Source organism: Hordeum vulgare, chromosome 2H (assembly GCF_904849725.1).
Source record: "Hordeum vulgare subsp. vulgare chromosome 2H, MorexV3_pseudomolecules_assembly, whole genome shotgun sequence".
Classification (NCBI taxonomy): domain Eukaryota; kingdom Viridiplantae; phylum Streptophyta; class Magnoliopsida; order Poales; family Poaceae; genus Hordeum; species Hordeum vulgare.
This window is the reverse complement of record NC_058519.1, coordinates 312,630,242-312,774,420: the sequence shown is the minus strand read 5'-3', so window position 1 is coordinate 312,774,420 and position 144,179 is coordinate 312,630,242.

The window sequence follows — 144,179 nt, the reverse complement described above, 5'->3', positions numbered from 1 at the left end:
TACGGATCAAATTATAGCTGGCCAAAAGCGTGACAAGGGTATATCACGGATCAAGGAGAATATTTTTAGCGGAAACGCTAAAGAATTTTCCATGAACGATCAAGGTGTTGTTTTCTTCCAGAATCGTCTAGTGGTTCCTAAGAACCCACATCTAAGGTATTTAATCCTTAAGGAGGCTCATGACTCTCCTCTCACCATCCATCCTGGCAGTACTAAGATGTATCAGGACCTACGCCAGAGGTTCTGGTGGACTAGGATGAAGAGAGAAATTGCTGAGTTCGTTGCTAACTGCGACGTTTGTCGTCGAGTTAAGGCATAACATCAAAGGCCTGCTGGCACCCTTCAACCTCTAGCTGTTCCTGAATGGAAATGGGATAAAGTTAGTATGGATTTCATTACCGGATTTCCCAAGACCAAGAAAGGAAATAATGCTATCTTTGTGGTCATTGACCGTCTTTCCAAAGTGGCTCATTTTCTTCCCGTTCGTGAGAGTATAACAGCTAGCCAGCTATCAGAGTCATATGTCTCTCGAATAGTGTCTCTTCATGGTGTTCCCCTGGAGATTAACTCGGACCGTGGGAGTATCTTTACTTCTCGCTTCTGGGAAAGTTTTCAGAATGCCATGGGGACTCACTTATCTTTTAGCACTGCTTTCCATCCCCAATCAAGTGGTCAAGTAGAAAGAGTGAATCAAATCCTAGAAGATATGCTCCGATCTTGTGTTATATCGTTCGGTATGAATTGGGAGAAGTGTCTTCCATTCGCCGAATTCGCTTATAACAATAGTTATCAATCAAGCTTGGGCAAAGCTCCTTTTGAAGTTCTCTATGGACGAAGATGTCGAACACCTCTTAATTGGTCAGAAACCGGGGAGAGGCAACTCTTTGGCTCGGATATGATCCAGGATGCAGAAGATCAGGTTTGCATTATTCGTGAAAAGTTGAAAACAGCCCAGTCTCGTCAAAAGAGCCAATATGATCGTCATCATAAGGTTGTGACCTTTGAAGTTGACGAGAAGGCTTACCTTCGGGTTACACCTTTGAAGGGTACCCATCGATTCGGTATCAAGGGCAAGTTGGCTCCTCGTTACATTGGTCCTTTTCGCATTCTTGCCAAACGAGGAGAAGTTGCCTACCAGTTGGAACTTCCTCCGCATCTTTCCAAGGTTCATGATGTCTTCCACGTCTCGCAACTCAGGCGTTGCTTTCCGGATCCTATCCGTGAAGTGGACCATGAAACGCTTGATCTCCAAGATAACATTTCATACCGAGAATACCCCGTGCGTATTCTTGATCAAGCTGAGCGTACCACTCGACGTCGAAACCTCAAGTTTCTTAAAGTTCAATGGTCTAATCATTCTGAAAAGGAGGCAACTTGGGAAAGAGAGGATCGTCTCCGACTTGAGTATCCTGCGTTATTCCCGACGACTTCTAAATCTCGGAACGAGATTCTTTTGAGTGGGGGTGAGTTGTCACATCCATGACACCTTAAGCAAGTTAGCTTTGTTCTCATGTTTTCTTGCATTGCATCTAAGAAATTTTCAACAAGAACAAAGTAAGTGGTGAAGGAAAATTCAACAAACCCTAGACACTTCTCGAATTTAAGGAAATTCAAACTAGTTAAAATCAATGAACCCAAAATGGCCTCAAGAAAAGTTCAAACTTTCTAATAAATCATGAAAGTATATAAGCAATGAAGAAAACCTTTTTCTTGACACTTTAAGCATTTTAAATAAATGCAAAAAGCTACTGGTTTCAAGTTTTAAATTTGAAACCAAAAACTTTAAACTTTCAAAAATGTTGAAAAATTTAGGAATGGTTGGAAATATTCCAACAAATATTCTAGGGTGCTCAACATAGTTTTTACAAACCACTTGGGAGCTGAAATATTAGTAAATCAATTTCAGTATTTAAAACAGAAACAAAACAGAAAGAAAATGAGAAAACCTTACCTCACGCTTACCTGGCCCGGCCCAAGTGCTCATGTCTTCTTCCTCCTCGCCAGTAGGAGCAGGAGGTGGCCGCCGCATCGCCGTGCGCCTCCACGCAGCTCCCTGGCTGCCTGGCCGCCGCCTCGCGCTGGCAAGCACGGGGATAACCTCCCCGAGGCCGTCGCTATCCATTCCCCAGCTCCAGTTCCCCCCCCCCTCCTCTCGGATCTCTCCTCCCTCCTTCTGCCGCAATTGCTACGAGCTCGAGCTCGAGCCGTCGCGCCTCTAGCCATAGAAACCTCCCTCCGAGTAGTCCAGCAGCTTCGCCTCGTCAAGCTGGTCCTCCGTGTAGAAGCCGAAGTCTCCCCGAGCTCTGCAACGCCCCCAACGCCATCGTCTTCCACCTCTGGCCGCCGGCAAATCGACGGTGAAATGCCGGCAACAGCCCTTCCCCGAGCTGTCTAAGCCCTGCTCTGCACTCCCCGTGAGCATGCGATCATTTCCCCTCTCTTTCCCCTTGGATCCGAGCCCCCTAGCCACTGGACCATCGAACCCGTACTCCGGCAGCCACTCTGGCTCGTCGTCGGCTTACTCCGGCCACCTATAGCTCTCCCTGAGGCCAGCAATGGATGTGGTCGAGCCTGGAGATCACTCCAGTGCTCTCAGCATCTTGTTTCGAGCACCACAGCACGTTCTGGCGTGTCGCCGGTGAGGTTCTGCCGCGGATCTGGTCGCCGCCGGCCAGGCTCCGGCGAGGGCCGACGTGGCCAGTCTAATCCAGAAGTTTTAAGCTTAATCTCTCGCTGATAGTGGGCCCAAGGCCAAGTCAAACTCAGTTAGGGGCTGGTCAGCGCGGGATTAACCCCTGAGAGGCTGACCAGTGGGTCCCCCGTGTCAGGTTTGACCTGAACAGGTCGGTTGACCTGCTGATGTCAGGCTGACGCAATAAAAGGATTTTCCAGTATAGAAATCATTCCAGAAATGTTTAAAACTTCAAAAATTCATAGAAATTAATCTGTAACTCCAATGAAAATAATTTATATATGAAAAAGTATCAGAAAAATTCAAGGAATCTGAATATGTGATTTTCAAACAAGTTTGAAAATGTTACACAACCCAAACATGTAGATTAATGAATAAGTCAATTCTTATAAATACTTTATAAATGGAATGTGGAAAATATTTGATTTTCACTATGATTGACATGATCAAATACTGTCCTAATTACAAACCAGCAACTTAACATGTCATCCCATGCATGTTAACATCAAGTTGATCTGAGCATCAGGTCGATTCAATTAAAATGGTATCCGAGAATACCTCGTTTGAAGTGATATTTGAATTTGATTCAAATCAACTTCAAACCTAATACATGCTAGCTATATTAGTTTATCACCTTGCATTCTCATGCCATGCTCATGCATCATCTTGATTGCATATGTTTGTTATTGATTGTTGTCATTCCTTTAGGTAGGCTCCGCTCCCCCGGATTCCACCGAATATCCGTCTAACGGATATTGTCACTCCTCTGAGCAACAAGGCAAGCAACCATTTTGATCATCCTGATAAATCCCATGTTCTTGCACCTGCACTTACTTATTGCATTAGGATCGAATGCTTCAACTGCTTTTGCCACGTTAGTTGAACCCACTTCCTTTGCATGACCTATCCTTGTCACAGTAAATAGCCGAACCTTGCAATCTAGCATACCTGGTAGTTGCTTGAGCCATGATGTGCCTTATCCTGCTATGCATGCTATGCTTAGAGTTGTGTATGGTCTGTCATCTGGGAGATGAACAGAATTGTGAGAATGTGTTCGGTAAGCAAAGGCTGTGTGTTGAACCTGATTTGGTAAAGGTATCGGTGAAAGGCTGTGTAGGAGCACATGGCGGGTTGTTTCATTGGAACCGTCCTTAGAAACTGAGTTCCGTGTATGTAATCCAAGACTAGATACTACCACATGATGGGCCCTGAAATATGACCCCGCTCGACCTATTAATCGCTTAGTACTCGGTCCAGGAGTTGCAAGTAGTTTCTGGTGCTTATAGTCATGCTGGAGGCCGTGCATGGTGCTGACCTAAGAGGTGGGCTGTGATGCGGTAGACAGTGGCACGGTGTACCAAGTGGCACCCGGATGGTGGGCTTGGGAACCCTGCGCACATCGTTTGAGGCCGTGGCGGAAACCTCGGCCGGAATTCCGTACGGGTTACTCTCAGATAGGCGATAAACCTGGACTAGGTACTAGTGTGGTTAACGGTCGTGGCCGACTCCCTCGCTAGGCTTCCGCTTGAAGGTTGCCGAGGTGCCTGACGTGCACATGGCAATAAGTGGCGAGAGTGTGTGTGACGAAGTACACCCCTGCAGGGTTATGATCTATTCGAATAGCCGCGTCCGTGGATATGGACTACTTGGAGACATATGTTTTTCATAGATAACTTCAATGGCTACTCATAAAATTGTCAAGATAAGCATGAGTGTCGTGGACGGCAATTCCGTATGGAGACGGAATGATTCCACGATGGTGTATTGTTGTGGTGTTAGTGGACTCGTGTGCGAGAAATCAAGTTGTCAAAATTATTTTAAAATGCAAGTTGTCTAGCCACGAGTCAAATGCTGGTTTCCCGCATGAAACCCCACAATACCTTTTGATACATTGCATGAGTAGATAGTTATCCTAAAGTCTTGCTCAGTACCTCCGTACTCATGTTTGCTTAATAAATGTTGCAGAGGTTGCTAATGACCCTAATGGAGGGTTCTTCGTAGACATCGACGACGACGAGTAGCTGGTGTCCCAGCTACGATCTGGCCCTACGTTGGGTCTGTAGTATAGTCAGGCCATGTGCCTTCTAGTTGCACCTGTCTGTACTCAGACAGTTTTAAACTCTTCCGCTGGCTTGTAACTGAATGACTGCTATTATGGGTCGTGAGACCCTTAATGTGTAATATTATGTGTGTGGCTCTTCCGAGCCTCTTAAATAAAGTTTGTATGTTTATGGTTATGTTGTGATGCCATCGATGTATCTATACATATCGGTATGCCATGCGTACGTGTGTCGAAATTGATATGTATGGGGTTCGATTACCTAGTCGTGAACTTTAGTAGCACTCCTTACAAGGAAATGCCCCTTTGTGATCCAACGAGCCTTGGTAGTTCGCTACTGCTCCGGACACTTTGGTTGACCGGCATGTGTCCTTCTTAGCTGCTCTTTCTGTCCCCTTTGGGGAAATGTCACGCGATGTAATGGAGTCCTTGTAGCTTGCTACGATTCGTCTACACTCGCTGGTGACCGACACCTGCTTTGTTGGGTCATGTATGCCTGTCCTTGTGCGGTACTGCCACTTTGGTTTGTGACTAGACTTGTCGATCCGGGTTCTTTGACATTGGAATGCTAGCGACACTATTGCATACGTGAGTCAAAAGACACAAACGGTCCTGGCTAAGGTAAGGCTGCAGCCGTGGAGTTAACCGTGCGTGAGACCGCAAAGAGATGCAATGTGTTACACGCTGGATTCCTATGACCTAGGATCGGGGTCCCGACACCATAACTCCGGAGGAATACCTAAGGGATGTTTATCAGCCTGTTTCAGACTCCGAAAATGAAGAGGTATGTGATTCGGTAAGAAAACAGAGTCCAAAACTTTTCCAATAGGAAATTTTCTCTGTTTTCGAATATTTGAAAAAATACAAAAATTGGAAGTAGTCCGGAAAGTGCAAGAGGAGGCGACAAGCCTCCACGGCGCGGGCCCACCCCCTGGCCGCGCCGTGAGGGCTTGTGGCCACCTCGTGCGCCTCCCAGACTCCATTTTCGTGCAGGGTACTCCTTCTGGTCTGAAAAAATCATTATATATACTTCTGTTTGGTCTGACCCCTGCATCACGCAGATTTCTTCTGTTTTTCATTTCGAGCTTGTTTCTATTGCAGATCTAGATCGCTATGACTTCTGCAAAAGCTCCGAGGGACAAGATCTTCGAGAAGGTCATCAATCCTTACCTCACGGGAGTGCTGCAATACCCTCAATCTATCGAGATGCGTGAGGGGATGTTGCACATCCGTGATGTTGAGGGGCCTAAGAAGACCGGAAGCGTGGAAATGAGGCTTGAAGCAATGGAGCAACAAGTCTTCAAGTGTCAAGGGATGGTGGAGCGTGGACTCAACGCCAACCACATGATGATCACGGAGTTCACCAACAAGCACAGGATTGATTCCAATGACACTGGGAAGCATCTCTCAAGGCTCTATGACAGGGTTGATCAACTCCAGGGCCAGATCTATGACCTGCAGAACCAAAACTGTGAGTATGAGTATAGATTTAAATCAATACGGTTGGCTGTAGATTTGAGGATTCCGGAGACTCGTTCATCTTTCCATGATGGAGCACCTATGCCTTGGAAGACGGAGGATCAAACTCATGTTGCAACAACTCCACCATCACCACCAAAGGAAGACAACTGAGCATTGGTATGGGCAATCCCCTTGGCTTGTGCCAAGCTTGGGGGAGTTGCCCCGGTATCGTATCACCATCACACCTTTTGCCTTTACCTTTGTTTTAGTTTTCCTTTTCAGTTTTCTTTTTCTCTAGTAGTTTAAAAGTCTTAGTGTTTTAGTCTTGAGTTTTCCTTTGTGTCACCCCCGATGTATTCTTGCTCGTGAGCCATATAATAAAGAGTGTCTTAGTTCAAGGGCTTGGCCTCTTGCCATGATCAAAAGAGTGAGAATAGAACAAAAGCATGCACGATCATGTAGTGATATTATGGGAAGTGATGGCTTCACATGTAAAAAGAATGATGATTGAAACTTGTTGAGGGTAGGCAAACGTAAACCTTGGTCATGGTTGCAATTAATAGGAAGTGATAAAGAAGGAGAGGTTCACATATAAATATATCATCTCTGACACCATCTATGATTGTGAACACTCACTAAACTATTACATGCCTAGAAGTAGATGTTGGGCAAGGAAGACAACATAATGAATTGTGTTTTCTTGGCTCTGAACAATGTTATATGATTAGAGATCCCTTTGCATGTGACGATTGCTTCCACCTCACATTAGCCAAACCTCCCGCACTAAGTAGAGATACTACTTATGCATCCATAAACCTTCAACCCAGTTTGCCATGAGAGTCCACCATACCTACCTATGGATTGAATAAGATCCCTCAAGTAAGTTGTCATCGGTGCAAGCAATAAAAATTGCTCTCTAATATGTGTGATCTATTAGTGTGTGGAAAACAAGCTTTGTACAAACCTGTGATGAGGAAGACATAAAAGCGACAGACTGCATAATAAAGTTCTTTATCACATGGGGCAATACAAAATGACGTTCCTCCGCACTAAGAGGACACGCATCCAAACCTCAAAAGCGCATGACAACCTCTGCTTCCCACTGCGAAGGGCCTATCTTGTACCTTTACTTTTTGTCCTTGAAAGAGTCATGGTGATCTTGACCAATTCCTTATTTTGCCTTTATCTTAGCTAACGTCATATGCTTGGGATAGATCTATATTCATATGTCAACTTGGAGGTAGGCATTCATGAATTATTATTGTTGACATTACCCTTGAGGTAAGCAGTTGGGAGGCAAAACTATAAGCCCCTATCTTTCTCTGTGTCCAGCTGAAACTTTGATCTCATGAGTACCACGTGAGTTGTAGCAATTGTAGAGAACGAAAGAATGATTGAGTATGTGGATTTGCTTTACAAGCTCTTACTTGACTCTTTCTGATGTTCTGAGAAATTGCAATTTCTTCAATGATTAAAGGCTGCCGGTTGTTAATTCTCAATATGGTTCTTGCTCCATGCTTTACTTTGTGAAGGAATTATCACTTTAGCATGGGAGATTATATGTTGGTATTGTTGTTCTGAGCTTGATCATGATGCATGCATGTTCGTATCTTGTTTTGTCGACACCTCTCTCCCTAAACATGTGGACATATTTATTGAGCTAGGCTTTCGCTTGAGGACAAGCGAGGTCTAAGCTTGGGGGAGTTGATACGTCCATTTTGCATAATGTTTTCATGTTGATATTTATCGCTTCTTGGGCTGTTATTTCACTTCACGGTACAACTCTTATGCCTTTTCTCTCTTATTTTGCAAGGTTTACATGAAGAGGGAGAATGCCGGCAACTGGAATTCTGGCCTGAAAGTGGAGCAAAGTTGAGATACCTATTCTGCGCAACTCCAAATGCCGTAAAAATCAATGAGGATTCTTTTCCCGATTTATAAAAAATACTGGGCTGAAGAAGTGCCGGAGGGGCACCAGGGGGTGCCCACAAGCCTGCAGGACGGGGCCACCCCCCCCCCCAGGCCGCGCCATGAGGGCTTCTGGGCAGCCCACTGACCCACTTGCTCCCCTCTTTTGCTATATGGAGGGCTTCGTCCAGGAAAAAATCAGGGAGAAGCTTTTTCGTGGTTTTGCCACCGCCACGAGGCGGAACTTGAGCAGAACCATTCTAGAGCTCCGGCAGGACGATCCTGCCAGGGAAACTTCCCTCCCGGAGGGGGAAATCGTCGCCATCGTCATCACCAACACTCCTCTCATCGGAGGGGACTCATCACCATCAACATCTTCATCAGCACCATCTCATCTCCAAACCCTAGTTCATCACTTGTAACCAATCTCCGTCTCGCGACTCCGATTGGTACTTGTAAGGTTGCTAGTAGTGTTGATTACTCTTTGTAGTTGATGCTAGTTGGATTATTTGGTGGAAGAGTTTATGTTCAGATCCTTGATGCTACTCATTACCTCTCTGGTCATGAATGTGATTATGCTTTGTGAGAGTTACTTTGGTTCCTGAGGACATGGGATAAGTCATGCTAATAATAGTCATGTGAATTTGGTATTCGTTCGGTATTTTGATATGTTGTATGTTGTTTTTCCTCTAGTGTTGTTATGTCAACGTCGACTACATAACACTTCACCATTATTTGGGCCTAGAGGAAGGCATTGGGAAGTAGTAAGTAGATGATGGGTTGCTAGAGTGACAGAAGCTTAAACCCTAGTTTATGCGTTGCTTCGTAAGGGGCTCATTTGGATCCACTAGTTTAATGCTATGGTTAGACTTTGTCTTAATTCTTCTTTCGTAGTTGCGGATGCTTGCGAGAGGGGTTAATCATAAGTGGGATGCTTGTCCAAGTAAGGGCAGTACCCAAGCGTCGGTCCACCCACATATCAAACTATCAAAGTAACGAATGTGAATCATATGAACATGATGAAAACTAGCATGACAGAAATTCCCGTGTGTCCTCGGGAGCGTTTTTCCTCCTATAAGACTTTGTTCATGCTTGTCCCTTGCTACAATAGGGATTGGGCCACTTTGTTGCACCGTTGCTACTTATTCTGCTTGTTGCTTACTACGAATCATCTCACCACACAATCACTTGTTACCGACAATTTCAGTGCCTGCAGATTTTACCTTGCTGAAAACCACTTGTCAGATCCTTCTCCTCCTCGTTGGGTTCGACACTCTTACTTATCGAAAGGACTACGATTGATCCCCTATACTTGTAGGTCATCAGTCGTCGATGCGTGTTGTGGGAGAATACCAGCCACAAGGCGGACCATGACGTGAAGCTCCGGACACAATAGGCCTCGACTCTGAATCTAGACACCTGGCCCTTTGTCTGTCTCTCTGTCCATCCGCGTCATTACTACCCTGAGCCCTTTATAGTTTTAGTTGCTTATTATTGTTGAATGGTTTATATATAGTCTTGGGTGGTAAATTATACTGCATCTCAGTGTAATGATTATTTAGGTCTGTTGTTCAGGTTATTCTACTATAGCCTCGTTAAGAAGTGCAATTAAGAATTTCCATGATTGTTATTGCTAGACTGTTCGACAGTATAATCGTAGCTACTTCATGCTATCCATTTTGTAACAGTAAGAACTGGCATTGTTTTACATGATATTTTGTGCTATAGGATGCTATAATACATTGCCTATTGGGGAGTACCCTTGCGATGTCTTTATTTTAGTTCCCTGTGTGTCCTTGTATAAATATACCTTTGTTGGCTTACTTTGTTAATCCATCAGTTGTGTCCTCATTGTCATTGTAATGTGTTGTCCTTGATTGGTCTCCTGGGTGTTAATTTATATTTGGGAATATACCTCCGTGGGATGGACGGGACGTCGATCCGTTGGTATTCCAGATGTGTAGGAGATGTTTGTGCTTTGCGCGAGATAATCATGGTTGGTAGATTCGGGCATGAAACTAGATGCTTGTTTTGGCCTGTGGCTTCTCCCTGTTTCGAGTTCATGATGAATCGAGTTTGTGTTTTAGTTTGTAGTTGTTACAGGTGTATTCATCCCATGGCTTGCTGAAATATTGTGCTTAGGAAATGTTATTTTTTGGTTTTAGATTTACCCTTGGCAGCTGGGATCGAGGTGCTTTAGCTCTGAATTTAGAGTAGTTTCCTCTGCAAACACACATCGCTCGCTGTTCTAATCCTCAATTTCTATTCGCATATTGCTCCTCCTCTAATCTAACTAAAATTTCTGCTCATCTATGTTTGTAGTTCAAGAGGTTTTCCTGAGAAGATCAAATGGCTCCCAAAAGTAAGCTCATAATACTGCCCCCTTTTATTAAAAATGTTAATGCTAACATGTGAGGTGCTCTAGATTTAGTGTACATGTTGCACTATTATTGTCTCTCTTTTGGATTGACCAATGTATTTGTAATCATGATGATAGAATGCAGTTCTCAATATTTGGTTCCCCCTGAAAAATGTTTGTTCTTTGACATATAAAAAGCTGGCAAGTTCTGAAGCATAAATTCTTTTCAAAATGAAAGGGTTCTGTGATAGTACGCTGTAATTTTTAGTGACAAGTTGCACCTTGTTTGATAACTTGTATATTTAGGATCCGTGATCTTAATCCAGTCTATTCCGTGTGTATATCTTGTTCTAAAGACCATTAGCTGATTATTGTTTAAACATGAGCTATCATTAAAATTTAAACATGAGCTATCACATCTATTTGAGTCTGTTTCTCTGTTGTATGTTTGGTTTTTTCATAGAACCAATTTCTTGGAGTGAGATGAAAATAAGAATTGCACTTTTGTAATGTTTACTTGTATAGACATGCAAAAGTTTCCTCTGCATTATCACTATCTCATTTTAACTAGCTCAGCTAAAAAAGCACCGTACTAGCTGAAATTTGTTTATCATTCAATAAAGAATTGTAATTTGCTCCTTTGTTGAATGGAATGCTCATAATATATTGGCTCCACTTTTTCTAATTCTTCTCTGCCGATTCATGTAACAGGGCGACCGTTTAAGACATGTTGTCGTTCTATTATCCCAGTCCTGACTATGGTTGCCCATGAGTCGAACATTTGATCGCTATCTCGAAGGAGCTCCATGCTGAAGAAGAAAACACTTGTAGAGCTTGTAACTATTATTACACTTGTAGAGCTTGTAAAATATTGTATATGTTACATCTTATATTATCTATTATTTGTAGAGCTTGTATTGAATCAGGCTATTGTTATTTGAAGTATTATGTGTGTTTTCTGCTTGCCAATTCAAATATTGGTATTTTTTTACTGTTAAATTGAAATATGTAGAATTTGAGCCTAATAGCTGGGACTCACTTATCAGAACCAGACAAGTGGGACCTATTTGACTAGTGGACCCATTTTATAAAAAAAGAAAACTAAAAACGTTGGTACAAAAAGGCCATGGCCCATAAATTAAAAAAGCGAATAGTTGGGCCAACCCCACGTAGCTAACAAAAAATAACAGGAAATAATATATTAAAAAGGTTGATTTAATGGGCTCGGCCCATCTAAAACGCCGAACTGGACAGGGTTGATTCTAATCTACGACCAATTCATTTGGTCAAAATTTTGCCACGTCAGCTTGCCACGTTGGATCCGATGTGGCTTGGGCAGACAATTAACGACCAAAATAATTTCAATGCTTTATTTTGGTCGTAAAATCCTACAACCAATACAGCAATAAGGTCATTATAGTTCATTACAGACCCTCAGCTTTTGACCGTTTGTTTTTGGTCGTAAAAAGGTCGCAAATGAAAATCAATGACCATTCGGTGACCAATATTGAAGGTCGTTAGTTGACATATTTCTTGTAGTGCATGTTCCCCTTGGAAGGCCTGCAGGCGGGCATCCACCTCTTTGCATCGTGTTGAAGCAGCCTTGGCTTCCTTCAGCGCCTCCTCACGTGCAGCGGGGGCGGCCTTGGCCCCCCTCTCGACCTTCCCCATCTCGACTGCGACCTTTCCCAGGGCTGTGAAGGCTGCGTTCAGGACACCCTGGGTGAATACCGAGGTCCTCTGGACCTCCTCCTAAAGAGCCTCAAATGTTGTCGCGGGTGGTGCCGTCGGGGAGGCAGCGTCACGAGGAATAGGGGGCTCTGAAGACTGCGTGAAGGTTGTAGGCATTCACGCATCAGCAAACTAAGGGCCCTCCAGAGCCTGTCCCTCGGGCAACGGCGTCACCACGACCCCCTAAGGGCGCTTTGGGGGCTCGGGGGGGTGCAATGATCAAGGCCTAGGAGGTCGCCTTGCAAGCCTCCCCTCTCCATCGGCTAGCGGCGATGCGTTGGAGAGAGTCGGCGGTGCGTCGGGACTCACCTTTGGCTTGAGCCCGTCTTCTTCCTCCTCGCCCTCGGCGAGACAACGTCCCTCGACATCACGCAAAATAAGGAATCAGCCAAGCACGAACTTCGGATGCACATAGCGTGCTAAGACAAATGACTCACTCTTCGTGGTCAATCCACCTCTTCCTCTTCGCCGCCCCGCACCGGCGGGAGCAATAGGGCGCCCCACGGAGGTTTTCCACCGACGGAGGCGGGATGCGCCAAGGATGACCCAGCCTTGCACTTCTGGGGGGAAGCCACGCACGCAGACCGTGTAGCAAGGGGGGTCAATGCGGGTCCCCTGGAGGTCCTGGTCGGGCGCGAAGGGACCCCCACGGAGATCTCACCGGCGGCATCATCGTTTGCGAGCTCGCGCAGAAGGACAGTATGTGACGGGAGAGGCGCGCTCGTCGGGCAGTCGTCGACGGTCTTCTCTGAATCCCCCTCATCGGAGGTATCGCCAGATGACACCTCTACTGGGCCGGGCCCGTGGCTGGGAGGAGCCCCCATTCATCAAAGACACGCAGCCCGACGATCGCGTCAGCCTAGTTATCAAGGCGGTACAACAGACCGAGAGCCTCACGAAGGTCACCAGGGTCACCGCACAGCAAGATCGCAACGAACCTGCTCAGCTCCTCAGAGGGAAGGTCCTAGGACCATAGCCTGAGCTTGTCGTCACTAGTACGGTAGTCCCACAGGGGCGTGGAGTGGGCCTGAACGGGCGCCAGGCGCCGCGCCAAGAACTCCTTCACTATCATCCCACCGGTCAGCCTCTTGGCGCTGATGTCGCGGGAGAAGCGCTCCAGGATGGGCGCGTCCCGAGGGTCACAAAGCTTTGCCGAGCTCCATGCAGGAGTCTTCTCAAACAACCCCTTCGGCTGCTCCAGCCGAGGGTTGGCGTCCTTGAGGCTCATAAGAACCCAACGTTGCTGGAAGTTTTCCACCTTCTTCCCGGCCTTCAGGAGCAGGTTGCCGCTCTGGGCCGCCACGAAGGAGACACATGCCGACAAATGGCCATCGTCATGCAGGCACAGGCTGAAGAAATGGCGGGAGAGGGCCACTAAAGGTTGCACACCTATGAAAGCCTCGCAGTAGAAAGCGAAGACGGACAGGAGCAAGACAGAGTTGGGCTGGAGGTGGAGGGCCTGAATCCCGTAGTGGTTCAAGATGGCTGTGAAGAACGAGGAGAAAGGCGGCACCAGCCTGGAAAAGAAGATGTGGAGGAAGAAGGGGTACACCGCCTTCAACACGGGCCGCTCCTCTCTGGCGCGAGGCCAGATCGGGGTCTGCCCATACTCATTGGACTTGGTCGCAGTCCATGGAAGCAAGGGGGCGAAATCCACATCCTTAGAAAGGACGCACTCCAAGAGCGGAGGAGCCGGGGCTGGACCTTGCGCCTCTGGCTTGTGGGCGCCATCGGTGGACTTGTGAGGGAGCGGCGTGACGCTGTATCTGGGGGATGCTTGTTGGAGTTGAAGACCAAGGAGGAAGAGCGCGTGTGGAAGAAGGAAAGCAATAATGCACCCACGCAACAAGCAAGGCTCCTAATAACTCAGGCAAAGACAAAGGACAAGGAAGACCCAACACCAGCTGCATGACGCGCACTCATGACCCACAAGTATAGGGGATCAATCGTAGTCCTTTCGATAAGTAAGAGTGTCGAACCAAACGAGGAGCAGAAGGATCTCACTAGTGGTTTTCAACAAGGCAATATCTGCAAGCACTAAAATTATCGGTAACAAGTGATTGTCTGGTGTGATGATTCGTAGCAAGCAACAAATAACAAGAGTAGCAACAGTGCAGCAAAGTGGCCCAATCCCTTTTGTAGCAATGGACAAGCCTGGACAAAGTCTTATAGGAGAAAAAATGCTCCCGAGGACACACGGGAATTTCTGTCATGCTAGTTTTCATCATGTTCATATGATTCGCGTTCGTTACTTTGATAGTTTGATATGTGGGTGGACGGGCGCTTGGGTACTGCCCTTACTTGGACAAGCATCCCACTTATGATTAACCCCTCTCGCAAGCATCCGCAACTACCAAAGAAGAATTAAGACAAAGTCTAACCATAGCATTAAACTAGTGGATCAAAATCAGCCCCTTATGAAGCAACGCATAAACTAGGGTTTAAGCTTCTGTCACTCTAAAAACCCATCATCTACTTACTACTTCCCAATGCCTTCCTCTGGGCCCAAATAATGGTGAAGTTTTATGTAGTCGACGTTCACATAACACCACTAAAGGAAAAACAACATACAACACATCAAAATATCGAACGAATACCAAATTCACATGACTACTATTAGCATGACTTATCCCATGTCCTCGGGAACAAAAGTAACTACTCACAAAGCATAATAAAAATCATGACCAGAGAGGTAATGAGTAGCATCAAGGATCTGAACATAAACTGTTCCATGAAATAATCCAACTAGCATCAACTACATGGAGTAATTAACACAACTAGCAACCTTACAAGTACCAATCGGAGTCGTGAGACGGAGATTGGTTACAAGTGATGAACTAGGGTTTGGAGATGAGATGGTGCTGATAAAGATGTGGATGGTGACGAGTCCCCTCCGATGAGTGGAGTGTTGGTGATGATGATGGCGACGATTTCCTCCTCCGGGAGGGAAGTTTCCCCGACAGGATCATCCTGCTGGAGCTCTAGATTGGTTCTGCTCAAGTTCCGCCTCGCGGCGGCGGCGAATCCACGAAAAAGCTCCCTTCTAATTTTTTTTCCAGACGAAACCCTTCATATAGCAAAATATGAGCGCCGGAGGGGCAACAGGGGGCCCACAAGCCCTCCAGCCCCGGCCAGGGGGGTATGCCGGGCCTGGCAGGCTTGTGGCCTCCAGGTGGTGCCCCTCTCGTACTTGTTCCGCCCAGTATGTTTTATATATTCCCAAAATATTCCACGTTGATTTTCACGGCTTTTGGAGTTGCGCAGAATAGCCATCTCAAACTTGCTCCTTTTTTAGGCCAGAATTCCAGCTGCCGGCATTCTCCCTCTTCATGTAAACCTTGCAAAATAAGAGAGAAAAGGCATAAGTATTGTAGCGTGAAGTGAAATAACAGCCCAAAAAGAGATAAATATCAACATGAAAGCATGATGCAAAATGGACGTATCACACACCATCCTGGCCCACACGCATCAAGGGCCCGCGGCGCCTCAGGTCGCCCCCGAGGCTTCGCCCAGAAGCCAACCCGAGCGCGACATGGGCCCGGGGCTACTAACGGCGATCTGGGAATTTGGGTATGATACGTCTCCAATGTATCTATAATTTTTTATGGTTTCATGCTATTATCTACTCAAACTTTGGATGTTTTGCATGCCTTTTATATATTTTTTGGGACTAACTTATTAACTCAGTGCCAAGTGCTAGTTCCTATTTTTTCCATGTTTTTGACGCCTTTCAAATGAGGATTTTGAACGGAGTCCAAACGGAATGAAACTGCCAAAAAGATTTTTTTCCGAAACAGAAAAAGATCTGGAAGCCGGAGAATCAGGGCAGGGGGCCACCAGGGACCCCACAAGCCCTCATGGCGCGGCCAGGGGGCGTGCCCCCCTGGCTTGTGGGCTCCCTGAGCCTCCTCTGCCCTAGGTTTTGCGCCTATATATTCCCTGAAATCCCATAAAAATCAGGAGATCATCGAAAGTACTTTTTCGCCGCCGCAAGCTTCTGTCTCCACAAGATCCCATCTGGGGCATGTTCTGGTGCCTAGTCGGAGGGGGATTCGGATACGGAGGGCTTCTTCATCAACACCATGACCTTTCCGATGATGCGTGAGTAGTTCACCATAGACCTACGGGTCCATAGCTAGTAACTAGATGGCTTCTTCTCTCTCTTGGATCTTCAATACAAAGTTCTCCATGATCTTCATGGAGATCTATCCGATGTAATCTTCTTTTGCAGTGTGTTTGTCGAGATCCGATGAATTGTGGATTTATGATCAGCTTATCTTTGAAACTTATTTGAGTTTCTTCTAATCTCTCTTATGCATGATTTCATATCCTTGTAATTCTCTTCAAGTTCTGGGTTTTGTTTGGCCAACTAAATCTATGATTCTTGCAATGGGGGAAGTGCTTGGTTTTGGGTTCATACCGTCCAGTGACCTCACCCAGTGACAGAAGGGGTAGCGAGGCACGCATCGTGTTGGTGCCATCAAGGGTAAAAAGATGGGGTTTTCATCATTGGTTTGAGATTATCCCTCTACATCATGTCATCTTGCTTAAGGCGTTACTCTGTTCGTCATGAAATCAATACACTAGATGCATGCTGGATAGCGGTCGATTTGTGGAGTAATAGTAGTAGATGCAGAAAGTATCGGTCTACTTGTCTCGGACGTGATGCCTATATGTATGATCATTGCCTTAGATATCGTCATGACTTTGCGCGGTTCTATCAATTGCTCGACAGTAATTTGTTCACCCACCGAGATATTTGCTATTTTGAGACAAGCCTCTAGTGAACACTATGGCCCCGGGGTCTACTCCACACCATATTTTCAGCCTTACACTTCTTCTTCGTTGCACTTTCCGCCTTTAGATCTCACTTTGCAATCAATCTTGAAGGGATTGACAACCCATTTATAGCGTTGGGTGCAAGCTCTTTTGTGTTTGCACAGGTACTCTGGACTTGACGAGATTCTCCTACTGGATTGATACCTTGGTTTTCAAACTGAGGGAAATAATTACTGTTCCTGTGCTGCATCACCCTTACCTCTTCAAGGTAAAAACCGACGCAAGCAAGAGAAGTAGCAAGAAGAATTCCTGGCGTTGTCGGGGAAGGACTTTTGTTGTCGTAGCAGAAGAATTTCTCGCGCCGTTGCCGGGGAGGATCAAGTCAAGAACTCATCCAAGTAGGTATCGCAAACTCATCTCTTGCATTTACTTTGTTCGCAACTTGCCTCTCGTTTTCCTCTCCCCCACTTCACAATTTGCCTTTTTCGTTTGCCTTTTCCTTTTGCATTTTCGTTCGCCCTTTTTCTCGCTTCCTCTTTGTTCACTTGTGTGCTTGCTTGCTTGCTGAAGTCACCATGAATGAAAACACCAAACTTTGTGACTTCTCGAATACTAATAATAATGATTTTATTAGTACTCCGATTGCTCCCGCCACTAGTGCGGAGTCATACGAAATCAATGCCGCTTTGTTGAATCTTGTTATGAAAGAGCAATTCTCCAGCCTTCCTAGTGAAGATGCCGCATCCCATCTCAATACCTTCATTGAGCTTTGCGATATGCAAAAGAAGAGAGATGTGGATAATGATGTGATTAAATTGAAGCTTTTTTCCTTTCTCGTTGCGAGATCGCGCAAAAACTTGGTTTTCTTCTTTGCCCAAAAATAGTATCGATTCTTGGGATAAGTGCAAAGATGCTTATATATCCAATTATTTTCCGCCGGCTAAGATTATATTTCTCCATAATGATATCATGAATTTCAAGCAACTTGATCATGAACATGTTGCACAATCTTGGGAGAGAATGAAATTGATGATTAGAAATTGTTCCGCTCATGGCTTGAGTCTTTGGATGATTATTCAAATCTTCTACACTGGCTTGAATTTCGCTTCTAGAAATATCTTGGACTCCGCCTCGGGTGGTAAGCCACAAAGCTCCTAGACAACATCATGACGAATTACTCTCAGTGGCACACTGAAAGGTCACCTACTAGTAAGAAGGTGCACGCTTTAGAAGAAATTAACTCGTTGAGTGCTAAGATGGATGAGTTAATGAATTTGGTTGCTAGTAGAAGTGCTCCTTTAGATCCACATGATATGCCCTTGTCTTCTTTGATTGAGAGTAGCAACGCTAGCTTGGACGTTTTGTTGGTAGGAATAATTTTGGCAACAACAATGCTTTTAGAGGAAACTATGTTCCTAGGCCTTTTCCTAGTAACTCCTCTAATAACTTTGGAAACTCCTACAACAATACTCATGGAAATTACAATTGATTACCCTCTGATCTAGAGAGTAATATCAAAGAGTTCATCAACTCACAAAAGATTTTCAATGCGTCCATAGAGGAAAAGCTACTCAAAATTGACGATTTGGCTAAGAGCGTTGATAGAATGTCTAGTGATATTGATGCTTTGAAAGTTAGATGTGCTCCTCCCAAGATCAATATGGATAAAACTTTGAAAGCTATGCGTGTTTCCATGATTGAGAGCAAAGAAAGAACCGCCCAAATTCGTGCTAGACATGAATGGCTTAAAAGGGCATGTTCTCGTGATAAGAATCACAAAGATCTTAAAGTGCTTGGTGTGACTCCCATTGAATCTTTGTTTTCTTGTGACAAACCTAATGATTATGGGGCTGGATATGAATCCACTTTGGTTGAGATGTGCCCCAATGATTCGGAGTCCATCTATCTTGATGCTAAAAGCATTGAAAGTGGAGTAGAAGATATTAAAACTTTGAGTAGTAATGAAATTACTAGCATGGAATTCAAGGAATTCAATTATGATAATTTCTCCTTGATTGAATGCATCTCCTTGATACAATCCATGTTAAACTCTTCACACGCTTATAGCCAAAACAAAGCCTTTACCGATCATATTGTCGAAGCTATGATAAAATCTCTTGAAGGGAAACTTGAATTTGAAGTCTCTATCCCTAGAAAGCTTCATGATGGGTGGGAACCTACCATCAAAATCAAAATAAAAAACTATGAATGCAATGCTTTGTGTGATTTGGGTGCTAGTGTTTCTGCGATTCCAAAGTCTTTATGTGATGTTCTGGGTTTTAATGAGATTGAAGAGTGTTCTCTTAATTTACATCTTGCGGATTCTACTGTCAAGAAACCCATGGGAAGGATCAATGATGTTCTTATTATTGCAAATAGGAACTATGTACCCGTGGATTTCATTGTGCTTGACATTGATTGCAATCGTACATGCCCTATTATTCTTGGTAGACCTTTCCTAAGGACTATCAGTGCTATCATCGATATGAAGGAAGGGAATATTAGATTTCAATTTCCTTTAAAGAATGGCATGGAACACTTTCCTAGAAAGAAAATAAGATTGCCTTATGAATCCATGATGAGGGCCACTTATGGTTTGAGCACCAAAGACGACGATACATGATTCTATCGCTTTTATGCCTAGCTAAGGGCGTTAAACAATAGCGCTTGTTAGGAGGCAACCAAATGAACTTATCTTTTTTCTTTCTGTTTTGTTGCGTCCACACCATCATAATTCTGTTGTGATTGTGTTTTTTTGTTTCTTTTTGTGTTTGAGCCAAGCAAAACCTTTATGGCTAGTCTTGGTGATGGTTGTTTGATCCTGCTGGAAAAAGACAGAAACTTTTCGCTCACGAGATGATTTGTCATTTTTATTCCGAAAGAGATTTTGAGTTGATTATTTTTGGTGCTGGTTGATATGCCTTTTGCCCAGGAAGTCGTAACTTTTCAGAATTTTTGAGGTACAGAAGTATACGAAGTATACAGATTGCTACAGACTGGTCTGTTTTTGACAAATTCTGTTTTGTTGAGTTGGTTGCTTGTTTTGATGAAACTATGGTTAGTATCGGGGGGTACTAGCCATGGAAAAGTGAGAATACAGTAGCCCAACACCTATATAGATAGAATTCAAGGTTGCTATAGTACCAAAAGAAGTGGTAGTTTGTTTTCTTGTGCTAATGTTATCACAAGTTTCTATTTAAGTTTTGTGTTGTGAAGTTTTCAAGTTTTGGGTGATGTTCTCATGGACAAAGAGATAAGGAGTGGAAAGAGCTCAAGCTTGGGGATGCCCAAGGCATCCCAAGCCAAATTCAAGGACACCAAAAAGCCTAAGCTTGGGGATGCCCCGGGAAGGCATCCCCTCTTTCGTCTCCAATCCATCGGTAATATTACTTGGAGCTATATTTTTATTCACCGCATGATATGTGTTTTGCTTGGAGCGTCTTGTATCCTAGGAGTCTTTTCTTTTTGTTGTGTCACAATCATCCTTGCTGAACACCTTTTTGAGAGAGAGATTCATGCACTCATCGTGATTTTGCTAGAATGCTCATAGTGCTTCACTTATATCTTTTGAGCTAGATAATTTTGCTCTATGTGCTTCACTTATATCTTTTAGAGCATGGCGGTGCGTGACTTGGTAGTTGGCTTATGCTATGAAAGTAGTCCCAATGGTGATAGGCACCCAAAAGGATACAAAAACCTCCATCTTCATGTGCATTGAGTAGAAAGAGAAGTCTTGATTCCTCTCAATTAGTTTTGAGACGTGGATTTGGTAATATTAAGTGCTATGTTAGTAGGGTGTTGTGAATCTAGAAATACTTGTGTTGAAGTTAGTGATTCCCGTAGCATGCACGTATGGTGAACCGCTATGTTAGGAAGTCAGAGCATAATTAATCTATTGATTGTCATCCTTTGTGTTGAGGTCGGGATCGCGCAATGGTTAACACCTACCAACCCTTCCCCTAGGAGTATGTGTTTAGCACGTTGTTTCGATTACTAATAAAAACTTTTGCAACAAGTATGTGAGTTCTTCATGACTAATGTGAGTGCATGGTATAGATGCACTTTCACCTTTCAGCATTGCTAGCCTCTCTAGTGCCACGCAATTCTCGTCGGTGCACAAATCCACCATATGCCTTCCTCAAAACAGCCACCATACCTACCTACTATGGCATTTTCATAGCCATTCCGATATATATTGCCATGCAACTCCCACCATTCCGTCTCATGACTTGTGCCTTCACTCTCATATTGCCATTGCATGATCGTAAGATAGCTAGCGAGATGTTTCAACGTCATACGCCAAGCTAGATCGTTGAACATCCCGGTACACTACCGGAGGCATTTCCTATAGAGTCATCATCGTTCTAAGCTTTGAGCTGTGAGTAAATAAAAGTGTGATGATCATCATTATTAGAGCATTGTCCCATGTGAGGAAAAAAGAGGCCAAAGAGCCCAAAAATTAAAAAAAAAAGAGAAGGGACAATGCTACTATCTTTTTCCACACTTGTGCTTCATAATAGCACCATGTTCTTCATGATTGAGAGCTTATTGCTTTGTCACTACCTTATGCTAGTGGGAATCTTCATTATATAACTTGGCTTGTATATTCCAATGATGGGCTTCCTCAAATTGCCCTAGTTCTTCATGAGCAAGCAAGTTGTATGCACACCCACTAGTTTTCCTTTTGAGCTTTCACATACTTATAGCTCTAGTGCATCCATTGTATGGCAATCCCTACTCATTCACATTGATATCTATTAATGGGCATCTCCATAGCCCTTTGATACGCCGAGTCAATGTGACCATCTCCTCCTTTTTGTCTCACAACCACCACCACACTCTATTCCACCTAAAATGCTATATCCATGGCTCACGCTCATGTATTGCGTGATAGTTATAAAAGGTTTGAGAAAGTAAGAGTGCGAAAAAAAATACTTGGCCAATATCGGGGTTGTGTATTATTTACATTAGTTGTGTGAGGATGATGGAGCATAGCCAGACTATATGATTTTGTAGGGATAACTTTCCTTGGCCTTGTTATTTTGAAAGTTCATGATTACCTTGCTAGTTTTGCTTGAAGTATTATTGTTTTCAAGTCAATAGGAAACTATTGTTTTGAATCTTACAGATCTGAACATTCATGTCACGTGAAAGAAGTTGCAAAGGACAACTATGCTAGGTATCATTCCACATCAAAAATTCAGTCTTTATCACTTCCCTACTTGAGGACGAGCAGGAGTTAAGCTTGGGGATGATTGATACGTCTCCAACGTATCTATAATTTTTGATGGTTTCATGCTATTATCTTGTAAAACTTTGGATGTTTTGCATGCCTTTTATATATTTTTTGGGACTAACTTATTAACTCACTGCCAAGTGCCAACTCCTGTTTTTTCCATGTTTTGACCCCTTTTAGAGGAAGATTTTGAACGGAGTCCAAACGGAATGAAACTGCCAAAAAGATATTTTTCGAAATAGGGCAGGCGGCCACCAGGGACCCCACAAGCCCTCATGGCGCGGCCAGGGGGGCCCGTGCCCCTGGCTTGTGGGCTCCCTGAGCCTCCTCTGCCCTAGGTTTTGCGCCTATATATTCCCTAAAATCCCATAAAAATCAGGAGATCATCGAAAGTACTTTTCCACCGCCGCAAGCTTTTGTCTCCGCAAGATCCCATCTGGGGCACGTTCTAGTGCCCTACCGGAGGGGGGATTCGGATACGGAGGGCTTCTTCATCAACACCATGACCTCTCCGATGAAGCGTGAGTAGTTCACCATAGACCTACGGGTCCATAGCTAGTAACTAGATGGCTTGTTCTCTCTCTTGGATCTTCAATACAAAGTTCTCCATGATCTTCATGGAGATCTATCCGATGTAATCTTCTTTTGCGGTGTGTTTGTCGAGATCCGGTGGATTTTGGATTTATGATCAGATTATCTTTGAATCTTATTTGAGTTTCTTCTCATCCCTCTTATGCATGATTTCATATCCTTGTAATTCTCTTCGAGTTGTGGGTTTTGTTTGGCCAACTAGATCTATAATTCTTGCAATGGGAGAAGTGCTTGGTTTTGGGTTCATACCGTGCGGTGACCTCACCCAGTGACAGAAGGGGTAGCAAGGCACGCATCATGTTGTTGCCATCAAGGGTAAAAAGATGGGGTTTTCATCATTAGTTTGAGATTATCCATCTACATCATGTCATCTTGCTTAAGGCGTTACTCTGTTCGTCATGAACTCAATACACTAGATGCATGCTGGATAGCGGTCGATGTGTGGAGTAATAGTAGTAGATGCAGAAAGTATCGGTCTACTTGTATCGGACGTGATGCCTATATGTATGATCATTGCCTTAGATATCGTCATGACTTTGCGCGGTTCTATCAATTGCTCGACAGTAATTTGTTCACCCACCGTGATATTTGCTATTTTGAGAGAAGCCTCTAGTGAACACTATGGCCCCCGGGTCTACTCCACACCATATTTTCAGCCTTACACTTTTTCTTCGTTGCACTTTCCGCCTTCAGATCTCACTTTGCAATCAATCTTGAAGGGATTAACAACCCCTTTATAGCGTTGGGTGCAAGCTCTTTTGTGTTTGCGCAGGTACTCTGGATTTGACGAGATTCTCCTACTGGAGTGAAGGATGACGCAAGGGAAGGACATGCGGGCAGCAGACAGCAGGGCGGAGTAGTTTCCCCATTAGTGCAAAGAGGGGCAAGGACGTACCAGGGTTCCAAAGGCATCTTCCAAAGGTTTCCCTTCTGGTGCAACAAGGCCATCGCCGCCTGCGAGCAGGACAGATGTCATCCCCGGGCTCGTCCCTGCAGCACGAGCAGCCGCTTTGCAGGCGAAGACCACCTTTGGGCACGAGAGCATGTCCCTCTGTTCCCCTTCAAAATTGGTCGTTGTGGGATCCCTTCGTGCTAAAACGATAAGGGAAGAGGACCGGAGCCGCCACTATATATAGAGGATAGTTTGCTTCGTAGGAAGGACCCCGAACCATTCATTCACCCACTAGCACCACCCAAGGTCACCCAGCCTCCGGAGGCGCCCAAGCATTGTACTAGTTCATCCACCAACCTCCACGAGAGGCAATCCACCAAAGCAGGAGTAGGGTTTTACGCTTCACAACGGCCCGAACCAGGGTAAACTGTTGTGTTCTGTGTTTCCTTCACCATCGCGTGAGTTTCCTGCCATCCCTAGCGAGTAGCGAGCTAGGTGAGGCAAACCAGTGAGAGATCTTCGTATACGCCCTTGAGTTCGAATCTTTATGGTTTTGCGGAGCCCGAAACTTGACAGTGCCACCAATAATTCCATGTCGGCCCCATCGAGTTTCCCTTTGACAGAACCAAAGCGAAACCCTAACACCTCGGTACCACCGAGTTTCGGTTCGGTACAACCGAAAAGCAGTGACCACCTTGCTGGTAACTAATTGACAAAAATTGGAATTTCCGAGTTTCGCATTTTGGTGCCACCGAGTGACTGGAACTACCTAGGTCAACTGAATCAGACACACCGAGTTGTAATCTATCAGTCTCACGGAAATGCAAAGTTAGGATATTTTGCACTAGTCGTTGTAATCGAGTTGGGCAATAATGTTGTAATGGTTGGATTTTCAGAGATGGCTATATATACCTCTCCACCTCCCTCTCATTCATAGAGAGAGGACTCAGAACAAGCAAACACTTCCATAAATCATTTTCTGAGAGAGTACCAAGTGGTCATGTGTAGAGATTAAGATCTTCCACTCCAACCATATGAATCTTCATTTCTAGCCTCCCCACGTTGCTTTCCACCAAATTAATCTCTTCTACCAAGCCAGATTATGTGGGAGGGTGATTGAGTGTTGAGAAGACTATATTTTGAAGCACTAGAGAAAGGAGTTCATCATACCTACCACATCTATTACCTTTTGTAGAGTGGTGTCTCCTAGATTGGTTAGGTGTCGCTTCGGAGCCCCCAAATCATGTGAAATCGAACTAAGAAGTTCTTAAGGGCAAGGATATCACCTACTTTGTGAAGATCTACCACAAGTGAGGCTAGTCCTTCGTGGATGTAAGCTGTGGTGGAATAGACAAGGTTGCTTCTTCATGAACCCATCGCGGGTGGAACCCTCCGTGGACTCACGCAATCATTACCCTCTGTGGGTTAAAGTCTCCGTCAACATGGATGTACGATAGCACCACCTATCGGAACCATGCCAAAAATCTTCATGTCTTTATTGTGTTTAATGTTCCTACTCTACCATGCTTTATATTCTTGCAGTTGCATGCTATTTACTTTCCGCTGTTCAACCCCTAGATATGCATGTGTAGGAACCTTCTATGCTACTTAACTTATGCACAATCGGCCTAATTTTCAAGCAAATTAAAAACTGCTCATGTATCTTGTTAAGTGTCTATTCACCCACCCCCCCCCCACGACCCCGCCCCCTCTAGACGCCACTTCTCGATCCCACACTTTCTCCCTAGTCTACAGTGCAAAAGCGGTGCTCCCCACAAAACTCACATATGGGTCACCTCGAGTGCAAGCTTTTGCTGAAGTTGGGCAAGAGCAGGTGTGGCAAGATGATACCATGGTCCTTGAGGAAGATCATCTTCTATGTGTTGTGTGTGTCGCATGCTATCAACAAACTTTGTGCCACTACCATAGCCGCAAATTGTATGCCCGAAGCATTGAGGAAGGTGATCTTGTCCTTCGTCGGGTCCAGTCAATGAAGGGATCAAACAAGTTGACGCCAAGGTGGGAAGGTCGTTATCGGGTAGTGCAAGTCACTAGACCTGGCTCACTCCATGTGGAGACCGAGGATGGCACTCTCGTGAAGAGTTCGTGGAATATTGAGCATCTTCGAAAATTCCACCGATCATGAAAGGTTGTCGGGCCTTCAGGCAACCCCTTTTGTACACTTTGTTTGGCAAGGCATGTAATCCTTTGTACAAAGCCAGGCGTAGAACCTCTACATAATGAAATAAAGCTAAGTGTTTCACAACTCTTGTCAAAGTACATATTTATTTGTGTATGTTGCATGTGATGTTGTGTTTCATTGTACTTTGTATGAAATACTAAACAAAATATCAAGGTTTCTAGCCTCCTCTTTCCTCTTCTCTCTTTTTCTCAAATGACAGAAGAGTTCCTCGCGTGCAAGTTTCATGGGGGAGTGACGGTATGTATATCCAAATGATGTTCAAGTTATCATCTTATCACAAGAAGTACAACAAAAAAGCTAAGTTGAAAAGCTTCCAATAAAATTATTTGTTGTAGTTGCTCCTTTTCCTTGAATGATTTTAGTCTTTATATGAAAAACCTGCACATGAAGGAACCTTATCAAAATCAATTGCGCTCTTACTTTGTTCCGAGTCCACGCGACAAATTAAGTAGCTTCACTAAGACCATGCACAACTTCTCCCTAGGTGGTTTTGGTAATTAACAACAAACATATAGTTCATTGAACTAATGAATGTATCAAGTAAATTTCAAGAAAAGTTCAATGAATGGATTAGCTAGGAATTATGAGAAGGATTCCCTGTATGCAAGGAACACCAATTGGCGAGAGCTTCAAGAATATACATTTTATTTTATGTGAGAAATCACAATTGATACCAAGGAAAGACAATAATGTTAAAAGGGGATGAGGTATTGAAAATGATCTCGCTGCTCAAAGTTCTTAGAGATATGCCACCCAAAGCCTCAACCAATCCCTCACAAAAGATTATGTCCAAAACCCATATTGTCAAATTTGGTGCCGCCAAAAATTCCATATCACCCCCACCAAGTTTCCCTTCGACAAAACTCAATCCAAACACTAGCACCTTAGTACCATTGAGTTTTGGTTTTTTACAGCCGAAAAGCAATGACCACCTTGATGGTATGTAGTTGTCAAAAATCAGAATTTCCAAGTTTTGCATTTTGGTGCCACCAAGTCACTGGAACTACCTAGGTCAAACGAATCAGACTCACCGGGTTGTTATATATCGGTCTCACCGAAATGCCGAAAGTTAGGACATTTTTCACTAGCCGGTGTAACCAAGTTTTTACTTCGGTTCCACCGTGTTGAGCAATAATATTGTAACAGTTGGATTTTGGAGGTGGCTATATATACCCCTCCACCTCCCTCTCATTCGTAGAAAGAGCACTCGAAACAAGCAAACGCTAGCGCCATTCATTTTCTCACGATAACCACCTAGTCATGTGTTGAGATCAAGATCTTCCACTCCAACCATATGAATATTCATTTCTAGCTTCCCCTAGTTGCTTTCCACCCAATCAATATCTTCTGCCAATACTAATTATGCGAGAGAGTGGTTGAGTGTTGACGAGACTATATTTTGAAGCACTAGAGCAAGGAGTTCATCATCCTTACCACATCTATTACCTTTTGGAGAGTGGTGTCTCCTAAACTGGTTAGGTCTCGCTTGGGAGACTCCAAATTGTGTGGAGTTGGACCAAGAAGTTTGTTAGGGCATGGAGATCCCCCTACTTTGTGAAGATCTACCCCGAGTGAGGCTAGTCCTTTATGGATGTAAACCATGGTGGAATAGGCAAGGTTGCTTATCTGTGGACCCTTTGTGGGTGGCTCCCTTCATGAACTCGCCCACCATTAACTTACGTGGGTTGAAGTCTCCATCAACATAGACATACGATAGTACACCTATTGGAACAACGCTAAAAATCATCGTGTCTTCATTGTGTTTGATCTTCCTATCCCTACCCTTTACATACACGTGCATCTCTTTACTTTCCGCTGCTATACTCATAGACTAGCATGTGTAGGGTGTGGTAGACTTGGTAATAGTGCTAAAACTTGCCAACCTATAAAACTGGGAAAATGTTAAGTTTTTATTTGGTCATGTAGTCTAATCACCCCCCTCTGGACATACTATAGATCCTACAAGTGGTATCAGAAATTTTGTATCCATTAGATTGGTTTCACAATCTAGGAGAGTATGGAGTCTAGTGAGGGAAATTACCATCGTAGATGTCCATATTTTGATGGTACAAACTTTGCTAGTTGGAAGCACAAAATGAAAATGCATATTCTTGGCCATAACCCCACCGTTTGGGTTGTTGTTTTTGTTGTATTGCAAGGTTAAATCTTTGGTGATGGAAAGGAACCAGATCACGAAGCAACATCAAAAGAATTGAATATGTTGCAATGCAACACTCAAGCATGTGGCATTCTATTCAACTATTTATGCCCCCAAGGAATTAAACAACATAAGTCGTCTAGAGAATGCAAAGAAAATTTGGGGCACTTTAGTTGATATGCACGAAGGAACCAAATCCGTCAGGGAATCTAAGTTAGATGTACTCCAAATTCAACTTGACAAGCTCAAGATGAAGGATGCTGAAGGAGTCACAAATGTGTACTTTAGGCTTTCTCTCATCACAAATGAGATTGCCGGCTTAGGAAATGAAGAGATGACTAACAAGTTCATAGTCAAGAATATTATTAGAGCCTTGGATGGGAAGTATGACAATGTGTGCACATTGATCCAAATGATGACAAATTACAAATATCTGAAGCCCACAGAAGGTATTGGTAGGATTGTTGCTCATGAAATGTCACTCAAGGACAAGGAAGAGCTTCACCACAAGTTAAGGGGTGCATACAAAGCTACAAGTGACACTCCTGCAACCTCAAATGGAATCCTTGTAACCAATGAAGAGATTACCCTCATGGTTAATAAATTCAAAAGGTTCTAAAAGAATGGAGGCAAAGAGAGAAGCTCCAACTCAAGATACGAAGAAAAGTGTTCGTCTAGTCATGACACCTGAACAACAATATGAAGGTGTTGTTGGGATTTCTCATATGGTTTATTTGATTCACCAAATGAAGGGATTGGAAGTTGCTTCATGGATAAAGTCCAAAAGGTATCACACCCCCAATACATTGACTTTAATAGTGATGAGGATGACTTACTAGGAGATGAGGCTTGCTCTTTTATAAATCTATAGTGATGTTAGTCAAAATGAACTTGATAATGCTCATGCTAGTCAAGATGAATCGTATGATGATGCTAAAAAGGAGATTGGGTGCTTAACTAAAGAACTAAACACTCTTAGGTTAACTCATGAATCTACTCAAGAAGATCATAGAGAGCTTCTAAGAACTCATGAGAAGCTACACCTCGACAAGCTAAATTTAGAGCAAGAGCATGAGTTTCTTAAAGCTATCAATGATGATCTTTGAAAGAAGAGTTCTTATTATCTTGTCAAGTGAATACTCTTGTCTACTTTTGTGCCACAAGTCAACTATAAGCAAACTAGTAACAAAGGCAACAAAGGTTCTTAATCTAGTAACAACAATAAAAATGTTAAATCTAAAGATGTTGCTTCTAGTAGTTCTATTGATTCACTAATGATTCTCTTATACAAGATACACTTCAGCAAGAAAATGATGTATTGGAAGGAATTATAGAGAAAGGTGTCAACAAGAGTCTTGTCAGAAGCAAACAGTTCGAGGATATTGTACGCAAGCAAGGATGGCACCTTAACAACCAAGGTATTGGTTTTGAACGAAAGTTCAATGCCAATGGAGTTAGATGGGAAGAATAACAATACACCAATATGAAGTTTGTTCCCTCAAAGGAGAAGTATGATCCTACTCTCTCTTAGGTAGCACAAGATCAAGATGACCTTCTACCACAAGACCACAAGCTTAAGGGAACGGACAAGCTTCAAGAGGAAATTGACTCATTTGAAGAAGAATATCAAGCCATAGTCAAGTGGGTCCCCAAGGCCACCACTAGTTCTACTTCATAAAATGCTACTTCAACTCCAAGGATCCACATCAAGTTGATGTGGGTCTGAAATAGAATAACTAGAGAGTTCTTGAGGGGTGACTCCGCCAACAAACTTCACTGATATTCATTTCTTGGCAATGTCTAATGCAATCAACTCCAACCTTGTGCGTTAGTTGAGGGATTCACTAAACCACTTGTTGGTAAGCAAGGTACAAGGTACCTAATGCATCAATGGACATCATCCCATAAACACTTCACTCGATGTCCCTAGATATCCTTGTTATTGTTCCTTGTGTGGTTCTAACCCATGTAGGTGTGAAGAGACCAAAACAACAAGGATTGCTCCCAACTCTAGATGATCTTAATCAACCATGAGCATACCCTACTTCAACACCTACATGAAGTCCTCAACAACAGAACCCAAGGTGATGTGAACCATCTTGGGGGGGGATATCACATCCTGGGGGAGCTTTGCTCTAAGATTTGAGCTAAAGCATCTCGGATGATGTGAACACATTAAAATCTTTGTAAAAGTGGAAACCCCACTTGTTCTTAAACGATGAGTATGACCTATGATCAGGTGTTCTCACTTGGCTCCTTAAGTCAACATACTCATATGTAGTTGACTTCATCATCACCAAAGTGATTGGTAGATACGAGAGTGGTTTTGTGACATATTCTATTTGACACATTATTGTTTGAGCATGTTAGTATGCATATTTCTCTTCATTCAAGGACATCAAATTATAGTTCTTTTGGGGCTTTATTTTTGGGGCCAATTGGATGTACAAGAACGCCTTAGTACCCCCCCCCCCACCCTCTACTATCTATTCTATCTTGTCTCAAACTCTTTCATGCTTCATCACAAAATTTGAGCAAACACTTTTCGGACCCTTTGGGTGAGGACCACTCGGAGCCACCGATCCGACTATGGATGACTTCCAAAATTTCCCAAGTGTTTCTTGGTGTGACCAACTTCTACAAAATCGGATCCATCATAGGCATTTGGGTTAATCAAGTTTTCTATCTCGGTACCACCGATCAAGAAATCTCTCTGTCACCGAGTTCCTCTGTCAACTCGGAGTTATGAACATCGATGCCACCGATTTTTCTTTCTCGGTGTCACCGAAAACAGATGGATATATATCCGCGGTATGGACTTTGAAAAATTCTTCAAAACCACCATTTCCCGCACCCCACTATTGTTGTCGCCCTTGTCCACGAACACTCGTCGTTGTCTCCAGTGTGCCCTTGTCGTAGGATTCCTTCGCCCTCAACAAAATTGCCCCCATCATTGACATTGTATATAGGTTCTGCCAACTTAGGATAAACCTCAATCCCTATTGCGTTCTTCTTCCGATTCAGATGCATTAGGTCATGCCTCATATCTTGCCACAATATGCATGTATCTATTCTCTCAACAAATTTGTAAGAATAGATTGAGCAAAAACAATTAGGGTTAGGTCTCCGCAATAAGTAATCTCAAAGCCTCCGATTCAAACATTTCGGCGCCACCGATGTGGTTTAGGCCACAACACAAGGACTTCTCGGTGAAACCGAAAGTTTTCTATTGTTGTCGCCGAACTTGGATTGTGGGTTTCTGTGAGCAACTTCGGAGAGACTGAATCACATCTCGGTGAAACCAAGATGATGTGACCAGGTCTGTGTTGCTTGCCTTAGAATTAATCTAAAACTTGATGGAACCGAATTTCATATTGTGAAAACCTAAAACTAACATTTAGAGTTCAACTTTTTTGCAAAATATCTAGATTTTGTGATGCTCATCTACCCCACTCCTCTATATCTAATTCACAGGGTTGGAGGTCATAATGTCACTTTCAGATGACAGGCAGAATAGGAACAGAGAACCAAGTGTTGACTTGGATGCATGCTCTAATCCTCAAGAAACACTAGTGGAAATCAGTATTTTGCCATCAGCCTAGTCTTTGCCGTCTGCTAGCTGATGGCAAAGATTGTCTTTGCCGTCAGCTTCAGCAAAACAGACGGCAAAGCACACGCTGATGGCATACACTCTTTTTGCCATCTGTCACCTCTTTGTCATCTGCTAGCGGACGGCAAATAGTCCAGAGGCAGACGGCAAAGATGTAGACAGGCCCACCTGACCGTGGGGTGGCTAGGTCAAACAGGAGTCGGACCTTTGCCGTCTGCTAGCGGACGGCAAAGAGTCCGGAGGCAGACGGCAAAGAGTCTAGACTCTTTGCCGTCCGCTGGCAGACGGCAAAGTGCAAACTCCGTTAACGGCTCCTTCCCCCCCCCACCCCGCCCCTCTCTCTCTGTAACGGCTCATCCCCGCGCGCCCCTCGCTCTCTCTCCGCACCCCGCGCGCTCCTCTCTCTGTAACGGCCGCCAGGACCACCGTCGCGCCGCCGCCCCCGTCGCGTCGCCACCCCTGCCGCCACCCCTGTCGCGCCCCACTGCCGCCCCTGTCGGCCCTGTCGCCCCCGCCGCTGCCCCTCTCTCTCTCTCCCCACCTCGCCCCCGCTGTCGCTGCCCCTGCCGCCGCCCCTGCCGTCGCCCCTCTCTCGCTCCCCACCTCGCCCCCGTTGCCGCTGCCGCTGCCCCACCACCGTCGCGCCGCCGCACCTGGCGCCCCCGACGCCGCCCCGCCACCCCGGCCCCTCCACAACCGTCCCTCTCGGTGAGCCCCCACCCCCCACCCGCATTATTTTTTACTAGTTTTATTGTTTTTTAGTAGTTTTAGTAGTTGTTATTGTTAGTAGTTTTAGTGGTAGATTTAGTTAGGTTAGTAGTTTTAGTTAGGTTAGTAGATTTAGTTAGGTTAGTAGTTTTAGTTAGGTTAGTAGATTTAGTTAGGAGGAGAAGAGGAGAAGAGGAGGAGGAGGAGGACAAGAAGAGGAGAAGAAGAAGAGGAGTAGGAGGAGGAGGAGGAGGAGAAGAAAAAGAAGAAGAAGAGGATAATAAAAAAATAAGAAGGAGAAGAAGAAGAAAAAGAAGAAGAAGAGAAGAAAAAATAAGAAGGAGAAGAAGTAAAGAAGAAGAGAAGAAGAAGAGAAGAAGAAGAGAAGAAGAGAATAAGAAAAAAATAAGAAGGAGAAGAAGAGAAAAAAGAAGAAGAAGTTGATTTTTTATTGTTTGGTATTTAGTGGTAGCTAGATTCTTATTTAGTTACTTAGTGGTAGATTCTGTTTTTGTTATTTTTTTGCTGTTTAGTGCTATCTAAGTTTAGCGATAGGTTTAGTTAGCTTGGTTAGTTAGGTTAGTTAGTTAGTTAGCTTACTAGAAAGAATAGGAAGAAGAAGAGGAGGAGGAGGAGGAGGAGAAGAGGAGAAGAGGAGGAGGAGGAGGAGAAGAAGAAGAAGAAGAATAGGAGGAGGAGAAGACAAAAAGAAGATCACATGTTTGGTATTTAGTTTTTTGGAATTAATTAGTAGTTTTAGTGGTAGATTCTGTTAGTTAATTAGTAGATTTAGTGGTAGATTCTGATAGTTTATTCGCCCATCATTATTGGTTAGGTTCAAGACTACTTCAAAGAAGATCACATGTTCTTTTGTTGAAATCAAGTCTGTCAAAATAATGTATCGTCTATATTTATTGGTACCGGAGCAAAACAGGACAAATTAAATAATATTGCCATCCTCAAATGTAGAAAATATCGAAAAGTTTTATATAAACTGAAAAGTAGTATAGGTAACCTCGAAAGTCATCTGTACCAAAAGGGCAACTTCTGGACCTACGAACTTTGCGTGGTAGGTGCATGTCCATGCAGCAGGGTAATTTCCCCAACAATGACATACTTAGCCCATTTAGCTCCAAAATACCATAATAAGCTCAAAATGGCATAAGAACCTTGGTTAGCTCATGAATATTATATACTTTGCTTGTTTTCCTCTAAAATGGTATAATTAGCCCATTTAGCTCAAAAAAGACATAATTAGGTAATTTAGCTCCAACAAGAGGTGAAGAGGAGAAGAAATAGGCAAAATGAAAAGAAAGAAGAAGAAGAAGAGAAGAAGGAGAAGGAGGAGGAGGAGGAGGAGGAGGAGAAGGCCAGGGACCTTCTATCGTTCTCCATCTCCTCCTTCTCCTCCTCCTCCTTCTTCTTGATTTCTTCTTATTCTCCTCCTCCTCCTCCTCTTTCTTCTCCTCTTTCATATTATCCTTGCTTTAATTAACCCAACAATGACATAATTAGCCCATTTAGCTCCAAAATACCATAATAAGCTCAAAATGGCACAAGAACCTTGGTTAGCTCATGAATATTATATACTTAGCTTGTTTTCCTCTAAAATGACATAATTGGAATATTTGTGTTGATCGGGTGGATTTACATGTGATAGTTGTCTCGTCGCTATGGGGTCTGCTGTGCGAAGACCTGCCCGTGCGTTGTACGAGCTCCGCCCCTGCATTCGTGGGTCAGTACAAATTTCATCTCCTCCCCGCCCCTTCATTTACTGTGGCTCGGTTTCCGGATGAAACTTTCTAGATTTAGGTAATTCAATTAATTTATCAGTATGCGTGACCAGTATACGTCTCCCGTTCGAAAGGGCGACATCTACAAATATGCATGTCTTTGCATATTTATAACCGCCATCCTTTCGAATTGTCCAACATTATCCATAGACAGCCCGAGTATGTGTAGATTGGGTTCGTTTTCCCGTATGCTGTGCTCTGGATCCGATGCGGAATTTCGTCAGTGCCTCCCTGTTGTTCTCCGGATGCACATCCTCTCTGTTTATTGCGGAGACGTGTATCAGGAGAACAGCGGGGAGGTGCTGCCGAAATTTTGCGTTGGATCCGGAGCAGAGCATGGGAAAACGAACCCAATCTACACATACTCGGGTGGGATTAGGACCTATCTTTACCTATTAGCGTGTAGGTTGCCTGGACGTAATAAAAATGGCGAACCTGATTAACCGATGAATATAAATGCTAAATTATATATAAATATATTTCTTCTGTCTTTAGTAGCTACGCAAGATGAGTGATCGTGCGTGGATGTATACCGGTCACCCTAGTCAGAAAGAGATGATGAAAGAATGGTTTTTAAAAACAAAGGAATTTGTGAAAGCAGCATTCGCAAATGGCGAGGAAAGAAACTATTGCCCCTGTCCTGGATGCGACAACTATAAAAAGACGACAGAGGCTGTAATGATTAAACACCTGCAGAAGAGGGGTTTTAAGCCTAATTATACGGTGTGGACATTTCATGGTGAGTCTATACAACGCACAAGAGCTGAGGTGGTCCGTCGTCGCACGGACGAGCATGGTACTGTGATCGAAGACATGGTGCAAGACTTTGATGATGCTCGGGATTCGGAAGATGAGATGGAGGAATCTGCAAAGGCCTTTTATGAAATGTTGGAGTCTTCAAAATGTCCTCTCCATGAGCACACTGAGCTCTGTCAGCTGGATGCAATTGCACAAGTAATGGCTCTGAAGGCTCAGTTCAACTTGGGAAGAGAATGCTACGACGCGATGATGACACTCTTTGGACGTTTCCTAACCAAAGGCCATGTCATGCCTGCAAACCTGTACCAGTCGGACAAAATACTTCGTGTACTTAAGATGCCATATGAGAAGATAGATGCATGTGAGCAAGGATGTGTCTTATTTAGGAAGGAGTATGCACACTTGGACTATTGTCCCAATTGCGAGTCTTGCAGGTATCTTCTGGTAGACAACGGTATGGGTGAGAAGAGGCAGACCAAAATCGCAGTTAGTGTTCTTCGGTATATGCCAATCGTACCAAGACTTCAACGTCTTTTCATGGTCGAAGAGACAGCCAGACAGATGACATGGCACAAATTGGGCAAAAGAACCGAACTAGATGCGGATGGGAATAAGATGATGGTACACACATCGGATGGGGAAGCGTGGAAACATTTCGATGGATTGCATCAGGATAAAGCGGCAGATCCAAGGAATCCTCGAGTCTGTGCCGCCACGGATGGTTTTAATCCCTTCGGCATGACGGCAACCCAATCCAGTTGTTGGCCTGTATTTGTCATTCCACTCAATCTCCCCCCCCCCCCGGGCAGATTATGCAAAGAAAGAACATATTTCTGACGTTGATAATTCCAGGGTCCAATTATCCGGGGAAGAATATGAATGTGTACCTGCAACCGCTTAAGGATGAATTGGAAGAAGCTTGGGAAAATGGGGTCAAGAAATACGATGCCGCTAGAAAAGAAAACTTCAAAATGCATGTGTTGTACATGTACTCTATGCATGACTTGCCAGCGTATGCGCTATTCTCTGGATGGTGTGTGCATGGAAGGTTCCCGTGCCCCCAATGAAGGCAGCTCTTCAGTTTCATTGGTTGCAGGAGGGTCGGAAGTATTCTTGTTTTGACTTGCATAGACAGTTCCTGGATCCTGACCATCAGTTCAGAAAAGACAAGAAGAACTTTACCAAAGGTAAAGTTGTCAAAAACTTGGCACCACCTGCGTTCACAGGCCAACAGATCCTGGATCAGTTAAACGCCCTCGAGCCTGATCCAGAGCATCCAGGGTATTTCAAGGGGTATAATTCAAAATATGCCTGGACTCACAAGCCATGCTTCTGGGATGTGCCTTACTTCAAAGACCTCCTTCTTCCACACAATATCGACATGATGCACACTGAAAATAATATCGGAGAGGCTATTTTTGGTACATTATTCGACATAGATGGTAAGACAAAGGATAATATTAAGGCTAGAGTCGATCAAGAGACACTATGTCATAGACCGTTACAAAACATGCGAGAAGGCAAAGGAAAGCAGAAGTGGTCGAAGCCAAAGGCCTGGTTCAATCTTGGAAGGCCAGCTATGAGGGAAATTATCTTGTGGGTTAAAATGCACTTGATGTTCCCCGATGGGTATGCAGCGAATCTAAAGAGGGGAGCGAGTCTTGAAAAATTAAAAATCTTTGGTTTCAAGAGTCATGATTGGCACATATGGCTAGAGCGGGTAATGCCGGTGATGTTACGCGGCTTTATTCCTGAGGATGAATGGCTAGTACTGGCGGAGCTGAGCTATTTCTTCCGTGTTCTTTGTGCGAAAGAATTGTCGCCTGGCGTGGTAGAAGACATGGAGGAGTTTGCACCGGAGTTGTTGTGCAAGTTAGAGAAGATCTTTCCACCGGGCTTCTTTAATCCAATGCAGCATTTGATTTTACATCTACCGACCGAGGCAAGATTGGGTGGGCCCGTGCAAGATCGTTGGTGCTATGCAACTGAGAGGATGCAGAAGACCCTTCGAGCTAAATGTAAAAATAAGCGTAGAATTGAAGCATCGATGGCTGAGGCATTCATTACTGAGGAGGTGGCAAACTTTGTGACAGCACACTACGAAGCCAAAAATCATCATTTGCATAATCCGAAGCCTCGGCACAATGATGGAGACCCTAAAAAAGGTGGGTCCAACCTCAGCCTATTCAAAGGGAAGCTCGCACCAGCCGGTGCTTCTAAACCAATAACGTTGGATATCGAAGAATGGTGGAACATTTCGTTGTATATCTTCAACAACCTAACAGAAGTGTGGCCGTACATCGAGTGAGTTCTCGGCACATTTTCCCGTCACTTCTAATTCATTTGAACTGCTCTTATTCTCGGATATTTCAAACAGTCGTTACGTCATCAAATTCTCGGATGGAGCGGTGATCGAAAATGATTCCGTCGAAGAGTATGAGCTTCTGTCAAAGACAGGAGGCGGCTATCCCGGTTTCATCTCTTGGTTCAAACAAACGGTAATTATCAATAATGGACCATTTCATTCTTGGCCTAACTTGCGGCTAATGCAACCACCGTTTCGTATTAAACTTGTAGGCTAATTCAGAGTCTATGGACGCCGAATTGAGACAAGTCGCTAATGGTTTTGACTATAAGGTCCGTTCATTTGAGAAATACAACATCAACGGGTATCTCTTTCGTACCTTTGGCAAAGAGCTATCTATGCCCGACCGGAAATCTACAAATTGTGGTGTCTCTGCTATCGGCGAAGGTGTTATCGAGTATTATGGAAGAGTTGAAGCAATTTATGAACTTCAATTCTATGGTGAAAACCCACCGAACGTCGTAGTCTTCAAATGTTATTGGTTCCAGCCGAAAAAGACTAGAAGGACTCATGAACATATAGGACTAGTCGAAATCAAGTTTTCTATGTCCCCACCCCCCCACCCACCCGCATTATTTTTTACTAGTTTTATTATTTTTTAGTAGTTTTAGTAGTTTTTATTGTTAGTAGTTTTAGTGGTAGATTTAGTTAGGTTAGTAGTTTTAGTTAGGTTAGTCGATTTAGTTAGGTTAGTAGTTTTAGTTAGGTTAGTAGATTTAGTTAGGAGGAGAAGAGGAGAAGAGGAGGAGGACGAGGACAAGAAGAGGAGAAGAAGAAGAGGAGTAGGAGGAGGAGGAGGAGGAGGAGAAAAAGAAGAAGAAGAGGAGAAGAAAAAAATAAGAAGGAGAAGAAGAAAACGAAGAAGAAGAGAAGAAAAAAAATAAGAAGGAGAAGAAGTAAAGAAGAAGAGAATAAGAAGAGAAGAAGAGAATAAGAAAAAAACAAGAAGGATAAGAAGAGAAAAAAGAAGAAGAAGTTGATTTTTTATTGCTTGGTATTTAGTGGTAGCTAGATTCTTTTTTAGTTACATAGTGGTAGATTCTGTTTTTGTTATAGTGGTAGATTCTGTTTTTGTTATTTTTTTGTTGTTTAGTGCTATCTAGGTTTAGTGATAGGTTTAGTTAGCTTGGTTAGTTAGATTAGTTAGTTAGTTAGCTTACTAGAAAGAATAGGAAGAAGAAGAAGAGGAGGAGGAGGAGAATAGGAGAAGAGGAGGAGGAGGAGCAGAAGAAGAAGAAGAAGAATAGGAGGAGGAGAAGACAAAAAGAAGATCACATGTTTGGTATTTAGTTTTTTGGAATTAGTTAGTAGTTTTAGTCGTAGATTCTGTTAGTTAATTAGTAGCTTTAGTGGTAGATTCTGTTAGTTTATTCGCCCATCATTATTGCTTAGGTTCAAGACTACTTCAAAGAAGATCACATGTTCTTTTGTTGAAATCAAGTGTGTCAAAATAATGTATCGTCTATATTTATTGGTACCTAAGCAAAACAGGACAACTTAAATAATATTGCCATCCTCAAATGTAGAAAATATCGAAAAGTTTTATATAAACTGAAAAGTAGTATAGGTAACCTGGAAAGTCCTCTGGACCAAAAGGGAAACTTCTGGACCTGCGAACTTTGCGTGGTAGGTGCATGTCCATGCAGCACTTTAATTTCCCCAACAATGACATAATTAGTCCATTTAGCTCCAAAATACCATAATAAGCTCAAAATGGCATAAGAACCTTGGTTAGCTCATGAATATTATATACTTAGCTTGTTTTCCTCTAAAATGGGATAATTAGCCCATTTAGCTCAAAAAGACATAATTAGGTAATTTAGCTCCAACAAGAGGAGAAGAGGAGAAGAAATAGGCAAAATGAAAATTAAGAAGAAGAAGAAGAAGAAGAGAAGAAGGAGAAGGAGGAGGAGGAGGAGGAGGAGGAGGAGGAGGAGGAGAAGGCCAAGGACCTTCTATCCTTCTCCTCCTCCTCCTCCTCCTCCTCCTCCTTCTTGATTTCTTCTTCTTCTCCTCCTCCTCCTCTTTCTTCTCCTCTTTCATATTATCCTTGCTTTAATTAACCCAACAATGACATAATTAGCCCATTTAGCTCCAAAATACCATAATAAGCTCAAAATGGCACAAGAACCTTGGTTAGCTCATGAATATTATATACTTAGCTTGTTTTCCTCTAAAATGACTTAATTGGAACATTTAGCTCAAAAAAGACATAATTACGTAATTTAGCTCCAACAAGAGGAGAAGAGGATAAGAAATAGGCAAAATGAAAAGATAGAGGAAGAAGAAGAAGAGAAGAAGAAGAAGAGAAGAAGGAGAAGGAGGAGGAGGAGGAGAAGGCCAAGAACCTTCTAGTCCTTCTCCTCCTCCTCCTCCTTCTTGATTTCTTCTTCTTCTCCTCCTCCTCCTCTTTCTTCTCCTCTTTCATATTATCCTTGCTTTAATTAACCCAACAATGACATAATTAGCCCATTTAGCTCCAAAATACCATAATAAGCTCAAAATGGCATAAGAACCTTGGTTAGCTCATGAATATTATATACTTAGCTTGTTTTCCTCTAAAATGACATAATTAGCCCATTTAGCTCAAAAAGAAGGAGAAGGAAGAAGAAGAAGAAGAAGAAGAGAAGAAGAAGAAGAGAAGGAGAAGAAGAAGAAGGAGGAGGAGAAGAAGAGAAGAAGAAGGAGAAGGAGGAGAAGAAGGAGAAGGAGCCCTCCTTCTTCTTCTCTCCTTCTTCTCCTCCTTCTTCTCCTTCTTCTTCTCTTCTTTTTCTTCTTCTCCTCCTCCTTCTCCTTCTCCTTCCCCTTCCCCTCCTCCTCCTCCTCCTCCTCCTTCTTGTTTTTCTTCTCCTTGTTCTCTTCTTGCTTCTTCTCTTTCTTCTTCAATTTAGCTTATTTGTCATATATATGTTGTTGTTCTTCTTCTTCTGACTTTCTTATTCCCATTTTGCAGATTGTATGTACTACATGCATGGAAGCTGGCGTTGGAGTGCTTTAGTTTCTGCTTTTATTTCAGTTGATGAACAATGTGGAACTATATGTATATGTATATATGGATGAACAATATATGTGCAACTATATGTATGTATATATGGATGAAACTTTGTATGTGTTGGTTCTTTTGATATATGGGATGTACGTTGATGAACAAATGGCATTGATGAGCTTTATATGTATATCATATATGTGTTCTGACCTATTTATGATATATGTGCTATGAATTATATGTATATGTGCTGTGAAATAGAAAAAATAAATAAAATGTGACAATATAGGCTCTTTGTCGTCTGCCAGCTGATGGCAAAGGCCTTTGCCGTCAGCTGACCGACGGCAAAGGTGCCACGTGGCGCCCAGCTGTGCAACCTAGGCAGTAGTAGCTGGCCATATAGTCTCTTTGCCGTCTGCTTCCCTGGGGGCAGACGGCAAAGAAGAGGGCACAGAGGAGGGGGGAGGAAGAGGCAGACGGCAAAGAGTGGAAAGAGGGGGGAGGGGAGGACCCGGCAGACGGCAAAGATGGACGGGGAGGCAGACGGCAAAGATGGAGGGGGAGGGGAGGGGAGGAGAAGGCAGACGGCAAAGATGGGCGGGGAGGCAGACGGCAAAGATGGAGGAGGAGGCAGACGGCAAAGCCTCCGTTAACCCCTAACAGAGGCAACGCTTGTCGGCTGCCGTCTCAAGCGCTTTGCCGACTGCTCCTAAGGAAAGCGGACAGCAAAGAGCTTTGTCGTCCGCTTTGGGGGGGGCAGACGGCAAAGAAGGTCCTATGGCGTCGTAGGCTGACGCAGCAATTTTGCCGGCCGTGACAATCTTTGCCGTCTGTGGTATTGTCTTTGCCGTCCGGGATATTGTCTTTGCCGTCTGTGATGGCAGACGACAAAGAAGGTGATTCCTGTAGTGAAAGTTCAAAAGACCCAAGCACCCACCCACCCCCCCCCCCCAGCTCTCATGACTTGCCCAAGGTTACTACGAGGGCAAGACAATAGAGGACTTTTGATGAAGAGGATGCAGATTTTATCCCTAATGTGGTCACCTCCAAGAAAAAACAAGAGAGGAAAGAGAGAGTTGTTGCAAGAAAGGGCCCTGAACAAGTTGTTGTAAAGAGGGGTATATCTCTCACTCTAGAGAACCCTAGTGGACCAAGGAGGACTAAGAATTTGGCTAAGGAGCAAGCAAGGAAGAGAGAGAGAGGAAGAGAACCATTCATGTCATTAGGAGGCAAACCTCCATGTATATTGATCAGGATGAGGAGGGCGAGGAGGAAATACCAGCTGCAAATCGACCTCCTCCAAAGCAGAGGAAGATCATGGTTGATGAAAAGTCTAGCAACCGAGCCCCCAAGCCCAAGAAAACTACAAGAGAAATATCTGCTACTGAGAAGAACAAAGATTCAGTTCCAAAGATAGGATCATCAGCACCCCTTGAGGCAGATGATGATGATGTAGCCGTGCTGAGAAAGCTCGGCCTCTACCTTGAAGAGCACAATGATGGTCATCCAGCTATTGAGAACATGAAGGAGAGGAAGGAACGAGGGCTGAGAAAGTGGAGATCTGTTGACCCCTACTCCATCAGATGGAGTACTGTTATGGATGCTCATTTTTACACCAAGGAGCAACAAGATTTTATGAGACTGTGTTTCTTGACAAGAATCCAGAAGTAAGTGACATGAGATATGTTGATTGCAAGTACATCAAGGACAATGAGGACCACTTTCCCCATGTCCATGAAAGATTCAACATGATGGGCATTGATGAGTTCACGGGGAGAGATATGACAGCTTGGAATGATGAGCTCATCATGCAATTCTATTCTACACCTCATTTCTATCTAGTTGGTAATTGTATTGATGACTGAGGGAACAAGGTACCAGTCAATAGTGGATGTGTGGGCTGCACTCATAGGTGCCCCCAAGGTGAAGGAAGGAGACTTAGATGTCTATTCTGAGTCCATGATAAATCATAACTCCATGGCCAACATGTACGCTGCCATTCCCGAGAAGTATGTGAGGACACATAAGTTTGGCTCTTTGTACTTTTTTCTTGTTGGCCTCACTACCTCCAACACCATATTGAGGCATAATTTGATGCCCAAACCAGGAGATGGCAAGATAATCCATGGTTATTCCATTAATATGTTGCATCACGTTGACAGACACGCGACGATCAGAGTGATGGATCTCATTGTTGAGATCATCAAGACGAGAGATGCTGACCATAAGAGTTATTGTGGATATGCCCCATATGTTCAAATGTTAATCAGCTCCAAGATTTGGAAGAATGTATATCTACTTGATCATTTACACCTACCACTCCAGCATGAGCTCGAGGATAACACTATCACGATGGATCCTTGTCATTCTACCTCAGCTACACCACAAGGAGATTTTAAGGCCATGGGCGAAGCAGAGGCAGCTAGAGCCGCTAGTACTCCTGTTCTGAAGAGAAAGAACAATCATATGGCGTGTCTTATGAGTGTCACACACAAGATGGAGAAGAAAATTGTTGATATTCTACTGAACCAGAAGTGCCTAGAGTGGATTGTGGACACGAAGTTTTATGATCTTGAGGTCAAGGTGACCGAGATGACCACGACGGTTAACACACTCAAGAAGGAGCTAGATGTTGTTGGGATGAGTTCACAGGATGATAATGCCCAACTTCCTATGACCACCCAGTCACTACCACAGCTAGATAATCTGTAGTGCCAGCCTCAGAGTTGAGACCATGAGTGTGTGCACCAGCTCTGACTTCTACCACTCCTCCGTCAACACCTCGAGTATCCAATCCACCAACTCAGAGGACTTACATAGAAGCATTTCCGGATGCTCAAGTGTTGACTCCTTCGACGGCCACTGGAGCAACTTCATCGCCACGTGGAGGATATCCAGCCGAGAGCAACGTATAGCTCTATACAATGCAGGTTTTTTGGTAACTTGTTACCGAAGGGAGAGAATGTGTATAGATCATAGGTTCGAGAGAGAGTGTGTGTGCTTCCTTTTCAGTTGCTTATGTTGCTCTTAAAACCATTTGGCCTATCTTTTGCTCATCTTGTTACTTAAATTATGTCATGTTTGATCATACACTTTGTGATTATTGCTACTACTTCCTATTCTTTGTGATATTCATCTTATGATCATTCACTCTTATGCTTGGTGTTATGTGCATTGTAATCCATTCATACCTTCTAGGCGCTCCACCAAGATGTATGAGACATGTAAGAGTGAACCATGATCCAACTTGATTATGCATTTGAATTAAAATGCAAATCGAAAACAATGCACAAATTTAGGAGGGGTGGGGCTCTTGCTTATCACATACTTCTCAAAGCAATGATATTATGTATTGATTATATATTTTGTCGACGCTTCAATCTATATGTTGTCATCAATTACCAAACATGCAGAGATTGAAAGCACAACTTCTCCCTAGGTTGTTTTGGTAATTAACAACAACATATAGTTCATTGAACTAATGAATCTATCAAGTGTATTTCATGAGAAGTTCAATGAATGGATTGTCTAGAAATTATGGGAATGATTCCCTAGATGCAAGGAACACCAATTGGCAAGAGCTTCAAGACTCTAAATTTTATTTTATGTGAGAAAACACAACTTAGCCCATAGCAAAGCCAATACTATTAAAAGGGGATGAGGTATTGAAAATAATGAGGTTGCTCAGAGTGCTTATTTATATGCCACCAAAAGCCTCAATTAATCCCTCACAAAAGATTCTATCCAAAATCCATATTGTCAAATTCGGTGCCACCAGCAATTCCATATCAGCCCCACATAGTTTCCCTTTGACAAAACCCAAGCCAAACCCTAGCACCCCGGTACTACCGAGTTTCAGTTCGGTAAAGCCAAAAAGAAGGATCACCTTATTGGTATCTAATTGTGAAAGATTGCAATTTCTACGTTTTGCATTTCGGTGCCACCAAGTCACTGGAACTGCCTAGGTCAACCGAATTGGACTCACCGAGTTGTTATCTATCAGTCTCAGCAAAACACCAGAAGTTAGGACATTTTGCATTAGTCTGTGTAACCAAGTTTTTTACTTCAGTTCCATCAAGTTGGGCAATAATGTTGTAACGATTGGATTTTTGGAGATGGCTATATACACCCCTCCACCTCTGTCTCATTCATAGAGAGAGCATTCAAAACAAGCGAACACTTCCACCATTCATTTTCTAAGAGAGAACCACCTACTCATGTGTTGAGATCAAGATCTTCCACTCCAACCATATGAATATTGATATCTAGCCTCCCCAAGTTGCTTTCCACCCAATGAATCTCTTATACCAAGCATAATTCTGTGAGAGGGTGATTGAGTGTTGAGTAGACTATCTTTTTAAACACTAGAGCAAGGAGTTCATCATCCATGCCACATCTATTACCTTTTGGAGAGTGGTGTCTCCTAGATTGGTTAGGTGTCTCTTGGGAGCCTCGTGTGGAGTTTTGTCGGTGCACTATAGACTGGGGTCCCTTGTTCCCCAGACTTGTGCACGGGCATCGGCGACGCCCCTGACGGCAGTGCACTGGGAAGAACAGCAGAAAGGCGAGCCAAGACCCACCAAGGCCACGCCCTTCCCTCTCTTCGTGGGGCGTGGAATACAAGGGCTCCAAATGCAAGGCCCCGACAAGCCCTCCTTGCTGGGAATATTCCCAAGGCCCCGGCAAGCCCACTTCACCGAGAAGACCCCCAAAGATTAGCAAGACCCCGGGAAGGCTCGCACAGACTGGTGAAGTCCTCGGCAATCCCTCCTTGCCAGGAAAGTGTTCAAAGCCCCCGGCAAGCCCTCCTTGCCGGGAAGGTGACCAAGTCACCCGACAAAGACTCCAGGACAGCAAGCCCCTTTCACTCACCAGGTGTCCTCCCCTGTTTCTACCACAATCCGACCACTCCAGCACATCCCTCGTGTGCCAGCACAAGACCCAGGTGTTGATTCACTTGGGTACGTGTCGCGACCACCTTGCGGCAGGTCAGGGGTCAGACAAGGCATTTACTGCCACTAACACCACCGAAGAAGTAGAGACGTGAACATTATTCATTGTGCGCCCTGTGAGCGCACTATTGGTGACCCCTTCACCTATAAAAGGGGCCCAAGGCTCATTCTTAAGGGTTGGACCTTTTGGGATTGGAGACTCCCTAATCACCTACTAAGTTACTGTAGCAAATCACCCACAGTAAGCACATAATACAAACTAAGCAGGAGTAGAGTTTTACGTGCCAAGCGGCCCGAACCTGGCTAAAAGACCTTGTTGGTGTTGATAGCTAGCTCCACTCTCGACGCCGTACCTCTCTCTCCCCGCCGAACAATCAAGGGACTCCTCGAGTTTCCCATACGTGTCGGTTTTCCCGACATCTTTGGCATGCCTGGTAGGGGAAGTGGTTGTTGAGAGCTTTTTCGCGGATTCAAGCAAGTTCCGCATCAGATGTTGGGAAGTTGAGCGCACTAATGAAGAGACCCAAGATTAAACCCAAACCTGAGACTAAGTGCTTCTGTAATGAGGGGAACAGTCACTGAGGCGGAGCAACTCTAGATACTTGGTAGATAAGTAGGCTGGCAAAAGTCGAAAGAAGTACATTTGATATACATGATGTGTACTTTATTAGTACTCCTAGTAGCATGAGGGTATTGGATACCGGTTCGGTTGCTAAGTGATTAGTAACACGAAATGATAGCTACGGCATAAACGGAGACTAGCTAAAGGCGAGATGATGATACGTGTTGGAAGTGTTTCCAAGATTGATATGATCAAAACGTCGCACGCTCCCTCTACCATCGGGATTGGTGTTAAACCTAAATAATTGTTATTTGGTGCTTGCGTTAAGCATGAACATGATTGGATCGTGTTTATTGTAATACGATTATTCATTTAAAGAGAATAATGGTTACTCTATTTGCTTGAATAATCACCTTCAATGGTTTATTGAATCTCGATCGTAGTGTTACACATGTTCATGATATTGGTGCCAAAAGACACGAGGTAATGATGATAGTAGCACTTACTTGTGGCACTGCCGCTTGGGTCATGTTGGTATAAATTACATGAAGAGGCTCCATGCTGATGGATCTTTATACTCACTTGATTTTGAATCACTAGTGACATGCAAATCATACCACATGAGCAAGGCCTTGTTTTCATTGAGATGAAACAAGATAGTAACTTGTTGGAAGTGATACATTTTGATGTATGCACTCCAATGGGTGCTGAGGCACGCAGTGGATATCATTATGTTCTTACTTCAATGACGATTTGAGTGGATACAAGAGTATTTACTTAATGAATCACAAGTTTGAGATATTGAAAAGTTCAATTCTGTTTTGGAGTGAAGTTCGTCGTAACAAGAGGATAAACTATCTACGATATGATCATAGAAATGAATATCTGAGTTACGAGTTTTGGTACGCAGTTAAGACAATGTGGAAATTGTTTCGCAGTTCATGCCACCTGGAACATCATAGTGTGATGATGTGTCTGAACGTCATAGCCACGCACTATTTGGTATGGTGCATACTATGATGTCTCTTATCGAAATACCACTATCGTTTATAGGTTATGCATTAGAGACAACCGCATTCACTTTAAAATAGGGCACCGCATATTTCCGTTGAGATGACACAATATAGACTGAGGTTTAGAGAAATCTAAACTGTCGTTTCTTGAAAGTTTGGGGCTTCGACACTTATGTGAAAAAGTTTCAGTCTGATAAGCTCGAACCCAAAGCGGATAAATGCATCTTCATAGGATATCCAAAACAGTTGGGTACATCTCCTATCTCAGATCCGAAAGCAAAGTGTTTGTTTCTAGAAACGGATCCTTTCTCGAGGAAAGGTTTCTCTCGAAAGAATTGAGTGGGAGGGTGGTAGAACTTGATGAGGTTATTGAACCGTCACTTTGACCAGTGTGTAGCAGGGCGCAGGAAGTTGTTCATGTGGCGCTTACACCAATTGAAGTGAAAGCTGATGAGGGTGATCATCGAGCATCGGATCAAGTTACTACAAACCTCGTAGGTTGACAAGGTCGCGTACTACTGCAGAGTGGTACGGTAACCCTGTCTTGGAGGTCATGTTGTTGAGCAAGAGTGAACCTACGAGTTATGGAGAAGCAATGGTGGGCCCGGATTCCGACAAATGGCTTGAGGCCATGAAATCCGTGAGGGGATCCATATATAAAAACAAAGTGTAGACTTTGGAGGAACTACTTGATGGTAGTAAGACTATTGAGTAAAGATGGATCTTTGTAAGGAACACAGACGACGATGGTGATAAGTCACTATTAAGAAAAGCTCGACTTGTCGCAAAGATGTTTCTCACAAGATCAAACAGTTGACTATGATGAGACTTTCTCACTCGTAGCGATGCTAAAAGTCTGTTGGAATTATGTTAGTAGCTGCCGCATTATTTATGAAATATTGCACATAGGATGTCAAAACATTGTTTCCTCAACGATTTCCTTAAGCAAACATTGTATGTGATACAACCAAAAGGTTTTCTCGATCCTAAAGATACTAACAAGTATGCAAGCTCCAGTGATCCTTCAATGGACTGGTGCAAGCATCTCGGAGTTGGAATATACACTTTGATGAGGTGATCAAAGATTTTGGGTTTGTACAAGGTTTATGAGAAACTTGTATTTTCAAAGAAGTGAGTGGGAGCACTATAGAATTTCTGATAAGTATATGTGGTTGACATATTGTGGATCAGAAGTAATGTAGAATTTCTGTAAAGCATACAAGGTTGTTTGAAAGGAGTTTTCAAAGGAATACCTGGATTGAGCTACTTGAACATTGAGCATCAAGATCTATGGAGATAGATCAAAACGCTTAATAGAAGATTCAACAAAATGCATGCCTTGACAAGTTTTGAAGGAGTTCAAAATAGATCAGCAAAGAAGGAGTTCTTGGTTGCGTTGTGAGGTGTGAATTTGAGTAAGACTCAAAACCCGACCACGGCAGAATAAAGAGAATAGACGAAGGTCGTCTTCTATGCCTTAGCCGTAGACTCTAAAGTATGCCATGCTGAGTACCGCACCTGATGTGTGCCTTGCACTCTGTTGAGAGGTACAGAGAGTGATCCATGATTGAATCACTAGCAGCGGTCAAAATTTATCCTTAGTAACTGATAGACTAAGGAATTTTTCTCGATTATGGAGGTGGTGAAAGAGTTCATCGTAAAGGTTTACGTCGATGCAAGCTTTGATACTAATCCGAATAACTATGAGTAGTGAAACGGATTCGTATAGTAGAGTAGATATTTGGAGTATTTCCGAATAGCACATAGTAGCAGCATCTATAAGATGACATAAAGATTTGTAAAGAACACACAGATCTGAAAGTTTCAGAACCGTTCACTAAAACCTCTCTCACGAGCAAGACGTGATCAGACCCCATAAATATATGGGTGTTGGATTTGTTGGAATCACATGGTGATGTGAACTAGATTATTGACTCTAGTGCAACTGGGAGACTGTTGGAAAAATGCCCTAGAAGCAATAATAAATTAGTTATTATTATATTTCTTAGTTCATGATAATCGTTTATTATCCATGCTATAATTGTATTGAATGAATACTTATATACATGTGTGGATACATAGACAAAACACTGTCCCTAGCAAGCCTCTAGTTGGCTAGCCATTGATCAAAGATAGTCAGGGTCTTCTGATTATGAACAAGGTATTGTTGCTTGATAACTGGATCACGTCATTAGGAGAATCACGTGATGGACTAGACCCAAACTAATAAACGTAGCATGTTGATCGTGTCATTTTGTTGCTACTGTTTTCTGTGTGTCAAGTATTTGTTCCTATGACCATGAGATCATATAACTCACTGACACCGGAGGAATGCTTTGTGTGTATCAAACGTCGCAACGTAACTGGGTGACTATAAAGATGCTCTACAGGTATCTCCGAAGGTGTTAGTTGAGTTAGTATGGATCGAGACTGGGATTTGTCACTCCGTGTGACGGAGAGGTATCTCGGGGCCCACTCGGTAATACAACATCACACACAAGCCTTGCAAGCAATGTGACTTAGTGTAAGTTGCGGGATCTTGTATTACGGAATGAGTAAAGAGACTTGCCAATAAACGAGATTGAAATAGGTATGCGGATACTGACGATCGAATCTCGGGCAAATAACATACCGAAGGACAAAGGGAATGACATACGGGATTATTTGAATCCTTGGCACTAAGGTTCAAATGATAAGATCTTTGTAGAATATGTAGGATCCAATATGGGCATCCAGGTCCCGCTATTGGATATTGACCGAGGAGTCACTCGGGTCATGTCTACATAGTTCTCGAACCTGCAGGGTCTGCACACTTAAGGTTCGACGTTGTTTTATGCGTATTTGAGTTATATGGTTGGTTACCGAATGTTGTTCGGAGTCCCGGATGAGATCACGGACGTCACGAGGGTTTCCGGAATGGTCCGGAAACGAAGATTGATATATAGGATGACCTCATTTGATTACCGGAAGGTTTTCGGAGTTACCGGGAATGTACCGGGAATGACGAATGGGTTCCGGGTGTTCACCGGGGGGGCAACCCACCCCGGGGAAGCCCATAGGCCTTGGGGGTGGCGCACCAGCCCTTAGTGGGCTGGTGGGACAGCCCAAGAAGGCCCTATGCGCCATAGGAAGAAAATCAAAGAGAAAAGAAAAAAAAGAGGAGGTGGGAAAAGGGGGAAAGACTCCTCCTTCCAAACCTAGTTGGACTCGGTTTGGAAGGTGAGGGTTGCCCCCCTTGGCTCGGCCGAAGTCCTTGGGGGCCCTTGGACCCCAAGGCAAGGCTCCCCCTCTTCCCCCTATATATACGGAGGTTTTAGGGTTGATTTGACACAACTTTGCCACGGCAGCCCGAACACATATCTCCACGGTTTTACCTCTAGATCGCGTTTCTGCGGAGCTCGGGCGGAGCCCTGCTGAGATTAGATCACCACCAATCTCCGGAGCGCCGTCACACTGCCGGAGAACTCATCTACCTCTCCGTCTCTCTTGCTGGATCAAGAAGGCCGAGATCATCGTCGAGCTGTACGTGTGTTGATCGCGGAGGTGCCGTCCGTTCGGCACTAGATCGTGGGACGGATCGCGGGACGGTTCTTGGGACGGTTCGTGGGGCGGATCGAGGGACGTGAGGACGTTCCACTACATCAACCTTGTTCACTAACGCTTCTGCTGTGCGATCTACAAGGGTACGTAGATCGGAAATCCCCTCTCGTAGATGGACATCACCGCGATAGGTCTTCGTGCGCGTAGGAAAAAAAAATTCCCATGCGACGTTCCCCAACAGTGGCATCATGAGCTAGGTTCATGCGTAGATGTCTTCTCGAGTAGAACACAAAAGTTTTTGTGGGCGGTGATGTGCGTTTTGCTGCCCTCCTTAGTCTTTTCTTGATTCCGCGGTATTGTTGGATTGAAGCGGCTTGGACCGACATTACTCATACGCTTACGAGAGACTGGTTTCATCGCTATGAGTAACCCCGTTGCTCAAAGATGACTGGCAAGTGTCAGTTTCTCCAACTTTAGTTGAATCGGATTTGACCGAGGAGGTCCTTGGATGAGGTTAAATAGCAATTCATATATCTCCATTGTGGTGTTTGCGTAAGTAAGATGCGATCCTACTAGATACCCATGGTCACCACGTAAAACATGCAACAACAAAATTAGAGGACGTCTAACTTGTTTTTGCAGGGTATGCTTGTGATGTGATATGGCCAACGATGTGATGTGATATATTGGATGTATGAGTGATCATGTTGTAATAGATAATATCGACTTGCACGTCGATGGTACGGCAACCGGCAGGAGCCATAGGGTTGTCTTTATACTAACGTTTGTGCTTGCAGATGCATTTACTATTTTGCTAGGATGTAGCTTTAGTAGTAATAGCATGAGTAGCACGACAACCCCGATGGCGACACGTTGATGGAGATCATGGTGTGGCGCCGGTGACAAGAAGATCGTGCCGGTGCTTTGGTGATGGAGATCAAGAAGCGCATGATGATGGCCATATCATGTCACTTATGAATTGCATGTGATGTTAATCCTTTATGCACCTTATCTTGCTTAGAACGACGGTAGCATTATGAGGTGATCTCTCACTAAAATTTCAAGATGAAATTGTGTTCTCCCCGACTGTGCACTGTTGCAACAGTTCTTCGTTTCGAGACACCACGTGATGATCGGGTGTGATAGACTCAACGTTCACATACAACGGGTGCAAAACAGTTGCACACGCGGAACACTCAGGTTAAGCTTGACGAGCCTAGCATGTGCAGACATGGCCTCGGAACACATGAGACCGAAAGGTCGAGCATGAATTGTATAGTTGATATGATTAGCATAGAGATGCTTACCACTGAAACTATTCTCGACTCACGTGATGATCGGACTTGAGATAGTGGATTTGGATCATGTACCACTCAAATGACTAGAGAGATGTACTTTTTTGAGTGGGAGTTCTTAAGTAATATGATTAATTGAACTAATTGTCATGAACATAGTCTAATGGTCTTTACGAATTACGATGTAGCTTGCGCTATAGCTCTACTGTTTTTATATGTTCCTAGAGAAAATTTAGTTGAAAGTTGATAGTAGCAAACTTTGAAGAGGATTGTCCTCGTTGCTGCGCAGAAGGCTTACGTCCTTAATGCACCACTCAGTGTGCTGCACCTCGAGCGTCGTCTGTGGATGCTGTGAACATCTGTCATACACGTTTCTGATGACTACACGATAGTTCAGTGCAAAATACTTAATGTCTTAGAAGCAAGGCGCCGAAGACGTTTTGAAATGTCACGGAACATAAATGATGTTCTAAAGAGATGAAATTGTGATTTCATGCTCGTGCCCTTGTTAAGAGGTACGAGACCTCCGACAAGATTCTTTGTCCACAAAGTAAAGGAGAAAAGCTCAATCGTTGAGCGTGTGCTCAGATTGTCTGAGTATGACAATCGCTTGAATCAAGTGGGGGTTAATCTTCCAGATGAGATAGTGATAGTTCTCCAAAGTCACTGCCACCAAGCTGTGAGAGCTTCGTGATGAACTATAACATATCAAGGATAGATACAATGATCTTTGAGTGATTCGCGATGTTTGACACTGCGAAAGTAGAAATCAAGAAGGAGCGTCAATAGTTGATGGTTAGTAAAACCACTAAGTTTCGAGAAAGGCAAGGGCTAGAAGGGATACTTCGTGAAACGGCAAAACAGTTGCTGCACTAATGAAGAGACCCAAGATAAAACCAAACCTGAGACTAAGTGCTTCTATAATGAGGGGAACAATCACTCAGGCGGAGCAACTCTAGATACTTGGTAGATAAGTAGGCTGGCAAAAGTTGAAAGAAGTATATTTGATATACATGATGTGTACTTTATTAGTACTCCTAGTAGCATGAGGGTATTGGATACCGGTTCAGTTGCTAAGTGATTAGTAACACGAAATGATAGCTACGGCATAAACGGAGACTACCTAAGGCGAGGTGACGATACGTGTTGGAAGTGTTTCCAAGATTGATATGATCAAAACGTCGCACGCTCCCTCTACCATCGGGATTGGTGTTAAACCTAAATAATTGTTATTTGGTGCTTGCGTTAAGCATGAACATGATTGGATCGTGTTTATTGTAATATGATTATTCATTTAAAGAGAATAATGGTTACTCTATTTGCTTGAATAATCACCTTCAATGGTTTATTGAATCTCGATCGTAGTGTTACACATGTTCATGATATTGGTGCCAAAAGACACGAGGTAATGATGATAGTAGCACTTACTTGTGGCACTGCCGCTTGGGTCATGTTGGTATAAATTACATGAAGAGGCTCCATGCTGATGGATCTTTATACTCACTTGATTTTGAATCACTAGTGACATGCAAATCATACCACATGAGCAAGGCCTTGTTTTCATTGAGATGAAACAAGATAGTAACTTGTTGGAAGTGATACATTTTGATGTATGCTGTCCAATGGGTGCTGAGGCACGTACTGGATATCATTATGTTCTTACTTCAATGAAGATTCGAGCAGATACAAGAGTATTTGCTTAATGAATCACAAGTCTGAAATATTGAAAAGTTCAATTCTGTTTCAGAGTGAAGTTCGTCGTAACAAAAGGATAAATTGTCTACGATATGATCGTACAAATGAATATCTTAGTTAGGAGTTTTGGTACGCAGTTAAGACAATGTGGAAATTGTTTCGCAGTTCATGCCAACTGGAACATCATAGTGTGATGATGTGTCTGAACGTCATAGCCACGCACTATTTGGTATGGTGCATACTATGATGTCTCTTATCGAGATACCACTATCGTTTATGGGTTATGCATTAGAGACAACCGCATTCACTTTAAAATAGGGCACCGCGTATTTCCGATGAGATGACACAGTATAGACTGAGGTTTAGAGAAATCTAAACTGTCGTTTCTTGAAAGTTTGGGGCTTCGACACTTATGTGAAAAAGTTTCAGTCTGATAAGCTCGAACCCAAAGCGGATAAATGCATCTTCATAGGATATCCAAAACAGTTGGGTACATCTCCTATCTCAGATCCGAAAGCAAAGTGTTTGTTTCTAGAAACGGATCCTTTCTCGAGGAAAGGTTTCTCTCGAAAGAATTGAGTGGCAGGGTGGTAGAACTTGATGAGGTTATTGAATCGTCACTTTGACCAGTGTGTAGCAGGGCGCAGGAAGTTGTTCCTGTGGCGCCTACACCAATTGAAGTGAAAGCTGATGAGGGTGATCATCGAGCATCGGATCAAGTTACTACAAACCTCGTAGGTTGACAAGGTCGCGTACTACTGCAGAGTGGTACGGTAACCCTGTCTTGGAGGTCATGTTGTTGAGCAAGAGTGAACCTACGAGTTATGGAGAAGCAATGGTGGGCCCGGATTCCGACAAATGGCTTGAGGCCATGAAATCCGTGAGGGGATCCATATATAAAAACAAAGTGTAGACTTTGGAGGAACTACTTGATGGTAGTAAGACTATTGAGTAAAGATGGATCTTTGTAAGGAAGACAGACAACGATGGTGATAAGTCACTATTATGACAAGCTCGACTTGTCGCAAAGATGTTTCTGACAAGATCAAACAGTTGACTATGATGAGACTTTCTCACTCGTAGCGATGCTAAAAGTATGTTGGAATTATGTTAGTGGTTGCTGCATTATTTATGAAATATTGCACATAGGATGTCAAAACATTGTTTCCTCAACGGTTTCCTTGAGGAAACATTGTATGTGATACAACCAGAAGGTTTTGTCGATCCTAAAGATACTAACAAGTATGCAAGCTCCAGTGATCCTTCAATGGACTGGTGCAAGCATCTCGGAGTTGGAATATACACTTTGATGAGGTGATCAAAGATTTTGGGTTTGTACAAGGTTTATGAGAAACTTGTATTTCCAACGAAGTGAGTGGGAGCACTATAGAATTTCTGATAAGTATATGTGGTTGACATATTGTGGATCAGAAGTAATGTAGAATTTCTGTAAAGCATACAAGGTTGTTTGAAAGGAGTTTTCAAAGGAATACATGGACTGAGCTACTTGAACATTGAGCATCAAGATCTATCGAGATAGATCAAAACGCTTAATAGAAGTTTCAACAAAATGCATGCCTTGACAAGTTTTGAAGGAGTTCAAAATAGATCAGCAAAGAAGGAGTTCTTGGTTGCGTTGTGAGGTGTGAATTTGAGTAAGACTCAAAACCGACCACGACAGAATAAAGAGAATAGACGAAGGTCGTCTTCTATGCCTTAGACGTAGACTCTAAAGTATGCCATGCTGAGTACCGCACCTGATGTGTGCCATGCACTCTGTTGAGAGGTACAGAGAGTGATCCATGATTGAATCACTAGCAGCGGTCAAAACTTATCCTTCGTAACTGATAGACTAAGGAATTTTTCTCGATTATGGAGGTGGTTAAAGAGTTCATCGTAAAGGGTTACGTCGATGCAAGCTTTGACACTAATCCGAATAACTATGAGTAGTGAAACGGATTCGTATAGTAGAGTAGATATTTGGAGTATTTCCGAATAGCACATCGTAGCAACATGTGTAAGATGACATAAAGATTTGTAAAGAACACACGGACCTGAAAGTTTCAGAACCGTTGACTAAAACCTCTCTCACGAGCAAGACGTGATCAGACCCCATAAATATATGGGTGTTGGATTCGTTGGAATCACATGGTGATGTGAACTAGATTATTGACTCCAGTGCAAGTGGGAGACTGTTGGAAATATGCCCTAGAAGCAATAATAAATTAGTTATTATTATATTTCTTAGTTCATGATAATCGTTTATTATCCATGCTATAATTGTATTGAATGAAGACTTATATACATGTGTGGATACATAGACAAAACACTGTCCCTAGCAAGCCTCTAGTTGGCTAGCCAGTTGTTCAAAGATAGTCAGGGTCTTCCGATTATGAACAAGGTATTGTTGCTTGATAACTGGATCACGTCATTAGGATAATCACGTGATGGACTAGACCCAAACTAATAGACGTAGCATGTTGATCGTGTCATTTTGTTGCTACTGTTTTCTGCGTGTCAAGTATTTGTTCCTATGACCATGAGATCATATAACTCACTGACACCGGAGGAATGCTTTGTGTGTATCAAACGTCGCAACATAACTGGGTGACTATAAAGATGCTCTACAGGTATCTCCGAAGGTGTTAGTTGAGTTAGTATGGATCGAGACTGGGATTTGTCACTCCGTGTGACGGAGAGGTATCTCGGGGCCCACTCGGTAATACAACATCACACACAAGCCTTGCAAGCAATGTGACTTAGTGTAAGTTGCGGGATCTTGTATTACGGAACGACTAAAGAGACTTGCGGGTAAACAAGATTGAAATAGGTATGCGGATACTGACGATCGAATCTCGGGCAAGTAACATACCGAAGGACAAAGGGAATGACATACGGGATTATATGAATCCTTGGCACTAAGGTTCAAACGATAAGATCTTCGTAGAATATGTAGGATCCAATATGGGCATCTAGGTCCCGCTATTGGATATTGACCGAGGAGTCACTTGGGTCATGTCTACATAGTTCTTGAACCCGCAGGGTCTGCACACTTAAGGTTCGACGTTGTTTTATGCGTATTTGAGTTATATGGTTGGTTACCGAATGTTGTTCGGAGTCCCGGATGAGATCACGGACGTCATGAGGGTTTCCGGAATGGTCCGGAAACGAAGATTGATATATAGGATGACCTCATTTGATTACCGGAAGGTTTTCGGAGTTACCAGGAATGTACCGGGAATGACGAATGGGTTCCGGGTGTTCACCGGGGGGGCAACCCACCCCGGGTAAGCCCATAGGCCTTGGGGGTGGCGCACCAGCCCTTAGTGGGCTGGTGGGACAGCCCAAGAAGGCCCTATGCGCCATAGGAAGAAAATCAAAGAGAAAAGAAAAAAAAGAGGAGGTGGGAAAAGGGGGAAGGACTCCTCCTTCCAAACCTAGTTGGACTCGGTTTGGAAGGGGAGGGTTGCCCCCCTTGGCTCGGCCGAAGTCCTTGGGGGTCCTTGGACCACAAGGCAAGGCTCCCCCTCTTCCCCCTATATATACGGAGGTTTTAGGGCTGATTTGACACAACTTTGCCACGGCAGCCCGAACACATATCTCCACGGTTTTACCTCTAGATCGCGTTTCTGCGGAGCTCGGGCGGAGCCCTGCTGAGATTAGATCACCACAAACCTCCGGAGCGCCGTCACGCTGCCGGAGAACTCATCTACCTCTCCGTCTCTCTTGCTGGATCAAGAAGGCCGAGATCATCATCGAGTTGTACGTGTGCTGAACGCGGAGGTGCCGTCCGTTCGGCACTAGATCGTGGGACGGATCGCGGGACGGTTCGTGGGACGGTTCGCGTGGTGGATCGAGGGACGTGAGGACGTTCCACTACATCAACTGTGTTCACTAACGCTTCTGCTGTGCGATCTACAAGGGTACGTAGATCGGAAATCCCCTCTCGTAGATGGACATCACCATGATAGGTCTTCGTGCGCATAGGAAAAATTTTGTTTCCCATGCGACGTTCCCCAACACTACGGGCCCCGGAACCCAGGCGCACACTCCAGCCGAAACGCTTTCCCCCCAGAAGCACCATGTCTTCTCCAAAGGTGCGCTCGGGGGATCCGTCAGCACGGCCTGGCAAAACAGGAAAAGGAGTTATGCTCCGGCAACCCCCCTTGTGTACAATAGTCAAGAACTGTCGGCAAGTACCTTGCCGGAGGGGAAGTTGCTGGGAAGGTATAGTCTCCTGCTTATTGGGGACCTGAGGCCTCGATAAAGGACCCAAGTGCCGCGGGGAGAAGTGTCGCGACACGCCAGATAAGTGATAATTTCACATGAGATTTCAGAGTAGATAGGTTGTTTCCTTTCTGGAAGATCCCAAACCTTTTTTGAGAAACATGCGCGTAGATGGAACCTTGTGAGGATCAGTGCGCCTTAGTTCTGTTTCGAACTAGTTCAACGACCTGAATAGCCACAGAGCGCCTTCACACTGTTTCGAACCTGTTCAACAGACTAAGTGGCTACACATTACCTTATTTCGCCTCGAGCCGTGCTCGACGATCTAACGGTTGCACTGAGTGCGGCAAGGAGCCTTGCGGGTAACGACCCCTCAAGCAAACTGCTAAGGATGCGTTCCTCAAAGCACTAGCGGCACGACCAGTCACGCCGGCAAGCTTTCGGAAAATGCAAACGGCATATCATACAAGGGGAAAGATCAGACACAAAGGAAACAACATTTCATTCATTTGTTTGAAACAAACTCAGACATATTACATGAATGATTTTTGCTACTCTAACCTATGGTACTGTCTTTTGGCGAGAGACATGCTCGCCAGACAGAAGTTCAAGAAGACAAAAAGCAGCAAGGCCCCCCGGTGCGACCAGTGCTGGCCCTTCCTGGACCAGCATTGCGCAGTGGAGAACGGGGCCTGAGGGGACGGCGGAAATGGGAACCAGGCGCTCCTGCGATATGCGGGAGCGTCGGTTCTTCCGGCTGGTCGGTCCCAGCTCGGGAGGAGGAGGACCGCGGACTGACCGTGATGGTGCGACTGACGGTTAGTCCGAGGTCAGATCCTTGTACCCAGGCTTAGCCTGCCGAGTTCCTGGCCCATACTCGTCGTCGCTACCATCTGACCCATCCTCGTCACTCTTGCGCGAGGAAGGGGGTCAGTCCCGCTCGAGATTTCTTCGCAGCAGTCGAGGCGCGCACCCGAGCTCCCGTATATCTTGACGGAGAGCAGGTTGTCCGCCATCGTCTTGAAGCGAAGAACGTGCCCATCCCAGAGGTTATGGGCACGGGTGATACGTCCCAAACGTATCTATAATTTCTACTTGTTCCATGATCTTTTGGGTGACATTGTTATATGTTTTTCTACACTTTTATATCATTTTACACATATTTGGACTAACCTACTAACTCAGTGCACCCAGTGCCAGTTTCTGTCTGCTGGTGTCTGTTTTGTAGGGGCTTTTACCCAATTTTCCGACGCCCGAAAAAATCCAGAAAAAACATATAAAAATCAGCGAAACAGAAGTTTCTGGATCACCGGAGGAGGGCCAGAGGGGGGGTCAGAGGCCTCCCACGCAGCCTGCTGGCGTGGCCTGGCCCTAGGCCCCGCCAGGAGGTCACGTGGGTAGGTCCAACCTCCTCCGGTGCCCTCCTTTGGCCTATATTCAGAGTATCGAGAGAAAACCCTCGCAGACTTTCTCGAATCGCAAATTTCTCCATCATACCACCGCCGCAGCGCTTCCGAGATCAGGAGCGTCAAGAGACCTCTTCCCGGCACCCTGCCGTAGCGAGGATTGACCTCCGGGAGCTTCTCCACCGCCATGGACGCTTCCTCGACGTGTCGTGAGTAGTCCTCCTTGAACCATGAGTCCATGACTAGTAGATATGTGATGTCTTCTCTCCAATCTTGTGCTTCAATGGTTAATCCTTGTGAGCTGCCTGTCACACCCTGTTTTTGCTATCACTTGTCTGTATTGTGAAATTCTGAGCTTGTTAAAACTTTTTCAAAATTAATGTTGTGAGTGCCATGATTGACATTGTATGCTTGTATGCTTGATCATGTGAGGATTAAAACCCTAAAGTCTTTGGTATTATACTGATTTCAAAAACCCTTGCTTATTTCTGATCAAGGTAAAACCTACCTTAAGTTGCACTACATGTCCTTGACAACAAGTACTGCTTCTACTCAAATTTGGTAATATGATTTTAACCTATCTTTATATTTAAAAACCACAAAATTAATTATTTTTGTGATTATTTTCCTAATTAAATAACATGTCCATTTCTAAGGCCAGAATTGGTATTCCAACATGGAAAAATACTTTTCTGCTTTAGAAAAATCAGATTAAATTTAGAGATGGTCAGAAGCACATATATTTTCCATACATAGGATTTTAAACCCCATTTATATTATATTTATTGATTAATACCATAAAAGATATTCTGTCTGTTTTGGCATTTTGAAATATTTCCAAAGGAAATATTCTCAATAAATTCCTAGAAAATTCCAGTGATATCCCTAAGCCTTGTTTGGCGTCCACATAAAGTTTCACCTTGATCAAAGGTAAATAAGGACCCCGAATAACCCAAAAACCATGTCTATCCAGAATCAAGTTAGAGCAACTCTACATAGCAAAGTTTGTCCAATGATGCTAAAACTTTGCAGGTGTGCCTAATACCTCAAATATGGGTTCCACACCAAAAATGGGATTTGTGGGACTTAGTTTGCCCACACTCCCTTTGGAAGGAACAGATCTGGTCATATTGGAGTATTTTCAAGTTTACAAAGCTAAACTTGTCATTTGGAGCTCAAATTTTGTGAAACTCCATGGTTTACCACCAAACCCAAACCTGTTAAGTTGCAGCACCAGTGGTGGGGTGCACCCCCCTTAAGCCACTTTTGAACACCTTCTAACAAATAGGAAAAAACCAGCTTAGCCACACCTAAACCAAACCCCTTTGCTTCAAACTCATAGATTAAGTGGCCAGCAGATGTGTCTAACCCCGGTCAACTGGCCCCTCACTGGTTCAAAGTGGAAAGGCCAAAAAAAACCCAATTTAGATCTCAGTTCATGACTGACAACACCAGTATTTCTTGCCTCCCTTGACCAGCCGAAGCTCCGACAAGACCCCAGCCTCTCTCTGCACCCCCATGCGCGCCACGGTGAGTCACCGACGCTCCCGAATCTACTCACCGTCGCGGGCCTATAAATAGCCCTCCCCCTCGCTCCAGCACCCCTCAGATAGCTTCACCACGATCACTAGTACCTCCCTAGCCACCCCAGCAAACCAGCAGAGCCCCGATGCTCGAGGTCGACCGAGGCCCCTCCGCCTCGGAGCTCCGGTCGATCTCCGGCTACACGACGGCTCCTACGCCACTCGGCCCACCAAACTAACCCTCTCGATCCCAGGAAGCTTTCCCCCAACTCGCCCGAGCTTTTCCGTGTCTCTAGCCACCCCCTCGACCACCTCCCGAAACTCCTCCGCCATGGCCTCCTCGTCGCCGGCGAACCCCTGCCTCCCCGTCATTGTTTCGACCACCAGCAGGTAGGCGACACTAAGGCGAACCCATTCCTGTGCTCGTTGGGGCATGAGCGCGTCGGCAACCTCATCAGCGTCCTCCTCCTCCTCTCTGCCAGAGGTAGGAGACGACCCCGACAGGTGTGCCCCACCTGTCGGTGGCCCAGCCTCCTCCCCCGCGCTGACCTCGGCCACTGACCGCAGGGCCCCGCGCGTCAGGTTCAAACCTAACGGTGCGCGCGCCTGGGCAGGCTGTCAGCTGCCATGGGCCAACCCATCTCTGGGCCGAGCCTGGCCGGGAGTTAGCCGGTTTTTCTTTTATTTTTAAACCCTGGTTTCTAAGATTTTTCTAAAAACATTTAACCAGTGTAAAAATATGATTCTTCCATTGTTATTCTTCTAAAAATGTGTAGTATTTAATGATATGTTTGGATGAATTTTTCCAACAACTATTCTATTTTATATTAATAAAAAGGATTAAATTGAAATAGTTTTGCTTCTATTTGGTTGATTTCAAAAATATTCCTTCAAGGAAAATTAAGGCAAATATTTTTTTAATGATACCTTAGATTTATCAGTAATAGAGAACATTTTTAAAATGACTTTGTGGACTGTTTCTGTGTGAGCTATTTCTTATTTAATGTTTTATCGACGATAGAAAATCCGTGTGACGAGGGAATCGGAGCGGAAGACCTCGAAGACCCCGGATACTTAGCTGACCAAGGCAAGCAGCCCTTTGACCATGACCGAGCATATGTTACTTTGCATGTTAAGATAGCAAGTATTCCCGTTGCATATGATCATAAGTGTCGGTAATCATTTGATATGATTTTACCGAAGGCTCCACCGGAGCACATGCATTGAGCTCGACCCTACCCCTTGAGGGTCCTGGCAATACCATGTTGACAAGCAAAGATAGAAGTAGTATTATCATGAGCATGTTGTTGACATAAAGAAAGAGTTTACTAAAAACCCCTCGGGTGCGACTAATGCCCGAGGGTGATGATGAGTAGGTGGTCACTTTTGATGAAGTGATGCACCCGGTATTTGTGTGAGTATGGTTTCGGAAATGGGAATAGATATATGATGTGTTGACCGTCCCAACCTTACCAGTACGACCACGTTACCCCTTATGGAACAGGCTATGTTAATTACTCTGGTCGGTGCTAGCAAAGAGTCACATTACTAGTGGCGGGAGTGATGTGTGGTCACTCTCGTGATGGGGTCGTGCCGGGTAGGACGACTATGCCATTTTTATGAGTTCCAGTCACACCGTTGGTCCCCGCATGGTTGGTACTGTCCAGAGTTGGTGCTCGTAAGACGTACAACACGTGGGTTGGGTACCAATCGAGTGGACCTCTTTGTCTAGTATCGTCAGGGGAAAGGCATTGATTGGGTACTTACCTCGGGTATGTGATATACCGCGAGTCATGGATGACATGGAAGTTTCCCGGATCTCGTGGGTCCAGCGTACTAACTCTGCAGAGTGTAAACTATTCGAATAGTCGTGTCCACGGTCAAGGACAGTTGGGTAATCATGCTTAAACTACGTCCAGCTATTTCCGCATAAACCAAGTGTGAGTGTGTGTGTGGTGTTGAGAAAGGTATTGCTATGATAGTAATGATATGACCAAGTTCGGTGACTTGGCATATAGGGTGAACCCGGATGGCTCAGCCCTCGACAGATATATTGATATCTGTAACCTGTTCTTCAAGAGTAATTCTTTAATTTGATGCATATTCCTGATCATTCCACCAAAATGAGTTACACTAAAGATGCGTGATACTGTTATCCTTCACTTACGTTGATTATATCATGGGTTGTTTGCGAGTACATTCAAAGTACTCATTGGCTTGCCACTGTTTATGTTATTGACCAGACATGGAAGGACCGGAGTTTGGAGATGAGTACGTCTTCGGAGACGCCCCTGCGAACTAGGACGCTTCCGAGTCAGAATGCATGTCGGTGTAGGCTTGATGGTATGGGCACCCGCTTAGCCCTATGTTTTCCGCTACTAGTATATCTGAGTGATTTGGCCTTAGGCCCTGTCTTGTGAACTCGACCCTTCGGTGATGTGTTGTAATAATCGGTACTTGGATGTAAGACTCTTTTAATCGGTATCTGTGTTCGGTGAGCATTGATCTCTGGGATCACTCAGCACGGCAATCTCGACTAGTAAGTCGTGGTCCCCACACTGCCCTACATGATCAAGGCATCTATGTAATTCTCTTGCTATTGCTATGCTCGGTTTGTTGGGATCCGATGGATTATGAGATTATGTTCAGATTGTTATGAGTTATATATTTGATAATCCTTTTTATATTATGTTCCTTAGTGATTCATGCATGTTCTTCGTTGCTTTTTATTGCTTTGGACAAGTAGTAGATTGTAACTCCAAGAGGGAGCGTTATGCATGATTGTGGGTTTAGGCCCCTCGATGTCTAGCTTGAGTGACAGAAACATGACACTAGGGGATGTGCTTGTTGCCACTAGGGAGAAAACAACAGACTTGTGACCATGGTTGCAAGGATTCTTTACCTTACGCATAGTTCGTTAATGCAGTTGTTCGTTGCTTTGAGTTTACACTTTGGGTGGGGCTCGCAACTTAATACCGGAGAGATGTTCTGGATAGATATCTCAAGGTGCATGATTAGTAAGTAGATGTTGATGAATAAACGGTCTACTTGTCTTGGCATACTGCCCATTACTATTGAACCCCTAACTATCAAGGAGCATAATAAGCATTGCGGTGCAATCATAATTATGTCAATTGCCCAAATGTGATTTGTTTACCCTAGCATAGTTGTGTTATCGTCTGTTGGGAGAGAGACATCACTAGTGAACATCATGTGACTCTGGTCCATATCACCATCATTGTTACACCTCCATCATTTACCGCTTTCATTTATTTTTCCGTTGAATCACTATTACCTCCTCGCTTGTGTTTTGATCCTTTGCAAACTACAAGGCTGGAGAGATTGACAACCTCTCTCTACTCGTTTGGAGCAAAGTTATTTGTTGTGTGTGCAGGTCCACGTCTTCTGCTAGCGCCAGGGTGGAAGACACCTACTTGTTGAGCCTAGGAGTCCTCCTGGTTTGATAAACCTTACAGTCTCCGTGTAAGGGAAATTTGCTGCTGACTACATCTCCACCTTCCACTTGGGGTAACCAACGAGGGGCGAGAAGTATATAAATCAACTCATCATCAAGCGAGTTTCTGGCGCCGTTGCCGGGGACTCCAGTCTTCAAGATAGGGGACTTGCACACTATCCTTTACCTTTGCTTTTTAGTCTTGTTAGTTTGCTTTCTAGTTTTTCTTTAGAGTCTTATACCAAAAACCACAAAAAATTAGTTGCTTTGTTCTTGTTTGTTGCTGCTGCTATGGGTTCCACTGAGAACACTAAGTTGTGTGACTTCACTAGTTAGGCTTATGGAAAACTGCACTCTTAGTTCGCTGCTTGGGGAAGGCCGCTTTACCACACCCGTGGTAGAGAAGTCTCCTCCACATATTGAATGTATCCCATTCAAAATACCACTTGGGATAATTGAAATAATTAGGAATGATTGTTATGCAGGAGATGGAATAGTCAATCCTAGTATTCATTTGTTGAAACTTACAGAACTTTGTGAGTTGTTTAAGATTTCAGGTTTGACAAGATAGTGGACAAAGGAGAGATGCCTAATCATTCCATGACGTGACCACTCCACACTCACCTTGACGCATGTTGTCGTCGCATACATATACCGAGTGTCAAATCCAACAAAGGATTGGACATGTAAATCAAACAAACACACCAATCAAAGATGGACAAGAACTCCCAATATGAAGACCATTTGATTAACTGGTGAATTTTCTACAATAGATAAGATATGCTAGGGTTTTCATAGTTCATTACATTGGATACCCACTCACTCGCATGCATGAAACATTGGAATTGGGGAACTTCCTACATTAGCTAAGATATGCTAGGGTTTTGATAGTTCAATACTTCGATACCCACTCACTCGCACGCAGCTAAACACTCGTGAACGTAAATAGTGACTAAGCACGTCAAAAGTAATAGTAGATTGGTTAAAACATCCTCTGGTCCTGATCCGTCGTTCATCTCGTCATCTCCATCCTCCGCCATAGGATTGTCATGATTGTAGCCGAACCGACACACGAGAGTCAACTAATAACAAGACACTTGAGGAATAAGTTCCAGAGTTGTGACAATGCCTCCTTCCGAAGGACATACTTGACCTCAGGTATAAAGATCTGGGAACCACACCTTTGACCGTGCTTGCAAAGAAGTTGGGGAACACTTGCTTCATGAAGTTTGCATCTTCCCAAGTGGTTTATTCTGGTTTGATCTTTTTGCACTCTACTAGCCACTGAGTAACGAGAAATTCATTTCTTTAGAGGGATCTTGTTTCTAGAACTTCTAAAGGCTTAATATGGATTATGCCATCTTCACAACGTGAAGGTAGATTTGGGCTGGGTATGACTTGTATTTTAAGTGCTTCTTTAGCTGGTTGACATGGAACACATGGAGAATGCTCACATTTGGAGGGAGTTGTTGTTTATAAGACACTCTGCCAGATTTCTCTAAAATTTTGTAGGCCCCATATAATTTGGTAGTGAATTTGACTCCTTGTGCGATCCCAAAAGCATCCATCATATATGGTTGCATTCTGAGATAGACCATGTCCCTTACTTCAAATTGTCTTTCCAATCTTTTCTTGTCTGTATATTTCTTCATTCTTCCTTGTGCTTGTGACAATTTCTCTTCCAATTGTGATAGAATGTGTTTTTAGCTAAGAAATTCCTTGCTTCGGTATCTTCATGTCCTAGAACAACCACTTCACTGATCATAGGGGGTGGGGTAATTATACAATGCATGAAATGGAGTGTGGTAGGTGGTATTGTGCCACCATTATGCTAGTGGGAACCATGAATTTCACTTCTTTGGTTAATGGAACTTGGAAAACCATGCATCTTAGGTAGGATTTTGGTCACTCGCCGACCCTTTCTGTTTTCCATCACTCTAGGGGTGGCAAGCAGTCCTCATCCTGAGTATAAACTTCATGGCTTTAAAGATACCTTCCAACATGTTAGTGGTGAAAATTAAGCCTCGTCGGTAACTATGTTGATATAGGGGGGCATGAAGTTTAAACACATTATCTGTAAAAGCCTAGCCAGCTGCATGAACTTTATATGGGTGAGCCAGGCCTATGAAATGGGTATATTTCATGAAGTCAATCACCACTAAAGTAGTCTTCTATGAAATCCATGGTCAAATGAGTCCATGCCACGTTAGGAAGAGGACATGGGTTTAGTAATGTAGGGCACCAACAGTGTTCAACTTTGGCCGTGTTGCAAACAACACATCTAGAAGTGAATTTCCCCACATCTTTCTTCAGTCATGGAAAATTAAAATGCCTTTTAATTCTATGGTAATTCGCAACCATATCCAAGTGACCACCCACTGCAGAGGCATGCAATGACTCAATCACGTGGTGCCTAAGATCAACATTACTCCCGATGTAAGTCCTTCCTTTATATCTCAGCACCCCTGCTTATAGTGTATGGTGCTTTTCTGAATTTGTTGTAACTAAGAGTTTCTGCAATAGGCCTTATTAGTGCTCATATTATTGGCAACTCTTCTCAACATATTCAATCCATGTAGGATTCACCTCCTACTTAAGGAATTAGTTTCTTTATATTCCTTGCCATTTTTAGAATCAATTTTGTCGTGGGTTTCATCTCCATAAAATTGAATATAGAAACTAGACATGGACACGGGTGTGTGGAAGTTAGCTATCCACGTGTCAAACCCATGAGTTAGTTTCGAGATCATACGGTTTTAGCTCTAACCTACCCTGACTTGTTTGGGTCTAAAGAACTACTACTCTGTCCCATAATTTAAGACATTTTTTGACACTACACTAGTGTCAAAAGACGTTTTACATTATGGGACGCAGAGAGTACAATACATGCTTGGATGTCATGGAATGCTTTGCTCAGGATATGTCATGATTGACTTGCGAGTACATTATAAGTGACCAAATGGATTTTTACGTGGCCAAGTTAAGTAGAAGATTTGTCTGCCACTAGCGAGAAGCCAGAATATTCACGTGCTAGGAGAGTAACCCAATCAGATTCTTGTGGATTGGAGTCGCTCCAAGTCCGGGATGCCCTTAGAAGAAATTTGCGTTGCCCCTATCTCGGTAATGAGCCACATACGAGAATCTTGTATTAATATAGCTAGAATCGCTTATGTATCCTTGCTATAGACATGCATGTGTGTGTGCTACATGTTACATACGTGTACGCCAGTGCAGTTTCCTCTGCTAGCATGTGTGGCGGTCATCTGAATACACAGATGTACTCGGACGGTGTGTGACTGATAACCCATAAGTGCCACTACTGGGAAATGGCTTATAGGTGTACCCCCATTAGTGGTGGGCGCGGTCTAGCACCCGCCAAATCTAATCTGAAAAATAAACACTCACGGATGCAAAGCCATGCCCGCCACTACTATTGGCTTACTAGTGGCACGCGCTAGTTTGCGCCCGTCACTCTTAAGAGGCTTTCAGACTTGTCATGGGACAAATGTTAGTTGTGGTGGGAAGAAAATTATGTCCACCGCTATTACCTAAGTTACCAGTGGCGGGTGGCAATACATACCCGTCATTGCTATTTTTTGGTCATGCGGCAAGTCTGTCCAAAAATAACAGTGGTGGGTTGCAATATGTGTGTGCCACTGGCAACTAAGGCTGCTCATAGTGGGGAGTAACATATAGCAGTATCATGCATATGTTACTATTGTATGATACTACCTTCATATTGCATAGTATCATAAACTAGTATCATAGGTGTTCTCATTTATTGACATGCATGACACATAGTAGCATAGCATTTAACATGATACGGTATCTACCTATGTTAGAGCATCTCCAATAGTCTGTATGTTCGATCGTTGGTATAAATCTCCACGTTAGCAGCCAACAGCACATCATACAAGCTCTTTAATGGAGTGTATATTAACCGTATATAAATAACTAAGCGGGTCCACTAAATGTTGAAGAAATGATCATGCTTACCTCGGAGCTTGTGCCTCAACCGTTGCTTCAAGTTCGTACGATTTCATTCTCTCTCTTCTTTTATTATGTGTCATGCCATCAAAATCGTCTATGTGGCAATTTTACCGACGATGATCATATGACTATTGAAGATGCCCTTACTATAACCCTCTCTCTCATCTTTAATTACTTGCCACATCACCATGTTTGCTAGTCCCAAGACTATGTTACTAGCTATGATACCCTACTATGGCCAGCCTAAGTAGCAGTGGTGTGCTTTGTCTTGTGACCGCCACATGTATTCTTTTCTTCCTGGCACCGTTATTTTTGGACTCTAGATTTTGGATTAAAAAGGACAGAGAGAGCTGAGCCAACACATCAGGCCCCACATCATGGCCTATCCACATCCACCCCCACATCGTCCTCTCCTGAAACGCTACCTCATCTCCTTTCCCACGCCGCCTCCGCCCTCCCACCTCGTCGCCCTTCTCTCCCCTCATGGATCGCCAGTGATCAGATCCTCCCTACCTCGTGCCACCATGTCCACCCATCCAGTTGGATTCACCGCTCCCAACCACTCGCAGCCCTCCTAGGTGGCTAGGGTTTCGATCACCTCCAACTTCGGCGTTGCTCCGGCGACTCCGGCTTCTCCTCCCCAACCCCACCCTCTCCCTCATGCATTGCTCCATCTCCTGGACGTCATTGTCCTACTAGAGGATGGTGGCGATGAGTGCATGTGCTTCCTCGACTTCCACGATGTTCGCCGGCAGCTGGCCATCTCCGGTGAGCTCACCCATGGCGGTGACGCAGATCTCCGACTATGGTGTGTCCGTGTGTGGGCATGAATACCTCCTGTCCTCCCCTTCTCTTTTTGTCCTTCATTTGCTTGCAGGTTGCCCCGATCTAGATGCCTATTGATATTTGTGTATGTTTGTTGAAAGTAACTTGATGACCTCTTATATACTTCATATCAGATACAAAAGATAATAAATACTACCTCCGTCCGGAAATAATTGTCCTAGAGATGAATGTATCTAGACTTATTTTAATTGTAGATACATCCATTATATACATTTTTAGGACAAGTATTTCTGGACAGAGGGAGTACTTATCCTTTTTATTCAGCAATACACTTGATTGCACAACAATATAGTGATAATTTGAAGCGGACATAAAAGTTAATTCCGACAGATATTCCTTGTTGGTTCTCATAATTTTTACAGTCGCGTGCAATCAAGTTTGGCATTGTGATCTTGCAGATCACAGAGCATTAACACCAACACTCATATTAGTGAAAATGGGTTGTGGTGCATCACAAAAATTTATTTCTTCATCGAAACTAGAAAATTTACTACCAAATTACTCTTACATACATCGACCTGGTGGATGACTGTCGCCTCGAGAGGCTCTTTCAGTTTGGCGAGCTCATCTATTCCCAGGACACGAACTATTCCAGGATCAAGATTGGCTCTACTCATAAAATGCGTGTGCTGGAATACATTCAGCTAGAAGAACAAGAGTTGGTCGGCATGGTACAGATCTCAATTTTCTAGTGTATCCCTGTCAATTAATAATGGTAATATATGATTTGAATTAGTTTTTCTGCCCTTGGTTGCATACTTGCATTGCGGGCTGGGAGCAAGGAAAACATTGTCCCTAGTGTCCAATTTTTGGTCATAGAGGTGCAATTCGGCCTCCACAATGCTCTCAAGAAAGTGCGTGGCTTCCTTAGATGCTGCCCTAACCTGAAGACGCTCCATGTCTAGGTACAATTAGTCGTTGCATTGGCAATTTTGCGGTACTAGTGTCTATGTTATATCTAGCATCAGTCTAGCATGGTCAGAACTTACAACTGTGAATCAGATCAATTCAGGAGTCATGTAATGTTGGCTTTGATCTATCACCTTGCTCATCGCTTGGAAAGATTAAAATAAATAAATGCTAGGGTCTTCTGACACAGAGAGACGCCTCCTTTGATAGTTTTTGAATGATTAGAATCGAATATAAATGTTAGCAATTGGCACGCGCCAAGCACGTGAATACTTTTGCATTAATATTGTCTTAGTTTTTAGTTGATACAAGTCAGAGGTTGTAACAATTGTCTTGTAGTATTTCTGCATTTTACCTTTTTTGGTTGTCAAATAACATGTAGTTGTTATTTTATTGTGATTTTGGTGTTATATCATTTGATAATGGACTAACAAATTGGGGTCACTATGTTCTTGCTCATTGAGTTGTGAGGTTTCATTTATTCTCCAATTGCAAGTCGTGAGTCTCACTGATGAGGAGATATTGTTCATGAAGTAGTATGTTAAGTTGGTACTTACTGTCTCTAGGTATTTTTGTAGTTCATAGAGTAACTTTGAAGCTTGTAGGAGTTTACATGCTAAGAAAAGATTTCTCCTCCTATACTCAAAATGTTAAATGTGCAACATTACCTTGTCTTCCAAATTATTTTTCTTATAGCAGTGACGCATACATCTCTTCTAAAAATAATCCAGAATGAAGAAGATAAACATGCTAGATTCATTCTTTGTTAGATGCACATCAGGTGGATTCTCACCCGTTGATGCTCATTTTTTATCTTGTTCATGGATTCATAACTTCATGGCTTCATATTATTTTTCTTATCCAAGTGAGATCCAACTAGGAAAGAGCTAGTGAGTAGAAGGCTACTAGGAGGAGCAATGCGTACCCTATTCGGACCTTCCATTCTTCCTATTTTATTTCCTGTCGATTACAACATTAATGATATGTGTTTGTCCTCCATGTGTTAGCCTATGTAAAGTTGTATATCAATTATGATGAATGTAAATTTGTATACTCCATCCATCCAATATGTCATGTGTATGTACATTTGATAGTACTATGTATTGCATAAATTGTACTTAGTACATCATAGTACAAGTACAGTATGTTTTTTAATCCTAAAATAACTATTAGTGGTGGGAAGGATTAGGTGCACACCACTATATAAAGTAAAACCGCTAGTGGTATTCTAGTTACTAATGGCGGGCCAGATTTCTTGCTCGACGGTGCTAACTGATTAATAGTGGCGGGCCGACGCCCACGACTGCTGGCCTGTTATAAGTGGCAGGAAGTCACTGGTGGGCTTTCCTGGGGCCCTAGCCCGCCATTAATGCCCATTTTGCACTCGCCACTACTAGGTATTCTTGTAGAAGTGTGTAGGGGGGCGTGATAGTCTTCATGGGTGGTATAACACTCTAATTTATTGATTCGACACAAGGGGAGGCGAAGAATATTTATCCATCTTAGCAGTTGACTTGTCGATTCAACCACAACTAGGATTTCTCTCCGTAGCAAAAGTTTAGTAGCACAGGAAAATAATAGTAGTAACAGTAACAGTAACAACAACATTTTTGTAATGATGTAATAGTAGCATCAAGCAATAGTAACTTAGCAAGGATAAGTTTATGAAAATCGTAGGCATTTGGATCGGTGATGGACAATTGTGTATTAGATAACATTCATCGTGTAATAGTTACACACTAGAGTGACATAGAACTAGCTGCAATTCATCAATGTAGTGTAGGCATGTATTCCGTATATAATATGCATACTTATAGTAAGGACTTGCATGATATATTTTGTCATACCCTCCCATGGCAGCGGTTTTCATAAGGAAACTAAGGGATATTAAGGCATCCTTTCAATAGAGGACTAGAACAAAGCATTAACACATAGTGAATACATGAACTCCTAAAACTAAGGTAATCACCACAACGAATCCCAATTATTGTTGCCTTGGGATATGTGGATCATGACATGTAATAGGTGAATATAACTTGCAAGATAGGATTCAAAACACTCTCATATTCATGAAAACATAATAGGTTCAGATCTGAAATCATGTCACTCGGGCCATAATGACAAGCATTAAGCATAGCAAAGTCATAACAACATCAATCTTAAAACATAGTGTATACTAGGGATCAAGCCATATCAAAATAACTTGATTACATGATAAATCTCCTCCAATCCTATCATCATCCAGCAAACCTACAAAGTAATTTTCACTCTCGATGGTGAGCATCATGGAATTTTTTATGGAAAAGGATTGGCGATGACGACGATGACGAATCCCTTCTCTAGGGCTCAAAACGGACTCCAGTTCAGCCCTTTCGAGGAATAATGGGAGGTGGCCCCCTTTGGTGGATCTTCACTCCAGTATTTTTTAGTATTCCATAAACAATCTCGAGGAAGTTTCGTCCAATGCCGAGAAATTTTATTTATACATAAAAACAACACCATGACAGTTCTGCTGAAAATAGTGTGAGTCCTGATTAGTTTCATTCAAATCATGAAAATTAGAGTCCAAAACAAGAGCAAAAGTGCTCTTTTTAAATTTAGCTTTGCTAGTAGAACGAAGGAGAATGGTTCAATCCGGCGCGTTGGTCGAGTCTTTTGGCCGGTCGCGCGTGACACTTTGGATGGTATATGATCAGGGGACAATAACAACACTTCCACCCACCTTATCCACATCATGTACCCTTCTACCTCCTCTGAATCTTCTTATTTTTCTACTGAATCGAGCTCACACCAACGATGGACTCCATCGGCGGCCACCGTGAGACCCTCTCAAGATGATTCCAAGTAGGGGCGACAATGGCCTGCGAGCTCTTGGACGCGACGACGACCCGCATGTCGCGCATGCTACAACCATCGCATCCACCTGCTATAACCCACTGTGCCCACTTGCCGGCGGCGACTAAAGATGAATGTATGTGAGTGAGGAACATTGATGCTAGAACCGGCATCACATAATGCTACTACCGATGATGCGGATGCTAGAACTAGTGTCACCAGATGCTGGAACCAGTGGCATATTATGCTCGCCATCTCTTCTTCCTCAATGATCGCAACCCACCACACACGTGATGTATTTTGAAAGGAAGCTGCAACAGTGCCAATGGAGAGGAATAAATCCACGAATGACGAGCTTGGTAGCTACGGAAAGCGTGGGCGGGGCGATGCTTTCTTTTGGGGCTACCTGTGTCATGGTTTTTTCTACATGCTGCAAGTAGGATCACAAACTGCTACAACCGACTCCCTGCACTGCTACAACCGGCACTGCATTTTGCTACATCTCACAAAAACGACATCGCGGTGTTTTTCTACAATCGACATACGACATGTTACATCGAGTGTTGTGCATTTCTACCACCAGCCCCCATGCTGCTACAACCAATATTTCATTTTTCTTCCATCGTGCAATGTCATCATGATTTTGGATACAACTAGTGCTGCATCGTGGTACACCCAGTGTCGTGTTTTGCTCCAACTAGCAACGCGTCGAGCTACAGTCGGCATCGCAGCAAGATGCGATGCCTTAGGGGCAAGGGTTCTTTTGCTGGAACCGGGGGTCAAATTTGCTGGTACCAGCCAGCCAAATTGTTGGGACACTGAGTTGTGACGAACGACAACAACTTTATTTTTTGCTGCAAGTATAGTCGGCATTTGCTACGGCCAACGAGAGGTTTTGCTACGACCAGCATATGATCGTGGTACACTATGTGCTTGTCCATGGGTGCAGCAGCCGACGACCACTGCCACTGGAGCTGCGTCGCGTTGTTAACCAAAGTTGCGACCGTCATCATTTTTATTTTTACGGCAACCTACAGACACACAATGGTGCATGTGCGGCCAATGAGAAAACGCATGGGAGGCAGCGACCGTCGACGAGGGTGATGGATGCCAGCAAGTGTAGCGAGTGGTGTCACGGACGGCAGACCGACGGCGTGGGAGGCTGTGCTTCGAGGTTGGTCATCGCTCGCTCATTGCGAGTGCTGGCATCGATGTCTCTTCTTTTCCCCGTTGGTTCCGTTAGATACGGTTTTGAAAGAGACGACATAAACAACCCTAATACAACACCAATACATCCTCACATCAAACGCATGGGACGTGACCGCCCAACTATTGGGTCGGCACGCCAGCGCCCAGCACTAGCCTAGAACTAATTGCTTAGGAGCGTCGCCCATCCGGACTTACACATAGTGAGTAGTTGTCCAAAAATGTGGACGGTTTGCCAAACCATCGGGAACATTCCACACAGGTAAGCGTTCACATGAAACACTCGTATTATCATGTGAAAATAATGAATATTCTCCTTATGAAGAAACATACATCAATAACAAAAACAAAATATTGTGATGAACCGACATAAGAGAGGCAATATAGATGTCTAAAAACGTTGTGATAAAAAATACTAAGGCTAAAACTATAATGAACATATTGGAGAACCCCAGTATTCTTTTTTTTTTTGCTCAAGTAGGCCGTGTTAAGAACCAGATCTTTCCTAACTATTGTGCACACGGAAATTTTACAAATAAGACCGGAAACATGTTCAAAGTGGAGTGCATTATTCATCGTAATCAACTACATGTTATAAGACTAAAATCTAAAAGGCGGGAAACATAAACCAATGTATCCATCCACAAAATAGGATCTGCTTCATGACAACAACCCATGATAAAATAATTATTATTATGATCACATCGGTCTAATAGGAGATTATATGGGTTGCAAAATCTACAACATCACCACACAAGGCATTCTAAAATTCTGAATACCACATTTATCAGAACAATGAAAATAAAGCTAGGGATTTTTAGAAATGTAAGAGTGTAGCACTCTATTTCTCCAGTATTGTTCCATTGATAGACATCCTCCCAGGCTTTATTGTTATCTTGAAAGAAAATCTAGCATGAGAGACTTCTTTGGTCGGAGAAAGCGTCGGAGCTCCGTGAACCTACATATTGCACACATTGTGTTAGTCAAAATCAAAAAATAGCTAGGCATTGACAATCGGGAATGTGCCTTGTAATCAAGTTATTTGATTCGTTGATTCCTAGTTTGAAGTATAGCTGAGATTGCTCAGTCATAGCATCTGATATTGAGTGTAAGAAACCCTTGAAAGTATTAAGGGACAACTTAAAACGCAAAAGCACGAAGACAAGAAAAATGGTGAAGTGCATGTTGCCTCTACAAATCCCTAGCAAGAGACACTAGTCTTCTTCCCCACATTACATTACATATTTAGAAAGATACTAAGCATATAATTAACCCATTTAGTTGTCCAGATTAAATTGTGAGCATTCCATGGTTCTTAATTAAGTGAAGTAATTTCATAGAATAATGAACTAAACTGGTATAAAAGAACTATACTATGGTGTTGGGGAACGTCGCATGGGAAACAAAACTTTTCCTACGCTCACCTGGATCAATCTATGGGGATCAATAACTAGGAGAGGGGGAGTGTATCTACATGCCCTTGTACATCGCTAAGAAAAAGTGTTAAGAAACGTGGTTGATGTAGTCAAACGTCTTCGCGATCCAATCACGATCTATCCCGTGATCCAATCACGAACGTCCCGATCAAGTGCTGAAAGGATGGCACCTCCGTGTTCAACACACGTACAGCTCGATGACACATTCACCACCTCGATCCAGTGAGCGTGGTTGAAGTAGTAGCTGAGTTCTTCGGCAGCACGACGACATGGTGGTGGTGACGGTGGTGTGATCTCCGCAGGGCTTCGCCAAGCGTTGTCGCAATCATGACAGTGGAGAATTACTACTACGAGAGACAGGGAGGGCGCCGCCAAGTACTTGTGCAAGGGATTCCTCCCTCTCCTCTCATATATATAGGAGCAGGGGTGGAGGAGGGCCGGCCTAGGGTTTCCACTAGGGTGTGGGCGGCAGCCAAGAGGTGGCTTGCCACCCAAGCAAGGGTGGCGCCACCCTATGGCCTACCCTCCACCAGCCCAGCCGCATGGCCCTAGGTGGGAAGGGGTGCCCAGCCCAACAGGAGCTGGTGCGCACCTTACTCAGCCCATGTGGACCCTCCAAGGGTGTTGGGCCCCTTATGGTGGACCCCGTAATCCTTTCGGCGCTCCTCGTACATCGTCGGTGATGCCTGAAACTTTTCCGGTGACCAAAACGGAATTTCCTATATATCAATCTTTACCTCTGGACTATTCTAAAGCTCCTCGTCATGTCTAGGATATCATCTAGGACTCCAAACAACCTTCGGTTACCAACACAATAACTCAACAAATCTATATCGTCACCGAGCGTTAAGTGTGCACACCCTGCGGGTTCGAGAACTATGTAGACATGACTCAGACACCTCTACGGTCAATAACCAATAGCAGGACCTGGATGACCATATTGGTTCCTACATATTCTATGATCTATATTGGTCAAACCAATGATGTCAAGGATTCAGCTAATCCCGTATGTCGTTCCCTTTGTCAATCGGTATGTTACTTGCCCGAGATTCGATTGTCGGTATCTCCATACCTAGTTCAATCTCGTTACCGATAAGTCTCTTTACTCGTTCCATAATACAATATCCTATGACTAACTCCTTAGACACATTACTTGTAAGCTTACTGTGATGTTTTATTACCGAGTGGGCCCAAAGTAACCTCTCCGTCATACGGAGTGACAAAACCCAGTCTTTATCCATGCAAACTCCACACACACTGTTGGAGATACCTATAGAGCATCTTTATAGTCACCAGTTACGTTGTGATATTTTATACACACAAGGCATTCCTCTGGTGTAAGTGAGTTGCATGATCTCATGGTCATAGGAACACATACATTGACATGTAGAAAGCAATAGCAGTAAACTGGATACGATCAAACACTGTGTTTAAGGTTTGGGTCTTGTCCATCACATCCTTCTCCTAATGACGTGGTCCCGTTATCAAATGATAACTCATGTCTATGTCTAGGAAGCCTTAGCCATCTTTGATAAACGAGCTAGTCCAGTAGAGGCATATGATATCCCACAAGTATAGGGGATCGTGTGTAGCCTTTTCGATAAGTAAGAGTGTCGAACCCAACGAGGAGCTAAAGGTGGCATAAATATTCTCTCAAGTTCTATCAACCATTGACACAACTCTACACACACTAAACGTTTTGCAATATCTAGGAGATAAACCTAGAGTGACAATACACGTATGAGAGAAAGCTTTGCAAGATAATAAATACAAGAAAGTAAATGTTAGTGCTGCAGCGATAAAATATACTAAGTAACCATAAACTAACAGTACCATGAGTGCGGAAAAGTGCTGGTAATTGTGATGGAATTGTCCATGATCGAATAGTCAAATACAAGGTTGATATTCTCTTTTATGTGGGAGCGTCAAAGCTAACAAGCTCTCACTATCCAATGATTGCAAGTACTTATGATTGGAACTCTAGAAAACATCCGTAAATACTAGAAGATACATTAAGGTAAAAATACCCAACCATAGCATTAAGATCAAAAGGTCCTCTTTATCCCATATGCTTTGATCACTAGATTGGGGCTCATGTTTCTGTCACTCAAGCAGCCGACCCTCTAGCTTTCTCCACATACTACAAACCCTATGATGTGATCCATGCGCGCATAAACATATGATGGGCACCATAGGACTGTATAAAATTCAATATATAGCTCAAACCATCCATGGAGATTCAACAATCGATCATATGACAAAAGGGAACTACACAAACATGACATAGATGCAATAGATCATTTGCAAATAATTTATAACATCAAACACCATGTTTACATAGGGGATTACAGAGATTTGTGGGAGAGTGGACCATTGTAGCTGTGGAGGAAATTATGATGGAGGTGTTGGTGAAGGAGGCATCATGGCGGAGAGGATGAAGAAGGGGCAGCACGTGAGGTGCAGGGCGGCGCCGGCGGTCGTCGGCGACGCACGGGGCTCCTCCCGCGCCGGTCGGGCATCATGGGGGAGTGACGCCCCTTAGCCCCCTTCCTCCATGGCTTCTTGGTGATGTAGATGAGCCCTCCCCCGTGGAGATGAGGCCATGGGGGAGGCAAAATTCGTGGCTTTTGGTGGTTGTCTAGAAATCAGGGTTTTCCTCTCCTTATATGAGCTGGGACGATCATCCTTGGCCCTCCAATGGATGCCCCTTTGATCCAAGGGCTCTTGGGCACCTCTAGAACCTTCCTAGGGACCCCCTCTCAGACCTAAGGAGGTCCCAAAGTCGTGGCTTGGCCGAATCCATCAAATATGGTAAGAGTTGGACTCAATCACGTCACCGATTCCTGTAATCCCGTAATCAGATATTTGTCCTCCAGTAAAACCGGCTTTACTCGAGCGTCTGAACTGCAAATGGGCCAAATTTTATATCTAGAATTATCAGGATAAAATTCCCCACACTTTTGTCTTCTGTGAGAGTTTGTTGGAGGCTATCTTTGACCAGTAACGTGGCAATCTTCAAAAAGAGTTTTTAGACAAATTTCAGGGAAGTCTCAATTCGACTCCAACAAGGTTTCCTCTTCTATTTTTGATAGTTCCTACACATAAAAGTGTAAAACAAGAACATTGTGCACTTTTGCAACTATTAATAGGTTAGTCCAAATAAATCATAAACTTAATATAAAAACAATTATCAAAAGCATAAAAGTAGCATGAAACCATCAGAAATTATAGATACGTTTTGGACGTATCAACATCCCCAAGCTGAGTTCCTACTTGTCCTCGAGTAGGTGAAACGATAAAAAAAATTGAGGTGACATGCTACCAACATAATATTGATCATTATATTTGTAAAAGCATCTATAAGCTAAGATCATAGCACTCTAAACATAGGCATGATAGATATAGTTCTAACAATGAAACTTAGCAACCATGTTGCAACATGAAAGGTAACACAAACAAAAGATCATGAATAATAATGCACTTGAAAGTTATACGTTTGTTTAGAGCATAAAGAAAACATAGCAAAGTGGTATTTCGCTTGTCCTTAAGAGTGGGGAAAAACATAAATGCTAGGACACCTTCAAAGTTCAAGTGGATGACTAGAACAAATCATTTGAGAGCACGTAATAACACATCATGAATCAATCAATAATAAATTTTGGAGCTATGCACATTATACGCAGAATGACAACTATGCTCTCTTAATTGGTGCATAAAGTTAGAAGATGAAGACTCAACATAAAAGTAAAAGAAAGGCCCTTCGCACAGGGAAGCAGGGATTACTCATGTGCTAGAGCTTTTAAAGATTTTTGAAATCAATAAGATTGTAAAACAAGCTTTTGGGAGGTGCATAATTCGTCAACGAATACTAGCACATAGCCCAATACTTCTCATGCTGGACAAGTTTTGAGGAACGGCTCCCAAAGTGGGGACGATCACATCCCCTTAGTCTCCTTTGTTTATCACTATTCTGATTTATCATGAACAAACCGTGAAGGAGGTTTTGTTTGTTGCTATTATCTTTTACGAGTTGGGCGCACTCATACCAGTCCCTCCTCGTATTAGGGAGTCGCAGATTAGACATGCAAACCCAAGATAAAGCTTGTCCAGTATGAGAAGATCATGAATTATCTACTACTTCCTCATGAGCTAAAACAGGGACACAAAACAGGAATAATTTTGAAAGTTTTAAAGGTAACACATGAGAAATTTACTTGGAGTGGTGGTTAAATACCACATGTAGGTAGGTATGGTGGACACTTTGGCAAACTTTGGTTTTTGAGAGTTGGATGCACGAGTAGAGCTCATACTCAATAGAGGTGGAGGCTAGCAAAATACTGGGAGCGACAAATTAAGAGAGCAATAATGGTCATAATCATGCATAGCAACAAAAACATTATTAATCAAAGCATAAATGGTATTACAAGTCAAAAATTAAATGATCATAGAGGCTATAAGTGACTGGTTTGTAGTCATAACATGGTGTGAGCATGTGCCAAGTTAACTCAAATGAAGTAGTAATGGAGAATACCACAATATTATGCTTCGATATGATAAAAACAACACAAGATTCTTTCAATGGCACATTAAGCACTCTCAGCTATTTAAGACAAGTCATGCTACATCAATAACTACTAAGCATATAATTAAGATAATATCTAACATGGCATGTTAAAGTCTAAGCCACAGCCTAAACGAGCTTCCTCTTGCACCACTATAAGCATGAAATATTTTACTCTTCTCCAACACCAATCAACTTTCTTGAAACAACTCTCATAGATAATATTAATTAAATACCAGAGAGATAATCATATATAACTTAAGCAAACTAACAAGCTCTAAACAAAATATGAGTGGAAATCAAGAGCTAAACGTAGTACTAGCAAAAAGTGAGCAGTCACAGAACAATAAAAGTGAAAACTGGAGTGTTCTAAGCAATTAAAACGGAGTGTGTATCTCTCCAAACTAATATGCTGGGAACCAACCATTTATTACAGCAAAGAAAACTAAACAAACTGAGAAGTAAAGAGCGGGACGCTCCAAGCATAGGACCTAACATATGAAGTGATAAAAATATAGCATGAAGAAGGACGAATTGATGATTATTGATGGAGAAGGGGATGCACGGGGGCATCCCCAAGCTTAGATGCTTAAGTCTCCTTGAATATTTCTTAGGGGTGCATGGGGGCATCACAAAGCTTGAGCGCTTGACACTTCTGGATCTTCTTTCATCCTCTTCCATCGCATACTTGAAAACTCCCTTCATAAAAAACTCATCATAAGCTGATTAGAGTGGTTAGTGCCCATAATAAGATAATATATTCTCTACTTGAAATAAAGATTTTCAGGAATAGCTACTTTTTCTCAAGATTGGCAAAATATTTTTGCAAAGAAAAAGCAAGCTTAAGATTTGCAAAACAATGAAAACGCAAAACAGGGCAGAATCTGAAAAAACATACCAGCAGGTAGTAAATAATTTTTTTGGGGCGCTTATGCAACTCAAATCAAACATATCAGAACAGACGCCAGCAAGTCAATTTTATAGAGCATATTGTATAAACAATTCAGATCAAAAAGATGATCTGGTCATTTTTGGCGAATTTTTTCGTCAAGCAGACGGAATCTATTTCTCGACAGCATGTCACAACTTTTAAACTTTCTTGCAATGGGAGTCTAAAAGTTGGCACAAAACGAAATAAAATGGATAAGAAGAGGTTGATACAGAGGTAAAAACTTCCAAGACTCAAAGAAAACAAAAGAAACTGAAAGAAAACAACATGAAAACATAAGGAAAACAAAGTGGGTTGCCTCCCACGAGCGTTTTTCTTTAACACCTTTTAGCTAGGCATGGTAAAAGGAGGGATGCCTTGAGCATCCCCAAGCTTTGATGATTGAATATTCTTGAATAATTCATTTAGGTGCACTTGAGAGTCCCCAAGATTAAGCTTTTATCTTCTCATTCATCTCGTATCACCATCTTCATTGGATCTTAAATACTACATTCACATAAAACTTGACAAAAACTCATTACTAGGGTTAGTACTCATTAAATAAAATCCACTCATGTTCAAGCTTTGACAAGTTTTAATTTAAGATTACCTACTATATACTAACCAATTTATAACATTTATCGATCAAATAAAGATTATAAACATTGAGGATAAACACAATACTAAATAAGCATGATAATCTATCAAAACTGAACAGACTGTAAAGATGACACTCAACGAGATAGTTAGGTAGCTCAAATCTAAAAACTCAAAACTAATGAAAGACAGATCATAATCTCGGGTTTATGCGAAAAAAGTTCAGATCAAAATACTATTCTGAGATTTATCACGATTTTTTATAGTGAAGCACAGAAAATCTGTCTAAACAGAACAATCAGTAAAGATCGAATTATTAGACCTAACTACGCACCTCAAAAGAGAAAAGTCAAAACTAATGAAAGTAACGTAATAAATAGTACTTTGCACTCAAGAAATTTTAGATCAAGACCACGTACAGGTGATTTTTAAAATTTTCTACCGTGGAGCGCGGAAATCTGTTTCTAGGCAGCAAAGTGGCAAACTTGCATCATAAACAAACTAGAAGTTATCTATACTTTTTATTTTTATGGTACAGAGGAATATGTACAATATATACACAATATATACAAGTTTTTAACTGAAAAGCTTCCATGGAAAGAATTGTTTTGGCTTCATAGGCATGAACACAAGTGTTCAAGGTCGACCCCCACTTAACCATTACTAATCTTTCCAATCACTTTCCTTTTTTAAAGCGTTTTTAGATAACAAGTACAACTAATTCTTTTTTTTTTGTAATTCGCATTCCCTATCCATATGAAGATAGAGAACAACTTAAAACTGATAGTAAAACTACTTAGAGACAAAGTAAACAAGTTCACACAAGAACATTCACCCCACGCTATTGCTCCCCGGCAACGGCGTCAGAAAAGGTCTTGATATCCCACAAGTATAGGGGATCGTCTGTAGCCTTTTAGATAAGTAAGAGTGTCGAACCCAATGAGGAGCTAAAGGTGGGCTAAATATTCTCTCAAGGTCTATCAACCATTGACACAACTCTACGCACACTAAACATTTTGCAATATCTAGAAGATAAAACTAGAGTGACAATACGGGTATGAGAGAAAGCTTTGCAAGATAATAAATAAAAGGAAGTAAATGTTAGTGCTGCAGCGATAAAATGTACTAAGTAATCATAAACTAACAATACCATGAGTGTGGAAAAGTGGTGGTAATTATGGTGGAATTGTCCATGATCGAATAGTCAAATACAAGGTTGATATTCCTCTTTTATGTGGGAGAGGCAAAGCTAACAAGCTCTCACTATCCAATGCTTGCAAGTACTTATGATTGGAACTCTAGCAAACATCCGTAAATACTAGAAGATACATTAAGGTAAATATACCCAACCATAGCATTAAGATCAAAAGGTCCTCTTTATCCCATATGCTTTTATCACTAGATTGGGGCTCAATTTTCTGTCACTCAAGCAGCCGACCCTCTAACTTTCTCCACATACTAAAAACCGTATGATGTGATCTATGCACGCATAAACATATGATGTGCACCATGGAACTATAAAAAATTCAATATATAGCTCAAACCATCCACGGAGATTCAACAATCAATCATATGACCAAAGGGAACTACACAAACATGACATATATGCAATAGATCATTTGCAAATAATTTATAACATCAAACACCATGTTTACATAGGGGATTACATTGGTTTGTGGGAGAGTGAACTTCTCTAGCTATGGAGGAGATGATGATGGAGGTGTTGGTGAAGACGGCATTATGGCGGAGAGGATGCAGAAGGGGCAGCACTTGAGGTGCAGGGCGGCGCAGGGGGCTCCTCCTGCGCCGGCCGACCATCATGGGGGAGCGCCACCCCTTAGCCCCCTTACTCCATGGCTTCTTAGTGCTGTAGGTGAGCCCTCCCCCATGGAGATGAGGCCATGGGGGAGGAAAAATTCGTGGCTTTTGGTGGCTGCCCAGAAATCAGGGTTTTCCTCTCCTTATATGAGCTGGGACGATCATCCTTGGCCCTCTGATGGATACCCCTTTGATCCAAGGACTCTTAGGCACCTCTAGTACCTTCCTAGGGACCCCTCCCAGCCCTAATGAGGTCCCAAAGTCATGTCTTGGACGAATCCATCAAATATGGTAAGAGTTGGACTCAATCACGTCACTGATTCCTGTAATCCCGTAATCAGATATTTGTCCTCCAGTAAAACGGGATTTACTGGAGCGTCCGAACTCAAAATGGGACGAATGTTATGTCTAGAATTATCAGCATAAAATTCCCCACACTTTTGTCTTGTGTGAGAGTTAGGTTTGAGGCCTTCTTCGACCCGTAACATGGCAATCTTTAAAAGGAGTTTTCAGACAAATTTCAGGAAAGTCCCAATTCGACTCCAACAAGGTTCCCTCTTCTATTTTTGATAGTTCCTACACATAAAAGTGTAAAACAAGAATATTGTGCACTTTTGCAACTATTAATAGGTTAGTTCAAATAAATCATAAACTTAATATAGAAATAATTATCAAAAGCATAAAAGTAGCATGAAACCATCAAAAATTATAGATACGTTTTGGACGTATCAGCATACTAGGGACACTTTGTTGTCTATGTACTCACACATGTATTTGAGTTTCCTATCAATACAATTATAGCATGGATAATAAATGATTATCATAAACGGGGAATATGATAAATAACTCCTTTATTATTACCTCTAGGGCATATTTCCAACATATGGTTTGTGCTTAAACGGTAATAGATTTGTCTAGAAGATAACAATAAAATACGTACAATAACTTGCTAGAAATCTTGTTTGTTCTTACTATTTGGGGATGCCAGCTATTTGACTATGAGAGTAACAATGGGACATTGTGCAATTCAACTCATGTGAGCTAGATTGACACACTTCTATTGCAAACAGAGATGGTCACCAAAGCAATGGGTGAGTTAAAATTCTTGACAACAACTTGCAATCAGGAAATGAATGATCTTTTGATCACTATAAACTTGACAAGAAAGATGTCTCATTTTAAAATATATATTTTCCAGTATCGATTATCATGCCAGTATTTTTTAGGTATATTTTGTTTTGTGTTTGTAGACCAAAGATCTTTGCCTTGCCAATCTATTGATATTCAACATATGTTACCTTTTGTACCAGCTACACGAGAAACATGCATCCTACTCTTTTAGAGAGAAACATGTAAAGAGAACTTATGATTCCTAATTTTGCCACGTGTTTTGGTGCTTAATTTGTGATTGTCAAGTGTATCCTATGCAATTACCTAGTCGTAATCAAATGAGTATTTATGTGTGCTAGACTTACAAAAATTAACTCTGAAACCGAGTATTCATTTGATGTTGGTGTCCATCCAAACACATAGCTACCACTTAGTCAACGACATTTTTTTGGCACGGCTGCCCTAGGATCCAATCCAAATAACCTCGTAGTGGCCTTGTAAAGGATGAAGTCGAATGTGTATGCGTACTCGTGTCGAACACTTCGTTTCTATGCAACTCAAGGGCAGTGCACTAACCTAAATTACAGAAGAAAATAATTAAGTTTGCGACAGAAGGATTATTATCTACTCCCTCTGTCCTAAAATAAGTGTCTCAAACTTAGTGTAATTTTGTACTAGATTTAGTACAAAGTTAAGACACTTATTTCGGGAGGGAGGGAGTATTTAATATTTCTTATTTTGATATTACTAAAAGTGGGCTTGTTGAAGCTGTCAACAATGGTCTTTTGGTTCACCGGTTTCACATTCTCAGGAGCGATCTTGGACAACCTAATCACGCAGAATCACCCGACCTTCATTAGGCCTCCATTATCATCTAAAAGATATTTCTTGCATCTTACCAAGATTCAAATAGTAAAGTAGGGCATAACCTTGAAAAAGTTTACGTCCGGCTATGCAAGTATTTATGATTCCCAGATAATGCAGCAAGAGAACAAAGAAGATCAAGTTGGTCCATTACCTCTTCTTGCTTTGTCTTTAGGTCGCAGTGGATGATGGGGTATAGGTTGCGGATAAGTCATTCCCTTGAACACCCAAATACAGCGGTAACATTATGTTTAAATTATCGGGAGCATCTACAAATATTATCTCCTGCAACAAATAGCTTTTGTTGTATGGGATAAAAACTTGTACTAAAAGAATGAGAGCAGTGGCCATAAAATTCAGTAATTTGTAGTGAAGTACCAATATCATATCCGGTTATAATCATGTACAAACTATCCACTTCTATATTATGGCATTGCCACAACACATGTACCATGATTGGGATTTGAAAACTATCCACACAAGTGCATCCTGGCCACATTGACTGCAAGACGACACTGCATTTGTGCACTCATGAGCAATTTTATTGCATCGAGGCTTCCTCCATGCCTCATCACCGCATTCATGACCTGCCAACGACCGTAAAGTACAGTAGTAAGTAGTAGCAGTTGTAGTCGGCAGCTACAAACAAGCGGAGGACGCTGCGTAAGCATCACACAAACAGAGCACACACAACATGCACGCGGAGCAACAATACTACCACACAATAACACACTCAAGACACGCACGCAACATAGATGCATCATCTAGAGAACGTGCACGGAGCCGCCGCTCCATCGATGCACCTCTACTGGCTACCGCTACATGTGTTGGCAGAGGTAGAGGAGCAGATGAGAGTGGTACAAACATGGTGGGTAGCGAGAGCATCTAGCACCACTCGGGCGAGAAGCCGAGGGAGATCTTTCCATGGTCGTCGACATCATTAGCGAAGTAGGACGGCCCACCACTAGTGGAAAACGGGCCTTTGGCTGGGACCCTTTAGTCCCGGCCTGCCTCTGGGCCGGGACTAAAGGCCCGGCCACGTCGCCCCAATTCTCAATGCCTCCCTCGAGGCTTTAGTCCCGGCCTGTAAGGAGCCTTTAGTCCCGGTTCGTGTCCCAAACCGGGACTAAAAGGCTACACGGTGGGCAGCCCACATGTGCGCCACCTTTAGTCCCGGTTTGTGTCTCAAACCGGGACTAAAGTCCTCTGCCTATATATAGCACAGCCCCCCTCTCCCCTCTTACTTGCATTTTTCTTGGATGGAAGAGTGTGGGTGTGTGCTAGCTCTCCATTTTTTTGGATGCACTAGAGGTGTTTGTTGAAATGTGTGTTAGAGCGATGCCGCTTCAGTTCACCGAACACAACTACGATATGAGATGCGTGAGCCACGCTTAAACCTCTTCCTATTTATTTCTACTTATTCTAAAAGGTTAGCAACTATATTTCCTCGTTTAGACCGTGCGGTACTAATTTTCAGGATCGTGATTGTATTTGATATAATGTCGTATAACACAGATGAGCCATCCATGGATGTACGGTGATCGACGCACAGCCGCTTACAGAGAAGGCGTGCATTCTTTTCGAGATGCAGCCGATGCGAACAAGCATGGTGGTGGCTATATGTTTTGTCCATGTGTTGAATGTCGGAATGAGAAGGATTACACTTCCTCAAGAGTCATTCAGAGCCACATGCTTCGGTCCGGTTTTATGTTGGGCTATAATGTTTGGACCAAGCACGGAGAAAGAGGGGTTATGATGGAAGACGACGATGAAGAAGAAGAGAACGATGATGACAACTACTGATCTATGTTCCCTGAGTATGTTGATACCGCAATGGAAGACAATGAAGAAGAAGATCAAGATGAAGAACGGGAACCAGATGAGCCTGCTGATGATCTTGGCCGGGTCATTTCTGATGCACGGCGAGGTTGCGACACCGAAAAGGAGAGGTTGCAGTTCGAGCAGATGTTAGAGGACCACAACAAATTGTTGTACCCAACTTGTGAAGATGGCCAGAAGAAGCTGGGTAGCACACTGGAATTGCTGAAGTGGAAGGCAGAGACCGGTGTGACTGACTCGTCATTCGAAAAGTTGCTGGTACTAATGAAGAAGATGCTTCCAAGAAAGAACGAATTGCCCGCCAGCACGTACGAAGCAAACAAGCTTGTCTGCCCTCTAGGATTAGACGTGCAGAAGATACATGCATGCCCTAATGACTGCATCCTCTACCGCCATGAGAAGTACGAGAATATGGATAAATGCCCGGTATGCACTGCATTGTAGTAGAAGATCAGAAAAGATGACCCTGGTGATATTGAGGGCGAGCCACCCAGGAAGAGGGTTCCTGCCAAGGTGATGTGGTATGCTCCTATAATACCACGGTTGAAACGTCTGTTCAGAAATAAAGATCATGCGAAGTTGTTGCGATGGCACATGGAAGATCGTATGAAAGACGATAAGTTGAGGCACACCGCTGATGGTCGGCAGTGGAGAAAAATCGAGAGTTCCCGAGATTTGCAGCTGACGCAAGGAACTTATGGTTAGGTCTGAGTACAGATGGCATGAATCCTTTTGGGGAGCAGAGTTGCAGTCACAACACCTGGCCCGTTACTCTATGTATCTACAACCTTCCTTCTTGGTTGTGCATGAAGCGAAAGTTCATTATGATGCCAGTGCTTATCCAAGGTCCAAACAACCCGGCAACGATATTGATGTGTACCTAAGGCCATTAGTTGATGAACTTTTACAGCTGTAGGCCGAACCAGGTGTACGTGTGTGGGACGAGCACAAACAAGAGGAATTTGACCTTCGAGCGTTGCTTTTCGTAACCATCAATGATTGACCTGCTCTTAGTAACATTTCAGGACAGTCAAACAAGGGATACAATGCATGCACGCACTGTTTGGATCAGACAGAATGTATATATCTGGACAAATGTAGGAAGAATGTGTACCCGTACAATCGTCATTTTCTTCCGCCCAAGCACCCCTTAAAGAAAAAAGGCAAGCATTTCGATGGCAAGGCAGAACCCCGAGGGAAGCCTGTCATCTGTACTGGTGCTGAAGTATTTGATATGGTCAAAGATTTAAAAGTAATCTTTGGAAAGGGTTCTGGCAGCCAACCTGTTCCTAACGGCCCTGATAAGCGTGTACCCATGTGGAAGAAGAAATCTATATTTTGGGAGCTACCCTACTGGGAAGTCCATGAGGTCCGCTCGGCAATCGACGTGATGCACCTGACGAAGAATCTCTGCGTGAATATTCTAGGCTTCCTGGGCTTGTATGGGAAGTCAAAAGATACACCGGAAACACGGGAAGACCAGGAATGTCATAAAGGAAGAGATGGCATGCATCCAGGGCAGTTTCAAGGGCGTGCCAGCTACGCTCTTACTAAGGAAGAGAAGGAAATCTTCTTTGAAGTCCTTTTCAGTATCAGGGTCCCGACTGGCTTCTCGTCAAATATAAAGGGAATCGTAAATATGAACGACAAAAAATTCCAAAACCTAAAGTCTCATGACTGCCACGTGTTTATGACGCAATTGCTTCCGGTTTCATTGAGGGGAATTCTACCGGAAAATGTTCGCCTGGCAATTGTGAAGGTATGTGCATTCCTCAATGCAATTTCTCAGAAGGTAATCGATCGAGAAAGTCTATCAGGGTTACAGATTGATGTGGTCCAATGTCTGGTCAGCTTTGAGTTGTTGTTCCCACCATCCTTCTTCAATATAATGACACACCTCCTAGTTCACCTAGTCGAAGAGATTAGAATTCTCGGTCCTGTGTTTCTACACAATATGTTCCCCTTCGAGAGGTTCATGGGAGTCTTAAAGAAATATGTTCGTAACCGTGCTAGGCCAGAAGGAAGCATCTCCAAGGGCTATGGAACAGAGGAGGTCATTGAGTTTTGTGTGGACTTTCTTCCTGACCTTAAGCCGATTGGTGTTCCTGAATCTCGGTATGAGGGTAGGCTGACAGGAAAAGGCACACTAGGAAGGAAAGCAAAAGTATGTATGGACGGGCATTCTTTCTCTCAAACACACTACACAGTTCTACACAATTCCACCGTGGTGGCTCCGTATATCGTGAGACACAAGAATATTCTACACTCCGAAAACCCGGGGAAGGCTGACTCTTGGATTAAAGGGGAACACGAGAAGACTTTCGGCAGTTGGTTGCAGACACATCTCATGAATGACGACACCGTTGGAGATCAGCTGTATTGTTTGGCCAGGCCACCATCTTCGACTATATGTACTTTCCAAGGGTATGAGATAAATGGGAATACATTTTACACGGTTGCCCAAGATAAAAAGAGCACCAACCGAAAGAGTGGTGTCCGCTTTGATGCAACAGACGAGAATGGGCACTGTTTGGAAACATATTATGGGTACATAGAGGAGATATGGGAACTTGACTATGGACCTACTTTTAAGATCCCTTTGTTTCGGTGCAAATGGGTGAAGCTGACAGGAGGTGGGGTAGTTGTAGACCAAAAGTACGACATGACAACAGTGGATCTCAACAATCTTGCGTACATGGACGAACCATTTGTCCTAGCCAATGATGTCGCTCAGGTTTTCTATGTGAAGGACATGTCTACAAAAACGAGAAAAATAAATCAGCAAAAGAAGAAATCGTCCGATGAGCCAAAACGCCACATAGTTCTTTCAGGGAAAAGAAACATCGTGGGAGTACATGACAAGACAGACATGTCAGAAGATTATAATAAGTTCCATGAAATTCCGCCCTTCAAAGTGAAAACTGACCCAAGCATCCTATTGAATGATGAAGATTCTCCATGGCTACGACCCAGAAGAAAACATAAATAATAGACAGGAATATTGGTGCAATAATGTAATAGTGTATTAAACCTTTTATGTAATGCATGTATGGAATGTACTAAATCTCAAACACTTTTCATTTTCATAGTTTTGTCAAATTCTCAAATATGCAAAAAGAATTTTAATAAACCTTTGTAAGATATGAGTTCTCGTTCGAACGCTGAGTTCAGGGTCAACTAGCTCAAAAAAAATAAGTAAATGCACGAAATATACCAAATGAAGTCAGAAATTGTTGAAATTTTGTGATGTGCCTTTGAATGGTGCATTTTGAACACACAAAAAGTATGGAGTTCAAATAAGTTCAAAAAATGAAATCCCTTTGTAAGAGATGAGTTCTCGTTCGAAACCCTGATACTTCGAGAGATATTGTCCGTTTTGTACACGAAGTGCATCCAGTTTTTGTCGTAGCCCTCTCAACTTTTTAACACATGCTATGTGGGTGAAATGATGATAGCATGCCAACTTTCAACATTTTCAGAGTTCATTTGTAGTGCTTTTCAATTTCAGGGTCAACTAGCTCAAAAAAAAGAAGTAAATGCACGAAATATACCAAATGAAGTCAGAAATTGTTGAAATTTTGTGATGTGCCTTTGAATGGTGCATTTTGAACACACAAAAAGTATGGAGTTCAAATAAGTTCAAAAAAATTAAATCCCTTTGTAAGAGATGCGTTCTCGTTCGAAACCCTAATACTTCGAGAGAGATTGTCCGTTTTGTACACGAAGTGCATCCAGTTTTTGTCGTAGCCCTCTCAACTTTTTAACACATGCTATGTGGGTGAAATGATGATAGCATGCCAACTTTCAACATTTTCAGAGTTCATTTGTAGTGCTTTTCAATTTCAGGGTCAACTAGCTCAAAAAAAATAATTAAATGCACGAAATATACCAAATGAAGTCAGAAATTGTTGAAATTTTGTGATGTGCCTTTGAATGGTGCATTTTGAACACACAAAAAGTATGGAGTTCAAATAAGTTCAAAAAAATGAAATCCCTTTGTAAGAGATGAGTTCTCGTTCGAAGCCCTCATACTTCGAGAGAGATTGTCTGTTTTGTACACGAAGTGCATCCAGTATTTGTCGTAGCCCTCTCAACTTTTTAACACATGCTATTTGGGTGAAATGATGATAGCATGCCAACTTCCAACATTTTCAGAGTTCATTTGTAGTGCTTTTCAATTTCAGGGTCAACTAGCTCAAAAAAAATAAGTTTTTTAATTGAAAATAACAAAATAGTTAATAGTTTGGATAGTCAAAATAATTACTTTTGAAAATAGAAAATAGTTTCGAATTATTTATTCAATTTCAAACACTTTTCATTATCATAGTTTTGTCAAATTCTCGAATATGCAAAAAAGAATTTTAATAAACATAGTTTTTAATTGAAAATAACAAAATAGTTAATAGTTTGGATAGTCAAAATAATTACTTTTGAAAATAGAAAATAGTTTTGAATTATTTATTCAATTTCAAACACTTTTCATTATCATAGTTTTGTCAAATTCTCAAATATGCAAAAAGAATTTTAATAAACATAGTTTTTAATTGAAAATAACAAAATAGTTAATAGTTTGGATAGTCAAAATAATTACTTTTGAAAATAGAAAATATTTTTGAATTATTTATTCAATTTCAAACACTTTTCATTATCATAGTTTTGTCAAATTCTCAAATCTGCAAAAAGAATTTTAATAAACATAGTTTTTAATTGAAAATAACAAAATAGTCAATAATTTGGATAGTCAAAATAATTACTTTTGAAAATAGAAAATAGTTTTGAATTATTTATTCAATCTCGAACACTTTTCATTATTATAGTTTTGTCAAATTCTCAAATATGCAAAAAGAATTTTTAATAAACATAGTTTTTAATTGAAAATAACAAAATAGATAATAGTTTGGATAGTCAAAATAATTAATTTTGAAAATAGAAAAAAATTGAAACTATATCGTTTCTGCCGAGGAGGGGCTTTAGTCCCGGTGCGTGGCTCCATCCGGGACGAAAGACCCCCCTTTAGTCCCGGTTGGAGCTCCGCACCGGGACTAAAGGCCCGTGCTTCCCGCCTTCTGGTGTGCCGAAAAAGGACCTTTAGTCCCGGGTCGTGGCTCCACCCGGGACTAAAGGGTGTCTTTAGTCCCGGATCGAGCCCCGAACCGGGACTAAAGATCCACCTATATAAGCGGGAGTTAGAAAATTTCCAACCCAAATCGCATTTCCTTCTCTCCTTCTTCCTCGTTCTCCTGCCCGGCGCGGCACAGCGACGAACTCGACGACGCCGTCAGGCTGCCCGCCGTCCTGCTCGCCGCCGCCTGCCGTCGCCGTCGTCCTCCTCGCCGCCGCCGTCCTCCTCTCCGCGCGCCGTCGACACCTCCGGCCGGTAAGCCCCCCGCCCCCTCCTCCCCAACACTCCGGCCAGTAGAAGAAAAGAAGAAAAAGGAGAAGGAAAGAAGAAAAAGGAGAAGAAAAGAAGAAAAAGGAGAAGAAAATAAGAAAAAGGAGAAGAAAGGAAGAAAAGGAGAAGAAAGGAAGAAAAAGGAGAAGAAAGGAAGAAAAAGGAGAAGAAAAGAAGAAAAAGGGAAGGAGAAGAAAAGAAGAAAAAGGAGAAGAAAAGAAGAAAAAGGAGAAGAAAAGAAGAAAAAGGGAAGAAAGGAAGAAAAAGGAGAAGAAAGGAAGAAAAAGGAGAAGAAAGGAAGAAAAAGGGAAGAAAAGAAGAAAAAGGTTTTTTTGTTATTTAATTCCTATTGTTATTAGGTTTGTGCTAGATTATTAGGGTTAGTATTATTTAGAATTTGGAAAAAGGAAAATAAGAAGAGGAGGAGAACAAAAGAAGAAAAAGGAGAATAAGAAGAGGAGGAGAGGAGAAGAAGAGGAAAAATAGAAGAAGAGGAGAAGTAGAAGAAGAGAAAAAATTAGAAGAGGAGGAGAGGAGAAGTAGAAGAAGAGAAGAGGAGAAGTAGAAGTAGAAGAAGAAGTAGAAGAAGAGGAGAAATAGAATAAGAGGAAAAATTAGTTTAGGGTTACAAGAAGAAGAAATATTTTTTTGTCATTTAATTTTGCTATTGTATAGTGTATATGCTTAAGTGTTAATAGTGTTTCTTAGATTATTGCTTAATTTTGCTATTGTATATGCTTAAGTGTTAATAGTTTAATTTTGCTATTGTATATGCTTAAGTGTTAATAGTTTATTTTTAGCAAGAAAATTAATAGAACTAGTTTATTTTTTTAGTTCATTTTACGATGCCTATCCCGCATCCTCGTCGTCAACTCGGCGGAGGACACCTGCTTGATCAGAGGGGCCCTGTCCGGGACTGGGCTCTGCCCGGCTGGTATTGGGAGGTGCTACCTTCCGGGGGGCGTAGGTTGGTGAGGAGCCAGCCCATCGTTGACCCGATCCTTGTTTGGTGGCGGTCGCGTGGGCCAGTGAGGGTGCCGAGGCTTCCGGACACCGCGGAGGTGGTACGTCACCGTGTCAGCGAGGAGGATGAGCACGTCCGTCGCTACATGGTTGCGTTGGAGGGCAGGTTCGAGCATACCTGGCAGGTTCTTCGGGGATCTCAATGGAGCTATGATCCTGTGATGGTTCCTTCTCTTTGGGTGTCCACCGCCCGCGCTGATACCCATCGGGCGCTACGGTTCTAGATGTATTAGTGATGCTATATGTATGATAGTATTCGAGGAGTATTAGTGATAATATTCGACGATGTACGGACAAAAGAGATGATGTATTTGCTTATAATTGAATGCATGCTAATTTGAATACTACTTTATTTTATGATTTGGTTTTGCTTATTGAATGCTCAAATTGGAAAAGTACTCCTACTTTGAATACTATGCAGAAATCTATGAGTCCCGGATGGAGCCACGACCCGGGACTAAAGTTGTTTTGGAACGGAGTTCCTGATAGAATAATTCTTTTTTGGTACAAAGGTTAAGAGAATCTGTTAGACATATTTTAGAGTTTAGGTTCTATCCAAGACCCGGGACTAAAGGTCCTCCTATATAAAACGACACTTCGAAGTTTCCAACCCCTCTTATATAGTTTGTTAGTTTATTAGTTAATCAAATGTCCGTTTTTTGCAGAACTATGGATCCACATATCAGGAACCTCGAAGAGGAAGAACTTCTCGAAGATATAATCAAAGACGGCCCCGACGTTGAACCAGCTGAATCTCCGTCGTCGTATCTAAAGCCCTCCGGATATGGAATGGAGGTCGAGCGACACGAAGATGAAGCCGATGGGGCAGGAGATAGGTCCAATGACGGAGAAGGTGATAGCTCCACTGATGGAGAAGCCGGTGAAGAAATAATAAAGTCCGGCGAGGTATACATATGAAGTTCGACAATCACTTGTAATATGTGAAAAATATTGGAGATAGCTCTATATTGTATACATATACATTCATTTGACGAATGTTTCTCCCTCTTAGGCCTCCACATCGAGCAGAGCTACGAAACGAGGCCCGACTAGAAAGTTGGATGCACGGACGCATTACACCTTTGAGGTGATATTGCCTACGGGCGAACCCAAGCTTCCTAAGAATGCTGCTGACACATTCAAGAAGCAATGCGGAGTTCTCGTTAGGGATCACGTCCCGATCAGCGTTCGGGAGTGGAACAAGCGCAAAGGGGCAGCCGATGGTGACTATGTCGCCGAAAGGTACAAAGATAATCTTTGGAATGATCTCATGTCACATTTCAACCTGCCAGAATGTGAGAATGAAGACGCCGCAGACAAACTGAGGGCCAAAGTCAAGCAGTGGACTCTAAAGAAGATGGTCGAACTGTTCCGTAGCTGGAAGAAGAAGCTATGGAAAAACTATCTAAAGACAAAGAAAGTGCCAGTATTCGAGGGGTATCTAGCCAAGCAGGCGAACCACTGAAAGGCATTTCAAGAGTACAAGGAGTCAGAAGATGCCCAGGCATTATCAGAGAAGAACAAGATAAATGCCGACAAGAAGAAATATCACCACAAGCTGGGGCCAGGGGGCTATGAGACTGCCATCCCAAAGTGGGATAAGAAAGAGCAAGATCTGCTAGCTAAAGGCATCGTACCTGAACCACTCCGTGATGAGTGGGAATTGAGAGCAAGAAATTGGTTCCTTGCGCATGGTGGTTCGTACGACGAAGAAACAGGGGACCTCATCTGCAGTGACGGTCTTAGGATACCCAGGGAGAATTGGAAAAGGATAGTGAAAGAAATTAAGGAGGGTAAAAGAAAGTTCACTGCAGATAGAGAGAAAGATTTGCTCACACTGGTCCTCAGCAATGACGAACATGGAGGACGAACGCGAGGCTTCGGTCCTTCTTACCCGTGGTGGCTTGGGTTTGCCAGAGACCAAGACACTTACAAAAGCCGAGAGAGAGCAAAGAAGCGGCAGCAGGATGAGGAGAATGACAAGTTCAACCAGTTGCTTGCCAGGATTAACGAGCAACAGAAGCAGATTGATGAGCTTAGAGGAGTAGCGCGCCAGGAAGATCCTGCATTTGATATTACCAGCGCCCCATCTAAGCGGAAAAGCAGTGTGGCTGAATCTGAGGCCCCGCCCGACGATGCACGAAGAATGATAAAGGGCGGTCCCGGCTACCCCGTGGATGGAATCAAGGAGTCAACATCATGTGAACTCAAGAACATATCCATGAAGGTGGCCGTCGGACAAGCTTTACCTTCTGGCCCTGATGCACGCTGGCATGGCCGTGAGATTCCAACTTGCTTTGCTAAAGTCGGGGTGGATGAAATCATGGAGGGGTTTCATGATATGGAGCTCGAAATAGCTGGACCCGAAGATGAGAGGACACTCGGAGAAGTACTGGGTGGAGTCATCCTATGGGACAAGAACTACATCAAGCTTCCAGGCTCGGCCCCAAGGACAACACCGCCTCTGAGTCGTCGCAGGTCACCTACACCTCCATTACCTCCAAGCCCTCCACATGACGTCGGCCAGCACAACACGAGTCCATCTCGATCACTGCCGCTGGACTTGGGTCGTCCGTCTCCGCCGCCGCCCGCTCCGGATACTAAGCGGAAGCGTGCCAGCAAGAACGCTCCGCCGACGATTTCTAAGCGACGGAGCCCCCCAAAGCGCAAACGGTCGCCCCTCCCAAAGGTACCTCATGCTAATCTTCCTATCAGACCTTATGATCGCACCCCCGAGGAAAACGCCAGGATAGCAAAGGAACATCATGATGCGCAGATGAAAAAGAAGGAACCCGAGCCCCGCCCGGAATACACCGAGAAGCAAATAGCATTTGCAAAATACTTCACGACCCTTCCATCACAGTATGACTTACACCATAAGCCCGATGACTATACACGCACATTGCATAAGGAAGTGAAAAAGAGCAGATCACGTGCAAGTGCAAGTGGGATCAAATCAAGTTCAACTACAAGCAAGAAAAAATCAGACGTTCCTCAGCTTGGACAACAGGCCAAACAGTCGATCCCACCCCTCAGGGTGTTCCCCTCAAATGTCCCCCCTCCGGTGCGGGGGCAAGATTTTGAATTAGAAAGAAGTGGGCGGATGAATGGGGTATCCCGGTTGAAGACATTCTGGCTTCCCAAGACGACAGGTTACCCAAGGCTGTGGTAGCCCCTAAGCCACAGTTTGTCATGGGAGCGCCTTTGGTCAGCAAAGATGATCTCCCAACAAATATGTGTTACTTGCATACATGGTACTTAAGTGAATCAAAGAATTGGAGAACGATGATCGTGGTGAGTATCCCACGGGAGTACTACGGCCGCCCCGAAGAAATTCATATCGACTTTGATGAACTCTTCCAGATGTACAATGGCGACGCCCTAGACAAATTGCTTATGAGTTGCTATTGTGTGTAAGTTTTTCAATTCATTGTCTACATATAACTTGTTTAGTTATTTCAATTCATTGTCTATATATAACCTGTACTCTATTATGCAGAATGAAGATTCTGGATTGTCAAAGTAGGAAAATCCTAAATATTGGGTTTATTGACCCAGATAAAATACATATAGCGACGCTAACTGATAAACCCAAGGAGAAGGAGGAAAACCTTCTAAGGTTTCTAACAGATCAAAATTTCTGTGACCACATACTGTTTCCATACAACTTCAGGTGAGGGTATTTACTCTGTTGTGTCCATTCACTTATAAGTGTAATTGATAAGTTACTGACATATATATATATATACATGTGCAGCTTCCATTGGATCCTGTTGGACATTCAAATTGATAAGGGAAGAGTTGATGCCTTCGACCCATTATCGAGACCCTTGGAACAGTTCCAAAGCCTGCAGGACATGCTCCAAGGGTAATTTCAATCATTCTTGCGCTCTATCGGTCTCTTTCGATGATTATCTGATATATCAATTAATGAAAAACTTAGCAAATAATTATCCTTGTCGGGCAGGGTTTGGAAGCGGTTCAAGTGCGTGACTCCCGGTATCGAGCCTGAGAAGCTGACCTTTAGAGCGGCTCAGGTAAGTAGTAGTATGATATACTTCTATTTTCAATACATTTATGATGCTAGATTATTATTTTGATTATATATATTCTATTCTCGTAAAGTGTGACCAGCAGCCACGGGGGACGCATCTATGCGGATACTATGTTTGCGAGACCATTCGCACGTTTACCTCTGAGCACAAGGATCACAGATTCGACGTAAGCAATGAACATTCACACCTCTATTTTTACCCGTCATTCTTTGTTATCATGATTGATATTCATATTCATCTCCTCTTCTTATATAGTACACAGCCATGAGGACGAATGTCCTACCAGAGCAACGCGCGATTGCTATTGTAGAGGACCTTGCGACCTTTCTGAGGACGGAAGCTATAGATGACAAAGGACAATTTAGTGTAGCTAGGGGCCATTACTGATGTTCGTCCATGTAATCCAATAGACGGGCTCTAGTCCCGATAATTCAGATCTCCATATAATTGTATATATATGCTCGCTTGTAAGATAAGTTAATCTTATATATATATGCATAATTATTTCTATTTAAATTATATGAAAACTAATTCCCGAACACCAAACGAGGCATCACGTTAATCTCCCAAACACCTAAACCCTAAAACCCTAAAACCCAAAAATAATTTCATTCAAAAAAACCCCAAAAATAAACAAAATCTGAAACTCTTTAGTCCCGGTCCGTGTAACGAACCGGGACTAAAGGGCCTGCCCATGGGGCGCTACGAGGCGCCCACGTGGAGCACCTTTAGTCCCGGCTTGGAACAGGGCCGGGACTAAAGGTTAGGCCTTTAGTCCCGCCCCTTTAGTCCCGGTTGGTGAACCAGGACTAAAGCCCCTTATGGTCCGGGGCTAAAGGCCCCCTCCCCACTAGTGCACTGCATCGGATGCGTCACCGGCTTGGTCGAGAAGGATTGTAAAGCACCCCGACCATGCTGACCGTACGTGTCGCCACGATGCGCTAGCTCGTGTGTTGGCCATTTCAAAGTTGCACCGTCGCCGGCCCTTGCTGTCCGAGCCCGACCCATCGCATTGGTCGTATCTACCATCGTGTGTCTCTCATCGCGAACGCTGTCTGGTGCAGCTGCCATGCACCTATGTGCCATGCGCTTGCGCGGGTGATGCGTTGAGCCTCGGCCTCCTGTCCACACAAAGACACATTTTCGCCGGTGCCCCAGCGTCCCACTCGTCGCCCGCCATCGGCATGGATGGGAACAATGGGGACGATGATGCGGGACGGGGAGGCGTGGCCAGCTCGATGGGCGTGCGCTCGTCCTCGTCTAAGTGGTGTGGCGAGCTCGGTGGGGAAGGAATGAACGACGCCAACCGCCAGCGTTGTGTAGAAACAGTGGGATGAGGATATGACTACTTTGGATATGACCACAAATATTGCATATGCGTATTTATTAAAGGTGATTTCTGATAAAATTTATGTAATAATTTATTTATGATATACAGAACAACATCACTTCACCTCTTTTTATTTCATGCATAATTGCAGAACTATCGGACACTTGTACAATCCACATATAAAGATAAGGAAAAAAGGTTTCCTCACGTCACTTTTCGCCCAAGAAAAAATAGAGTCCAAGTCTTTCACGTTCTGGACTCACATTCAGACTGCACGGCCATACCTATCTCAAAACGTCAAGAACTTCTGCATCCACACTCCAAATTGGGTGATTCATTTTTTGTTGGAAAGTAGATTTCATGTGCTTTCCAACCCTTGGATTCATCTCAAAATTCGTCTCGAGTGTGGATATATTAACGAACCAATCTAACGATGCAGCAGAATCCGAGTCATGCTATAAGTTCAAAGGTGTTGCATCACCTCCGCTTGGGCTCATGGGCCTTGTACGGCGTAGGGTTAGTTTTAGGCTGCCTTCTGACATCTTCCCACCTCCTTGGCCGTCACCCCTTGCTCCTATATAAGTAGATCAATCTAGTAGCTTTTTGCTTGGAATTTGTTTAGTTAAAAGTTAGCCATTGCAACTTCGTGTACTTCGTTTGTTTCTAACGACCAGACCAAGGCCGCTTTTGGATCCCCACCTTTATCAATACTTCATCTATATTTGCAATATTCAGATTGCTTTCTTATATTTTTTTCTTGTTCTTCGATTGCTTGCAGGAAGAAACCTCCATGATCAAGTTGATCATGCTCCGGCATGGTCAATAACCTCTTGGAGTTGGTTTACCGATTGTTAAGGTGCAACGTCATGCACGTTTGTAGTCGGATCGTCAAAGTCTCTCCACCAAATCAATAGTCATCATCTCACTGAAAGATCGGGACCCTCGCCTCTCTTAAGTGGTATCATTTTTCGGGTTGGTCGGTGAGAATTCTGAGTTGTCCCTAGATTAGATTAATTTTTCTTACCTATTTCCCAAGAAAAAATCACAAAAAATTTAGATCTATTCATCCTATGTTCAAGCCAGTCTAACCCTTTGCAATTTTCTTTTCAGGGCTTGCATAGTTGAATTATCGGCTATATCGTCGTGTCGAGTTGCTGGTCTTAGTGTATAATTCCTTTAGAGTTTTGAGTTTTGTTCACATTCGTCACGCCACCGGTGCATCATCACCCCTTCTGTTGTCGCCCATTATCATTCATCAATTTCCACCACATGCTCCTCATTGTTAGTTGTCATTATCACACTTGAGGTTGTTCCCATCTACACTTGATTCAATTTGCATCATATTGGTTTGTTTTGAAAAGAAGAAGGAAAACAAGGGGACAATAGAGAGAAACAGTAAAAGAAAAGTGAAAGAAAAATAGAAAGAAGATTAATAGTAAAAAAGTGAGAAAAGAGAGAGAAGAGAAAGAAAAAAAGAAAAAAAATTGGATCTACCTAGACTAAATCCCATATCCGAATTCCGATTGGAATTTGTTTTTCACAGTGTTCAGTAAAACAGACATATCTTCCTCATACAAAGTCCATCTTCGCTCCACAAGTACTCAAATTCAAGCTATCGACGAGCCACTTTTTCATAGTTCATAAAGCTATCGACGAGCCGCTTTTGCATAGTTCATAAAGCTATCGACGAGCCGCTTTTGCATAGTTTATAAAGCTAGTTCATCATTATCACTTACAAATCGGCTTTGAAAATAGGACTTTTTGCCCTCTCAAAGTCGCGAACACATTTGTCAATATTTTTTAGCCCGTTCCCAATTTTTTTTACTCCCCATACGAGCTCGAAATTGAGTGATTCTTTCTGAAAATCTTGAGTTAGTAGCATTATTGTAAAACAATATCAAAATTTTGACATAATATTTTCTAGAGGAAAGTTACAAAGATAATTTTGGTAAATCCTGCTTGGCAGTGATTTGTCATCATTATCTTTGCTCGCATTGTGATCTTCACTTATATCTTGCAATCCAGAGCTACTTCATATTATCTGTTGCTGCTATTTAAGCTTTGTCGTGACTCCGTTAGTGTTCTAGGGCCGCGTCTCTAGTACAATCTAGCCTAGGAACAGAGCACCATCGTTGAGCGTTTATTCAACATTGCACCTCTAAATTGATTATTGCTAATCTGTTGCTACCATATATTAAGCCTTCACAACTCCACATATTTCCACACCGTATATACATATGTTCACCTGGTAATCGCTTTTCTCAATCTTCGGAGATGTTGACACCCTCGGTTGCCGGTCACCACCTGCTTCACAGTAAGAATTTGTAAGACATTGATATTTGCTTTACTTTGAGCATTTTACCACCACATCCCAATAGTTCATTGGAACAATGTTCTTGGATTTATGTTTCTTGTTTCTACTAGTCATGGTAGGATCCAAAGTTGTCAGTTCATGGGCTTCTTCAATTGTGGGAGACGTGCCACCACAACAACCATTACGAGAGGTGCAAAGAGATACAAATACACATGATCAGGTTAATGTTTCTATAGCACCATTTAGTGGTCGTTTTAGACCTGCTTTATATATTGAATGGGAGTTCTAAATAAATGATATATTTCCTTCTGTAAGTGCATCTAGTGCCCCTTAGTGATTTTGGTGGATTAAAGACTTATAGGTTAAGAGTCTGATAAGTTTGTAAGTGTACACATGCTCTATAAGTCGCTGAAGAGTTTGAATTATTCGATGAATATCGACCCCTAAAAATGTATGTCTTCGGGTGAAGACTTTGGTAATTCCTTGAAGACTTTGATAGCGAAGAAATTGCGAAAAAAATGATATTCCTCATGAAAATATTGAAGATAAGGAATTCGGTGTGTCCCGAAGAAAATACTCTAAAGACTTTGAAGCTTGAAGATTTACTCTTTGTGTTTCATTTTCTTTATTTCTTGAGTCATAGGAACACCATACCATTAAAGGGGGTCGAGGTAAAACTATGGAAAGAATTTCCTCATGATTCTCAACTCAAACCTACACCTACGAGATCCTCAAAGTGAGGAACATGAGAGACATGAGGACTATCACAGTTGAAAGTTCCGACCGTTGCCGCGCCACGTGCCACCTGTCTCAAATCTTATCCACCCAACGATCATATCATTAAAGGCATTTATGTCAAATCATGTTGGGATGCTCCTAGGCTATAAATAGCCACCCTTCACAACCACTAGCAGGTTGGCTGCTCTGAGAAAAACTAACATTTGTCATTTAGATCAACCCAATTCCTCGAGGATTTTGAGAGAAAACCATCAAGTGAGGAAATACCCCAAACACCCAAACACAAACCAAAACCCAAGTGATTGAGCATCACTCAAGAAGTTATTCACGTGTGGAACTGACGCTTGTTACCTTTGAGGACTGTGCATCCTCCAGACGGCTAGGCGTCATGGTCTAGAGCATCCAGCAGTCAATTGTCGATTGATACGTCTCCAACGTATCTATAATTTTTTATTGTTCCATCCTATTATATTATCTGCTTTGGATGTTTTATATGCATTAATATGTTGTTTTATATTATTTTTGATACTAACCTATTAATCCAGAGCCTAGTGCCAGTTTCTGTTTTTTCTATGTTTTTGAGTATTGTAGATAAGGAATATTAACCGGAGTCCGAATGGAATAAAATATTTGGAATGATTTTTCTTGGACGAGAAGAAACCCAGAAGACTAGGAGTAGGGGCAGGACACGTGCCGGGAGGCCACAAGCCTGCAGGGCGCGCCCTAGGGGCGTGCCCACGCACCCGTGGCTTGTGGGTCCCCTGGAGGTCTCCTAACCCTATTCTTCACCCTATAAATTCCCAAATATTCCCCCATCACAAAAAAGAGCCACAAAAATACTTTTCCGCCACCGGGAGCCTCTGTTCACGTGAGATCCAATCTGGGAGCCTTTTCTGGTAATCTGCCGGAGAGGGAATTGATCACGGAGGGCATCTACATCAACTCCATTGCCCCTCCAATGAAGCGTGAGTAGTTCACCACAGACCTACAGGTCCATAGCTAGTAGCTAGATGACTTCTCTCTCTTTGATATTCAATACCATGTTCTTCTTGATCTTCATGGAGATCTATCCGATGTAGTACTCTTTTGCGGTGTGTTTGTCAAGATCCGATGAATTGTGAGTTTATGTTAAGGTTATCTATGAATATTATTTGAGTCTCTTCTGAATTCTTATATGCATGATTTCATATCTTAGCAACTCTCTTCGAGTTATTGGTTTGGTTTGGCCAGGTAGATTAGTAATTCTTGCAATGGGAGAAGTGCTTAGTTTTGGGTTCAATCTTGCGGTGTCCTCACCCATTGACATAGTAGGGGTAGCGAGGCATGTATTGTATTGTTGCCATCAAATATAAAAAGATGGGGGTTTCATCATATTGATTGAGTTTATCCCTCTACATCATGTCATCTTACTTAATGCATTACTCTGTTCTTCATGAACTTAATACTCTAGATGCAGGCAGTAGTCGGTCAATGTGTGGAGTAATAGTAGTAGATGCAGAATGGTTTCGGTCTACTTGACACGGGCGTGATGCCTATATGCATAATCATTGCCTTAGATATCTTCATAATTATTCGCTTTTCTATCAATTGCTCGACAGTAATTTATTCACCCACCGTATTATTTTCCTTTATGAGAGAAGCCACTAGTGAAACCTATGGCCCCGGGTCTATTTTCCATATTATACTTTCAGATTTATAAACCAAAAATCCTTGCGGCAATTTATTTACTTTTGTTTCCGCAATCTTTTATATCTATCTCTATCAGATCTCATCCTTGCAAATAACTCTCAAGGGATTGGTAACCCCTTTTTAGTGTTGGGTTCATGAGTTTGATTCTTTGTGTAGGTACTACGATTGGGGCCTTGCTTGTTCGTCCTACTGGATTGCTACCTTGGTTCTAAACAAACTGAGAGAAATACTTATCTACTTTGCTGCATCACCCTTTCCTCTTCAAGGGAAAACCAACGCAAGCTCAAGAGGTAGCAAGAAGGATTTATGGCCCCGTTGTCGGGGAGAATACATAGCAAGATCAAGCCTACCAAGTACACATCACAAACTCATCTCTTGGATTTACTTTATTTGCCATTTTCCTCTCGTTTTCCTCTCCCCACTTCTAAAACGATTTTTAGAAAATACCAAAAAGATTTGCCATTTTATATGCCTTTTTCTTGCCGGATCTCTTTTTGTCTACTTGTGCTACCATGTGCCTTCTATTTGCTTGCATCTTTGCTTGCTAAAAATCTATTGATATGGATCCTCATCCACTTTCTAATCTTTTCAAGAGATCCAATTATGATGAACCAATAGCTAGTGAGTTGAGTGTGCTTGATTATCTCTATGAAGTTTTTCTTGAGATTCGTGAATCTGAAAATTGTGATGAAGTGATTCACGTTGTCTCCTTGAATGAAAAGAATGATTGCAATGATATTGTTATAAATTCTATTAATATCAATTGTGCTAATGATATGCAAACCCACAAGCTTGGAGATGCTATATTTGATGAGTTTGCCATGACCACTACTTATTGCAATGATCATGATTGGGGTGATAATGCTTCTTATGATATTGATAATTTATTTAATACTCTTGATGATTATGATATTGAAAGTGGGTTTGGAAGAGTGTCAACTTTAGGAATTATTGATCCCACCATTTTGGAGTGTTTTCAATCTTATGAAATGTTTGATATAAGTGGGTTTGGAGAGGTCATGACTTTAGTTAATGATAATCCCACTATTTTGGAAGAGGGTCAACTTTGCATGCATGTGGACCATGAAGAGAAAATTGTATATGATAGTTATATTGTTGAATTCCTTCATGATGCTACTGAAATTTATTATGAGGGGGGAACATATGCTTGTAGGGATTGCAATAATATCAAGTTTCCTCTCTGTGTGTTTAAAGTTTTGAAGTTATGCTTGTTTTGCCTTCCTATGCTAGTTCATTCTTGTTCCCATGAATTGTTTGCTCACAAAATCCCTATGCATAGGAAGTGGGTTAGACTTAAATGTGTTTTTCATGCTATTCATGATGCTCTTTTGCATATCTCAGTTACTACTTTTTATGCGAGCATCATTGAAATCATCATGCCTAGCTAGGGGCGTTCAACAATAGCGCTTGTTGGGAGGCAACCCAATTTTATTTTTATGATTTTGTTCTTGCTTATGTTTTTGAGTGATGAACACATTATTACCTCTATAATAATTATGTTTTCTTGTTTCAATTAGTGTTTTGTTTTGAGTCTTATGGATCTGAATATTCATGCCACAATAGATAATATTACATGGATAAATATGTTAGGTAGAATTCCACATCAAAAAATCTGTTTTATTCATTTACCTACTCAAGGACGAGCAGGAATTAAGCTTGCGGATGTTGATACGTCTCCAACGTATCTATAATTTTTGATTGTTCCATGCTATTATATTATTTGTTTTGGCTGTTTTATATGCATTAATATGCTCTTTTATATTATTTTTTGGACTAACCTATTAATCTAGAGCCTAGTACCAATTTTTGGGTTTTTCATGTTTTTGAGTATTGCACATAAGGAATATTAAACAAAGTCCAAACGGAATAAAATCTCCGAAATGATTTTTCTTGGACCACAAGAAACCCAGAAGACTTAGAGTAGGGGACAGGGCACGTGCCTGGAGGCCACAAGCCTGCAGGGCGCGCCCTAGGGGGGTGGTCGCACCCCCTTGGCTTGTGGGTCCCCTGCAGGTCTCCTAACCCTATTCTTCGGCCTATAAATTCCCAAATATTCCCCCCATCGCAAAAAAGAGCACGAAAATACTTTTCCGCCGCCTAGAGCCTCTATTCCCGTGAGATCCAATCTGGGAGCCTTTTCCGGTAATCTGTCGGAGAGGGAATTGATCACAGAGGGCATGTAATCAACTCCAATGCCCCTCCCATGAAGCATGAATAGTTCACCACAGACCTACGAGTCCATAGCTAGTAGCTAGATGACTTCTTCTCTCTCTTTGATCTTCAATACCATGTTCTTCATGATCTTCATGGAGATCTATCCAATGTAATACTCTTTTGCGGTGTGTTTGTCGAGATCCGATGAATTGTGAGTTTATGTTCATATTATCTATGAATATTATTTGAGTCTCTTCTGAATTCTTATATGCATAATTTCATATCTTAGCAAGTCTCTTCGAGTTAATTGTTTGGTTTGGCCAACTAGATTGGTAATTCTCGCAATGGGAGAAGCGCTTAGTTTTGGGTTCAATCTTGCGGTGTCCTCACCCAGTGACATAGTAGGGGTAGCGAGGCACGTATTGTATTGTTGCCATCAAGGATAAAAATATGGGGTTTTCATCATATTGCTTGAGTTTATCCCTCTGCATCATGTCATCTTACTTAATGTGTTACTATGTTCTTCATGAACTTAATGCTCTAGATGCAGGCACGAGTCGGTCGATGTGTGGAGTAATAGTAGTAGATGCAGAATCATTTCAGTCTACTTGACACGGATGTGATACCTATATGCATAATCATTGCCTTAGATATCTTCATAATTATTCGCTTTTCTATCAATTGCTCGACAGTAATTTGTTCACCCACCGTATTATTTTCCTTTATGAGAGAAGCCTCTAGTGAAACCTATGGCCCACGGGTCTATTTTCCATACTATATTTTCATATCTATAAACCAAAAATACCTTGCTGCAATTTATTTACTTTTGTTTCCGCAATCTTTTATATCTATCTCTATCATATCTCATCCTTGCAAATAACTCTGAAGGGATTGACAACCCCTTTTTAGCGTTGGGTGCAAGACTTTGATTCTTTGTGTAGGTATTATGATTGGGGCCTTGCTTGTTCCTCCTGCTGAATTGATACCTTGGTTCTCAACAAACTGAGGGAAATACTTAGCTACTTCACTGCATCACCCTTTCGTCTTCAAGGGAAAACCAATGCAATCTCAAGAGGTAGCATGGATCGTCGGGTGACCGAGTTTGTGAGGGTTTGGAAGTGTGCCCTGAAGATTTACCACGAGTGTTGGGCGAGGACTATGTGTCCTTAGCTCAAGGAGAATATGGTAGGGACTGTGTGTCCCGGGACTGTGTGTCCTTTGGTTTCAATACCAAGTCGTTCCAAACTAGACATACAATTGTCGCAGCAGTTGGAACTGGGTCATCAATAATTATCTTCATCAAGCTACTGGTTCTATCTCTTCAACTCTTTTTGTTTCCTCAAATTACATGTTGAAGACTTTCACCTGTACTGTTTGAAGAATTTGACTGAAGACTTTCTCTGAATTTCTCACCTCAAATTCTTCACTTGAGCTATTCATCATGTGCTTATCCTGTATACGTGACCTGTGCAAACGGATTCTCTCAATCCATGCTGAGTACTTTGTTGTCGTTGTTTTATCACTTCTGCCTAGTACTATTTCCGCTGCACTCAGTTCATGACCGAGTACTTTCCTCACTAGGAACCCTCAGTGATAAATTTGTAGAAAACGCCTATTCACCCCCTCCCTAGTCGATATAACGCACTTTCAATTGGTATCAGAGCAAGGTACTCCCTTGTTCTGTGTGATTTTGGTTTAACCGCCTGGAGTTTTAGTTATGTCGACCGCAGGTATGATCAAGGTTACTACAGGTTGTCCAACCTTTGAAGGAAAGGACTTCCCCTACTGGAAGACCAAGATGGAAATGCATCTTCAAGCAATTGACAACGATCTTTGGTACATTGTGGAAAATGGTATTCCCTCCATCAGTACAACTATCTCTGCCACTGATGTGAAGAAGTTCAAACAACTCGACTCGCAAGCGAAAAATATCATATGTGGCCATCTGAGCCAAGGTTTGTATGGCAGAGTCAGTGCTTTGGGATCTGGTAAGCTTATTTGGGATATGCTGTGCAAAGTCAATGAGGGAGTCTCCACACAGTGTGACTCTCGTGTTGATGTTCTTTCCAATCTCTTCAACCATTTCAAGAGGCTTGATAATGAAGGCTGCTAAGGCACCTTTGATCGCCTCACTGACATCTCAAATGAATTGCAAGCTCTGGGAGCCAGAGACATCACTAACCATGAAGTTGTGAAGAAACTGCTACGATCTCTTGATCCATCGTTTGACACACTGGTTCAAATGATCCAAGAATGAAGAGACTACAAGATGCTTGATCCTGCTGATATACTTGAGAGACACTCATGAATTCCAACAAGAAGAAAAGAGAGACCTATATGGACCAAGCTATTCAAGACCTCGCACACTGAAGGCAAAGGTTGTTTCCTCATCTGAAGAAGAAGAATATGACTGCACTCTTGGTGATACTGAAGAACTTGGGCACGAACTTGCTATGCTCGTGAGGAAATCCAAAAGTTCACAAAGTATGGCCAGTTCGGAAAGTCTTCAAGAAAAGATATGAGGAAATCAAAATCTTCATCTCAGGACTACAAGAAAAGAACCTGCCACAAATGCAAGAAATATGGTCACTACATTGCTGACTGTCCTAGCTGGGTGAAAGAATCAAGGAAGAAGAAATACAAGGTTGAAAGTTCTGATGACTCGTAGAAAAGGAAGAAATCTTCAGAGTCCTCATTGCACAAGAAAACCAGTTTCAGAAAGGCTCGGGCACTCATTGGCAAGGAAATGGATTTTGAAGAAGAATCTGAGGAATGCGATGAAGAGGAAGGTTCTGAAGTGGAGTTAGAGTCTGGTGTGGCAAGTCTTGCACTTGCTACCACATTCGTCAGCAAGTCGATCTTCAACCTTGAACGAAATGACGACATCAACAAAACTGATGAATATGATGATGACTTCGCTCCCACCTATTGCTTCATGGCAAAAGGTTCAAAGGTACCAATCCACACATCCTCCTCTCATTCTAGTGATTGTGAACCTCATGATTATCAAAAACCAGTTACTATAAACTTGACAACATTTTCACTAAGCAACAAAGTGATATTGAAAAGCTTCGGAATCCACTAGACAAAAGCGATGATCTGTTGAATGATGAAATTGTCATACTCAAATCCTCACTGAAGATGTTAAAAGTCTTTAGTCTAGATTAGATAGTCTTCAAGATTGTTATGGTACACTCTTGACTAATCATGACAAGCTTTCCTATTCTTCAAAGGAAGCTTGATCTTGAGAAGTTGAAAATGTCCCATGATGATCTTCGAATGGAAAATGATTCATTGCTTGCTCAACAAATCACTACCGCTCAGGAAGAATTCATTCCATCGTGTCTAAAATGCATCGAACGTGAAACTGCTAATTCTTCACCTAAAACCTCAAATGTTTCTATCGCTACAAATTCTTCAACTATTCATGTGGTATCAAATTCTTCACCTGAGGAAACCACAAATGCTACTGACGAAAATGCAGGATTGAAGGAATTGTATGTGACAGGCATATACAAAAGTCTCAAAGGGCATAAAACCCTTTGCGATGTGCTCAAAAGGCAGATTCTGAATAGGAACCCGAGGAAAGAGGGATTGCCTTTGAAAGGAAACTGAATGTTGATAGGTCATACTGGAAACCTGAGGAGTACCCCAAAACCTCATGGGTTGCTACAAAAGGACCTCACATTGATCCATCCACTCTAACAGGCTTTGCATGTGAAATGTCTTACTCCTCTAATGAGTCATTTGACTCCAACTATAAACTATTCAAAAATCAATCTGGTGAAGTATTTGCTCGATATGTTGGAACTAACTGTAGGAATGGATCTCCCCTGAGGAAAATCCAGCTTTCCAAAAGTTGCTTGGTAAATCTTCAAGTGAATGTCCTGACGACACCACCACTGTAGAAGCAGAACCTCTGATCAAATTCCTCAGGTGTACCAAAGTCTTCACGAGGATCAAATTTCTCAAATGGTCAAAATTATGCTCGAACTCGCACTAATGCTTCGGTATGCAGGGAAACTACAAGGGACATGAATATGTGCACTATTCCTCAAATCATTATGTTCATAAGTCCTCAAAGAAGTCCTCCCCCTATTCATTTGAGTACTCTAACCCCCCTACCGTGAAAAGAAGTGTATTAGCTTCAATGTCTCCATTCTCATATGGTGCTCATAGGATGATGAACTCTTTGCCACCCCTTCAGATGTGGGTGGTGAAGAAGTCGAACTAATCACTTCTGCAGGTCAGGTCTCCAAATGAAAGGCATCATCTGAAGAATTTACTCGAGACCTGAGGAAATTTCTTGATAGGACGCAAGCTAAAACATGATGAACTGATCGAACATTTCACTCGTCCTCAAATTTACTGTTTGTGATGAAATTCAAGTCTGATGAAATTGATATTATATTCTTAAAGTATGAAGCATATGAGATGGTAAGTTGTACTAATTCATTTACAGGATGATCAACCCAAGAACACGGAGTGGGTTCTTGACAATGGGTGTACAATCACATGACTGGTGATAAAAGCTTATTGATGAATATCCCACTGACTCCATCACCACTAAAGCATATCACTTACGCTGACAAATGTAAAAACAAGGTATTGGGACTTGTAAAGTGGCTATCTCCAAGGATCGGCACATGGACAAAGTCATGCTTGTCGAATCCCTTGGGCTTAACCTGATGTCAGTCTCAATGCTTTATGATCTTGATATGATTGTCATCTTTGGAAAATATAGATGTGTAGTCATCATGGAATCTGACAAATCCAAAGTCTTCGAAGGCTTTAGGAGATGAGAGTTGTACATTGTTGACTTCTCTACAGGTCCACAACCAGCCACGTGTCTACTAGCAAAAACATCAGAAGGCTCGCTATGGCATCGCCGACTTGGTCATGTAGGAATGAGGAATTTGCACACACTAGCGAAGAAGAAGCATGTCATTGGCATCGAAACCGTCAAATTCCTCAAGGACCATCTCTGCGCTGCTTGTGAGTCTGGAAAATGACCAGATCTAAACACCCCTCGAAGAATATCATGACTACTACTCGTCCGTTTGAATTGCTTCATATGGATATCTTTGGACCTACTCATTATGCTACTCTAACCAATGCAGCATCTCTATATGGCTTTGTCATCGTTGATGACTATTCTCGTTATACTTGGGTACACATCGTTGCTTACAAAACTGAAGTGCAGGAAGTCTTCAAATGATTTTCCTCAAGGGCCTCAATGAACTTTGACGTCAAGATCAAACACATCAGGAGTGATAATGGGACATAATTCAAGAATAATGGTATTGATGATTATCTTTATTAACTTGGTATTACTAATGAATTGTCTGCTCCTTATACTCTTCAACAGAATGGCATCGTTGAGCGCAAGAACAGGACTCTGGTTGAAATGGCACGAACTATGCTTGAAGAAAATCAGACTCCTCGTCACTTTTGGCCTGAAGCAATCGACACTGCTTGCCACATCATCAACAGGGTATATATTCACAAATTACTCAAGAAAACCTCATGCGAACTCCTCACTGGCAAGAAACCCAATGTAAGTTATTTCAAAGACTTCGATGCAAGATGCTGGATTAGAGATTGATACGTCCATTTTGCATCATGCTTTCATGTTGATATTTATTGCTTTTTGGGCTGTTATTACACTTCACGGTACAATACTTATGCCTTTTCTCTCTTATTTTGCAAGGTTTACATGAAGAGGGGGAATGCCGGCAGCTGGAATTCTGGCCTAAAAAAGGTGCAAGTTTGAGATACCTATTGTGCGCAACTCCAAAAGCCGTGAAAATCAACGTGGATTTTTTTGGGATTTATAAAAATACTGGGCCGAAGAAGTGCCAGAGGGGCGCCAGCAGGAGGCCGCAAGCCTGCTAGGCGCGGCCTACCCCCCTGGTCGCACCTAGGGGGCTTGTGAGCTCCCTGCTGGCCCACTGGCCCCCCTATTTTGCTACAAGAAGGGTTTCGGTCTGAAAAAAATCTTGAGGAGGCTTTCTGGAGGATTCTCCGCCGCCACGAGGCGGAACTTGAGCAGAACCAATCTAGAGCTCCGGCAGGACGATCCTGTCGAGGAAACTTCCCTCCCGGAGGTGGAAATCATCGCCATCGTCATCACCAACACTCCCCTCGTCGGAGGGGACTCATCACCATCAACATCTTCACCAGCACCATCTCATCTCCAAACCCTAGTTCATCACTTGTAACCAATCTCCGTCTCGCGACTCCAATTGGTACTTGTAAGGTTGCTAGTAGTGTTAATTACTCTTTGTAGTTGATGCTAGTTAGATTACTTGGTGGAAGAGTTTATGTTCAGATCTTTGATGCTACTCATTACCTCTATGGTCATGAATATGATTATGCTTTGTGAGTAGTTACTTTTGTTCCTGAGGACATGGGATAAGTCATGCTATAAGTAGTCATGTGAATTTGGTATTCGTTCGATATTTTGATGTGTTGTATGTTGTTTTTCCTCTAGTGGTGTTATGTGAATGTCGACTACATAACACTTCACCATTATTTGGGCCTAGAGGAAGGCATTGGGGAGTAGTAAGTAGACGATGGGTTGCTAGAGTGACAGAAGCTTAAACCCTAGTTTATGTGTTGCTTCATAAGGGGCTGATTTGGATCCACTAGTTTAATGATATGGTTAGACTTTGTCTTAATTCTTCTTTCATAGTTGTGGATGCTTGCGAGAGGGGTTAATCATAAGTGGGATGCTTGTCCAAGTAATGGCAGTACCCAAGCGCCGGTCCACCCACATATCAAACTATCAAAGTAACGAACCCGAATCATATGAACATGATGAAAACTAGCTTGACAGAAATTCCCACGTGTCCTCGGGAGCGCTTTACCTCCTATAAGAGTCTGTCCAGGCTTGTCCCTTGCTACAAAAGGGATTGGGCCACTTTGCTGCACCGTTGTTACTTTTGTTACTTGCTACTTGCTACGAATCTTCTCACCACACAACTACTTGTTACCGATAATTTCAGTGCTTGCAGATATTACTTTGCTGAAAACCACTTGTCAGATCCTTCTGCTCCTCGTTGGGTTCGACACTCTTACTTATCGAAAGGACTAAGATAGATCCCCTATACTTTTGGGTCATCAAGACTCTTTTCTGGCGCCGTTGCCGGGGAGTGAAGCGCCTTTGGTAAGTGGAACTTGGTAAGGAAACATTTATATAGAAGATTCATAGATAATCTGATCATAAATCCACAATTCATCGGATCTCGACAAACACACCGCAAAAGAAGATTACATCGGATAGATCTGCATGAAGATCATGGAGAACTTTGTATTGAAGATCCAAGAGATAGAAGAAGCCATCTAGTTACTAGCTATGGACCCGTAGGTCTATGGTGAACTACTCACGCATCATCGGAGAGGTCATGGTGTTGATGATGAAGCCCTCTGTATCCCAATCCCCCCTCCGGTAGGGCACTAGAACGTGCCCCAGATGGGATCTTGCGGAGACAGAAGCTTGCGGCGGCGGAAAAGTACTTTCGATGATCTCGTGATTTTTTATGGATTTTTAGGGAATATATAGGCGCAAAACCTAGGGCACAAGAGGTCCAGGGGGCCACAAGACTGGGGGCCGCGGCAAGGGGACTTGTGGGGCCCCTGTGGACCCCCTGCCTTGGCTCTCAATTCTCCCGATCTTCTTTTGTTACGGAAAAAACCTTTTCGAAGATTTTATTCCGTTTGGACTCCGTTTCAAATTCTCCTCTTAAAGGGGTCAAAAACAAGGAAAAAACAGGAACTGGCTCTTGGCACTGAGTTAATAAGTTAGTCCAAAAATATATAAAAGGCATGCAAAACGTCCAAAGTTTGACAAGATAATAGCATGAAACCATTAAAAATTATAAATACGTTGGAGACGTATCAAGCATCCCCCAAGCTTAACTCCTGCTCGTCCTCGAGTAGGGAAGTGATAAAGAATGAATTTTTGATGTGGAATGCTACCTAGCATAGTTGTCCTTTGCAACTTCTTTCACGTAACATGAATGTTCAGATCCGTAAGATTCGAAACAATAGTTTGCTATTGACATGAAAACGATAATAATTTAAGCAAACGAGCAAACTAATCATGAACTTTCAAAATAACAAGGCCAAGGAAAGTTATCCCTACAAAATCATATAGTCTGGCTAAGCTCCATCATCCTCACACAACTAATGTAAATCATGCACAACCCCGATATTGGCCAAGTAATTGTTTTCGCACTCTTACTTTCTCAAACTTTTTATAACTATCACGCAATACATGAGCGCGAGCCATGGATATAGCACTATAGGTGGAATGGAGTGTGCTGGTGGTTGTGAGAAAAAAGGAGGAGATGGTCACATTGACTTGGCGTATCAAAGGGCTATGGAGATGCCCATTAATAGATATCAATGTGAATGAGTAGGGATTGCCATACAAGGGATGCACTAGAGCTATAAGTATGTGAAAGCTCAAAAGGAAAACTAGTGGGTGTGCATCCAACTTGCTTGCTCACGAAGACCTAGGGCAATTTTTGAGGAAGCCCATCATTGGTATATACAAGCCAAGTTATATAGTGAAGATTCCCACTAGCATATGGTAGTGACAAAGTAAGAAGCTCTCAATCATGAAGAACATGGTGCTATTATGAAGCACAAGTGTGGAAAACGATAGTAGCATTGTCCCTTCTCTCTTTTTCTTTTTTTTTATTTGGGCTCTTTGGCCTCTCTTTTTTCTTTTCTCTTTTTTTTGGGCTATTTGGCCTCTTTTTTTTATTTACTCACATGGGACAATGCTCTAATAATGATGATCATCACACTTTTATTTACTCACAGCTCAAAGCTTAGAACGATGATGACTCTATAGGAAATGCCTCCGGCAGTGTACTGGGATGTGCAACGATCTAGCTTGGCCTATGACGTCGGAACATCTCGCTAGCTATCTTACGATCATGCAATGGAAATATAGGAGTGACGACACAAGTCATGAGACGGAACGGTGGGAGTTGCATGGCAATATATCTCGGAATGGCTATGAAAATTACATAGTAGGTAGGTATGGTGGTTGTTTTCAGGAAGGCATATGGTGGGTTTGTGTACCGGCGAAAATTGCGCGACACTAGAGAGGCTAGCAATGGTGGAAGGTGAAAGTGCATCTACACCATGGGCTCACATTAGTCATGAAGAACTCACATACTTGTTGCGAAAGTTTTTATTAGTAATCAAAACAAAGTGCTAAACGCATACTCCTAGGGGAAGGGTTGGTAGGTGTTAACCATCGCGCGATCCCGACCTCAACATAAAGGATGACAATCAATAGATCAATTATGTTCCGACTTCCTAACATAGCGGTTCACCATACATGCATGCTATAGGAATCACTAACTTCAACACAAGTATTTCTAGATTCACAACACCCTACTAACATAGCTCTTAATATTACCAAATCCACGTCTCAAAACCAATTGAGAGGAATCAAGACTTCTCTTTCTACTCAATGCACATGAAGATGGAGGTTTTTGTATCCTCTTTGGGTACCTTTCACTTTTGGGACTACTTTCATAGCATAAGCCAACTACCAAATCACGCACCGCCGTGTTCTAAAAGATATAAGTGAAGCACATAGAGCAAAAGTATCTAGCTCAAAAGATATAAGTGAAGCACTATGAGCATTCTAGCAAAATCACGGTGAGTGCATGTCTCTCTCCCTCAAAAAGGTGTGCAGCAAGGATGATTGTGACACAACAAAAAGAAAAGACTCCTACGATACAAGACGCTCCAAGAAAAACACATATCATGTGGTGAATAAAAATATAGCTCCAAGTAATGTTACCGATGGATTGAAGACGAAAGAGGGGATGCCTTCCCGGGGCATCCCCAAGCTTAGGGTTTTTGGTGTCCTTGAATTTGGCTTGGGATGCCTTGGGCATCCCCAAGCTTGAGCTCTTTCCACTCCTTATCTCTTTTTCCATGAGAAAATCACCCAAAACTTGAAAACTTCACAACACAAAACTTAAACAGAAACTTGTGATAACATTAGCACAAGAAAACAAACTACCACTTCTTTTGGTACTGTAGCAAACTTGAATTCTATCTATATTGGTATTGGGCTACTGTATTCTCACTTTTTCATGGCTAGTACCCCCGATACTAACCATAGTTTCATCAAAACAAGCAACCAACTCAACAAAAAACAGAATCTGTCAAAAACAGACCAGTCTGTAGCAATCTGCATACTTCGTATACTTCTGGTACCTCAAAAAATCTGAACAATTACGACTGCCTGGGAAAAAGGCATATCAACCAGCAGCAAAAAGAATCAACTCAAAAGCTCTTTCTGAATAAAAACGAAAAATCATCTTGTGAGCGAACAATTTCTGTCTTTTTCCAACAGGATCAAACAACCATTACCAAGACTAGTCATAAAGGTTTTGCTTGGCTAAAACACAAAAAGAAACACAAAAAACACAATCACAACAGAATTATGATGGTGTGGACGCAATAAAATAGAAATAAAAAGATAAATTCATTGGGTTGCCTCCCAACAAGCGCTATTGTTTAACGCCCTTAGCTAGGCATAAAAGTGACAGAATCACGTATCATCGTCTTTGGTGCTAAAACCATAAGTAGCCCTCATCATGGATTCATAAGGCAATCTTATTTTCTTTCTAGGAAAGTGTTGCATGCCCTTCCTTAAAGGAAATTGAAATCTAATATTCCCTTCCTTCATATCGATGATAACACCGATAGTCCTTAGGAAAGGTCTACCTAGAATAATAGGGCATGTAGGATTGCAATCAATGTCAAGCACAATGAAATCCACGGGTACATAGTTCCTATTTGCAATAATAAAAACATCATTGATCCTTCCCATGGGTTTCTTGACAGTAGAATCCGCAAGATGCAAATTAAGAGAACACTCATCGATCTCATTAAAACCCAGAACATCACATAAAGACTTTGGAATCGCAGAAACACTAGCACCCAAAACACACAAAGCATTGCATTCATAGTTTTTGATTTTGATTTTGATGGTAGGTTCCCACTCATCATGAAGCTTTCTAGGGATAGAGACTTCCAATTCAAGTTTCTCTTCAAGATATTTTATCATAGCTTCGACGATATGATCGGTAAAGGACTTGTTTTGGCTATAAGCGTGTTGAAAGTTTAACATGGATTTCATCAAGGAAATGCATTCAATCAAGGAGCAACTATCATAATTGAATTCCTTGAAATCCATGGTAGTAATTTCATTACTACTCAAAGTTTTAACATCTTCTACTCCACTTTCAATGCTTTCAGCATCAAGATAGATGGACTACAAATCATTGGGGCACTTTTCAACCAAAGTGGATTCATATCCAGCCCCATAATCAATAGGTTTGACATAAGAAAACAAAGATTCAATGGGAGTCACACCAACCACTTTAAGATCATTGTGATTCTATCACGAGAACACGCCTTTTTAAGCCATTCATGTCTAGCACGAATTTGGGCGGTTCTTTCTTTGTTCTCAATCATGGAAACACGCATAGCTTTCAAAGTTTCATCCATGTTGATCTTGGGAGGAGCACATCTAACTTTTAAAGCATCAACATCACTAGACATTCTATCAACGCTCTTAGCCAAATCGTCAATTTTGAGTAGCTTTTCCTTTATGGACGCATTGAAAATCTTTTGAGAGTTGATGAATTCTTTGATATTACTCTCTAGATAAGAGGGTAATCTATTGTAATTTCCATGAGTATTGTTGTAGTAGTTGCCAAAGTTATTAGAGGAGTTACTAGGAAAAGGCCTAGGAACATAGTTTCCTCTAAAAGCATTGTTGTTGCCAAAATTATTCCTACCAACAAAGTTAACGTCCAAGCTAGCGTTGCTACTCTCAATCAAGGAAGACAAGGGCATATCAATAGGATCTAAAGGAGCACTTCTACTAGAAACCAAATTCATTAACTCATCCATCTTAGCACTCAACGAGTTAATTTCTTCTATAGCGTGTACCTTCTTACTAGTAGGTGACCTTTCAGTGTGCCACTCAGAGTAGTTCGTCATGATATTGTCTAGGAGCTTTGTGGATTCCCCTAACGTGATTTCCATGAACGTTCCACGTGAGGCGGAGTCCAAGATATTTCTAGAAGCGAAATTCAAGCCAGCGTAAAAGATTTGAATAATCATCCAAAGACTCAAGCCATGAGCGGGACAATTCTAATCATCAATTTCATTCTCTCCCAAGATTGTACAACATTTTCATGATAAAGTTGCTTGAAATTCATGATATCATTACGGAGAGAGATGATCTTAGCCGGCAGAAAATACTTGGATATATAACCATCTTCGCACTTATCCCAGGAACCGATACTATTTTTGGGCAAAGAAGAAAACCAAGTTTTTGCGCGATCTCGCAACGAGAAAGGAAAAAGCTTCAATTTAATCACGTCATTATCCACATCTTTCTTATTTTGCATATCGCAAAGCTCAATGAAGGTATTGAGATGGGATGCGGCATCTTCACTAGGAAGGCCGGAGAATTGCTCTTTCATAACAAGATTCAGCAAAGCGGCATTGATTTCGTACGACTCCGCACTAGTGGCGGGAGCAATCGAAGTACTAATAAAGTCATTATCATTAGTATTGGAGAAGTCACAAAGTTTGGTGTTTTCATTCGTGGTGACTTCGGCAAGCAAGCAAGCAAGCACACAAGCGAACAAAGAGCAAGCGAGAAAAAGGGCGAACGAAAAGGCAAACAAAAAAGGCAAATTGTGAAGTGGGGGAGAGGAAAATGAGAGGCAACTAGCAAACAAAGTAAATGCAAGAGATGAGTCTGCGACACTTACTTGGATGAGTTCTTGACTTGATCCTCCCCGGCAACGGCGCGAGAAATTCTTCTGCTACGGCAACAGAAGTCCTTCCCCGGCAGTGGTGCCAGAGATCCTTCTGTCGTCTCTTGAGCTTGCGTTGGTTTTACCCTTGAAGAGGAAAGGGTGATGCAGCACAGGAGCAGTAAGTATTTCCCTCAGTTTGAGAACAAAGGTATCAATCCAGTAGGAGAATCTTGTCAAGTCCAGAGTACCTGTGCAAACACAAACGAGCTTGCACCCAACGCTTTAAAGGGGTTGTCAATCCCTTCAAGATTGTTTGCAAAGTGAGATCTGAAGGCGGAAAGTGCAATGAAGTAAAAAGTGTAAGGCTGAAAATATGGTGTGGAGTAGACCCGAGGGCCATAGTGTACACTAGAGGCTTCTCTCAAAATAGCAAGTATCACGGTGGGTGAACAAATTACTGTCGAGCAATTGATAGAACTGCACAAAGTCATGACGATATCTAAGGCAATGATCATACATATAGGCATCACGTCCGAGACAAGTAGACCGATACTTTCTGCATCTACTACTATCACTCCAGACATCGACCGTTAGCCAGCATGCATCTAGTGTATTGAGTTCATGATGAACAGAGTAACGCCTTAAGCAAGATGACATGATGTAGAGGGATAATCTCAAACCAATGGTGAAAACACCATCTTTTTACCCTTGATGGCAACAACACGATGCGTGCCTCGCTACCCCTTCTGTCACTGGGTGAGGTCACCGCACGGTATGAACCCAAAACCAAGCACTTCTCCCATTGCAAGAATAATAGATCTAGTTGGCCAAACAAAACCGACAACTCGAAGAGAATTACAAGGATATGAAATCATGCATAAGAGAGATCAGAAGAAACTCAAATAAGATTCATAGATAATCTGATCATAAATCCACAATTCATCGGATCTCGACAAACAAACCGCAAAGGAAGATTACATCGGATAGATCTCCATGAAGATCATGGAGAACTTTGTATTGAAGATCCAAGAGAGAGAAGAAGCCATCTAGTTACTAGCTAGGGACCCGTAGGTCTTTGGTGAACTACTCACGCATCATCGGAGAGGTCATGGTGTTGATGAAGAAGCCCTCCGTATCCGAATCCCCCTCCGGAAGGGCACGAGAATGTGCCCCGGATGGGATCTTGCCGAGACTGAAGCTTGCGGTGGTGGAAAAGTACTTTCGATGATCTCCTGATTTTTTATGGATTTTTAGGGAATATATAGGCGCAAAAGCTAGGGCAGAGGAGGTCCAGGGGGGCCACAAGCCTGGGGGCCGCGGCCTCCCCCTGGTCGCGGCAAGGGGGCTTGTGGGGCCCCTGGGGACCCCTTGCCTTGGCTCTCAAGTCTCCCGATCTTCTTCTGTTACGGAAAAACTCTTTTCGGGGATTTTATTCCGTTTGGACTCCATTTCAAATTCTCCTCTGAAAGGGGTCAAAAACATGGAAAAACAGGAACTGGCTCTTGGCACTAAGTTAATAATTTAGTCCCAAAATATATAAAAGGCATGCAAAACATCCAAAGTTTGAAAAGATAATAGCATGAAACCATCAAAAATTATAGATTAGTTGGAGACGTATCAAGCATCCCCAAGCTTAACTCCTGCTCGTCCTCGAGTAGGGAAGTGATAAAGAATGAATTTTTGATGTGGAATGCTACCTAGCATAGTTGTCCTTTGCAACTTCTTTCACGTAACATGAATGTTCAGATCCGTAAGATTCGAAACAATAGTTTGCTATTGACATGAAAACAATAATACTTTAAGCAAACGAGCAAAGTAATCATGAACTTTCAAAATAACAAGGCCAAGGAAAGTTATTCCTACAAAATTCATATAGTCTGGCTATGCTCCATCATCCTCACACAACTAATGTAAATCATGCACAACCCCGGTATTGGCCAAGTAATTGTTTTCACACTCTTACTTTCTCAAACTTTTTATAACTATCACGTAATACACGAGCGCGAGCCATGGATATAACACTATAGGTGGAATAGAGTGTGGTGGTGGTTGTGAGACAAAAAGGAGGAGATGGTCACATTGACACGGCATATCAAAGGGCTATGGAGATGCCCATTAATAGATATCAATGTGAATGAGTAGGGATTGCCATACAAGGGATGCACTAGAGCTATAAGTATGTGAAAGCTCAAAAGGAAAACTAGTGGGTGTGCATCCAACTTGCTTGCTCACGAAGACCTAGGGCAATTTTTGAGGAAGCCCATCATTGGAATATACAAGCCAAGTTATATAGTGAAGATTCCAACTAGCATATGGTAGTGACAAAGCAAGAAGCTCTCAATCATGAAGAACATGGTGCTATTATGAAGCACAGGTGTGGAAAAAGATAGTAGCATTGTCCCTTCTCTCTTTTTCTCTCTCTTTTTTTGGGCTCTTAGGCCTCTCTTTTTTCTTTTCTCTTTTTATTTTTATTTTTCGGCTCTTTGGCCTCTTCTTTTTTTTATTTCATGAGATGGGACAATGCTCTAATAATGATGATCATCACACTTTTATTTACTCACAGCTCAAATCTTAGAAGGATGATGACTCTATAGGAAATGCCTCCGACAGTGTACCGGGATGTGCACAGATCTAGCTTGGCGTATGACGTTGGAACATCTCGCTAGCTATCTTACGATCATGCAATGGAAATATAAGAGTGACGGCACAAGTCATGAGACGGAACGGTGGGAGTTGCATGGCAATATATCTCGGAATGGATATGAAAATGCCATAGTAGGTAGGTATGGTGGATCTTTTGAGGAAGGCATATGGTGGGTTTGTGTACAGGCGAAAATTGCGCGACACTAGAGAGGCTAGCAATGGTGGAAGGTGAAAGTGCATCTATACCGTGGGCTCACATTAGTCGTGAAGAACCCACATACTTGTTGCGACATTTTTTTTAGTAATCGAAACAAAGTGCTAAACGCATACTCCTAGGGGAAGGGTTGGTAGGTGTTAACCATCGCGCGATCCCGACCTCAACACAAAGGATGACAACCAATAGATCAATTATTCTCCGACTTCCTAACATAACGGTTCACCATACGTGCATGCTACGGGAATCACTAACTTCAACACAAGTATTTCTAGATTCACAACACCCTACTAACATAGCTCTTAATATTACCAAATCCACGTCTCAAAACCAATTGAGAGGAATCAAGACTTCTCTTTCTACTCAATGCACATGAAGATGGAGGTTTTTGTATCCTCTTTGGGTGCCTATCACTTTTGGGACTACTTTCATAGCATAAGCCAACTACCAAGTCACGCACTGCCGTGCTCTTAAAGATATAAATGAAGCACATAGAGCAAAAGTATCTAGCTCAAAAGATATAAGTGAAGCACTATGAGCATTCTAGCAAAATCACGATGAGTGCATGTCTCTCTCTCTAAAAAAGGTGTGCAGCAAGGATGATTGTGACACAATAAAAATAAAAGACTCCTATGATACAAGACGCTCCAAGAAAAACACATACCATGTGGTGAATAAAAATATAGCTCCAAGTAATGTTACCGATGGATTGAAGACGAAAGAGGGGATGCCTTCCCGGGGCATCCCCAAGCTTAGGGTTTTTGGTGTCCTTGAATTTGGCTTGGGATGCCTTGGGCATCCCCAAGCTTGAGCTCTTTCCACTCCTTATCTCTTTTTCCATGAGAAAATCACCCAAAACTTGAAAACTTCACAACACAAAACTTAAATAGAAACTTGTGATAACATTAGCACAAGAAAACGAACTACCACTTCTTTTGGTACTGTAGCAAACTTGAATTCTATCTATATTGGTGTTGGGCTACTGTATTCTCACTTTTCCATGGCTAGTACCCCCCCCCCCCCCCGATACTAACCATAGTTTCATCAAAACAAGCAACCAACTCAATAAAAACAGAATCTGTCAAAAACAGACCAGTCTGTAGCAATCTGTATACTTCGTATACTTATGGTTCCTCAAAAAATCTAAACAATTATGACTGCCTGGACAAAAGGCATATCAACCAGCAGCAAAAAGAATCAACTCAAAAGCTCTTTCTGAATAAAAATGAAAAATCATCTCGTAAGCGAAAAGTTTCTGTCTTTTTCCAGCAGGATCAAACAACCATTACCAAGAGTCCAAGACTAGTCATAAAGGTTTTGCTTGGCTCAAACACAAAAAGAAACACAAAAAACACAATCACAACAGAATTATGATGGTGTGGACGCAAAAAAACAGAAAGAAAAAGATAAATTCATTGGCTTACCTCCCAACAAGCGTTATTGTTTAACGCCCTTAGCTAGGCATAAAAGCGATAGAATCACGTATCGTCGTCTTTGGTGCTCAAACCATAAGTAGCCCTCATCATGGATTCATAAGGCAATCTTATTTTCTTTCTAGGAAAGTGCTCCATGCCCTTCCTTCAAGGAAACTGAAATCTAATATTCCCTTCCTTCATATCGATGATATCACCGATAGTCCTTAGGAAAGGTCTACCAAGAATAATAGGGCATGTAGGATTGCAATCAATGTCAAGCACAATGAAATCCATGGGTACATAGTTCCTATTTGCAATACTAAAAACATCATTGATCCTTCCCATGTGTTTCTTGACAGTAGAATCCGCAAGATGCAAATTAAGAGAACACTCTTCAATCTCATTAAAACCCAGAACATCACATAAAGACTTTGGAATCGCAGAAACACTAGCACCCAAATCACACAAAGCATTGCATTCATAGTTTTTGATTTTGATTTTGATGGTAGGTTCCCACTCATCATGAAGCTTTCTAGGGATAGAGACTTCCAATTCAAGTCTCTCTTCAAGAGATTTTATCATAGCTTCGACGATATGATCGGTAAAGGCCTTGTTTTGGCTATAAGCGTGTGGAGAGTTTAACATGGATTGCATCAAGGAAATGCATTAAATCAAGGAGAAACTATCATAATTGAATTCCTTGAAATCCATGGTAGTAATTTCATTACTACTCAAAGTTTTGACGTCTTCTACTCCACTTTCAATGCTTTTAGCATCAAGATAGATGGACTCCGAATCATTGGGGCACTTTTCAACCAAAGTGGATTCATATCCAGCCCCATAATCAATAGGTTTGACACAAGAAAACAAAGATTCAATGGGAGTCACACCGAGCACTTTAAGATCTTCGTGATTCTTATCACGAGAACATGCCTTTTTAAGCCATTCATGTCTAGCACGAATTTGGGCGGTTCTTTCTTTGCTCTCAATCATGGAAACACGCATAGCTTTCAAAGTTTCATCCATGTTGATTTTGGGAGGAGCACATCTAACTTTTAAAGCATCAACATCACTAGACATTCTATCAACGCTCTTAGCCAAATTGTCAATTTTGAGTAGCTTTTCCTTTATGGACGCATTGAAGATCTTTTGAGAGTTGATGAATTCTTTGATATTACTCTCTAGATTAGAGGGTAATCTATTGTAATTTCCATGAGTATTGTTGTAGGAGTTGCCAACGTTATTAGAGGAGTTACTAGGAAAAGGCCTAGGAACATAGTTTCCTCTAAAAGCATTGTTGTTGCCAAAATTATTCCTACCAACAAAGTTAACGTCCAAGGTAGCGTTGCTACTCTCAATCAAGGAGGACAAGGGCATATAAATAGGATCTAAAGGAGCACTTCTACTAGCAACCAAATTCATTAACTCATCCATCTTAGCACTCAACGAGTTAATTTCTTCTATAGCGTGTACCTTCTTACTAGTAGGTGACCTTTGGGTGTGCCACTGAGAGTAGTTCGTCATGATATTGTCTAGGAGCTTTGTGGCTTCCCCTAACGTGATTTCCATGAAAGTTCCACCTGAGGCGGAGTCCAAGATATTTCTAGAAGCAAAATTCAAGCCACCGTAAAAGATTTGAATAATCATCCAAAGACTCAAGCCATGAGCGGGGAAATTTCTAATCATCAATTTCATTCTCTCCCAAGATTGTGCAACATGTTCATGATCAAGTTGCTTGAAATTCATGATATCATTACGGAGAGAGATGATCTTATCCGACGGAAAATACTTGGATATATAAGCATCTTTGCACTTATCCCAAGAATCGATACTATTTTTGGGCAAAGAAGAAAACCAAGTTTTTGCGCGATCTCGCAACGAGAAAGGAAAAAAGCTTCAATTTAATCACGTCATCATCCACATCTTTCTTCTTTTGCATATCGCCAAGCTCAATGAAGGTATTGAGATGGGATGCGGCATCTTCACTAGGAAGGCCGGAGAATTGCTCTTTCATAACAAGATTCAGCAAAGCGGCATTGATTTCGTATGACTCCGCACTAGTGGCGGGAGCAATCGGAGTACTAATAAAATCATTATTATTAGTATTCGAGAAGTCACAAAGTTTGGTGTTTTCATTCATGGTGACTTCGGCAAGCAAGCAAGCACACAGGCAAACAAAGAGCAAGCGAGAAAAAGGGCGAACGAAAAGGCAAACGGAAAAGGCAAACGAAAAAGGAAAATTGTGAAGTGGGGGAGAGGAAAACGAGAGGCAAGTGGCAAACAAAGTAAATGCAAGAGATGAGTCTGCAACACTTACTTGGATGAGTTCTTGACTTGATCCTCCCCGGCAACGGCGCTAGAAATTCTTCTGCTACCGCAACAAAAATCCTTCCCCGGCAGTGCTGCGAGAGATCCTTCTATCGTCTCTTGAGCTTGCGTTGGTTTTTCCCTTGAAGAGGAAAGGGTGATGCAGCACAGGAGTAGTAAGTATTTCCCTCAGTTTGAGAACCAAGGTATCAATCCAGTAGGAGAATCTCGCCAAGTCCAGAGTACCTGCACAAACACAAATGAGCTTGCACCCAACGCTTTAAAGGGGTTGTCAATCCCTTCAAGACTGTTTGCAAAGTGAGATCTGAAGGCGGAAAGTGCAACGAAGTAAAAAGTGTAAGGCTGAAAATATGGTGTGGAGTAGACCCGGGGGCCATAGTGTTCACTAGAGGCTTCTCTCAAAATAGCAAGTATCACGGTGGGTGAACAAATTACTGTCAAGCAATTGATAGAACCGCGCAAAGTCATGACGATATCTAAGACAATGATCATACATATAGGCATCACGTCCAAGACAAGTAGACCGATACTTTCTGCATCTATTACTATTACTCCACACATCGACCGCTATCCAGCATGCATCTAGTGTATTGAGTTCATGACGAACAGAGTAACGCCTTAAGCAAGATGACATGATGTAGAGGGATAATCTCAAGAAAATGATGAAAACCCCATCTTTTTACCCTTGATGGTAACAACACGATGCGTGCCTCGCTACCCCTTCTGTCACTGGGTGAGGTCACCGAATGGTATGAACCCAAAACCAAGCACTTCTCCCATTACAAGAATAATAGATCTAGTTGGCCAAACAAAACTCACAACTCGAAGAGAATTACAAGGATATGAAATCATGCATAAGAGAGATCAGAAGAAACTCAAATAAGATTCATAGATAATCTGATCTTAAATCCACAATTCATCGCAGCTCGACAAACACACTGCAAAAGAAGATTACATCGGATAGATCTTCATGAAGATCACGGAGAACTTTGTATTGAAGATCCAAAAGAGAGAAGAAGCCATCTAGTTACTAGCTATGGATCCGTAGGTCTATGGTGAACTACTCACGCATCATCGGAGAGGTCATGGTGTTGATGAAGAAGTGATGGGGAACGTCGCATGGGAAACAAAAAATTTCCTACGCGCACGAAGACCTATCATGGTGATGTCCATCTACGAGAGGGGATGAGTGATCTACGTACCCTTGTAGATCGTACAGCAGAAGCGTTAGAGAACGCGGTTGATGTAGTGGAACGTCCTCACGTCCCTCGATCCGCCCCGCGATCAGTCCCACGATCTAGTGTCGAACGGACGGCACCTCCGCGTTCAGCACACGTACAGCTCGACGATGATCTCGGCCTTCTTGATCCAGCAAGAGAGACGGAGAGGTAGAAGAGTTCTCCGGCAGCGTGACGGTGCTCCGGAGGTTGGTGATGACCTTGTCTCAGCAGGGCTCCGCCCGAGCTCCGCAGAAACGCGATCTAGAGGAAAAACCGTGGAGGTATGTAGTCGGGCTGCCGTGGAAAAGTCGTCTCAAATCAGCCCTAGAACCTCCGTATATATAGGTGGGAGGGAGGGGGCCTTGCCTTGGGGTCCAAGGACCCTCAAGGGGGTCGGACGAGCCAAGGGGGAGGACTCTCCCCCCCCCCAAACCGAGTTGGACTAGGTTTGGTGGGAGGGAGTCCCCTTTCCTTCCCACCTCCTCCCTTTTTTTTCTCTCTTGATTTTCTTCTCCTTGGCGCATAGGGCACTTGTGGGTTGTCCCACCAGCCCACTAAGGGCTGGTGTGTCTCCCCCAAGGCCTATGGGCTTCCCCGGGGTGGGTTGCCCCCCCCCCCCCCGGTGAACTCCCGGAACCCATTCGTCATTCCCGGTACATTTCCGGTAACTCCGAAAACCTTCCGGTAATCAAATGAGGTCATCCTATATATCAATCTTCGTTTCCGGACCATTCCGGAAACCCTCGTGACGTCCGTGATCTCATCCGGGACTCCGAACAACATTCGGTAACCAACCATATAACTAAAATACACATAAAACAACGTCGAACCTTAAGTGTACAGACCCTGCGGGTTCGAGAACTATGTAGACATGACCCGAGAGACTCCTCGGTCAATATCCAATAGCGGGACCCGGATGCCCATATTGGATCCTACATATTCTACGAAGATCTTATCGTTTGAACCTCAGTGCCAAGGATTCGTATAATCCCGTATGTCATTCCCTTTGTCCTTCGGTATGTTACTTGCCCGAGATTCGATCGTCAGTATCCGCATACCTATTTCAATCTCGTTTATCGGCAAGTCTCTTTACTCGTTCTGTAATACAAGATCCCGCAACTTACACTAAGTTACATTGCTTGCAAGGCTTGTGTGTGATGTTGTATTACCGAGTGGGCCCCGAGATACCTCTCCGTCACACGGAGTGACAAATCCCAGTCTTGATCCATACTAACTCAACTAACACCTTCGGAGATACCTGTAGAGCATCTTTATAGTCACCCAGTTACGTTGCGACGTTTGATACACACAAAGCATTCCTCCGGTGTCAGTGAGTTATATGATCTCATGGTCATAGGAATAAATACTTGACACGCAGAAAACAGTAGCAACAAAATGACACGATCAACATGCTACGTCTATTAGTTTGGGTCTAGTCCATCACGTGATTCTCCTAATGACGTGATCCAGTTATCAAGCAACAACACCTTGTTCATAATCAGAAGACACTGACTATCTTTGATCAACTGGCTAGCCAACTAGAGGCTTGCTAGGGATGGTGTTTTGTCTATGTATCCACACATGTAAATGAGTCTTCATTCAATACAATTATAGCATGGATAATAAACTATTATCTTGATACAGGAATTATAATAATAACTATATTTATTATTGCCTCTAGGGCATAATTCCAACAGTCTCCCACTTGTACTAGAGTCAATAATCTAGCCCTCACATCACCATGTGAATTACATTGTAATAAATCTAACACCCATACAGTTCTGGTGTCGATCATGTTTTGGCCGTGGAAGAGGCTTAGTCAGCGGGTCTGCTACATTCAGATCCGTGTGCACTTTGCATATATTTACGTCCTCTTCCTCGACGTAGTCGCGGATGAGGTTGAAGCGTCGTTTGATGTGTCTGGTCTTCTTGTGAAACCATGGTTCCTTTGCTAAGGCAATGGCACCCGTGTTGTCACACAACAAGGTTATTGGATCCAGTGCACTTGGCACCACTCCAAGATCCGTCATGAACTGCTTCATCCAGACACCCTCCTTAGCCGCCTCCGAGGCAGCCATGTACTCCGCTTCACATGTAGAATCTTCTACGACGCTTTGCTTGGAACTGCACCAGCTTACTGCACCCCCATTAAGAATAAATATGTATCCGGTTTGCGACTTAGAGTCGTCCGGATCTGTGTCAAAGCTTGCATCGACGTAACCTTTTACGGCAAGCTCTTCGTCACCTCCATATACGAGAAACATCTCCTTAGTCCTTTTCAGGTACTTTAGGATATTCTTGACCGCTGTGCAGTGATCCACTCCTGGATTACTCTGGAACCTACCTGCCATACTTATGGCCAGGCTAACATCCGGTCTAGTGCACAGCATCGCATACATGATAGAACCTATGGCTGAAGCATAGGGGACGGAGCGCATATGCTCTCTATCTTCATCAGTTGTTGGGCACTGAGTCTTACTCAATCTCGTACCTTGTAAAACTGGCAAGAACCCTTTGTTGGACTGTTCCATTTTGAACCTCTTCAAAACTTTATAAAGGTATGTGCTTTGTGAAAGTCCTATCAGGCGTTTTGATCTATCCCTATAGATCTTAATGCCTAGAATGTAAGCATCTTCTCCTAGGTCCTTCATAGAGAAACTTTTATTCAAGTAACCTTTTATGCTCTCCAAAAGCTCTACGTTGTTTCCAATCAGTAATATGTCATCCACATATAATATTAGAAACGCCACAGAGCTCCCACTCACTTTCTTGTAAATACAAGATTCTCCAACCACTTGTATAAACCCAAATGCCTTGATCACCTCATCAAAGCGTTTGTTCCAACTCCGAGATGCTTGCACCAGTCCATAAATGGATCGCTGGAGCTTGCACACCTTGTTAGCATTCTTAGGATCGACAAAACCTTCGGGTTGCATCATATACAACTCTTCCTTAAGGAAACCGTTAAGGAACGCCGTTTTGACATCCATCTGCCAGATTTCATAATCGAAAAATGCAGCTATTGCTAACATGATTCTGACGGACTTAAGCATCGCCACGGGTGAGAAAGTCTCATCGTAGTCAATTCCTGGAACTTGTGAAAAACCCTTTGCCACAAGTCGAGCTTTATAAACGGTCACATTACCGTCAGCGTCCGTCTTCTTCTTAAAGATCCATTTGTTTTGAATAGCCTTGCGGCCCTCAGGTAGTATCTCCAAAGTCCACACTTTGTTCTCATAGATGGATCCTATCTCGGATTTCATGGCTTCCAGCCATTTGTTGGAATCTGGGCCCACCATTGCCTCTTCATAACTTGCAGGTTCATTGTTGTCTAACAACATGATTGATAAGACGGGATTACCGTACCACTCTGGAGCAGCACGTGATCTCGTCGACCTGCGTGGTTCAACAGAAACTTGAACTGGAGTTTCATGATCATCATCATTAACTTCCTCCTCAACCGGCGTCGCAATGACAGAGGTTTCCCCTTGCCCTGCGCCACCATCCAGAGGGATGAGAGGTTCGACAACCTCGTCAAGTTCTATCTTCCTCCCACTCAATTCTCTCGAGAGAAATTCCTTCTCGAGAAAAGCTTCGTTCTTAGCAACAAACACTTTGCCCTCGGATTTGAGATAGAAGGTGTACCCAACTGTCTCTTTTGGGTAACCTATGAAGACGCACTTTTCCGCTTTGGGTTCCAGCTTTTTAGGCTGAAGCTTTTTGACATAAGCATCACATCCCCAAACTTTAAGAAACGACAACTTTGGCCTCTTGCCATACCACAGTTCGTATGGTGTCGTCTCAACGGATTTTGATGGTGCCCTATTTAAAGTGAATGCAGCTGTTTCTAATGCATAACCCCAAAATGATAAAGGCAAATCAGTAAGAGACATCATAGATCGCACCATTTCTAACAAAGTACGATTACGACGTTCGGACCCACCATTACGCTGTGGTGTTCCAGGCGGTGTTAACTGCGAAACAATTCCACATTATCTTAAGTGAGCACCAAACTCGAAACTCAGATATTCACCCCCACGATCAGACCGTAGGAACTTGATCTTCTTGTTACGACGATTTTCCACTTCACTCTGAAATTGCTTGAACTTTTCAAATGTTTCAGACTTGTGCTTCATCAAGTAGATATAACCATATCTACTTAAATCGTCAGTGAAGGTGAGAAAATAACGATATCCGCCGCGTGCCTCCACGCTCATTGGACCACACACATCGGTATGTATGATTTCCAATAAGTCACTTGCACGCTCCATTGTTCCGGAGAACGGAGTCTTAGTCATCTTGCCCATGAGGCATGGTTCGCACGTGTCAAGTGAATCAAAGTCAAGTGACTCCAAAAGTCCATCAGCATGGAGTTTCTTCATGCGCTTTACACCAATATGACCCAAGCGGCAATGCCACAAAAATATGGCGCTATCATTGTTTACTCTAACTCTTTTGGTCTCAATGTTATGTATATGCGTATCGCTATCAAGATTCAATATGAACAATCCTCTCACATTCAGTGCATGACCATAAAAGATGTTACTCATAGAAATAGAACAACCATTATTCTCAGACTTAAAAGAGTAACCGTCTCGCAATAAACAAGATCCAGATATAATGTTCATGCTCAACGCAGGCACTAAATAACAATGACTTAAGTTCATCACTAATCCCGATGGTAGCTGAAGTGACATTGTGCCGATGGCGATTGCATCAACCTTGGAACCATTTCCTACGCGCATCGTCACTTCGTCTTTCGCCAGCCTTCGTCTATTCCGCAGTTCCTGCTTCGAGTTGCAAATATGAGCAACAGAACCGGTATCGAATACCCAGGCACTACTACGAGAGCCGGTTAAGTACACATCAATAACATGTATATCAAATATACCTGATTTTTCTTTGCCCGCCTTCTTATCTGCCAGATACTTGGGGCAATTGCGCTTCCAGTGACCCATACCCTTGCAATAGAAACACTTCGTTTCAGGCTTAGGTCCAGCTTTGGGTTTCTTCGGCGGATTGGCAACAGGCTTGCCGCTCTTCTTCGAATTGCCCTTCTTGCCTTTGCCGTTTCTCTTGAAACTAGTGGTCTTATTCACCATCAACACTTGATGCTCTTTACGGAGTTCAGACTCTGCGACTTTCAACATCGCAAACAACTCGCCGGGAGACTTGTTCATCCCTTGCATGTTGTAGTTCAACACAAAGCCTTTGTAGCTTGGCGGCAGTGATTGAAGGATTCTGTCAGTGATAGCTTCTTGCGGGAGTTCAATCCCCAGTTCAGCTAGACGGTTTGAGTACCCAGACATTTTGAGCACATGTTCACTGACAGACGAGTTTTCCTCCATCTTGCAAGCATAGAATTTATCGGAGGTCTCATACCTCTCGATCCGGGCGTTCTTCTGAAAGATAAACTCCAACTCCTGGAACATCTCAAATGCTCCATGACGCTCAAAGCGACGTTGAAGTCCCGGTTCTAAGCCATACAAGACTGCACATTGAACAATTGAGTAGTCCTCCTTACGTGCTAACCAAGCGTTCTTAACATCCTGATGAGCCGTAGCGGGTGGTTCAACTCCTAGCACAGCATTAAGGACATAATCCTTCTTCCCAGCTTGTAAGATTAGCTTAAGATTATGATCCCAGTCTACAAAGTTGCTTCCATCATCTTTCAACTTAGCTTTCTCTAGGAACGTATTAAAATTCAGGATGACTGTCGCGTGAGCCATGATCTACAACACAAATATATTCAAAGTGGACTTAGACTATGTTCAAGATAATTAGAGTTCAACTTAATCAAATTATATGCTAAACTCCCACTCAAAAAGTACATCTCTCTAGTCATTTGAGTGGTTCATGATCCACTTACACTATCCCAAGTCCGATCATCACGTGAGTTGAGTATAGTTTCAGTGGTAAGCATCCCTATGCTAATCATATCAACTATATGATTCATGATCGACCTTTCGGTCTCATGTGTTCCGAGGCCATGTCTGCACATGCTAGGCTCGTCAAGCTTAACCCGAGTGTTCCGCGTGCGCAACTGTTTTGCACCCGTTGTATGTGAACGTTGAGTCTATCACACCCGATCATCACGTGGTGTCTCGAAACGACGAACTGTAGCAACGGTGCACAGTCGGGGAGAACACAATTTCGTCTTGAAATTTTAGTGAGAGATCACCTCATAATGCTACCGTCGTTCTGAGCAAAATAAGGTGCATAAAAGGATTAACATCACATGCAATTCATAAGTGACATGATATGGCCATCATCACGTGCTTCTTGATCTCCATCACCAAAGCACCGGCACGATCTTCTTGTCACCGGCGCCACACCATGATCATCCATCAACGTGTTGCCATCGGGGTTGTCGTGCTACTTATGCTATTACTACTAAAACTACATCCTAGCAAAATAGTAAACGCATCTGCAAGCACAAACGTTAGTATAAAGACAACCCTATGGCTCCTGCCGGTTGCCGTACCATCGACGTGCAAGTCGATATTTCTATTACAACATGATCATCTCATACATCCAATATATCACATCACATCGTTGGCCATATCACATCACAATCATACCCTGCAAAAACAAGTTAGACGTCCTCTAATTTTGTTGTTGCATGTTTTACGTGGTGACCAAGGGTATCTAGTAGGATCGCATCTTACTTACGCAAACACCACAACGGAGATATATGAGTTGCTATTTAACCTCATCCAAGGACCTCCTCGGTCAAATCCGATTCAACTAAAGTTGGAGAAACAGACACTTGCCAGTCATCTTTGAGCAAAGGGGGGGCACTCGTAATGATGAAACCAGTCTCTCGTAAGCGTACGAGTAATGTCGGTCCAAGCCGCTTCAATCCAACAATACCGCGGAATCAAGAAAAGACTAAGGAGGGCAGCAAAACGCACATCACCGCCCACAAAAACTTTTGTGTTCTACTCGAGAAGACATCTACGCATGAACCTAGCTCATGATGCCACTGATGGGGAACGTCGCATGGGAAACAAAAAATTTCCTACGCGCACGAAGACCTATCATGGTGATGTCCATCTACGAGAGGGGATGAGTGATCTACGTACCCTTGTAGATCGTACAGCAGAAGCGTTAGAGAACGCGGTTGATGTAGTGGAACGTCCTCACGTCCCTCGATCCGCCCCGCGAACAATCCCGCGATCAGTCCCACGATCTAGTGCCGAACGGACGGCACCTCCGCGTTCAGCACACGTACAGCTCGACGATGATCTCAGCCTTCTTGATCTAGCAAGAGAGACGGAGAGGTAGAAGAGTTCTCCGGCAGCGTGACGGCGCTCCGGAGGTTGGTGATGACCTTGTCTCAGCAGGGCTCCGCCCGAGCTCCGCAGAAACGCGATCTAGAGGAAAAACCGTGGAGGTATGTGGTCGGGCTGTCGTGGAAAAGTCGTCTCAAATCAGCCCTAAAACCTCCGTATATATAGGTGGGAGGGAGGGGCCTTTCCTTGGGGTCCAAGGACCCTCAAGGGGGTCGGCCGAGCCAAGGGGGAGGACTCTCCCCCCCCCCCAAACCGAGTTGGACTAGGTTTGGTGGGAGGGAGTCCCCTTTCCTTCCCACCTCCTCCTTTTTTTTCTCTCTTGATTTTCTTCTCCTTGGCGCATAGGGCACTTGTGGGCTGTCCCACCAGCCCACTAAGGGCTGGTGTGTCTCCCCCAAGGCCTATGGGCTTCCCCGGGGTGGGTTGCCCCCCCCCGGTGAACTCCCGGAACCCATTCGTCATTCCCGGTACATTTCCGGTAACTCCGAAAACCTTCCGGTAATCAAATGAGGTCATCCTATATATCAATCTTCGTTTCCGGACCATTCCGGAAACCCTCGTGACGTCCGTGATCTCATCCGGGACTCCGAACAACATTCGGTAACCAACCATATAACTAAAATACACATAAAACAACGTCGAACCTTAAGTGTGCAGACCCTGCGGGTTCGAGAACTATGTAGACATGACCCGAGAGACTCCTCGGTCAATATCCAATAGCGGGACCCGGATGCCCATATTGGATCCTACATATTCTACGAAGATCTTATCGTTTGAACCTCAGTGCCAAGGATTCGTATAATCCCGTATGTCATTCCCTTTGTCCTTCGGTATGTTACTTGCCCGAGATTCGATCGTCAGTATCCGCATACCTATTTCAATCTCGTTTATCGGCAAGTCTCTTTACTCGTTCCGTAATACAAGATCCCGCAACTTACACTAAGTTACATTGCTTGCAAGGCTTGTGTGTGATGTTGTATTACCGAGTGGGCCCCGAGATACCTCTCCGTCACACGGAGTGACAAATCCCAGTCTTGATCCATACTAACTCAACTAACACCTTCGGAGATACCTGTAGAGCATCTTTATAGTCACCCAGTTACGTTGCGACGTTTGATACACACAAAGCATTCCTCCGGTGTCAGTGAGTTATATGATCTCATGGTCATAGGAATAAATACTTGACACGCAGAAAACAGTAGCAACAAAATGACACGATCAACATGCTACGTCTATTAGTTTGGGTCTAGTCCATCACGTGATTCTCCTAATGATGTGATCCAGTTATCAAGCAACAACACCTTGTTCATAATCGGAAGACACTGACTATCTTCGATCAACTGGCTAGCCAACTAGAGGCTTGCTAGGGATGGTGTTTTGTCTATGTATCCACACATGTAAATGAGTCTTCATTCAATACAATTATAGCATGGATAATAAACTATTATCTTGATACAGGAATTATAATAATAACTATATTTATTATTGCATCTAGGGCATAATTCCAACAAGAAGCCCTCCATATCCGAGTCCCCCTCCGGCAGGGCACCAGAACGTCCCCCAGATGGGATCTTGCGAAGACAGAAGCTTCCGGCGGCGGAAAAGTACTTTCGATGATCTCCGGATTTTTTATGGATTTTTAGGGAAAATATAGGCGCAAAACCTAGGGCAGAGGAGGTCCACGGGGCCCACAAGCCTGGGGGCCGCGGCCTCCCCCCTGGCCGCGGCAAGGGGGCTTGTGGGGCCCCTGGGGACCCCCTGCCTTGGCTCTCAAGTCTACCGATCTTCTTCTGTTACAGAAAAAATCTTTTCGGGGATTTTATTCCGTTTGGACTCTGTTTCAAATTCTCCTCTGAAAGGGGTCAAAACATGGAAAAACAGGAACTGGCTCTTGGCGCTGAGTTAATAAGTTAGTCCCAAAAAATATATAAAAGGCATGCAAAACATCCAAAGTTTGACAAGATAATAGCATGAAGCCATAAAAATTATAGATACTTTGGAGACGTATCACTCCTCAACTTGCTGCACATATTGAAAACATTTGCTATGAATTTCCTTCGGGTATGCTTGAGAAACTGTTGGCTAATCCTTTTACAGGAGGTGGAACATCACATCCCGACTTGCATCTAATCTATGTGGATGAAGTTTGTGGTTTATTTAAGCTTGCAGGTTTGCCCGAGGATGAGGTCAAGAAGAAGGTCTTTCCCTTATCTTTGAGGTATAAGGCATTGACATGGTATAGGCTATGTGATGATAGTGGAGCATGGAACTACAATCAGTTGAAATTGGAATTTCATCAAAAGTTTTATCCTATGCATCTAGTACATCGTGATCAGAATTATATTTATAATTTTTGGCCTCGTGACAGAGAAAGCATCGCTCAACCTTGGGGGAGGCTTAAATCAATGTTATATTCATGCCCCAACCATGAGCTCTCAAGAGAAATTATCATTCAAAACTTCTATGCTCGACTTTCTCATGATGATCGCACCATGCTTGACACTTCTTGTACCGGTTCTTTTATGAAGAGAGATATTGACTTCAAATGGAATTTATTGGAGAGAATTAAATGCAACTCTGAAGATTGGGAGCTTGATGAAGGTAAGGAGTCAGGTATGAATTTCAAGTTTGATTGCGTTGTTGAAACAAATACCTTTTGTGATTTTAGCGCTAAGTATGGACTTGATTGTGAGATAGTAGGTTCATTGTGTGAATCATTTGCTGCTCATATTGATCTCCCCAAAGAAAAGTGGTTTAAATATCATCCTCCCTTAGAAGTCAATGTAGTTAAACCAAATCCAGTTGAAGAGAAAGTCATTGCCTATAATGATCCTATTGTTCCGAGTGCTTACATTAAGAAACCATCTTTCCCTGTTAGGATAAAGGATCATTCTAAAGCTTCAACTGTGATACGTAGGGGCTACATTAGAACACCTACACCCCCTGAGAAAATTAGAGTTGAACCTAGCATTGCTATTATCAAAGATCTCCTGTCCGACAATGTTGATGGCCATGATATTCACTTCTGTGAAGATGCTGCTAGAATTGCTAAACCACATGCTAGAGACAAACATAGGCATGTTTTTGGCACGCATGTTGTATCTGTTAAGATAGGAGATCATTGTTATCATGGTTTATGTGACGTGGGTGCTAGTGTTAGTGCAATACCTCAATCCTTATATGATGAAATTAAAGACGAGATTGCACCTGTCGAGATAGAACCCATTGATGTCACTATTTAGCTTGCCAATAGAGATACTATGTGCCCTGTGGGAATTGTTAGGGATGTTGAAGTCTTGTGTGGTAAAATGAAGTATCCTGCTGATTTCCTCGTTCTTGCTACCACACAACATATCTTTTGTCCCATCATATTTGGCACACCCTTCCTCAATACCGTCAATGCTCATATTGACTGTGAGAAGCAAACTGTCACTGTTGGCTTTGAAGGCGTGTCACATGAGTTCAATTTCTCCAAGTTTGGTAGACAACCTCATGAAAAAGAGTTGCCTAGTAAGGATGAAACTATTGCCTTAGCTTCTATTGTCGTGCCTCCTACAGATCCTTTAGAGCAATACTTGCTTGAGCATGAAAATGGCATGCATATGGATGAAAGGGATGAGATAGATAGAGTTGTCTTAGAACAATATCCTATCCTTAAGAATAATTTGCATGTTGAACTGCTTGGGGATCCACCCCCACCAAAGGGTGATCCTATGTTCGAGCTTAAACAGTTGCCAGATACTCTTAAGTATGCTTATCTTGATGAAAAAGAGATATATCCTGTTATAATTAGTGCTAGCCTCTCAGAGCATGAAGAAAAGAAGTTACTAAAAACTCTGAGGAAGCACTCTGCTGCTATTGGATATACTCTTGATGATCTTAAAGGCTTTAGTCCCACTCTATGCGAGCACAAGATTAAAACTGATCCTGATTCCAAGCCAGTTGCTGATCATCAAGGAAGATTAAATCCTAAGATGAAAGAGGTAGTAAGAAAAGAAATACTAAAGCTCCTCGAAGCGGGTATTATCTATCCTGTTGCTCATAGTGATTGGGTGAGTCCGGTGCATTGCGTCCCTAAGAAGGGAGGCATAACCGTTGTCCCTAATGATAAGGATGAATTGATCCCATAGAGGATTATTACTGGCTATAGGATGGTGATCGATTTTAGGAAATTGCATAAGGCCACTAGGTAAGATCATTACCCTTTGCCTTTTATCGACCAAATGCTAGAAAGACTGTCTAAACACACACACTTCTGATTTCTAGAGAGTTATTCTGGTTTGTCCCAAATACCTGTTGCACAATCTGATCAGGAGAAAACCACTTTCACCTGCCCTTTCGGTACCTTTGCTTATAGACGTATGCCTTTTGGCTTATGTAATGCACCTGCCACCTTTCAAAGATGTATGATGGCTATATTATCTAACTTTTGTGAAAACATTGTTGAGGTTTTCATGGATGACTTCTCCGATTAGGGGTCTTCTTTTGATGATTGCCTCAGCAACCTTGATTGAGTCTTACTGGGATGTAAATATACCAATCTTGTCTTGAATTGGGAGAAGTACCACTTTATGGTTAATGAAGGAATCATCTTAGGACATAAAATTTCTGAAAGAGGTATTGAAGTCGATAAGGCTAAGGTTGATGCAATCGAGAAAATGCCATACCCCACAGATATCAAAGGTATAATAAGTTTCCTTGGTCATCCGGGTTTCTATAGAAGGTTCATTAAGGACTTCTCTAAGATTTCTAGGCCTCTTACCAATCTCTTGCAAAAGGATATTCCTTTTGTTTTTGACGATGATTGTGAGGAAGCCTTCTAAATACTTAAGAAGGCTTTGATAAATGCACCTATTGTTCAACCACCTGATTGGAACTTACCTTTTGAAATCATGTGTGATGCTAGTGATTATGCTATTGGTGTTGTCCTAGGGCAAAGATTTGATAAGAAGTTGAATGTTATTCACTATGCTAGTAAAACTCTAGACATTGCCCAAAGAAACTATGCTACTACGGAAAAGGAATTTTTAGCAGTCGTGTTTGCATGTGAAAAGTTCAGATCTTACATAGTTGATTCCAAAGTCACTATTCACACTGATCACGCTGCTATTAAGTACCTCATGGAGAAGAAAGATGCTAAACCTAGAATTATCAGATGAGTTCTCTTGCTACAAGAATTTGATTTGCATGTCGTCGATAGGAAGGGTGCTGATAACCCCGTAGCAGATAACTTGTCTAGGTTGGAGAATGTTCTTGATGACCCACAACCTATTGATGATAGCTTTCCTGATGAGCAATTGAATGTCATCAATACTTCACGTAGTGCACCGTGGTATGCTGATTATACAAACTATATCGTTGCCAAATATATACCACCTAGTTTCACATACCAGCAAAAGAAGAAATTCTTCTTTGACTTGAGACATTACTTCTGGGATGATGCTCATCTTTATAAGGAAGGAGTAGATGGTGTTATTAGACGTTGTGTACTTGAACATGAACAGGGACAAATCCTACAGAAGTGTCACTCTGAGGCTTATGGAGGACACCATGCGGGAGATAGAACTGCACACAAGGTATTGCAATCAGGTTTCTATTGGCCCACTCTCTTCAAGGATGTCCGTAAGTTTATCTTGTCTTGTGACGAATGTCAAAGAATAGGTAATATCGGTAAACGTTAGGAAATGCCTATGAACTATTCACTTGTCATTGAACCATTTGATGTTTGGGGCTTTGATTATATGGGACCTTTTCCAAAATCCAATGGGTATACTCATATCCTAGTTGCTGTTGATTACGTCACTAAGTGGGTAGAAGCTATCCCAACTAGTAGTGCTGATCACAACACCTCTATCATGATGCTTAAAGAAGTTATCTTCCCTAGATTTGGAGTCCCTAGATATCTAATGACCGACGGTGGTTCACATTTCATTCATGGTGCTTTTCGTAAAACGCTTGCTAAGTAGGATGTCAACCACAGAATTGCGTCTCCCTATCACACTTAGTCCAGTGGTCAAGTAGAGCTAAGCAATAGAGAGATTAAACTCATTCTGCAAAAGACTGTCAAGAGGTCTAGAAAGAATTGGTCTAAGAAGCTCGATGATGCACTGTGGGCTTATAGAACTGCCTATAAGAATCCCATGGGCATGTCTCCGTACAAAATGGTGTACGGTAAAGCATGTAATTTACCTCTTGAGCTAGAGCATAAAGCTTATTGGGCAATCAAAGAGCTCAACTTTGATTTCAAACTTGCTGGTGAGAAGAGGTTATTTGACATTAGCTCGCTTGATGAGTGGAGAACTCAGGCATATGAGAATGCCAAGTTGTTCAAAGAAAAGGTTAAGAGGTGGCATGATAAAAGGATACAAAAGCGTGAGTTCAATGTAGGTGATTATGTCTTGCTATATAATTCTCGTTTAAGATTTTTTGCAGGCAAGCTTCTCTCTAAATGGGGAGGTCCCTATATTGTTGAGGAAGTATATCGTTCCGGTGCTATCAAGATCAACAACACGGAAGGTAATTGTCCGAGAGTGGTAAATGGGCAGAGAATCAAGCATTATATCTGAGGTACTCCCATAAATGTTGAAAGCAATGTTATCAATACCATAACTCCGGAGGAGTTCCTAAGGGATATTTATCAGCCTGTTTCAGACTCCGAAAACGAAGAGGTATGTGATTCGGTAAGTAAACAGACTCCAAAACTTTTCCACTAGGAATTTTTCTCCGTTTTGGAATATTTAGAAAAATAGAAAAAATTGAAGTAGTCCGGAAAGCGCACGAGGAGGCGACAAGCCTGCCAGGCGCGGGCCACCCCCTTGCCGCGCCTGGGGGCTTGTGGCCACCTCGTGTGCCTCCCCGACTCCGTTTTATTGCGGAGTACTCCTTCTGGTCGGAAAAAATCATTATATATTCTCCCGAAAGGTCTGATCCTCGTATCACGTAAATTTCCTCTGTTTTCGTTTCGAGACTGTTTTCTGCCGCAGATTTGGTGCAAGGATGTCGTCTCAGGAATCTGTCGAGGAGAACAGCTTCCCTCAAGTTATCAAATTGTCTGCTAAGATAATCATTGAAACTCTGTTGTTTGGCAACCAAGTTATCAAATTCATCTAAGCATAAGCTAGCACGTTTATCAAAAGGAATATCACTCTCGTTGAATCTACGAAGAGAATTTACCTCTAGTACCTGTGTCGGGTTATCAAGACCATGGATCTCTTCGATAGATGGTAGATTTTTGACATCTTCAGATTTAATGCTTTCTCTCGCATAGATTTCTTAGCTTCTTGCATATCTTTAGGACCGAGGAATAGAATACCTCTTTCCTTTCGAGTTGGCTTCGGAGGTGGTTCAGGAATAGTCCAAGCATTCTCATTGCACAAGATATTATTCAATAGAATCTCAACTTGTTCTATAGTTTGTTCCCTGAAAACACAACGAGCACGACTATCTAGGTGGTCCTTAGAAGCATCGGTCAGTCCATTATAGAAGATATCAAGTATTTCGTTCTTCTCAAGAGGGTGATCAGGCAAAGCATTCAGTAGCTGGACGAGCCTCCCCCAAGCTTGTGGGAGACTCTCTTCTTCAACTTGCGCAAAGTTATATATTTCCTGCAAGGCAGCTTGCTTGTTATGGGCAGGAAAATATTTTTCAGAGAAGTAGTAGATCATATCGTGGGGACTACGCACACAACCAGGAGCAAGAGAAGTGAACCAAGTCTTAGCATCATCCTTTAGCGAGAAAGGAAACAACTTAAGGATATAGTGGTGGCGGATCTTTTCCTCACTCGTGAATAGGGTGGCTATATCGTGCAGCTTAGTAAGATGTGCTACAACCGTTTCAGACTCATAACCATGAAAAGGATCAAATTCGACCAGAGTGATTAACTCAGGGTAGACAGAGAATTCATAATCCATATCGGTCACAAAGATGGGCGAAGTAGCAAACTTCGGGTCGTATTTCATCCTAGCGTTCAACGATTTTTCTTTCCACTTACGCAGTAATTTCTCAAGATCATAGCTATCCTTACAAGCAAGAAAGTCCTCAGCTATCTCTCCCTCCATAACATAACCCTCAGGCATATCAGGCAATTCATATCTAGGAGAGCTAGTTCTAACACGCGAAATAGCAGGTTCTACTTCAATAATCTCAGCAGTTTCAGAAGTATCATCACATCTAGCAGCAACTCTAGCAATTTGTGCATCTAGGAATGCACCTAGTGGCAAAGCAGTATCAAGCAAAGCATCATCACAAGCATCATGGACAGCATAAGTAGCATCATCAAGCACATGCGACACATCAAAATTTCTAGCAGGAGGTGGTGTCACAAACTTACTCATAGCTGAAGGTGAATCAAGTGCAGAGCTAGAGGGTAGTTCCTTACATGTCCTCGTAGTTGAGGGCAAGAATTTAGGTTTTTGGATCTCTCGGATTCCTCATAATGATCAGCAGACGTAAATCCCAAGTGACTCGGAGAATAGAGCTATGCCTCCCCGGCAACGGTGCCAAAAAATAGTCTTGATAACCCACAAGTATAGGGGATCGCAACAGTTCTCGAGGGTAGAGTATTCAACCCAAGTTTGTTGATTCAACACAAGGGGAAGCCAAAGAATATTCTCGAGTATTAGCAGTTGAGTTGTCAATTCAACCACACCTGAAAGACTTAGTATCTGCAACAAAGTATCAGTAGCAAAGCAGTGTGCTACAACAGTAGCAATGGTAACAGTAGCAGGAGTGTAAGCAGTAGCGGCAAAGTAACAATAGCAGCAGTGACATCAGTAGTGGCAAAGTAACGTAACAAGGACTAGTAGGAAAAACTCGTAGGCATTGGATCGGTGATGGATAATTATGCCGGATGACATTCATCATGCAACAGTTATAACACGGGGAGATATGTAACTAGCTCGAGTTCGTCAATGTAATGTAGGCATGCATTCCGTATGTGGTCATACATGCTTATGAAAAGAACTTGCATGGCATCTATTGTCCATCCCTCCCGTGGCAGCAGGGTCCTAATGGAAACTATGGGATATTAAGGTTCTCCTTTTAATAGAGAACCGGAACAACGCATTAGCACTTAGTGAATACATGAACTCCTCATACTATGGTCATCTCCGGGAGTGGTTCCGGCTATTGTCACTCCGGGGTTGCCGGGTCATAACACATAGTAGGTGACTACAACTTGCAAGATAGGATCAAGAACACACATATATTGACGAGAACATAATAGGTTCAGATCTAAAATCATGGCACTCGGGCCCTAGTAACAAGCATTAAGCAAGGCAAAGTAGTAGCAACATCAATCTCACAACATAGTGGATACTAGGGATCAATCCCCATCAAAACTAACTCGATTACATGATAGATCTCATCCAACCCATCACCGTCCAGCAAGCATACGATGAGATTACTCACGAACGGTGAAGAGCATCATGGAATTGGTGATGAAGGAAGGTTGGTGATGACGATGGCGACGATCTCCCCTCTTCGGAGCCCAGAACGGACTCCAGATCTGCCCTCCACAGGAAGAACAGGTGGTGGCGGCGCCTCCGTATCGTAAAACGCGATGAACTCTTCTCCTTGATTTTTTTTCGGACGAAAGGGACTAAATAGCGCTAGAGTTGCAGGCGGCGAAGCTCCGAGGGCCCCACAAGCCTGCTAGGCGCGGCCAGGGGGGGCGCCTGGTGGGCTTGTGGGCTCCTCGCTCCACTCCTCCGGTTGATTCTTGCGCCAGTATTTTTTATATATTCCACAAAAAATCCTCGTAAATTTCTAGGTCATTCTGAGAACTTTTATTTCTGCGCAAAAACAACACCATGGCAATTATGCTGAAAACAGCGTTAGTCCGGGTTAGTTCCATTCAAATCATGCAAATTAGAGTCCAAAACAAGGGCAAAAGAGTTTGGAAAAGTAGATACGACGGAGACGTGTCAACAGCGTAGGAAACGGGGACCCCCATGGAGGGAGGCGAGCTCGGTGCCTTGGATGTCTCGTCGGTAGAAGCGGGGTGCACCGGGGACGGTTCAGCCCCGAGCTTCCGGGAAGCGTGCACGCATGCAGACCGCGTGGCGTGCGGAGTTGGCACAAGCCCCCTGGAGGCCCTGGCCGGGCGCAAGGGGGTCCCGGCGGAGGTATCACCAGTGGCGCCATCATCCTTGAGCTCACGCAGAAGGATGGATTGCGGTGGGAGAGGCACGCTTGTCGCGCGGTCGTCGACGATCTTCTCTGAGCCCCCTTCACCGAAGGTGTCGCCGGATGACACCTTCACAGGACCGGAGCCTTCAGCCGGGGGGAGCCCCCGCTCGTTGAAGACACACATCACGACGACCAGATCGGCCTGGTCGTCACGACGACATAACGGACCGAGGGCTTCGGGAAGGTCGCCATGGTCGCCGCCCAGCAAAATCGCCAAGACCCTGCTCATGTCCTCTGTGGGAAGGTCCCGGGACCGAAGCCGGAGTTCGTCGTCGCCAGCCCGGTACTCCCACAAGGGCCTGGAATGTGTATGAAGGGGCGCCAAGCGCTGCGCCAGGAACTCCTTCACTATCATTCCCTCGGTCAGCCTCTTGGCGCTGATGTCGCGGGAAAAGCGCTCCAACACGGGCAAAAATCAAGGGTCGGAGAGCTTCGCCGAGCTCCAT